At 43.1% G+C, this 144,179-nt stretch overlaps 1 protein-coding gene across 1 annotated transcript; it reads left to right on the forward strand.

Annotated features, from left to right (window-relative positions):
* Positions 1-1,071: 1,071 nt before the first annotated feature.
* LOC126185163 (histone-lysine N-methyltransferase 2D-like) lies at positions 1,072-109,802 on the forward strand. Its single transcript, XM_049928010.1, has 4 exons — positions 1,072-1,151; positions 67,121-67,412; positions 95,318-97,849; positions 107,529-109,802. Exons 1-4 carry the CDS (start codon positions 1,133-1,135, stop codon positions 107,752-107,754), a joined length of 3,069 nt encoding a protein of 1,022 aa, XP_049783967.1. The 5' UTR covers positions 1,072-1,132; the 3' UTR covers positions 107,755-109,802.
* Positions 109,803-144,179: the final 34,377 nt, after the last annotated feature.

A 144,179-nucleotide genomic window follows, 5' to 3' on the forward strand; every position in this document is an offset into this window, starting at 1 on the left:
TTTACCGTCAACTCTAACTGCTGCCTGACTATTTATGTAAAGACCTTTAATTGCTTGCAAATGTTTGCCTCCTATTCCATAATCTAGTAGAACAGACAATAACTTCCTCCTAGAAACCCGGTCATGTGCCTTTTATAGATCTATAAAGCATAGATACAATTCCCTGTTCCACTCGTAACGCTTCTCCATTATTTGCCGTAAGCTAAAGATCTGGTTCTGACAACCTCTAAGAGGGCTAAACCCACACTGATTTTCATCCAATTTGTCCTCAGCTAATATGGTTCAAATGGTTCTGAGGACTATGGGACTTAACGTCTGAGGTCATCAGTCCCCTAGAACTTAGAACTACTTTAACCTAACTAACCTAAGAACATCAAACACATCGATGCCCGTGGCTGGATTCGAACCTGCGACCGTAGTGGTCGCGCGGTTCCAGACTGTAGCGCGTAGAACCGCTCGGCCATCCCGGCTGGCCCTCAACTAATACTCGCAGTTTCCTTTCAACAATACCCGAGAAGATTTTACCCACAACGCTGATTAAAGAGATACCTCTGTAGTTGTTACAATCTTTTCTGTTTCCATGTTTAAAGATTGGTGTGATTACTTTTATCTGGGAGCAAAAAAAGTAAACAGGAAACACATTCGTCTCCTCTTCTGCGCTTCTGACGTCGACATGTATTGTGTTAAACCGGCTGGTCGGAAGTGCCCGTGGCACCTACAACAGGCTCAGAGACGCCACGGTCGGAAGGTCCACTTGGCTGCTGCTGCTATGTCGCGAAACGGAGGGAAGCAGCGAGGGTCACCGCATGCGGTCACAGCCAGTCGACCTCTGTTAACGGTACATCGTCAGCTGGTCCGATGCGCCAGTCGTCTGCGGCGGAAGGAAACGCTCTACTCGTATAACCAGAGCTTCCGATATTTGGAGCCGGTCGCCTCGAAAGTGAAACTGAGTTTTCCCAAAGGCTCCGCGGCGGTAAGGAAAAGGGGGGAGGGGGGGGGGAGACTGCGAGTGCCCCTCCAGCCTGTAGCGGCTTTGGCCTGCGCCGGCGTCCTTTCTCCGGACTTATAAAGCGGCGGGCGCGCCGCCCCGCGCCTAGATCGCTACACGCCGGCCGCGCCACTCCCTGCAGACATGTGGCTCCTCATTGCAGGTAAGTCGCACCACGCAGTCACCTACTGTTCGCGCTGAGCTCGTAACTTACGTTGCAGGGTTCAATACCTTTTATGCTTTCGGTATCTTCCTCCTTCTGTTCTGGTAAATATTTCCCGGTTTTACTCCTTTGCGGTTTCTTTGGTGTGTAGTACCCTGCGTTGCGGGCACCATAAAATGAAGACACGACTAACTTATTATTACTACTGTAATAATGTTTTGGTTCTGTTCTGCCCAACCGTATAACTGAACAGACAGCAGTTATATTGCTCGAACAGTCCACCGGTATACTGCCGGTGCATAGTGTCCAACGGGCACAATATTTCGGCGATCAGCGCACCTGACGATGACATGTCTGATCGCCGAAACGTTGTGCCCGTTGGACACTATGAACCGGCAGTATACCCGTGGACTGTTCGAACAACAAATACGCCGGGAGAAACTCAAGAATCACAGCAGTTATATTGCTTTTGTTTCTTAGTTTTAACCTTTAAGTTTTCTCTGCAAAGCAATCCCCGCCGCGGGATTATGAGATATCTACTAACTGATACTGTGCAATAGGGCGTCACGGATTGCGCGAGACTATTTTAGGAGACAATGGTTTAAATCTAGGTGTAGGCGGAAGGCCCGCGCGGGTTACTTTCACCGGCGCCGCGTGCGTTGGTCCGTTAGGTTGCAAAGTGTGGCTAGGTCCTTGGGCGGCGTCAGCTGCGGGCCGCGACAGCGATACGAAGGCCGAGGCCCCTGCGACGTCACGCCCACAGGCTCAAACGGCACATACAGCTCCGTTCTCTCGTTTCACAGGCTTAACAATTACAGTACACTATCGTAGTTCTTCGAGAATGTGGAGGCGATTGTTTCCTTCTTTTTCGTCTCAGACTACTCTTCCACAGTCCTGTAGTCTGCCACAAACTTGGAATTTGTGCTAGTGCTTGTCTCGTGATAGAAATACAATGAAGCATTTACATAGTTACTTGTTTTTACTTTCACGGAAAAATATGGACTAATTATCTTATTTTCTCGTACAATGTCTCCACTGCAGCTTTCAAGTGCCATTGATACGTAGCAGAATTGTCTGTTTCGGTCCGAGTTGTGCTTACAGAAATTTATAAAATAGTTTGCGAAGAAGACCGTAAATGTGAAATTATGTTTCAGGCAGAGAAAAACTGTGAGTCCATTCAATCAAAAGTATTTTCGACACTGCATAATTATCTCTAAAAGACCTCATCAACATTTTTCATTAAAATTATACGCTTTGCACGCAACGAAAAATTTAAAAAGACCAACCAACAGTTCACTTTTTGTCCATATGAGAGGAATTGCATTCTGTTTTCTTTCTGTTCTTGTATTTATGTTGCTTTCGTTCATAGACCTTGTGAATTATTTCGGTGGGAATGATTTTGGTGTGTCAATTATTGGTATAACTGACGTTACTGTGAAGTTACTGCTTTGAATTTTCGCCCTGAATGGATTTTATATCGTGTTGCTTTTTCAGTTCTAAATAATAAATGTTAGTTATTGACATCAAATACTGGGGTGTGTTTAGTGAAACAGGGTCGAGCATAAATTAGAATCATGGTGTAGTAAAACTCTATGGTACACGCACTGAATGATTCGGAATAATCAAAATTACGATGCACTTTATTTAACAGAAATGTTATAATAGGTTAAAGAGTATACTAGAATATCTGAAGATTGCGCTATCAGTATGTAAACATAAAATACACTCATTTTGAGTTGAATACAGAGAGTGTAACTGATAAGAATACTTTTCAAAATAAAAGCCTTTTCCATACTATTTCCGTACATTGGGAGTAAGGAGATAGACAAATATGAATATGCTTACTCAAGATTACATAGAAATATGTTTCTAAAATAAGTCTGAAGATGTCCGAATGTTAAAAAGTTTTTAATGTGCCCTGTTTCGCCCTATTTATCTTCTTAGTTTCAGTTCATTTTAAACAAAACATTGGTTCCTTAATTGGTCAGATCTTATTTTCTTTATTATTATTGGTTGTAACAAGTGTTATAAGTAAGTAGTGGAAAAAGCCACAGATGTAATCAATAAATTTACATTAGATTTAACAATAATTTCCATAAATTTATGGGATACATTTTTATGATTCTGTAGTAGGTCCGTTTCTTAGAAAGACAGAGTATGAAAGGAGTGGACTTTCCGAACTTCTTATGCTATTTATGTCGTAAGTATTTGTTAAAGAGCCTACCTTTGCAAGGACATACCCTGCTTATCCACCTTTGAACTTGATAATCGAGGGCTCTCTTTATGCGAAACAAATTCGACCTTTTTGGCTCTATAAATTGCAGCGTGCTGAAAAGCGAACTCATAAAAAAAGTTGCGTAAGTCACGAATTACGCAACGCACCGTGTGCTGTGATGCAATGCTGCAGAATGCGAAGCCGAGAAACTTGAAACAGGCAAGTTGCTTCCCACGTCGGATACCAGATACAGCTTCAGCCATGTGGTCCTTCAGCGTCTCAGATTCGGCACAGCGGTTTATTGTCTCCTCCACTTTGAAGTGCGACCGTGAGACATGATTATGCAGATGCCGTCTGCTTTGTTTTTCATAAATAGTGTGATTATAGCATCAAGCGACGATTCTGGATGGTAGACGAGAATGAATTATGCAGTGGAAATAGTATTCAAGAACTAAGTCCAAATACTTTTTTTTTTTAAAAAAAGAAAAGGATCTTGCTGGAAGACTACACTTGACATTAGTGAAGCATATACTTCCAGTATTTCTTATTTATCAACAACACTCGTTACTGGTTGCTTGTTTACATTATGAATTTTTATTGTTCAATTTTGACATGGGAGATGTGAATTATATGCTGTTTTGGACATATACTAGACATAAAACTAAGAAATTAAAATAAACCCACTGGAAACTTTTGGTCATTTCTAAACTTTAACGATTGTTGTTGTATGTTACTCCGAATATACTTCTGTGACGAAGTAGGCGGGTTTTTAAACCTAACGAAACGGTGAAAATAATCATGTGCTTATTTCAGATCATGTTAGCCTGTGACTCACGAACTTCCGCATAGCACAATGGCGAAAAAGGCGTTTAACGTTGAACACTTGCCTCGTAAAAATAAATTGCTAGTCGTGGGTGCAAATTTCAGTAATTTGACTCTTAAGTAGAGTAACGTTAAAGCCACTTAGAGTTCAGTGTAAACAATTAGGTGTCGTCAAGGATTTTTCGGTGCTCTCAGGTTAGTCTGTCGCGTCCTTGCGGCAGTGATTTGCATGTAAAGCAACGCTTGACCTTGGGTGGTATTGCCGGTTCGACTGACGGAGTCAGGGCGAATATCTCAGCCACGTTTACAGTGCTGGGTGCTCGAGTATCAGAGGAACTCGTCTGTAGTTTTCTGCGTTTGCTTAGAAGTATAGGCTTTAACAGAAGGCATTCTGGAAATATGTTAGTTTAGCAACGTAGTGATAGCATATCTCACTGCAGTTGCTAAAGCAGGGTATTCTATTGGGCCGACTCAGCACATTACCTAGCTCCGGGAGCAGAGATTTAGTCACTCATAGTGAAGCGTTTTCTGTAAAGTATGATGTCTTCTTCATTTATGACAACCATAGGAATCCTCTTACAAGGTTATACGTGGATGGACAACGAACTAGGGCGCAGAAGTTCTCAAGGTACTTGTTTGTAAATGTAAGCTTTGTTCAAAATGATATTGCATATTCCTGAATTGAATTAGATATGGAGTATTGGTACATCATTCGTGGCAGAATGTTGCGTCATTCAAAGAGCTTGTGGGAACCATTTCTAAGAAAATAACATTGATATACTTGCAGGATCGATCGATATACTTAGTCAATTACAAAATCAAAATTTATCCAGCTCTTTGAGCTGCTTGGGATTATTTCCCTAAATCACTTACCCAAATATCACGATCTTTCTTTTTTTCAAAATGTTCAAATGTGTGTGAAATCTTATGGAACTTAACTGCTAAGGTCATCATTCCATAAGCTTACACACTACTTAACCTAAATTATCCTAAGGACAAACACACACCCCCATGCCCAAGGGAGGACTCGAACCTCCGCCGGGACCAGCCGCACAGCCCATGAATGCAGCGCCCTAGACCGCTCGGCTAATCCCGCGCGGCTTTTCTTTTTCTACTCCGCTTCTAATGATCTAATGATCTAATCCGCTCTGACCGCTCATCTACCGAGCCGGACGAGGAAAAGGTAGACATGCTACTTTTATACGGCGAATGTCAAAGAAATGCTGTCGAAACAGTACGGCGGTATAAGGACGGCGAAGCCGATCGTCGCTGTCCGTCGCGACAGGCAATTGACCGAATTATGAGGTCACTAGTGTGAACAGGCAGCTTGAATGTCAAAGAGAGGACGAGCAGGAAGACTGCAACTGACAGAGCACATAAAGAAGCTGTCCTGGCTACGACACACTTATCAGTCCGCACGGTGGCACGAAAAGCATTGCCAAGGAGTGTGGGATCAGCCAGGCGAGAAGCATTCGCATCTTATAGCGACATAAATTCCACCCGTGTAATCTGTTTCTACATGAGGCACTCGAAGGACTTGATTTCGACCATAGCACAGAATGTTGTCGGTTTGCTCTGCAGCGCCTGGGAGATGACACTACGTTCTTCGAAAGTGTGCTCTTTACCGACAAAGCACATTTTACGAACCACGTAATGTGGATTTACGTAATATGCACTACTAGGCAGCTCAAAACCCACGCTAGCTTCGTCAGGTACAACACGAACGACAGTGTAGCGTAAACGTATCATGCGGCCTGGTTAGAAATTCCATTGTGGGACCTTACATCAACCCAAGGGTGTTAAATGATAATACGTATGCACACTTACGAAAATTCCACATGTTTTTCTGGAAGATGTAACACTGGTTAAGCGACAGTGTCTTTGTTCCAACAAGGCTAATTTGTGGTAAGGTCTTATAGGACCGCCGGCCGGAGTGGCCGAGCGGTTCTAGGCGCTACAGTCTGGAACCGCGCTACCACTACGGTCGCAGGTTCGATTCCTGCCTCGGGCATGGATGTGTATGATGTCCTTAGGTTAGTTAGGTTAAAGTAGTTCTAAGTTCTAGGGAACTAATGACCTCAAAAGTTAAGTCCCATAGTGCTCAGAGCCATTTGAACCATTTCTTATAGGACCAAACTGCTGAGGTCATCGGTTCCTCAACATGTCTATTGCTCAGCTCACTCTTCCCAACAAGTCTGTGGTAAGGTCTTATAGGACCAAACTGCTGAGGTCATCGGTTCCTCAACAAGGTTACTGCTCAGCTCACTCTTCCTGCGTTGCAACGCATATACTAAACGAAAAGTTTCCTGACCGTTAAATAGACCTAAATGCTTCAGTACAATGGCCGGCCAGTTCCCCTGATTTCTCTCCTCTTAATTTCTGTCTATCGGGACCAATAAAAGATGCAGTCTATCGTGAAGCCCCAACTACGCCAGACGATACGCGCCGTCGAATCGGCACAGCATAAAGCAGCTATCATCCAATGTGTTTTCAGCTGTCCATCTCTCTCTCTCGAACGATAATTTCAAATTTGCCTTGCATTCGATGGCAGACAGTGTGAGCACAAGCTTAAGTAAACAGTAAAACCACATTTCGTTAGCCGGCCGGGGTGGCCGAGCGGTTAAAGGCGCTACAGTCTGGAACCGCGCGACCGCTACGGTCGCAGGTTCGAATCCTGCCTCGCGCATGGATATGTGTGATGTCCTTAGGTTAGTTAGGTTTAAGTAGTTCTAAGTTCTAGGGGACTGATGACCTTAGAAGTTAAGTCCCATAGTGCTCAGAGCCATTTGAACCATTTTGAACATTTCGTTAAGAAAAGCATTTATTTTGTGGGTGAGATTTCGTCAGTCACTCTGAACAGAGTGTTTGGTTTTTTTAAAATGTGTATTCACTCTAATGACAAATGGCTGAGCACTATGGGACTTAACTTCTGAGGTCATCAGTCCCCTAGAACTTAGAACTAGTTAAACCTAACTAACCTAAGTACATCACACATCCATGCCCGAGGCAGGATTCGAACCTGCGACTGTAGCAGTCGCGCGGTTCCAGACTGTAGCGCCTAGAACCGCTTGGCCACATCGGCCGGCCTCTAATGACAACATCGAGTAGTTTCTACAGACACATTCGTACGACAGTAGGGTATTTTAAGAAGTATTCAGGCATCACCAGACAAGGAAAGGTCAGGTATTATTATTATTATTATTATTACCATTATTCTATAAATCGAAGGACGTTAATTAACTAGTTTATTTCTTCCGTGACTAGGGCTGTTTATTATTATGAAGTATGAACGACCGACGTTTCTGTTTCGGCTTTGACAAGCAAGCAGCAGCAAGGAGGCTTGAAACGGAAAAAGTTGCACCTGTTTCCACGAGGATCTGGAAATGTACCCACAGTTGAAACAGTTTTCCTAAGTTCCATATGATGCGCCGAAGACCCATGTACAAAACTCATAGCTGATCCTTTATCTGTGTCGTACCGGAAATGGGGTTTTTCTTAGTGGCATAGGACTTTCTTTCCAGTCACGAGCCGGCCGCGGAGGTCTAGCGGTTCTAGGCGCGCAGTCCTGAACTGCGCGACTGCTACGGTCGCAGGTTCGAATCCTGCCTCGGGCATGGATGTGTGTGATGTCCTTAGGTTAGTCATTATTAATAAGAAACATATCATTGTACTCATCTTTTCATGCGCTTTCGAATGCTATTTAAAAAGGTATATCATTCCATTAAAAAAATGATACTTGCTTCAGTACCTCGATCTATATGTTTTTTAAGACTCTATCACACTACAAAGCATGTGCCCCTTAGTGTACTATCATTTGCTGAAAACCTCTTTTCTGTATCTAGAACCGTTCACGAAATAAAAAGGGTGTTATGTAACTCACCCTGCATACAGAGTGATAAGCTGCCCGTACCTACAGGTTTCATGCAACGCACAATGCCTTCAAAAACCGCCGGCCGCTGTGGCCGAGCAGTTCTAGGCGCTTCAATCTGGAACCGCGCGACCGCTACGGTCGCAGGTTCGAATCCTGCCCCGGGCATGGATGTGTGTGAAGTCCTTAGGTTAGTTAGGTTTAAGTAGTTCTAAGTTCTAGGGGACTGATGACGTCAGATGTTAAGTCCCATAGTGCTCAGAGCCATTTGAACCAAAAACCAAAGGGGAGATTTTCATGTTCTCTCGCTTGCTGTGCGCAAACTATTAGTACTACAGAAAAACTGGAGAAGTCGGTTTTGTAGGAAATTTAATGTAATGCACTTATTTAATTTTTTACTGCGATACATTTTCGTTAGAGGTCACGGTTTTCAGATATTCAAGAAATATGCATACTAAGGCCACTTTTATACGTTATTCTTAAATAACTGGAGAACTATGGCGTGCAGCGAAATTGAATGCCAGTAAAAAATTTAACTCTACATTAAATTTTCTACAGAAGCTCTTTTACATATTTTATGTAGAACTAATGGTTCGCATATAGTGAGCGAGAGAATGTGACAGTCCCGTGTGTCGTTTTTGAAGGTATTGAGGGATGCATAAAACCCATAGGTAGGGGCAGTGAATCATCCTGTATAAACAGAGAAGAAAAAACATTATGGCCAATGTCTACTGCGAGGTTGGATGTCGCCTGGTGGCGTTGCGGAAAATGATATGGCAAGGAAAGTATATGGGGGGATCAAAGACAGATGGGGAATCATTCTAGCAACGACATGGACCACAAATGGGGAAATCTACTGACATAAGCGACTTTGGCAAAGGTGATATTACTATTACCCAGAACCTGTGAAAGAGTATCTCGAAAACGGCGAAGCTGGTCGAATTTAACGTGCTGCTGTAGTGAGCATCTACAGGAAGTGGTAGAACGACAGTGAAACTACCACTGAGCGTAAGTGGTTGGACGTCCACGACTCGTCATAGAACAGGGAATTGAGAGAGTTGCATGCTCTGTAAAGCAGGATAGGTTGCGATCTGTGGCATCTCTGCCGAAAGAGTACAACGCTGGTGGACGCATAAGTGTTTCGGTGCACACCGTTCATCGGACATTGTTGAACATGGGGCTCCACAGCAGACGACCCTGTCGGCCGTTGTGGCCGAGCGGTTCTAGGCGCTTTAGTCCGGAACCACGGACTACTACGGTCGCAGGTTCGAATCCTGCCTCGGGCATGGATGTGTGTGATGTCCTTAGGTTAGTTAGATTTAAGTAGTTCTACGTTCTAGGGGACTGATGACCTCAGAAGTTAAGTCCCATAGTGCTCAGAGCCATTTGAACCATTTTTTGAGCCATTTCAGCAGACGACCATTACGTGTTCACATGTTGTCCCAACGACACCGTCAATTACGACTGCAGTGGCCACGGTATCGTCGAGACTGGAACGTAGGTTAATGGAAACGTATCGTCTCGTCGGATGTATCACGTTTGTGCTACACCAGGTCATTGTTGTCTCCACAAACGCCGTCATCCTTGCGAATGGCGGTCTGAAATGTGCACCCTGCCAAGGACGCTGGTTGCTGGGAGCAGTATTATGTTATGAGAGACGTTCTGCTGCACTCGCGTGGGACCTGCGGTGGTAATCGAAGACACACTGACAGCTGTGGGCCACCTGCACCCTCTCATGCTTATTTATTTCCCGCTGGCCATGTCATCTTCCGGCAGGATTATTGTACGTGTCTCAAAGTCAGAATCGGAGTATGATAGTCTACTCACGTTGATGTGTTTTCCACGAAATGTGCTTGATGTGAATACAATAGAACCTATTTGGGTCGCTATCAGGCGCCATCACAGAGTACACAAATCAGCGGCCCGATGTTTAATCAAATGACTTGTGGGTGGTCATCTGGTGCGAATAAACGTACTGTAAGTAGGCTGTTTAGGTTTTTATGTTGGTAACGTCACGTAGCGCTCTGTATGAAAATCACTGGCTGTGCTGTGTGCAGTCTGTGGCTGGTTGGCATTGTTGGAATATTCGCTGTTGTAGTGTTGGGCAGTTGGATGCGAACAGCGCGTAGCGTTGTGCAGTTGGAGGTGAGCCGCCAGCAGTGATGGATGTGGGAAGAGAGATGGCAGAGTTTTGAAAGCGGACGATCTGGACGTGTGTCCGTCACAAAAACGAAATTTGTAAGATTGGATGTCATGAAATTATATATATATATATTCTCACTTACATAGAAAAAGTCAAATCAACAACACCATGGATTAGCCAAGTAAAATTAGATTTACAAAAAGCAAATATTGAACTTAAAGATGTCAAAGATAGAAAAACATTTAGAAATAAGGTGGAAAAGTGGATTGTATTGTCGGAGAAGGAAGCACTAAAGAGACCAGGAACAAAATGGACAGAAGAAAGAAAAAGAAAACATGGAGAACGAATGAAAGAAGTATGGAAGAAACGACGTCAGAAAGCTTTGCGTGATTCTTCTGGGTCCATTCGCGATAAGTAAGTATATATATATATATATATATATATATATATATATATATATATATATATATATAATGACTTTTGAACACTATTCAGGTAAATACATTGTTTGTTCTCTTTCAAAATCTTTCATTTGCTAACTATGCCTATCAGTAGTTAGTGCACTCAGTGGTTAGAATCCTTTATTTAGCTGGCAGAATTGCGCTCGCTTTATTGCAGTAATTCGAGTAACGAAGATTTTTGTGACGGAAGTGATTCATGAAAGGTATAGGTTATTGTTAGTCACGGCCATTCTTTTGTAGGGATTACTGAAAGACAGACTGCGTAGCGCTGAAAATATTGTGTGCCAGTTTAGTGATGATCAGAATAAGTAAAGAGAGAAATGTCTGAGTACGTTCAGTTTTGCTCAGATGTTTGAATATCAAACAACGTAAGGGGTTTAACAGCACAGTAATTCATAAATTTTTATAAGGGGAGGTTTCATAGTACCAATAAACTGTCGAATACATGACACGCTGAACAGGTGACGTAATGCGCCAGAAAAGTTAGACCAACAAGTTATTAAGCAGGTGTTCATAATGTTTTGGCTGATCAGTGTATACAATAACGGAAAAAATCGCAGCTCCAAAAAATAATTAATGTAGAGTAATGAAATTTCTTGAATACATTTGTCTAGGCAACATGTTTAAATGGTTAGCATTGTAAGAAGACAGGTTAATGTAAGCGCGAGATAAGCAACTGCAAACGTCAAGTGCCGGTACATTAAAAACCGATGTAACCGCCAGAATGTTGAATGCAAGCATTCAAACTTGAATGTATTGTGTTGCATAGGTTCAAAATGGTTCAAATGACTCTGAGCACTATGGAACTTAACTTCTGAGGTCATCAGTCTCCTATAACTTAGAACTGCTTAAACCTAAGGACATCACACACATCCATGCCCGAGGCAGCATTCGAACCTGCGACCGTAGCGGTCGCGCGGTTCCAGACTGTAGCGCTTAGAACCACTCGGCCAGCCCGGCCGGCTGTTGGACAGGTGCCGGGTGTCAGTTTGCGATACGAATTTCCACGCTTCTTGCACTAGGTCGGTCAAAATAGGGACGCCTAATGCTGGTTGTGAATGATGCTGGAGTTGTCGTCCGATGATGTCCCAAATGCGCCCGATTGGTGATCGAGTAGGCCAATACATGTCAACACTCTGTAAGCATGTTGGTCTACAATAGTAGTATGTGGGACGAGCGTCATCCTGTTTGAATACACCTCCCGGAATGCTGTTCATGAATGGCAGCTGCGGCTGGTCCCGGCGGAGGTTCGAGTCCTCCCTCGTGCATGGGTGTGTGTGTTAGTCCTTAGGATAATTTAGGTTAAGTGGTGTGTAAGCTTCGGGACTGATGACCTTAGCAGTTAAGTCCCATAAGATTTCACACACACTTGAACATTTTTTGAATGGCAGCACAACAGATCGAAACACCAGGCTGACGTACAGATTTTCAGTAAAGGTACGTGGGATAACCACGAGAGTGCTTCTCCTGTCATACGAAGTCGCATCCAGATCATAGCTCCTGGTGTAGGTCCAGTGTGTCTAGCACTCAGACAGGTAGGTTGTAGACCCTCAAGTGGCGTGCTTCTAACGAACACACGGTCGTCACTGCCACTGGGGCAGAGCCAGTTTCCATCAGAAAACGCAACAGACCTCCACCCTGCCCTACAGTAAGCCCTCGCATGACACCACTGAGGTCGCAAATGGTGTTGGTTTGGTGTCAGTGGGAGGCACGCTACGGGGCGCCTGGATCGGAGCTGTCATTGAACTAACTGACTTGTAACAGTTCGTTTTGTCACTGTGGTGCCAACTGTTGCTCAAACTGCTGTTGCGTATACTGGACGATGCGCCAGAGCCATACGCCGAACACGATCGTCTTTCCTCTGGGTTGTGCTACGTGACCGTGCAGAGCGCTGTCTTCTTGCGATCATACGTTCCCGTGACCATCGCTGCCAGGAATCATGTACAGTGGCTCCATTCCTGCTATGTCTTTCTGCGATGTCGGAGAAGAAACATCCAACTTCTCGTAGCCCTATTAGACGACTTCATTCCAACTTAGTGAGGTTTTAATAATGGGGTCTTTGTCACTTTAAAGGCATTCTTAACTAACATCAACTCGCCACATCCAATTTCAAAGGTAAATAAAGCTCACGACCAGAACAGCACGTATTTAAAACAAATCACATTTGCATTCCCATAGTGTTGTTTCTAGCGCCACGTTGATGTGACTGGCGCTAATAAAAAAAAATGGTTCAAATAGCTCTGAGCACTATGGGACTTAACATCTATGGTCATCAGTCCCCTAGAACTTAGAACTACTTAAACCTAACTAACCTAAGGACATCACTCAACACCCAGTCATCACGAGGCAGAGAAAATCCCTGACCCCGCCGGGAATCGAACCTGGGAACTCGGGCGTGGGAAGCGAGAACGCTACCGCACGACCACGAGCTGCGGGCTGGCGCTAATAGACATCATATTTCAGAGGTAGGAACACGCCTACCAATTTTTATGTTGCGCAACTCCTTCTTGGTGTTGGGAATTTTTTCCGTTACATATATACTCCCTTAAACCAATGTGACGCTTCTATCAACTAGAATCCAAAACTTTGTGAATCGGTGCTGAGTAGAGTACATAGGCAGTTTATACCTGACGTGCTCCTCTTAGGTAAAGAGTACTATTCTTCATATTTTGCAAAGTTGGCTTGAGTTTGATGATATACAAAGGATTTTCACCATCAAGAGACTATTTCACATCTTATCCATTCGTGCTGTTGTACACAATGATGGTTTTTTCTCGTATGGGCTCACAGTCCTTGTGACTCATTAGTCGATGTATATCACTTCACCATGAAGCATGCCTCACTGTTCATATAACGCCATATGGTGCAGCTTAATACATACGATGCCTTGTATCAGGAGGATGACGTTTCACCTGGTAAGAATACATGGTCAATCCACTGCTTCACAAAGATACACGCCCATATTTGCAGCTGGGTTAGTAGCGACGACAATCAGTTCTTAGTTCGTCATTTTGTTTCCTTGTATGCAGATAGCCAAGAAACAACAAAAGCGACATAGCAGGGGACATGGGTGACACTACAAGAGCAGTTACTGCGTATGGTGTCCTTCCGGCGGCGACATCCTGAATATCAGAACACGTTATGGTGCCCTCTTACTGCTATATGAAATAAGAAACCGTTTTCAATGCAGTGAATGAGTCGGTCCGGCTTGGCTAGAAGGCCGGCCGCTGTGGCCGAGCGGTTCTAGGCGCTTCAGTCCGGAACCGCGCCGCTGCCACGGTCGCAGGTTCGAATCCTGCCTCGGGCTTGGATGTGTGTGATGTCCTTAGGTTAGTTAGGTTTAAGTAGTTCTAAGTCCAGGGGACTGATGACCGCAGATGTTAACTCTTAGTGCTCAGAGCCATATTTTTGGCTAGAAAAATAGCTTCCCACCTCTGCACTAGCAGCCTCTGTAGGTCAGCAATGGTCTGTGGGTGATGTTGATCTGGAGTCCTTTGACTGTGAGCGCTCCATGCATGCTGGATCGGATTTAAGTCCAGGGAGCGAGCTGGCCCTTCTAGATGTGGGATGCTCTCATGTTGAAGGTGCCGGCCGCGGTGGTCTAGCGCTTCTAGGCGCTCAGTCGGGAACCGCGCGACTGCTACGGTCGCAGGTTCGAATCCTGCCTCGGGCATGGATGTGTGTGATGTCCTTAGGTTAGTTAAGTTTAAGTAGTTCTAAGTTCTAGGGGACTGATGACCACAGATGTTAAGTCCCATAGTGCTCAGAGCCATTTGAAGCATTTGAATCATGTTGAAGGTACTCAGCCGGCCGAAGTGGCCGAGCGGTTAAAGGCGCTACAGTCTGGAACCGCACGACCGCTACGGTCGCAGGTTCGAATCCTGCCTCGGACATAGATGTGTGTGATGTCCTTAGGTTAGTTAGGTTTAAGTAGTTCTAAGTTCTAGGGGACTTATGACCACAGCGGTTGAGTCCCATAGTGCTCAAAGGCATTTGAACCATTTGAAGGTACTCGTCCACCAGCCTACCATCAGATGGAATCCAAAACCGTAACACACAAAAAAGTGCAGATGTTGGAAGTTATCCCTATAGGCCGAAGCCATCAGCGCACCCCTAAGTGTGTACGGTGTGTACGTGTTCCTGACCCTATGCCACCTCAGATAGCAGCAGTGGATCTTACATTTGGTTTATGAAGCACGGCTATTGGCAATCATTGCATGTTCCACGAAATTCCATACCTGATGAGAGCTTAAATTCGAAATTTTCCTGCTGCTAAGATCAACTAACTGAATACTGAATTCAGTAAGACTTAAGATACAAGATAGAAATAGTAGTAAAAATGGTACCGACTGTTTCAAAATGTACGGCGTGCTGTGATTGCCATTATACTTTAGACAATACTTGTAAATGTTAATTTAGCTAGGTGGCGCAGTGATAAGACACTAAACTCGTATCAGGAAGGAAGATGGTTCAAATCCCAGGCTTGTCATCCAGTTTTAGGTTTTCCGTGGTTTTCCTAAATCACTTAAAGCGAAAACAGGTAGGGTTCCTTTGAAAGCAGACGGTCAACTTCCTTCTCCTGGCCAAGCTTACTCTCCTGTGCTAATGAAGTCGTCGTCGCATGTTAAATCCTAATAGCCATTCCTTGCTTTATCGTAGCTTTTAACGTTAATGATTCTTTATAACTCAAAAAACGCATAACGTTTACATCCCCTCAAAAAGAAGGCAACCGTAATTAGAGCTGGAATACTTGCGGACATAGATATTGCTGTAGTAAGGAGTGAGACGTTAAACCTCGAGTTGGAAACGGAACGAAGCTGACTATAACAATAATCACACCAGCTACATTGCGAAATCTACAATGAATCACCTCTGAGTTGCCTTGTTTCCTGCCCAGCCAAGTACAGATTTGTGAAATCGAAGTCGATGCAGTGCAAGCATCCAGGAATTTGAATTTATGGTTTTTCTGATGCGTAACACAGATGATTTGAAAGTGTACATCTGAAAACGTAATGTTTTTAGACGCCAAAATCGCTTGGCAGAGACCAGCCTTATAGTATTCTAATACTAATACTGATGCTGGAATTCGCTGGCAAAAATTCGCTTCATTGAATGCTAACATGGAACAAACATCAAAGATTTGAATTACAAAATAATAGTCTGCATATGTGTGAAGTACGGCAAATCACAAAACTTTTGATAAAAAAAAGTTAGGGTAATACTTGCAGTAAGTGAAGCGTGTTTCGTACAAGAGAAACTCAGATCCTTGGAGAAGCAGCGATGGTATCTGTTGATGACATCGTGCAGGGGCCTTCGCCTAAGTGAAGGGGGCTGCTCTACTTATTTATTATGCAAGAAGAAGGCAGTCCTTTACAAGTACCACTCGACTCAACATAAAACTAGTGCCTTGGGGTAACTAGTCTGGCGAAAGTCTATTAGATGGACGTGGAGTATCGTGATTACATCATGTTAACTTGAAAGTGAACGACTACTACAATGGAATTGGAGGCATTGCTATTAATCTGTTGTGTTATGAAACAATACACACGTGTTAGGACCATGACACCGTATCAGAAACCGATATACCACACGTCAGCTGTACAGAGCTAACGGCCTCCACGTTTTTACCTCCCATTAAATCTCAGCCTTCAGTTATATTATGTACTACCACTGCTGTTGCAGTTATCAAATATTCACATAATTATAAAAGTTGTCAGTGAAATGATAATCTAATGTAGCCTTTCGATACACGTCAGGAGAAAAACTTCTATTTTTCTGGTGCCAATATTTCTCATAATATGTGTATGCCATTTCAGTGCTTGGAATAAATTTCATTCGTCTTTAATTTATTCCAACTCCAGTACTCTTCCTTTGAACTGCGTGAACACTGCAGCCCACTGACGAATAGCTTTGAAGTCGCATAAACGAATATTTAAAACCATGTAAAATTGATTTGTCAAGCCAGTATGTAGCCGTGCTACAATCGAGTAGTACTTCGCAGCGCCTTTATGGAGCTACTTCCAGCAAGTGAGCACTTACCTACTCGCCACATCTTCTAGCAATGAAAACTGTGCTGAATAACAGTTGAACCCAGTAATTGTTCACACATTATTCGCTGCTTGGTATGAATACGTGCAAATTACACTTCAGCATGCGTAATCTTATGAAACCTTTAAATGTTAAAAGGAAACGTTAAGGATAATTACGTGAACTATTCTAGAGTTCATGTTCGTTTATATGACCTTTATTTCTGCATTCAGGGAATGATACAAGGCCAACCCGAACTCTTTGCAATCGAAGATGATTTCGACGTCCCGTGGAGCTTTAGGAACGCAGACTCTACACGATGTGCTGTTCTCACTACAATCTTCAGTAGGTGTGATTCTTTAAATGGAGGATACACTCTGCAGGGCCTATTTCCTTAATGAGTCAGAGATACTATCAGCAGGAATAATTTATAACAAACCCAGAGCATCTGACAGTAAAAGTATGAAAATAAGGAAGTCAGGTGAGAGCTTGTCGAATTGTTGACAGTAAAAGGAAAATGGCTCCAGTGGATGACAAGGTGATTGAAAACTAAGAAAAGTCGTATAGGACAAGTATGGGTTGCAGAACGGTCATGTCCTTTCCGAAAGGGCTATCTAGCTGTTCGTCTTTACAGATAAGGAGAAACGACGGAAAATTAATCTGAATTGTCGGACAGGGATTTCAATTTAACTCCTCTAGAATGCTAGTCCTGAACCGTAGAATAAAAGTGCCAAGGCTTTATATAATGCCGAAATTTCCGTGTCCAGCAGTGTGCCTTGGTAGCTGTTGTTTCAAGTCTTTTGAAAACTCATAGCATCAATTGCTCAACTGACCAGACCGGTACATGCGGTGGACAGCTAGAGGTGAAGGATGCTGTATTCAATCGCAGCCAACAAGAATCAAGTTTTAGCAGATTATTTGGTGTCTTTAGGACTGTACTCTGTTCTCGTCTCCATTGAGAGACAAAGGCGTTTCCTAAGTCAGAAGAATAAGATGGGCTTACTCCTAGGAACGACGTGTCAGAGGAGAAAGGTCGGCATACTGTTAAAAATTACAAGTCGGAAAAGAAAGATCAGGTAAGTGGTAAGAACGACAGATTGGGAAGCTTTCTAAGTTTTCAATTGTAGACTTTTTATGAGGTGTCTGAAGGCATCAGCGTTAATAACGAAATACTGATTCGAAAGCTTTCGGGGAACAGTTCTTTCGTGATCTATCACTTGCAGGATCGTCTGAGAACCTTCTCTTTTCCTTTCCTAACGTAGCGCTCTGCATAATCTAATAGCTGACAAATTCCTTTCACTTTCCTTTAGCTGCCATACAAGTAGTTTCCCAACAGCAACACTGCGCAACTTGGTAATAATTGTGATTGCTTCATGCTCTCTTTCTAACTTTTCCCTTTTCCTAACATTACATACAGAAAATGTTTCCTGGTGGTGTGGTCGTACGCGATAGTGCCACTAGGCAATTGTTTTCTACTTTTGAAGCTGATTGCAGAACGTGCTTCGAGCTGAAATGTCTGTTTTTATTCAGAAAAGAACTACTGATGAAACATGAAACAAATAACGTAGATATCTGTAACACTTGTAATTACACTGTGTAGAAGTAGTAAAGGGTCACTTCTTTGGAACTCCGTCCTTGTCCCCCATTGCGTCACAGAAGCTTGAAATTTAGCTGAAAGGTGACTGCAGCCTTCCTCTGTAATTTTTCAAACGGATGGTGCCCTGCGAAGACACTGTCGAGCTTGGCGACGCTTCGAACAGCAACGTATAGACACATGCGAAAAAAGGCTAAGGCTCAGAAGTTAATGTGAGGTGCAATGTGGGTAAGAGAGGTCACATTGGCGTCAAATTTCTCCAAAACTCTGCCAAACGCCGCCGTGGACTGGACGTGTCACACGATGGGAAGGTCGTCCACCCCGCCTTCCCCTCCCCACCATTACCAACATCTCACAATTTCTCCTGACGCCTCTTCGATGGAGGTCAGAACTGCGACATCCAGGACTGAAATCACACATTTTTCTTATGAACGGCCGAGAAAAACAATTTGAGCACGCTGCCGTTCAGAATGGTGACGAAAATGCCTGAGGGGGTGACATAAAGGACGTTAATGAAACCACCCCTACCCATGGGATGTCCATTTACACACATTTCGCAATCGAAAACGACTGTTTGCAGTGCAATGTGAAACAGAACGACGATCTTGATACACTTTAACACTGCTGACATCTCCCATTCAATTGACTCTGTCTCTAGGGACATCGTGTGAGGCTGCAACCACAATGAACGTGATGTGACCCCTTGGGAATGTACCGCGACCGCAAGTTTTGGTCTGGTATACAGGGTGGAATCACTAGAGACACTTCAAAACTATTCGAAGAGATATGAACGCGATATGAAGCAGCAAAGGATGTTTATACTTTTCTATTCCTCCTATTTGTGGCCTCCTGTGGTGTGGTCACGAGGGGAAGTTGGTTAGGGTGAGAGGTTTGCGACATGGACACATGCATGAAGAAAGGGTCCCTCTAAGACCCTCCATTCTGGGCCATCTGCACTCGTTTATTGAGAACTGAAAAAGGTACCTGTACAAAGACAACACTTCACCGTTTCCTATGCGCTTGCCCGCAGGCAACCCTTCGAGACCCTTCAGATTTCGCATGCCCATAAGCAGGCGTTAGACCAGCAGTGTAGCACCACTAAATTGTGTGCCTGGTAATCAGCCAGGGGTTATCTCTGTACAGGTACATTTTTCAAATGCTCAATAAAGATGCTTAGATGACACCGAAAGTTTTGCCGAACTTGGGGTTCTTAGAGGGACCCTTTGTCGTTTTATTCATACGCCTGTCAAATGTCGCAAACCCCCCACCCTGCTCCGCACATCGTCATAACGGCACAGAAATAGAAACAGAAGGGTTGTAAAAGCATAAACACCCTTTGCTACTTCGGACCACGTTCAAATGCTGTCGAATGGTTTTGAACGCTCCATAGTGATTCCATCATGTGTGCAAGAGCAAGAACTGCAGTCGCGCTGAACTCCAGTGTATCAGGTCACGTTTACTGGGGTTACTGCCTTACAAATGTTATCAAGAAAAACTCTCTATTGGACATAGCTCCGCAAATTGTCGTTTTCGACCGCAAGAGTGTGTAAGTGAACGTTCCAAGGGACGCCCTTTATACCGTAACTGAGGTCCCTTCATGGCGATACCTAGCGCTGATGTGTGTGAAATGTTTTTCTCAGCCTGCCAAAAGCAAACCGCGTGATTTCAGTGATATCTGTCGGGGTCCTGACCTCCATTGCAGAAGCGTCAAGAGAAGTGGGTGAGATGTGGGTAATGCGGAAGGGGAGCTCCGAAGACGTTCCCATCGTGTATCACGTCCACTGTGGCATTGGGAAGAATTTTGGCGGAATTTGGTGCCAATGTGACCTCATTAATCCACGTCACACTTCACATGAACTTCTGAGCTCTGGCCATATTTTTTGCGTGTGTTGACGCTTCGTTGTTAGAAGCGTCGCTGAGCGTGAGGATTACATCGCAGGGCGCCACGCTTCTGCACCATTACAGAGAAGGATTGTAGGCACCTTTGAGCCAATTTTCAAACTTTTAGGTCGTAAAGGAGGAGAATGACAGGGTTCCAAAATTGTGATCCTTTAATTCTTTTGCGTGGCGAATTTACTTTTAATGCCCATCAGTATGTATCGAGGGCATCGGGAATATGTGATCCATGAACTACAGCGTAAATGCCGTAAGTGTGCATGTACTGGAACAGATTTCACCATCATGCAACTTTTCCCTTTTACCTTGAACCATTTTCGTGCTTAACTATAAAAAAAGTATATCTTGTGTTCCACATTTTCTCCAACTGCAAATTACGAGCACCCCAGTTTCAGTTCAGTCCGGAAAACTTCGAGTTTTGTAATTCTGAATGTGGTATAAATTTTGATTTCTAACGATACGCATCCTACCTCTCCCTTTGAGAAGTTCTAAAGTCTCTCCGTCTCTAGAAACACAAATTTTAGACACTCCCACCTACCTTTGTTCTAATTTATTCACTCTCCTCCCTTACTTCAGTACTAACTTTTACTTGTTTCTTAGAATATTGTGGTGCTGAGGAAACAAAAATTTCTTCTTTTATTTCTTACCGCCGGCCGCGGTGGCCGTGCGTTTCTAGGCGCTACAGTCCGGAACCGCGGGGCTGCTACTGTCGCAGGTTCGAATCCTGCCTCGGGCATGGATGTGTGTGATGTCCTTAGGTTAGTTAGGTTTAAGTAGTTCTAAGTTCTAGAGGACTGATGACCTAAGATGTTAAGTCCCATAGTGCTCAGAGCCATTTGAACCATTTATTTCCTACCAACAAGTCGTCGTTCCACTGCGCTGGTCATCTCCAGTGTTTTTATGTCTACTGACTGACATGGCATCTGTGCCATTCATCCCGTATCATAAGACGTCAGAGGAACCTCAGTATAGAACAGTTCCCTCACGTTCACAACACTGACATGCGTAACACGTAAAGTAAATGTGTCATGAATTCGGATAAACCGTTACCGTATGTATTATATGCTGTTTGTATTTCAATACCAACTGATTGCGCAGAGTGGCTACAATGTTAGTCTGTGTTCATCAACAATGGGTTGTGTAAGTACTAGAGAACATTCAGTGAGGAGGGAAGCAGGCTACCTATCCATGATGTATTTCAGCCGAATGCTTTGTCGTTTCGATGGAAAATACAACCATTATAAATTGTCTGTAAAACTACAGCAGACGACCCAACTGTAGTACCTCCTTGTCGTTCGTTGATGGTAGAGCAGCAAATCGACAGCATTTTGCAGTCATATATCTGAACACACGTATAGCTGCCCAAGAACACCACAGTCCAACAGAATAACACCTATTCACGCTAAGCGCCCAATAATGCCAATTTGTTCGTATCACGGCATATTACCCAGATAGAGGCGGTATGATATCGTGTTAATCAAACCAGTGAATTGAAAGATCTCCTGCAATAATTGCTGTATTATTCTAACGAGCTCTTTAATAATATTTTACCCTACATATCTGCCTAATTTCGGGCCATTACTGACGATTACATCACGGTATGAGATCTTCTCTGTAAACGAGTGTGTGTCAACAAGTACCAGGAAGGTGGTTGTTGTTGCGCCAATCGATATTTTTCTTGTTAGTCTTTACGGATCCTGTGCATGATACCGTGCCGTAGTCCCACACATCCCGTTCACCCGACAGGCGCTAAGATAAATGTCTCGACGGTTGCGGGGCTACGGCACGGTCACTCACGTAACTGAGCGAGAGAAGGCAGCAGCCGACCCACAGGCAAGGAGAACCTCCACGCCTTTCTCCGCCAGAGTGGAAGCCAACCTTTCCATTCCAAGCTACGTATCAGATCCGCATAAAGGCCGCTGTTAATTGAGCTCGGCTGTGACACAGCAAAGAACGAGCAGTTTTACTGAAAGTAGCCGTAAAACGTTGATAGCTGCATTTAAGTAGTTGTTAGTACTTCACATTAATTTTTTTCCGCATAGTTCTCATTGCGAGAATCCACAAGCTGTTCTCTCCGCTGCAGATATTATGCAAAAGATGTTTCAACATTTTATGAACGATTTGCCTGAAATTTTCCCGCTAAGAACGCCGAGACGGTAGCACCTTACTCTAACAACTGGTGCGCTGGATCCAGCGGTCTCTTACAGTCGGTTGCACAACGCTGCGTCAACAAGAAGATTATATAGGTTCTGAAATTCCTATTAAATACATGTAGAAGGGACCTAGTAGATCAATTTTTATGGAGGATCCGCTATACAGGGTGAAAAGTATTTAAACCGACAAACTCTGGGACGTTGTAAGGGACATCAAAATTGTTGTGGCGTATCAAGACAGCCACGCCACTCGGAAGTAGCCGAAATGCACGCGTTACACACGCCGGCTGGCGTGAGGTCTGAAACAGGATACGTAATGAATGCTATAAAGAAAAGTACGTAGCTTCTGTAATACTTAATTTTAATCCATCATTTGTATACAGCATTCTTGATGATACAAGTGAGACTCTCTCTAGAAATGGTTAATGGCGCCTTGCTAGGTCGTAGCCATGGACTTAGCTGAAGGCTATTCTAACTGTCTCTCGGCAAATGAGAAAAAGGCTTCGTCAGTGTAGTCGCTACCAAAGTCTTCGTACAAATGGGACGAGTCCTAGTACGTCTCTCTAGACCTGCCGTGTGGTGGCGCTCGGTCTGCAATTACTGACAGTGGCGACACGCGGGTCCAACATGTACTAATGGACCGCGGCCGATTTAAAGCTACCACCTAGCAAGTGTGGCGTCCGGCGGTGACACCACAAAAATAAATATTTTTCCCTAACGTCATTTTTTCCTACGAGGATTATTTAAACCGTTGGAGGCCGTATTACGCTCTTCAGTTGATAGAGGCCGTATTACGATCTTCAGTAGTTAGAAGGCGTATTACGCTCTTCAGTTGTAGGCAACTGCTGTCCACCAGTGTAGTAGTGCATTGTCTCTGTTTACTAATGGAGCGATACACCTGGAGTGAGTACACTGATACGGTTGGTGCGTACTACATAGCGCACCACAACGGACGAGCTGCACAGCGGGTTTATCAACAACAATATCCTAATCGCCGTATCCCGCATCATACCTTTGATGCTGTGCACCAACGTTTGCGTGAGACCAGGTCATTTAGCAGATTACCTGGACAGGGATGCCGCCGCACGGTAAGAAAGCTGCAATTTGAGGAAGCTGTCTTGCAGCATGTGGAGCGGGATCATTCAATCAGCACTCGTGCAATGGTACGTCACATGGGGACGAATCAGACGAATGTAAAAACAGTCCTTCGAGAGCAGTTGTTACGTCCATTTCACTCACAGCGTGTCCACAACCTGGAACCAGTTGATTATTCACCCAGAGCACAGTTTTCGCAGTGGTACCTAGAACAGTGTGAAATGCATCCTAAATTTCCATCCTCTGTATTGTTTACCGATGAAGCAACGTTCGGTCGTGATGGAGTCTTCAACATGCACAATTCGCATGTTTGGAGTGAGGATAACCCACATGCGACAATTACTAACGCTCATCAAGTGCGGTTCTTCGTTAATGTGTGGGTCGGTGTTGTTGGAGACTGTTTAATTGGGCCGTACCTGCTACCTAGTTGTTGTCTCTTGGTCATAAAAAATGGAAAAGTGTTTGTTGGTTTATTAATTTGGCGCCAGAGAAATCTTCCTCTACCGGTTTAAATACTCCTCATAGGAAAAAAAGGCATTAGGGAAAAATATTTGTTTTGATGTCCCCTACAACCTCCCAGAGTTTGTCGGTTTAAATACTTTTCACCCTGTATAAACGGAGACTGTGCTTTCTATGTTACTAAGAGCGTTGGAACTTCAATAGTGACAACTATTTATTAACAACTTATACACAATAAACACGTGTTTCAAAGTTTTACTGTCGTTCAAAGTAGTCACGAGTATTGTCTAATATACGCTGCCAGTGATGTGGAAGTCGTAGGATACATTTAGAAGTGCCGGTTGTGTTGACAGTTCGAGTGGAACGCCCAGTTGCCCGACGACTCTCTCTAATAGCTGTGAATCGAATGCCATGAAGTGCTTCCTGCAATTTAGAAATCGATTTGAAATCACTAGGGCTTAAATCTGGGGAGTGTGGTGGATGGTACAGCACTTTCCCAGCCTCGTCAATCGAACAAATCAGTCACAACTCGTGTCGTATGCGCCCGAGCATTATTTTGCAAAATGCTGGACAAGTTCTGCCGAAAATGTCGCCGCTTCATTTTCTAAGCTGCTCGCAGGCTGTGTTCCAAAAATGAACAGTTTAGAGAAAGAAGTGGTGACATTTTCTGCAGGTCCCGTCCATCATTTTGCAGGACAGTCGTCTGGCGCATATGGCGTAAGTTGTTACTTATTTGCCGGCCGAAGTGGCCGTGCGGTTAAAGGCGCTGCAGTCTGGAACCGCGAGACCGCTACGGTCGCAGGTTCGAATCCTGCCTCGGGCATGGATGTTTGTGATGTCCTTAGGTTAGTTAGGTTTAACTAGTTCTAAGTTCTAGGGGACTAATGACCTCAGAAGTTGAGTCCCATAGTGCTCAGAGCCATTTGATTTTGTTACTTATTTGTTCGATCGATGAGGCTGGAAAGTGCTGCACCACCCACAACACTCCTTGTGACTTAAACTTGCTTCCTAAATTGCAAGAAGGACTTCATGGCTTTCCATTCAGAAATATTACAGAGATTCGTAGTGCAATAAACGGCTCCACTCGAACTATCGACAACAATTGCGCTGCTAAGGGTGTCCTACGACTTCCACATCGCTGGCAACGGATTATTCTCAGTGCTAGAGACTACATTAAAGAACACTAAAACTTTGAACCGTTTATCTATTGTGCATAAGTTGTAAGCAAATAATTTCCGCTATTAAAGTTCCAACCCTCATATGAGAACAAAATCGACGTGAGTTTCAGAGCCACACGCTAATTTTGATGCATATTTCGTAGTTAACTAGAGAAATTGACCAACATGATGATTGGCATATTCGTTGCATAATTTTTATATGCTCATTAAGTTATAATATACGTATACTCCGTCCACAGACTCTGGCGAGCCCATCGGTAGCGACCAACGGCCGTGTCATCCTCCGACAATGGCTTCATTGGATGCCGTATTGAGAGGCGTGGAATGAGCACATCGCTCTCGCGGAAATTTTCAGTTTTCATGACCTGTAGCTGCTCTACCCGGTCAAGCAGCTCCTCAGTTGAAATAACGAAGCTAATTTCATCCCGTTCGTGGCCTCCCACCAAGGAAAAATCCGTGCCAGTACCAGGAATCGAACCAGGGTCTTCCGCATGGCAGACAGCCGCACTGACAACTCAGCTCCTTTTTTTTCATCTTTCAGTTGCTATCGAAAAAGGCTTCTTTGGCTAGTTTCTCACACTATATTACTCACCGTGCTTGTTCCTTTTTTCTCCACTTCTTTTTCGTTATTTAAACTTAACTCTGGAAATTAAATTTCTTCGTGTTGAGAACGGGAAAAATTAAATTAAAATGCTCTCTTATTCGGGATTCTGATATTCGTTCCAGTTCAGTAAAAGACCATTAGCACTCCAAGAGCGTCGTCAGTCCTCATTGCAATTCAACTCGTATTCAGACAGAGGTGATTCATAAATGGTTCAAATGGCTATGAGCACTATGGGACTCAACATCTTAGGTCATAAGTCCTCTAGAACTTAGAACTACTTAAACCTAACTAACCTAAGGACATCACACACACCCATGCCCGAGGCAGGATTCGAACCTGCGACCGTAGCAGTCCCGCGGTTCCGGACTGCAGCGCCAGAACCGCACGGCCACCGCGGCCGGCAGAGGTGATTAAAAACTTTTTGAATCACTCAACATATTTTCTGCCGCACCTTTGTCGCGTGATCCAGTGTGGCTGTTGCAGGTAGGACTGGTAGTCTAATATATGCGGAGTAGCTGTGGTAATCGAGTAATGAGTGAACTGAGCCACGTACCAAGTATACCATCGGTGTTTTACCGGTGGCAACATGTGCCATTGTGGTTGAAAAATAACTTTCATGTCGATGCTGGTAGGGCTAATTAAAGCCAATTTATTTCTTGCCCACGACTAGATTGATGTTTGACCAGAAAAAATAAATCTCTGTGCGAGGATATCCTGTAACTGACACTTTCTGGAGAGATGATTTGGGGATACACTGATGTTGTCCAACTTCACTATAGTAGGAATCTACCCAGTAACTACATCCAGTCAGGTGGATTTAAGATCTGACAGTAGGAATGTTGACGAGTTTTTCGCCAAACTCTGCTGCAGCATGCCGATGGATAACTCCAATAAGGTGGGTGCACTGGTAGACGCTAAAATGCTTGTTGGTATAAAAAAGCTGTGGAATGATGGAAGGATTGCACCTCCATGTAATTTGTACGGAGGCGGACATGTTTTGATACACTCTGGTCAAAATACTTGAAGAATGGCGGATAATTTCTGCCGAACCCATAAACAGTGCAACGAAGTCTCCCTCCGGCTGTCCAGAATTCTCATAAACAATTATTCCCATGTAGCACCATAAGAAAGAGTCTAATGGCGTTAAATACGAGAACTATGCCCATCAACAGTTTCGGTTCATCTCCATCTATGAACACTCATCGAGTGTTTGTTCGATACGATCTATAACGGGAGAAATGGGAAACGGAAAATGCACTTCTTCAACAATGTTCACAGCCAAAATTTCCAACAACTCCAGCAGTACTACCTGGAGGAAAATCTCGTACCTCTGACGCGTTTCGTGGGGAGGCAGATTCTCAGCACACTCAAATCTCCGTCAATAATATAAAGTGTGTCCAAATGGAAACGAGACTAAGTCTGTCATACGTAAAAAAATGTTAATAACAATATTATAATTACAGTTCATATGGAACTGCACAACTGTATATAATTGACATTTACATTAATGCTAGAAGCTGAATAACTGACTTAAACGTTGTGCCACGTCCAGGACTCGAACATCGGTCTCCTTGCTTCCTAGGCAGAAGTGCTGACCATTACACCACCGCAACATTATGATCAACACTGCTGCACGAACTATTCAGATCGAATGCCCTCCCCAACACAAACTTCAGTTCATATCTTCAGCTTATTTTCCTCCTAAATTGCCACTATTGCCAGGGCATTGGAATAGCATTCCAGCGTTGGACGCAATGGGGAAGTCCCGTACCACAGGTCATCGTATAGATCTTCTTCAGCTTCCAGCATTATTGTAGATAAAGATGAGACTTAAATGTCTTTGGGAAACTGTAATTGTGATGTGCAGTTCCTTTGCTTATAGACAGTTCAACAGCAATGTCACGTGTGGTAATGAGACGATTCGTCCGTATGAGCTCTTCCACAGAACAAATCGTCGCACTGGCGGCGACAACGTGCGCCAGCCCAGGGCGTGGCGTGTCCTTGATGTTTTAGACTTTCCGCCTCATTACGCTGACACGACCAGGATATTGTGCATCGAGAGATACTGCTCTCCTTACACCTCTTTCATCCTGCGATAAATCTGGGCGATGAAAATGGATAACCACTCCTTGTGCCGACCGGGAAAAGTCCCTCGTGCATCTAACTGTGGCCGGCCGGTGTGGCCTTGCGGTTCTAAGTGCGTCAGTTTGGAACCGCTTGACCGCTACGGTCGCAGGTTCGAATCCTGCCTCGGGCATGGATGTGTGTGATGTCCTTAGGTTAGTTAGGTTTAAGTAGTTCTAAGTTCTAGGGGACCGATGACCTCAGTAGTTAAGTCCCATAGTGCTCAGAGCCATTTGAACCCATCTAACTGTGGCTACAGATCTCCAGAAATGAGGAAATTGCTGCGAAGCCGTTAACTCATCTTTTGCAACTGGGAATGCCATCACACCATCTCTCAGCAAACACATTCACCCACTGGGTTTACATAAAACTCCGCTACAGAAATAGCCTCCTTTTCCATTGGGCGTGCCCTTTATTTTTTTAAAAAATGATGCCCAATGATTTCTGAAATCACGAGGAATGGGCGTCAGGGGATTTACGTAATCCTAAGTGTGACTGTTTCGACTGTCGACATTATCTTCACCAATGAAATACGCTTTGGTAGCGTCTAAATGTTTAGCGACGGTCGAATTGGTGAAACGCCTTGTAAACATAGGCCAGCTTGTGAAAGCAAGTATTCATAATATGTAAGGAGACACTGTGAGTAGCTTAAGAAACAGAAATGTGTTGTGAGAAACGTCAATAACAGGTCGGGACTTACAAACGGACATACGTCAAACTATATACAGCAAGCCTCCTCCACAACTTCTAGAACTTGCAGAATGCATTGTATACATTGAAAAGTCCACTAGATCTCCAGATAAGATTTCGTTTGCTCAGCTGGTGAGAAGGCTACAGGCTTTCTTTCAAAATACTAGGCTAACTGCAACCAAAAGCATTGCGGCTGGTTATCACGCTTGTTCTGTAACAAACTTTGAATTGACTATGTCCCTGATTCTTCTGTAATTTATTCAAGTGAAATATTTTGGGGCCTAGAACGCACAATGAGACAGCTTCAATTTACAAATCTTCATAAACTGTGAACATCAGTTATTCAGTTTTTGAAAAGCTCTTATTGTACAGATGGCTCTGACTACAAAGATAAGAGGGAACATTAGAGTTTACCGTTGATCTACATACATACTCAGCAAGCCACCTTACGGTCCCTAACAAAAAATGGTTCAAATGGCTCTGAGCACTATGGGAGTTAACATCTGTGGTCATGAGTCCCCTAGAATTTAGAACTACTTAAACCTAACTAACCTAAGGACATCACACACATCCATGCGACCGTAGCGGCCACGCGGTTCCAGACTGAAGCGCCTAGAACCGCACGGCCACAACGGCCGGCGGTCCCTAACACTCGAGTAGTATTCGTGAATGGGTCGCACTAGCGTTCTCTATGCCGTCTCCTTTATAGATGAGTTACGTTTTCCCTCAATTTTGCCGATTAAACGAAACTGCCCATTCACCTTCCCTACTACCAACTTAATGTGCTCATTCCATTTCATATTGCTTTGCAGCATTATTCTCAGATATTTAATCTACATGAGCATACTACTAATGTTTTATTCGAACGTTACAAGATTGTTTCTCCTACTCGTCCATATTAACTTACATTTTAATACATTTAGAGCGCCGGCCGTAGTCCGAAACTGCGCTGCTGCTATGGTCTCAGGTTCAAATCCTGCCTCGGACATAGATGTGTATGATGTCCTTAGGTTAGTTAGGTTTAAGTAGTTCTATGTCTAGGAGACTGATGACCTCTGATGTTAAGTCCCATAGTGCTTAGAGCCATTTTTTTTACATTTAGAGCAAGCTGCCATTCATTACACCAACTAGAAAGTCTAAGACATCTTGTACCCTCACACATTAACTCAGCTTCGACACCATCCCGTACACCGCAGCGTCTTCAGCAAAATGCCGCAAATTGCTGATCACTCCGTCCGTCAGATCATTTATGAGTGCAGAAAAAAAGAGGTCCTATCACACTTCCTTGGAGTACTCCTGAAGATACACTTGTATCTTGATAAACACTCGCTATCGAGGACAACGTGCTGGGTTCCATTACCAAAAAGTCTTCGAGCCACTCACATATCTGGGCACGTAACCCTTATGCTGGGACCTTCATCAACAGTCTGCAGTGGAGCATCGTGTCAAACGTTATGCTGAAATCTGATGGGCCTGTCATGGTTTTATTTATTTAGGCTTTAGTTAACATTGCTGAAAAGTTCTCGGGTTTCCAACTGGGTGACGATTTTAAAGTAGCGCGACGGAAGAGCTTCAGTCAGCATCGAATCCATTAAAGTGGGAGCAAGGCCTTTCCGCAGCAGAGGCTTCTAAAGCCATGAAATGTGATTACTCTCTACTCGGCGGTCAAGATAATTTCCCCACTAAATCGCAAGTGGTGAGAAGGTGACGACATGCGATTTTTGATCGCGAAGCTACCAGCCAGTCTCCTGGGTCAAGTTGCAAACTTCTCAGCGGTGTCTCAAGGAAAGGATGTGTCAAGCCGTTGATGGTGATTCGTTCATCGGATAAGAAAATTACGCAGAGAGGTCTTTTAGTGTTATTTGGGAGTGGCAGAGTATCTGTAAGCGTCAGGTTTCAATTTTACCTTCTCTCTCATTCGCTACAGAGCTGATTATGGTTCGCCAGTGCTGTCTCAACGGATACATCGTTTTACTAAGCTCTACCTGAAAATACTAATTTCTGCAGGACCAATTGTAAACTAGCCGAAACGCTTGAAATACCTTATTTACGCTTCAGTAATAACACGTCTTTCAAGAATTGAAGTAGACTGCTTTTTTTAAACTTTACTCTGAAGAGAATATGCCCTAAAAATACTTTGGGAAGTAACCAACGACAAAATAATAACCTTAAATAGTGTGGTACAGTCAAATGGCTGACAAGACTCCAACCCATTGGAATATTTCTAGAAGAGTTTCACTACAGGTGCAGTAGCTTTATGCTACTTCAGGTAACACTGTCGATTATAGGCGAGATAGGTTTACTCATTCATTTGGCAGTGTTCATAATACGATTGGAACTATACGACGAGAAATGAAGGGACGTTGTGAAGTTTGTGTTTAAATGTTTCGAGCGCATTTGGAAAGGAGGATACTTTGAAATGGGAATGAAAGAATTTTGGATGTCGGTTGGTTGGTTGATTTGGGGGAGCGGACCAAACAGCTAGGTCATCGGTCCCATCGGATTAGGGAAGGAAGTCGGCCATGCCTTTTCAAAGGAACCCTCCCGGCATTTGCCTGAAGCGATTTAGGGAAAACATGGAAAACCTAAATCAGGATGTGGGTTTGTACCGTCGTCCTTCCGATTTCGAGCCCTGTGTCCTGACCACTGCGCCGCCTCACTCGGTAATTTTGGAAGTATTACGTTCAAAATACGAGGGGGCTTCAAAAATGAGTTACTCGTTATTATGGCAGGCCAAGTAATGCTCCATTAAGCTCCACTAAGCTTCAGAGTGACATTAATAAATGGCACAATTTTTCAACATAGTCACGAGGTTACTGTAAACTACTGTCGGAACATTCTACTAATCTTTCAATTTGTCAGCGACATAAATCCGCTCCTTGGTCTCGAAGCCATTCAAGAACTGTTGTGTGAACTTACTCATCGCTGTAAAAACTCCTTAACACCATATGTTCTCTCACCTTGCAGAAAAGTTGGAAATCACACTGTACCAGAAATGGACTTCCAAATCGGCGTCACCCACATCTGTGCGGCCTTGGTAAAATTGTTGGCATCATTTCATTATGACTCGACGCAATATTGATTTTTTTCCATATAACGTCAGAATTTAAACGTGAATTTTTATGCTATTTAGACGTTTTGACCATAATAATCGTACTGATCCGCGTACTTCGACTTTGGGGCACGTTTTTAATTGCTGTGCCATTTCAATCGTACACTGTGCTGCATCTATTATTAGCACTCCGTCTTCAGGCCACGAGTGGCCTACCGGGACCATCCGACAGCCGTGTCATCCTCGGTGGTGGGTGCGGATAGGAGGGGCGTGGGGTTAGCGCACCGCTCTCCCGGTCGTAACATGGTATTCTTGACCGAAGCCGCTACTATTCGGTCGAGTAGCTCCTCAATTGGCACCACGAGGCTGAGTGCACCCCGAAAAATGGCAGCAGTGCATGGCGGTATGGATGTTCACCCATCCAAGTGGCGACTTACCCCGACAGCGCTTAACTTCGGTGATCTCACGGGAACCGGTGTAGCCCACATAATATTAGTTTTGTTTATTTAGGCTTTAGGTGTCATTGGTGAAAAGCTCTCGAGATTCCACCAGAGCGGCAGAGTTAAAATACCGCGACGTTTCGAAGAGTGTCACACTCTTCTTCTGGCGAAGAAGGTAACATAGACCTTACAGCCAGTAATAGTTATAATAATACAGAGTTAACGTAAGACTTTGAGAACTGTATCTCGAGGAAAACGTAATATGGACGTCTCTGCAGGAAACAGTAACTCTTCTGACCATGACCACTCATGTAGTGCAATGAAACGAAGAAGAGAGGTTAGTGTTTAACTTGCCATCGACAACGAGGTCATTAGAGACGGTTGTTGCGCAATGGTCTTTACTTGGGACGGCAAATGTAAGTCACTTTATGATTTCCCTACTGATATTAGGGGCTCTCATCTACAATAATATTCGGAGAAACTTCGATTTTCCTGTTTCCTTTGGCCCGGGATCATTTTGTCCGCCTATGTCTCTGACACCCTGTTACGCTGCATCGCTAAAAATCTTTTCGGGTCCGGCACGTCGCACGACGTTCGCAGTGAGTGGTTGTTATGGGGGCGAGCAGCAGCACCATTTTCCGTAGCGAACGTTAGTGAATTCTGGCTACCCATAAAAGAAATGATTCGTCGGTAACGGGTTACGCACTTTTAACTCGGTTTATACTAGCAAAGAGAAAAGCATGATTACGATCACAGTCACCGTCTTCAGAGTTTTGTTCGAACTACTACATTAAAACCTTCTTAGAACTGTTTCGACATCTGTCAGCAGCTGAACTACAAAAGCCATAAGCCCGCCTTAACGACGACGATAAAAACTTTCCAGGAAGGGAACGTACAGTACAGCGACTGTGTAAAAAGTGTAACTGGCGCGTTCCGTAACTGAAAGGAAGAATGCGAGCGCGATGGAACAAGACACGACTCGCGTTACGTGAGCTTTACGAGTACGCTGGCTCCGATTCCCAGACGCCGGCTATGCTCTCACACGTCGTTGCAAAAGCAGTTCCCTTCCTGCTCTCACCTTTCACCATTCTGGATCACTGGTAATGCACACATCACACGCATTAACTGTAACAGCCGTGGTGGCGCGGTAGTTAACACGATCATCGCTTCTGGCACTACGGAATAGCACTGCTCGTGCCTGCAATCTTGTAGGTGCTGGCACTAGGAATGGGAGCGTTCGATGCTAGAAGAAGCACAGTCTACGTCTCCATCTGATCTACATCCCGCAAGGCACTTCACGGTGTGTGTCTGCTGCTACTTTGCGTACCACTGTTAGTTCCCATTTTCCTGTTCCAATAGATAAATGTAAATGTCGTGTGGCTAGGGCCCCCCGTCGGGTAGACCGTTCGCCAGGTGCAAGTCTTTCGATTTGACGCCACTTCAGCGACTTGCGCGTCGATGGGGATGAAATGATGATGATTAGGACAACACAACACCCAGTCCCTGAGCGGAGAAAATCTCCGATCCAGCCGGGAATCGAACCCGGGCCCTTAGGATTGACATTCCGTCGCGCTGACCACTCAGCTGCCGGGGGCGAACCTGCCTGTTCCAATCACGAATGGTCCGTGGGGAAGAACGATTGTTGGTAAGCCCGTGCGTGAGTTCGATTCTCTCTACTTCATGGTCTTTGCGCAAGATACAAGTAAGTGGTATCATATTGGTTGGCTCTTCCAGTAACGTAAGTTATCTAAACGTTAACAGCAAAGGTTTGCCACTGGAGTTGGCGCATCATCTACGACAGCCGTGTCCTTGAGTATAGAGGGTGTCCCATTCTATCGGAGACAGATCTTCTAAAGCGACTAGGTTCAGCAACTTTTGCAATCAGAATAATTGTCAATTTTGAGGATATAGAAATTAGTAAGCTAACATACTTTGCACACTTTCACTCTCTGATGTCATACGGTATAATATTTTGGGGTAACTCAACATTTAGACAAAAATTATTCACTGTTCAAAAGAGAGTGGTTAGAATAATGTCTGCGGTTCATAGTCGCACATCTTGTAGACATCTTTTTAAAAGATTGGGAATTCTTACAACAGCCTCACAGTACATTTACTCACTAATGAAATTTGTTCTCAACAACATGGATCAGTTTAAAAACAACAGTGACATTCATGATTATAATATGACAAAAAAGACACTATCCTTTACTCAAACTATCTTTGGCACAGAGAGGGGTAAAATATGATGTTATAAAATTTTTTGACAAATTACCAGATGAAATAAAATGTCTGTCAGACAGCAGTAATAGCTTCAAAAATAAATTGAAATCATATCTCCCTGACAACTCCTTCTATACCATAGATGAATTCTTGAATAGGAATAACTAAATCTATAAATATAGTATATGCATTTTGTCCCGTTTAAGGTAATGGGGTAAATAATAGAAATATTAATCCTTAACTCTGTATCTTAAAGAATCTTGTTTCATAAGTGCATTTCTTGTGCACTTGACACGTTCACATCATAACGACTACCGTACCGTGCGATTGATCATCGGAACATGCAACCAACCAACCAAGTACTGCAGTTAGCATTTAATTTGTATTAAAGAATTGATATTGTGTTCGCCAGTTCAGAACATAGCCAACTGGAACGATAAATAAATGTGTGGAAAATACTGCTCAAACACATTGAGCATTTAATGAAGAAAATGATTGTAAAAAAATTAATTACAAATGTTTATTTTGTTAATAAAACCGCCTTTTCTTGCTGCAACTTAATTTACGTTTCCCAGACGAGTTTCGCCTTTCTTTCTTTCTCTCTCTCTCTCTCTCTCTCTCTCCCTCCCTCCCTCCCCCCCCTCTTTCTCTCTCTCTCTCTCTCTCTCTCTCTGTGTGTGTGTGTGTGTGTGTGTGTCTTCAGCTCACTCTCTCTCTCTCATTCTTAGACACACACACACACACACACACACACACACAGCGAGAGAGATAAAGAGATAAACATCATCAGTAGACGTTAGTTTTCAATGTATACTTCTTTAGGTTGGCAACATGTAGGTAAACAAAATAAACAGGAGGAAACACATAATGGACTCACAATATTTACGTCTTTAAAAGCACAGTTTTCGAATAAATAGCTATAACTAGTGGCAAAAGAATAATAGTGCACCGCAAAGAAGAAGGTGGAACATGGTGAACAGTGTGAAAGAAAAAGTTCAGAATATAAAATTGTGCTTATATTTCGGAAATGAAAGAGTAGTGGTCGAACTCCGACGAGATGAGAGAAAACGCAGATGCCAACAAATTGTAAGTAATTACTTAATTGCAAAAAAAAAGCGACGTGAACTGTTTTATAATCTAAAAATAACAAAACTGTATCGTTCTAGATTCCAATGAAGACACCTTAGAGTAAGAGAAAGGCGAAATGCGCCTTGGAAAAATAAATTAAATTGCACCGAGAAAAGGCGGTTTTATTAACAAAACAAAATTTACGTACTTGCTGCGGTGGATGTCCACGCAAACAAAGTCGTTAATTACAAATGTACCAGGGTTGACTGAAAAGTAAAGCCTCCACTTTCGTAACTCTTCAACAGTTGGCAGCATTGGTATGCGTTAGGTACTGGCTTGTTCCGTAGCCTCTTCTCTACAGCTCCAGTTGGCGGGAAGCCTTAGCATCGAACGGTTGTGTTGTTACCGTGTAAAGTATGGAACCCTGCGCAGACGGTCGGTCAATGCGTGCTGTCATTGAATTCTTGACACCAGAAGGTGTCACTCCAAAGGAGGTTCATCGGAAAATGAAAGCAAACTCTGAAACGACGGCTAAAAAGGATCCGAAAGGAAAAGGAAAACGGCTTCCTACAGCACGACAGTGCCAAACCACACACTTCACGTGCCGCCACAGCACAACTTCAGAGACTTACAGAGTGTCAACTTCTTCCGTGACGGCTTCAAAAAACTAGTACATCGTTGGCAGAAATGTGTCCAATTGGTTGGTAAATACGTGGAAAAGTGAATATTGGTAATTAAAGATGAGAGTCTAAGGATTATTTCTACGTTTGATTTATTAAAATATTCCCATCCAAACCCAATTAATGAAGGTGGAGGCACTACTTTTCATTCAACCCTCGTATTACAACGTAGAACAAAGAAGCGGATATAAAAATATGAGACATGTGATGATGATGTTTGGTTTGTGGGGCGCTCAACTACGTGGTTATCAGAGCCCGTACAATTACCCAATCTTTGCTCAGTCCAATTTCGCCACTTTCCTGGATGATGATGAAATGATGAGGACAACACAAACACCCAGTCATCTCGAGGCAGGTGAAAATCCCTGACCCCGCCGGGAATCGAACCCGGGACCCCGTGCTCGGGAAGCGAGAACGCTACCGCGAGACCACGAGCGGCGGACTAATATGAGACAATATTAATGTATTTAAGAACTATATTTTGCGTCAAAGAACACTTGACATATGTCATCGCCGTATTTTTCGTAATCTGCTGCGTTATTTATTGCATTATACGGCTGACTTTCCCGTCCTAGTTCAGCATTTCTGGTACACCAAATATTTCACACAAACACGACAATCACAAATGGTGTCGAGGAGTGGGCTTTTAGTACTTCTTGCTTGGTCGACCATCTCCCAATGCACCGAAAGATAGAACTGCAAGGCGACATGGTTCGTTGTTGATGTTGTCGCTCTGATTACGTCGAATAGCACCGCGCAACCTCACGACCTTGCTATGAAGTGTCACGCTCGTATAAGATGCAGACGAGGGAGTCACGAGGATCATGGCACACTCCGTCCCAAATAATAAAAGATTAATAAAAAACAAAAAGACGTGGTTATTTCTCGACGTATTTAACTTTTCAGATGTCTTATATAATATCCGGAGAATAAACTGGTGTGTAATCTAAGAGTCCCGTAAATGCAAGTAATTCTAGAAATTACGAGCTGTCTTCAATACAGGATACTTTTCAATTGCCTGTCCACGTGGATGGGCTTCTTCCCTGAGTACCTGCAGAGAAAACTTCAGCCAGGTTAAATGTACTCATTCACAGGCTGACGCTACCTACGACTAACAACAATCCAAATCCGAAACGGTTCGTGAGTCCGCAGGTGCAATTAACAAACCAGACGAAGTTCAATAAGGCAAGACTGAAAGAGAAAGAACCTCGATTTAAAAAAAAAAAAAATTAAGAGAAAGGCTGACTTCCCGAACGTAGAGTTCAATGGGTCAACGAAACAGGATTCCTCTCATTTTATGCTTACTTAGCCAGTGCTTGGAGACCTGTTTTCACAGTGCTAACTTAAGAGAAATTCTGATAACCGTGAGCGCACACTACGATTTTATATAGTGTAAATTGTGACATAACTTAAGGTGTGAGAGTTTTTTTCTGTTATAGCTCATAAACCAGTTGGACAACAGTTGTATTTCTCGAAATTTCCGGACATTTGTATTAAAAATACGAATTTTTGTTTCGTACGTGATATTTCTATTTTTCCATATTGGATACAATTGTATGAAGGCAGCATTTGCCTTTTTAATGCGGTTTTTCAGGTCATCTCCAGCTCCACCATCTCTGAAATGAAGTTCTTGACATTACCCAAAAGCAGTGTAGCAAGCACTTACGTGAATAAATGACTTACTTGACTTGACTTAATTCCTTTGCCCCTATGGGGGCATAGGGCATCCAGGAGAACTCGCCATCCGTCTCTGTCTTTGACTATTAGCTTCAATTCTGCCCAGGTCTTGCCAACTCTTTTTGCTTCCCCTTCCACTGTCCTCTTCCATGTTCCCCCTGGTCTTCCTCTCTTCCTTGTTCCCTGGGGATTCCATTCCAATGCTTTTTTCTCGGTGGCTCCATCTGGTTTTCTCAAGGTGTGCCCCAACCAGCTCCACTTTCTCTCTCGTATCTGGTCTTCTATAGGTATCTGGTTTGTTATTCACCAGAGCTCCTCATTACATATTTTTTCTGGCCACCAGATATTCATGATGCGTCGAAGACATCTATTTATGAAGCTTTGTAACTGGGATGTTATCTTTTTATCCATTTTCCAGCTTTCACTGGCATACTGAAGGACAGCCTTCACATTTGTATTAAAAATACGAATTTTTGTTTCGTACGTGATATTTCTATTTTTCCATATTGGATACAATTGTATGAAGGCAGCATTTGCCTTTTTAATGCGGTTTTCCAGGTCATCTCCAGCTCCACCATCTTCCGCCACTATACTACCCAAGTACAGGAATGAGTTGACAGTCTCCACCCGCTGCTCACCTACTGACAATGGCACCCCCATGTTCCCTGAATTTACTCTCATTTCCTTTGTTTTGCCTATATTTATCTTGAGGCCAGCAGTCTCTGCTTCTTCTTTCAGCAAGTTTAATTTAGCTTGCATATCAGTCAGCCTTGGAGCTAATGAAACTATGTCGTCTGCAAAATCCAAATCCTGCAGACGTTCGTGGATCCCCCACTGGATTCCTCGTCTCCCGCCTGCTGTGACTCTTCTCATAACAGAATCTAGAACGAGTAGAAAAAGTGTTGGTGACAAAATGCAACCCTGACGGACTCCAGTTGTTACTTTTATGGGCTCTGTCATATTTCCCTTGTGGAGTACGCAGCATTTGTAGCCATCATATAGATTTTTTATGATGTTTAAGATCTTCTGTGGTATGCCATACTTCCGCACGCTTTTAAAATGCTGCACATCTCTGAAATGAAATTCTTGACATTACAGAAAAGCAGTGTAGCAAGCACTTACGTGAACAAATGATATAATAATAATAGTAACTATTATTATTACATCAAAACGATTTATACATGGTGTAAACGAGAATTGCTTACAACGTACCAGAGCGGTTTAGGGGACATCCAGACGATCAGTTTGATACAGGGCACTTGTGATATATCATGCCGGGAAACCACCTCAAATTGACCTATACAAATTATGGAACTAACTTTCTTTCAGTTTTCTGTCAACATTTGTTAATTTTACCACCGTCAAGTTAACAACTAAATCGATTTGTTTCTCTGGCGCCGCGCGGGGTAGCCGCGCGGTCTGAGGTTTCTTGTCACGGTCCGCGCGGCTCCCCCCGTCGGAGGTTCGAGTCCTCCCTTCGTTTATGAAATAACACTTAGACTAGTTAACAGTTTAGGTTTAGTCTAGTCGCAGAAGCATCAGAGGTCAGTTCTGTATTATCTCTTTTAATAGTTATACACTACAAAGTGCGAGGCGTCAACTGATTTCCTCTACTGGTTCCCACCAGTATGTCGCAGATTTTCCTTGCACCTGTCATTAATCATTATAATTGCCTATTTCATAAACGATGCGGTATATTGGCACAGAATGTGGCACGCATACGGTTTCAGCAGGCGTAGATCGTCTTTAACATTACAAAAAGGAAAAGTCGCATGGTGCTGTTGGCTGGGAGACGCCTAATTAAGGAGCGCCCCCTGCATCCAAGCACAATGATCCCTTTCCTCTGCATGTGTGATAACTTTTTCTTAACTTGATCTGTTGACTGTAGGTGAACGTAATGGTTGCGTGTTCAGTGTGATGTCACGTCTGTGTTTCATGAAGATGAGAGAAGGGATAGGGTGAAACCAGGTGCTGGCACTTACCCTACTTCCCTCATCTACATCTACATCTGCGTCTACATGAATACTCTGCAAATCACACTGAAATGCCTGGCAGAGCGTTCGTCGAACCACCTTCACAGTTTTCTATTATTCCAATCTCGTATAGCCCGCGAAAAAAACCAAAACCTATATCTTTCCGTGCGAGCACTGGTTTCCCTTATTTTATTATGGTGATCGTTTCTCCCTATATAGGTCGGCGTCAACAAAACGTTTCGCATTCGGAGGAGAAAGTTGGTGATTGTAATTTCGTGAGAAGATTCCGACGCAACGAAAAACACCTTTGTTTTAATGATGTCCACCCCAGATCCTGTACCATTTCAGTGACACTCTCTCTCGCCTATTTCGCGATAATACAACGCCTGCTCCCCTTCTTTGAACTTTTTCGATGTACTCCGTCAGTCCTATCTAGTAACGATCCCACACAGCGCAGCAGCATTCTAAAAGAGGACGGACAAGCGTAGTGTAGGCAGTCTCTTTAGTAGAACTGCAACATTTTCTAAGTGTCCTGCCAATAAAACGCTGTGTCTGCTTAGCCTTCCCCACAACAATTTCTATGTGTTTCTTCCAATTTAAATTGTTCTTAATTGTAATTCCTAAGTATTTAGTTGAATTTACGGCCCTTAGGTTTTCTGATCCATCGTGTAACCTAAGTTCAACGGATTCCTTTCAGCACTCATGTGGATGGCCTCACACTTTTCGTTATTTAGGGTTAATTGCCAATTTTCGCACCATACAGATCTCTTTTTCTAAACCGTTTTGCAATTTGTTTTAATATCCTTATGATTTTACTAGTCGATAAACAACGGCTGCTCAAATTGTCTCCTAAATAGTTTATATAGATAAGGATCAGCAACGGGCCCACAACAATATCATGAGGAACGCCAGAAATTACTTCTGTTTTACTCGATGATTTTCCGGCAGTTACTGAAAATCACGAATTCAGTCACATGAGACGATATTCTACAAGCACGTAATTTCGCTACAAATCGCTTGTGTGGTACTGTGTCAAAAGTCGTCCGAAAATCCAAAAATGTGGAATCAATTTGAAATCCCTTGTCAGCAGCAGTCAACACTTCGTGCGACTAAAGAGCTAGTTGTATTTCACAAGAACGATGTATTCTAAAACCGTGTTGACTGTGTGTCAAAAGACCGTTTTCTTCGAGGTAATTTATAATGTTCGAACACAATGTATGTTCCAACATAATGATATGGGCCCGTAATTTAGTGGATTACTCTTACTACGTCCGCCCCGATAGCTAAGTGGTCAGCGCGGTGGTCTGACACGCCAAAGGCCCCGGGTTCGATTCCCGGCTGGGTCGGAGATATTCTCCGCTCAGGGACTGGGTGTTGTGTTTCCTCATTATCATTTCATCATCCTCAGTGGAAGGCACCACTGGAATTACTTGTCTAGACGCTCATGCCGTGGACCTCTGATGAGGCTTCTCCCATGTAAGACCTGCTGTAAGGCAGAACACAAAGAAGTTTACTCCTACTACCTCGCATGGTACCAGCTTGACCGCCTGGCTTAACGTACCCACCTTACAGACGGATCATAATCAACGGTGTCACATGTCTTCACTTCATAAAATACTGGGGAGAACTTTGGTATTTAGTCTAGGATAGTGGCGCGAGGTTTGGTAATCATAAATCTTACACCTCTACCTCTTCTCCCCTTGCTGGCCAAATTCCGGTGGTGAATAATTCTTCTACCACCGGGATTGGAACAGACCACCTTCATGTTGAGTGCCAGTGCACAGATGTGCGATTGCGACCTCGGCAATGGAGGAGGCATTTTAAGCTGGAGGTTAACTCACCAGACGTTTTGTTTCCCCAGGAGTTGGTAATGTTTCCGAATATTTTGGCCGGCACAGAGTAGATGGGCGAACCTTGCTTTGTCTTTGTCTTTATTGGTTTTTAGCCCTTCTATTAGCGTTAGTAATTTTGACTGCACGCCGGATAAGCCGATATGAGTACACACAGCTTTGGAACTCTGCTCGTATGTGTCATATATCTTCGGCGAGATTCGCTTTGTCTGACAGCGCGAAGGAGCTATAGACTAGAGTCATCAGCATGGTAGTGAAACGGAACGCATATAAACAATCGAGCTCGATTACGCTGTATCTTTTACTGTTGGGAATGAACCAGCTTTTTGACGATAGGTGGGACTATCGTTCTTCTTGACTCTGCACTGGCTGACACTGTTGGCAACAGACCCCAAACCAAGTGTGTCTTTGAGGAGATTTTATTTTACAGCATAGAGAACAATAACTGCATAGCGTCGCTTTCTTAACAGTCTGAAGCAAAGATACTATTTTCCATTTTTTACTTGTGCATAATTCCCTCACGTTAACCGTATGGCACTCATCCTTGAGGAGCACGCGTAGGGACTCCGTTGTTCTCTGCCGTCTCCGAATTGGACATACGCGGTTGACCCACAGCTATCTCCTTCTCCGTGAGAACCCGCCCAAGTGTCGCTGTGATGCAGGACTGACAGTGGTCCATCTTCTGATGGACTGCCCCCTTCTAGTCCCCTTGCGGCAGTCCTTTAATTTACCAGCTGCACTTCCTTTAATTCTAGGTGACAATGCCTCTATAGCTGACTCAGTTTTACGTTTTATCCGTGCAGCTGGGTTTTATCACTCATTCTAGTGTGGGCGCTCTCGCATGATTTCTCAGGCCACACCCACTCCAGCGACTTTTAATTGTGACGTGGATATCAAAATAGTGTCTTTTATGGTAACAAATTGTGTTGGTACCTCTATCAACGCTTTCCAGCTGGAGGTTCTTCGTTTGTAGTTGAGTGGTTGACCTTTTACCTGGTCCATGAACCACTGTTTTACTCTAGTCAACTATTTGCTCTGCTCCTTTTAAGTGTCTTACGTTTTGTGTTATTGCGGTATTCATTTTAGCTCTGTACCCCTTGGTGTTCCATCCCTCTTGGTGCAGAGATTACGCTTTTACTGTATAGGCCTTTAACAAGTTTGTCTGTTTGGAACAGGGCACTGATGACCTCGATGTTTAGCCCCCACCAAACCCCAAAACCAACCAACAAACCTCACGTTAAAAACATTCAAAAAGCTTTGGTTCTGGTGGGTTAGGTATTATGGTGGCCATTGTGGCGCAGAATAAGTGATCATAGTATTTTTGTCGAGAGTGACAGATCACACGTGAAGGCTACATCACTGCAACTGAAGCTGTAGATGTGACCGATTTATTCCGAATACCAATACAGTGTTCAGTGAATCGTGTCTCAGTGGATCCATCGGTCGTGATGTTCAGGATTAAAATGTCGTTCACAATACTAGCGAGAAGAAACGAAACAATTCGAATCACAGACCTATCTATCCATCCTGAACCAGTTGCAACGGTGAGTAGCAGAGTAGCAGCATCACTCTCTTCTTTCGTTCATTATAAGAACCGTTTTAACGCCCTGTTAGAATGACGTGCAGAGAACACTTCTCCCCCGACATGGTTTATGAAACATTAAACTCAGGCTCATTAACCGAAAATTCCATGTGATTGAAGAGCATCAGCAAACTCTGTAGTGTTAAAAACGCTGTTTCTCTCATTGTTTCGTCGTCTTAATCTTCTCGAAAGCAACAAAATTCAAGCAGATCCTCATTAACCTTTAGAATTTTTGTAGAATATGAGGCCAATGTTAGCCTTTTACAGTTTCACTAATAGTATGATGTGTGGGTGAACGAGAGGGAGAGTGGGAAAGAACGAGTACGATTTTAACCGAGCTTTATTTTATTGTTTAACGCTGTAGACGTCTTGAATGTGCTAATAACTCCATAGCTGAGTGCCCTTAACCCTCAAACACACACACACACACACACACACACACACACACACACACACACACACACACACACATAGCCTCGATTATGTATTAAATTCATTCGCAGATCTCGCAGGATACGAATTGTATTTTATAAATCAAATGACAGTCATCTGGTCTCATGCAGTATCTTCCTAGGGTATCTAGGGTTAATATTTGTCTGTCTTACAGGGGGACCGCCTACTCGTCATGACTGATTTTGTCCAAATTTATGGTATATGCAATTTAAAGTGACGTAAGTGAAAGCTCCAGACGACTAAGCATTTGGAAAAAAAGTAGTTTTGGCGAGTGCCAGGCGAACCATGAGTATTTCTGTTAGTGTATTGTCTTGGCGGTGGAAAGTATGCAATTGTGGGATCGAGTCTCTAGGTGGAAGTTTTTGATTCCCAATTTTTACGTTAGTTCAACAGCAAATAAACCCAAATATTGCTAAACATATCGTATTTATTAATATTTTCATAAAAACATGAAACGGAAAGGCAAAGGAAAATTTGGGAATGCAGATAAATTTCCAGGAAGGGATTGTAAGGCGTACACGAGAACTGCGTATGTAAAATTAGATACTTTTATTAGTCTACAATCGATGTCATACGCGTGCTGGGATGATATTCATCGTAAAACAGGGGAAGCAGTAATTTTCTCAGCACCTTCCACACGTTGTAAACCTTGCAATTTTACAATTACATGCTGTTTTAAAGTTGATATTAAAAACAAACTCATAAAAAGTTCCCTCTTATCACTTATTTGGCAGTAAACCACGTGCAACGCCTCATTTCGGCAAATATTGGCGAGGATAGCTGGTGATGTGTAATGAAATGCATTTAGGTGCAATCTTCTCGGGAAGTAATTTCTTTTTCTCTCTCAGTGTGATTACAGCAATTTCTAAGATTTTTGATCGAATTATTTACCACACGGCTAAAACACATGGTAGCTGCCGAGCTCTACGCGAAGGTCAAAGTTAAACTAACGCAATACGCAGCCCCGTACACCTTTAATTACAGTTCCTTCTTGGAAGTTAGTTACAGGTTCCTCGTGGACGCTGTAAGAACAATCTCTTCTCGGAAATGACCATACGATCCTCGGCTTATCTTTACACGCAAACCGCTGCCTGGGCAGCACGCTAACATAAACGGTTCGTACCTCGCCCAACCGGCGCCACTAATGTTGTTTTTTCTAAACAGTCGGCCATCTGGAGCTCCCATTTTGTCACTTTCATGTCTGGCGAAGCCATTTATATACCATACATTTGGGCGGAATCGATTGCGACGAGTAGGCACGGTCCCTCTGTAAGACACACAAATATTAACCCTGCGTACTCTAGGAAGACATGAGATGAAACGACTATCATGTGACTTACAAACGATAATTCATATCTTACAAGATCTGTGAATGAGTTTAATACATAATCAATGCTGTTTTTTAGAGGTGTACTTCCGCTGTTACTGGAGGTTAGTAAAAAGACGTTCATCTAATCAGTCTTTTGATGTAAACTGGATCACAGGAAATAGGTGAACGAAAATAGAGATAGGAATCTGACGGGGACATGCTAAAGGAATCATTGCCCAATTCACCTTAAATGATTTAAGAAAACCACGGAAAACCTAAAAGCTGTGTGACTGGGTTGCGACTGGATCCCCCATATATGAGTCCCGTATCTTAACCAACGTAACATCAAAACCTTAATCATCTAAAACTACATCTATTTCAATACTCTGCAGATCACAGGAATCTATTAATGATTCCTTCCTTCTGTTCATAGGTCGTGCCCGTGGACACATTACAGCTATTCCAAGACTGTGGAAAATAATCGAAACTACGACACCACGTTCTTATCCGCTAAAAGCACATACGTTACATGCGTTGCCTTCGGAGTACCGTGCCAGCCGCGGTCTATATGGACGACATTCTGCAACGGCAGGAAAGCCTCTTCGCGGTTTATTTAGATGTAGACGCCATTTAATGAACAATAATGTCCACAGAGAGCCCGTCCGATGTAGGAATACATGAAACATGAATAAGTCGCAGGGCTAGAGTGGACACCTCATTACTCTGATTTAGACAATAATGAACAAGCGTTGGACGCGACGGGTCTGAGGAACGCGGTCTTGAAACCACCGTTGCTGACTGCTATCTTCTAGATGGTTCTTACCCAGCAACTGACGGCCTGCTCCACAACATACGCAGCCGTTTTGCATTCTATACTTCCCTCTGAGAGCTTCACACACACAGCAAGCGTGGCCCACAGCCCGTGGCGACTTTATGAGACACCTTGCATCCATATCAGTTTGTTACGCCTCAAAATATTATAAGGGCACGTTCTGGCACGCGCTATCACCGTGTTTCATGCTAGGTTTGGGATATAAGCCAGCTTATGAACTCGCCTGCTTAGCTAAGTGCTAAGAGTGTCTGACTTATGCGGACGACACGGTTCGATTCTCGGTACTGCCAGGGATTTGTCCATCGTGGGAGGACAAACGGCATGCATTCAGCATCGTGATACCAAATGAGGAATATTTGAGTGACAAGGTCTGGGTAGCTGGCAACTGTGGGGGGAGCGATGAATTAACACAGTACCCCTGCACATCGCATCCGAATGACGCCATTAGCTGAGGGTGACACGGTGGCCAGTCGGTACTGAATGGCCCGATAGGACCATTGGGCGGAGCTTTCGCTTTTTAGTCAACTTATGAACCTGAGTGCAATTATCATGTAGCTTTACAATTATTTTTGTATAATTAACTTGCAGTTTCACAACGTATCAGTTAGGTCAGGTCGGATCAGTTTTCCCTTCCACAAGAAAATAGTTCCGGTGAGTGAAAATTGCGAAAGAAATTGTATATGCTGTACTAAGTAGCGTTCGATTACATCATTGTCTAAAACCCGCACGGAACAATACCAGTAGTAACCATCCAGAATGAAGTAAAGTAACCGGCCGCACTGGCCGAGCGGTTCTAGGCGCTTCAGTCCGGAACCGCCCGACTACTACAGTTGCAGGTTCGAATCCTGCCTCGGGCATGGGTGTGTGTGCTGTCCTTAGGTTTAGTTAGGTTTAAGTAGTTCTAAGTTCAGCGCGGTTCCAAACTGAAGCGCCTAGAACCGTTCGGCCACAGCGGCCGGCCATGAGAAACTACCAAAAAAATGGCTCTGAACAGTATGGGATTAACTTCTGAGGTCATAAGTCCCCTAGAACTTAGAACTACTTAAATCTAACTAACCTAAGGACATCACACACATCCATGCCCGAGGCTGGATTGGAACCTACGACCGTAGCGGTCACGCGGTTCCAGATTGAAGCGCCTAGAACTGCTCGGCCACCACGGCCGGCCCGCTTCCCCTTTTACTACGCGTAAATATCACCCGAGCACCTGTAAATCATCAACTGCAAAATAATAAAAATATCTTCATTTATATACGAATTTCTTGTATATGGGTTAAAATCTCTTTCTGAAAATTTATTTGTAATCCGAAGTTTTCCTTCGCCGTTCCTTATCATGACTTTTATGAGAGCATTAATAAATATTCGGTTGGTACCTAAGATCGTAGCGTTTATCCGTAATTTAATAAACACAACAGATACAGATAAGAGAAACTTTAGTCATCAATAGTATATTCTTCTTCACTAGTTACAACAGTCTGCCAACACTGGGGTAACTTTTCGATTTCGCAACTGTAGAAATCATTGGTTTTGAGGCGAAGAACTCGCCGAGCCATGTTGGGAGCGCATTTTCATACGAAAAGGAAGTTGAGAGAGGACAAGTTACTCTCTCACCTATTTTCATATACGGAAAATTATTAAAGATTTTATTACAACCTGATGCACCCTGAACGAGACTCCAGAAAGCTAACGACCTGAGCAGACGTTGATGGAGCCTGGTAAGGCGCTAAAAGCATGAGGTATTTTTATCATTCTTAGCTCGTAGAAACAGCTTGTTGGGAGTTGAAAGCAATTGGCAGCGAGCCCCTCCCATAGTAAATCTCGCCGAACAGGTCCACAGCCGTACAGGGCTACTCATATTACACCACACCGTCACTGTTCCACGAGATGACTAACATTATCTTTTGTGGGAGCGCGTAACACTGTAAGGAGAGTTGTTGCCTTGTTTGCGGTCAGCCATTACTTTCTTTTCCTTATGTCAACATAAAGACACCAATTCTCGTCACCAGTAGCGATACAGTATAGGAACGGTCTGTGTTGTTCACGAGCCAATTGTGCAGGGTTGCACATATGGCCGCCCGCTGCGTTTTGTGGTTTTGGCTTGGAGCTTGTGATACCCATAGACCCAATTTCTGAATCTTCGCGACTACATGCTAATGTCGCACGATGGTCGACTGATCACAGTTCATCTTATTTACCAGTTCTCGAGATCACTGACGTGTATCATTGAGTGTTAATGCAATTAAACGATCTTCATCAAACCCCGTAGCTCTTCCTGAATTCAGAGAGTCACTAATGCCAAAACGATCATTCTTAAAACAAGAAAACCATATTCTTGTCGAGGTCTGTCCAATGGCATTAATCCCATACACGGCGCAAATTTTTCTGGCTGCCTCCGCTTCTGTAACCCTTCACTTGAATTGAAACAGAAAAATATCACAGAAATGTTCCGAGTACTCCTTTAGGCACTCCATTTTCTAGGTTCGCAACTCCACTCACTATCTCCTCCTGACAAAATGACAATGTGTAAACTCAAATAACAACAATGAACTACAAATAAAAATGACTATCCGTAAATAAACTTAGGGTAACGAGAATACCAGCATACAAAACAAACACGCTATGAACCTATGCACCAACCTACACTTGTGGCCATTAAAATTTCTACCCAAAGAAGAAACGCAGATGATAAACGGGTATTCATTGGACAAATATATTATACTAGAACTGACATGTGATTACATTTTCACGCAGTTTGGGTGCACAGATCCTGAGAAATCATTGCCCAGAACTACCACCTCTGGCCGTAATAACGGCCTTGATACGCCTGGACATTGAGTCAAACAGAGCTTGGATGGCGTGTACAGGTACAGCTGCCCATACAGCTTCAACACGATACCACAGTTCATCAAGAGTAGTGACTGGCGTATTGTGACGAGCCAGTTGCTCGGCCACCATTGACCAGACGTTTTCAGTTGGTGTGAGATCTGGAGAATGTGCTGGTCAGGGCAGCAGTCGAACATTTTCTGTATCCAGAAAGGCCCGTACAGGACCTACAACATGCGGTCGTGCATTGTCCTGCTGAAATGTAGGGTTTCGCAGGGTTCGAATGAAGGGTAGAGCCACGGGTCGTAACATATCTGAAATGTAACGTCCACTGTTCAAAGTGCCGTCAATGCGAACAAGAGGTGACCGAGACGTCTAACCAATGGCACCCCATACCATCACGCCGGGTGATACGTCAGTATGGCGATAGCGAATACACGCTTCCAATATGCGTTCACCGCGATGTCGCCAAACACGAATGCGACCATCACGATGCTGTAAACATAACGTGGATTCATCAGAAAAAATGGCGTTTTGCCCTTCGTGCACCCAGGTTAGTCGTTGAGTACACCATCGCAGGCATCCTGTCTGTGAAACAGCGTCAAGGGTAACCGCAGCCATGGTCTCCGAGCTGATAGTCCATGCTGCTGCAAACGTCGTCGAACTGTTCGTGCAGATTGTTGTTGTCTTGCAAACGTCCCCATCTGTTGACTCAGGGATCGAGACGTGGCTGCACGATCCGTTACAGCCATGGGGATAAGATGCCTGTCATCTCGACTGCTAGTGATACGAGGCCGTTGGGATCTAGTACGGCGTTCCGTATTACCCTCCTGAACCCACCGACCCCATATTCTGCTAACAGTCATTGGATCTCGACCAACGCGAGCAGCAATATCGCGATACGATAAACCGCAATAGTGATACGCTACAATCCGTCCTTTATCAAAGTCGGAAACGTGATGGCAAGCGTTTCTCCTCCTTACACGAGACATCACAACAACGTTTCACCAGGCAACGCTGGTCAACTGCTGTTTTTTTTTTATGAGAAATCGGTTGGAAACTTTCCTCATGTCAGCACGTTGTAGGTGTCGCCACCGGCGCCAACCTTGTGTGAATGCTCTGAGAAGCTAATCATTTACATATCACAGCATCTTCTTCCTGTCGGTTAAATTTCGCGTCTGTAGCACGTCATCTTCATGGTGTAGCAATTTTAATGGTCAGTAGTTTAATACAATAGAATGAGATTTATTTCCAAATTTTTGCATTGTAAGTAGGGTAAAAACGCAAAATAAAAATGTTTCAGCATAGACATTCGATCCACGACCCTCGGATTACGTTTCTGTGCTCTTTTATCTGCGCGAGCAGCTACCCATGCTTCGGCCGACTCGCGCCAAAAATGCTATTTCTTCTTAACGTGTCGCCATCCGGAACTCCCACTTATGACGCTTTCACTTCTGTCTCAGACGTGGATACGCCACAAATTTGGACGAAACTGGTGATAAGTAGGCGCGGTGCCCTTGTAAAGTATCCTGTCAGAAGGAATTTTCGCACTGCAGCCAGCTAAATGTGCGCTGATTTGAAACTTCTTGTCAGATAAAAACTATTTGCAGGACCGAGACTTGAATCTGGAATTTTTGCCTTTCGTGGGCAAATGCTCTTCCGACTGAGCTTTACAGCAAGACTCACGAGCTTCCCTCAGAGCTCTCCTTACACCAGTCTCCTATCTTCCACACATTATTGAAGTGCAGTGCTGCATACCTTGTGCGGTTAGCAGCCTTTTCTTTTAGGAATGCTAGCCCCACAAGCCATGCAGGGGAATTTCTGTGCACTTTTGGACAGTATGAATAGGAAAGCGGTACTGATGGAAGTAAAGCTGTGAGGAAGGGTAGTACGTCGCGCCTGGAAAGCTCAGTCGAGAGATCATTTTCTTCTACAAACAGAGGTCCCTGGTTTGAGTTCCGCTCAGCCACACAGTTTTAATCTGCCACTAAATTTCCAAGGTGTGCTTACCGGCAGTTGTTTTGTCTCCGTGAGTCAAGCAGATGTGAGTCCTTAACTTTTCCCGGCGAATTGAATGTTCAAATAACTTACGGGTTTGCTGCCGGGTGACGTCGTCGACCACCGCCGATATTTCGACAGGAGAACACCCTGCCAGTCTCAAGGCACAGATGCAAGGGGCAAGCAATGTGGAAGGGAATTAACACCTCGGTTCACAGAGGAGAAACACGGAAGATACCACACACAGAACAAGTAACCGCAGAGTCAACACACAACCAAAGAAAACCAACATCAGAAATATCGATAGTGACTATTAATCAACAATTCAATCCACCCGAATATTCAGTTCACTATGGAGGTGGAAAAGAATGGATGCCTCCCCTTCCTTGATGTGTTGGTCAGAAGGAAGACTGATGGTACGTTGGGACATTCTGTTTATAGGAAGCCTACTCACACTGACTTGTATCTGCGAGCTGATAGTTGTCACCATCCAGCTCAGCGTGAAGGAGTACTTCGCACCTTGGTTCACAGGGCCCACGTTATCTCAGACCCTGAAAGTTTGGCAGCTGAACTATCACATCTGGAAGTCACATTTCGTCGGAATGGTTATAGTGAGAGGCAGATCAAACGTGCGTTGCCCTATCAGCCTTCTGTGCAACGGGTGAGTGACGCTAGCAACGAAGTGGCACCTAAGTCTACGGCCTTTTTGCCTTACGCAAGAAGCATTTCCAACAGGATTGGCCGTATTTTGCGGAAATATGATGTGAAATGTGTTTTTCGACCACCTTCTACGATTAAGGCCCTGTTGGCGTCCGTAAAAGATTATCTTGGTTTGCGTAAGGCTGGTGTCTATCGTATTCCGTGCAGTTGTGGCATGTCATATTTTGGCCAGACGATCAGGACACGCTTAAAACAGCCGAGCAAATCCGCTGTTGCAGAACATTGACTTGACACCGGTCATCCTATGAAATACGACAACACGGAGATTCTGGCTTGGACGTCCAGCTATTGGAATAGTGTTATTAAGGAAACTGTTGAAATCAAACTATCAAGCAACCTTATAAACAGAGATGGTGGATTTTGTTTAAATGCTGCTTGGAATCCGGCTCTGTCTCTCATCAAAAAACAGAGGGACAGAATTAGTGCTACCTCACCTGTTGATTAATAGCCACTATCGATATTTCTGATGTTGGTTTTCTTTGGTTGTGTGTTGGCTCTGCGGTTACTTGTTCTGTGTGTGGTATCTTCCTTGTTTCTCCTCTGTGAACCGAGGTATTAAATTCCCTTGCACATTGCTTCCTCCTTGCATTTGTGCCTTGAGAATGGTAGGGTGTGCTCCTGTCGAAATATCGGCGGTGGTCGACGACGTCACCCGACAGCAAACCCATAATATATTTGAACAGTCAAGCAGATGTTAAACAGCAGGTAGAGTTGGAAGATCAATCGTCGATCCACATCATCACATTCTTGTGGCGAGGAGGATGGTAGTTGCGCTGTTTGAGGACACGCCAAGCGGAGAGAGGGCGGAATGCATTGGCAGCCAGTGGTCCGCGCTCTGCTTCGTATTGTGTAGCACCGCGGGCTCTGGCCGGCTGCCCGCGGGAGAAAGAGCAGCAGTGAAAGTGTTCCGCGTATCAGCAGCCGGCCGTCTATTGGCACCGACTGGCGCCCTCTCCGCGTCTCAGCACTGCGCTCGTTCCCAGTTTCTCTTTCTGTTCCATATCCAGAAACGTCTACCAAGGCAGGGAGAAAATTTCTCGGTCCGGCCAGAAATTGCGTTCTTGTAAATGACATTATGTTTTTGTTTTGGTGCTTCATGTTTTGCAATAAGTCAACTGTCAGTTCTAATTATTTTCAGCCATAATGGCTATATTTGTAAACCGTGACTGTGCGGTAAAATTATTTATTTCAAGTTTCTGCTACCAGACACTTTTTATTTTATGCTTAATTTAACATAATGCAACGCGTTACGAACATATTTTGTTCATTTTCAAGCGTTTGTACATACATACATACATCGAGAAATGTTACTTAAAAAGAAACAGTTTTAAACTAGATTAATCTAGAACAGTTTGTTTTTTACTGTAGCTGCTGGTGTGGCATTTGGGGGGGAAGGAGGGGGGCTGTCAACACAGGGTGTTACAAAAAGATACGGCCAAACTTTCAGGAAACATTCCTCACACACAAAGAAATAAAATATGTTATGTGAACATGTGTCCGGAAACGCTTACTTTCCATGTTAGAAAAAAAAATGGTTCAAATGGCTCTGAGCACTATGGGACTCAACTGCTGTGGTCATAAGTCCCCTAGAACTTAGAACTACTTAAACCTAACTAACATCACGAGGCAGAGAAAATCCCTGACCCCGCCGGGAATCGAACCCGGGAACCCGGGCGTGGGAAGCGAGAACGCTACCGCACGACCACGAGATGCGGGCTCCATGTTAGAGCTCATTTTATTACTTCTCTTCAAATCACATTAATCATGGAATGGAAACACACAGCAACAGAACGTACCAGCGTGAATTCAAACACTTTGTTACAGGAAATGTTGAAAATGTCCTCCGTTAGCGAGGATACATGCATCCAACCTCCGTCGCATGGAATACCTGATGCGCTGATGCAGCCCTGGAGAATGGCGTATTGTATCACAGCCGTCCACAATACGAGCACGAAGAGTCTCTACATTTGGTACCGGGGTTGCGTAGACAAGAGCTTTCAAATGCCTCCATAAATAAAAGTCAAGAGGGTTGAGGTCAGGAGAGCGTGGAGGCCATGGAATTGGTCCGCCTCTACCGATCCATCGGTCACCGAATCTGTTGTTGAGAAGCGTACGAACACTTCGACTGAAATGTGCACGAGCTCCATCGTGCATGAACCACATGTTGTGTCGTACTTGTAACGGCACATGTTCTAGCAGCACAGGTAGAGTATCCCGTATGAAATCATGATAACGTGCTCCATTGAGCGTAGGTGGAAGAACACGGGGCCCAATCGAGACATCACCAACAATGCCTGCCCAAACGTTCACAGAAAATCTGTGTTGATGACGTGATTGCACATTTGCGTGCGGATTCTCGTCAGCCCACACATGTTGATTGTGAAAATTTACAATTTGATCACGTTGGAATGAAGCCTCATCCGTAAAGAAAACATTTGCACTGAAATGAGGATTGACACATTGTTGGATGAACCATTCGCAGAAGTGTACCCGTGGAGGCCAATCAGCTGCTGATAGTGCCTGCACACGCTGTACATGGTACGGAAACATTGGTTCTCCCGTAGTACTCTCCATACAGTGACGTGGTCAACGTTACCTTGTACAGCAGCAACTTCTCTAACGGTGACATCACTGCACGACGAATTACCTCGTCCTATGCAGGTGTCCTCGTCGTTCTAGGTCTTCTCCAGTCGCGAGTCATAGGCTGGAATGTTCGGTGCTCCCTAAGACGCCGATCAATTGCTTCGAACGTCTTCCTGTCGGAACACCTACGTTCTGGAAATCTGGCTCGATACAAACGTACCGTGCCACGGCTATTGCCCCGTGCTAATCCGTACATCAAATGGGCATCTGCCAACTCCGCATTTGTAAACATTTCACTGACTGCAAAGCCACGTACGTGATGAACACTAACCTGTTGATGCTACGTACTGATGTGCTTGAAGCTAGTACTGTAGAGCAATGAGTCGCATGTCAACACAAGCACCGAAGTCAACATTACCTTCCTTCAATTGGGCCAACTGGCGGTGAATCGAGGAAGTACAGTACATACTGAGGAAACTAAAATGAGCTCTAACATGGAAATTAAGCGTTTCCTGACACATGTCCACATAACATCTTTTCTTTATTTTGTGTGAGGAATGTTTCCTGAAAATTTGTCCGTACCTTTTTGTAACACCCTGTATCTAGAAATCAAAGTCAGTTATGTCTTCTGCTGGTTTTCTTGTTTGTTGTTGACTATGTATATCACAGCCTGTATCGGATGCAGATAGAGTTGCAGCAGTTATGTGTTACGAAAATAGTGTGAAAGGCTTTTGTATGACAGTTGATCACTTACAGTTACATCCTCTTGCTGCTTCACTTGTATCACTGGTGTAATGATGGAGTTGTTGATTGACATGAAACTATTGCACATTATATTTTGTCACCGAATGCCACTGCATAAATTGCTTTGCTTTTATACACACAACACAAGATGGCGGACTGTAGCATGTGAGTCCGTACAGATTATCGAGGTTTTGTATCGATATTCTTCGTTCTAGTCGATTATTTACGTTGACATTTCGTGAATCTATTGAGTTAGAACTGGCTTAAGACTGTTGAAGAATTTTGAGTTTTTGAATTAAGAATGTTATCTCCATGCTTTATGTTATGTATGAAAATTTGCAGTTCTTCCATGATATCCATTCTTTTACTTTTTCCTATTTTGTCTAAAATTTCGAGGTTGTCTTCGACTTTCAGAGGGTGGCCTGTGTCTTTAATATGTTTTGCTACTGCTGATTTCTTACATTTATCAAGCCTGTAGCAGTCTAAATGTTCTTTGAATCGGGTTCTGAAATTTCTGCCTGTTTGGGCGATATAATATTTATTACATTGGCTGCAGGTAATTTTGTTAATGCCAGATGCATCAAGACTTGTATCTGGTGGTTTTATATTGTGAATAAGCTTCCTACTTAGGTTGTTGTTGGTGCTGAAGCTAATTTTTATTTCTGTGTTTTTGAATAGTCTTGCTAATTTGTCAGATACTATTCCAAGATATGGCATTTTTACATATTTGACTGCTGGGGCACTGTCAGTTTTGAGTGTAGTTTGATGTTGTTTGTTCAGTTTTTTTTTATGTGTTGCGACATGGTATTAATTAGAGAAGGGTCATATCCATTGTTTATTGCAGCATATGTTGTGGTTTCTATTTCTTGTTGGAGTTCTGTATGTTGAAGAGGAAATTTGTGTGCTCTGAACAGCATTGATCTATAAGCAGCTTTTTGTGGGAGGAGGGATGTGTTGAGGAGTTTGGTATAGTGGTGTCAGTGCCAGAAGGTTTTCTGTAAACATTGAAAGCTACCTTTTGGCTCTGTTTTGATATTTTTATGTCAAGTTTTATCGTGGAATACTTTTTTATACGTCTTTGTTCGCTCTTCTTTCAACCGGAATATTTTCATTTCTTCTGTTGTCTCCTTCATTTTCGCCGGTAAGAGACGACGGTAGAGGAATGATGCATCTGAACAAGCCCACAAAAAATGCCTCCACCAACTGCCGGAACGGTGTTCTGTTGACAGCCGGAGCGAGGTGGTTCAGTGCTAAAATACCGGACTCGTATTCAAGAGGGCAGTGGTTCAAATCCCCGTCCGACCATCTGTGTTTAGGTTTTTCACAATTTCCCTACATCGCTTAAGATGAATGCCGCGATGGTTCCTTTGAAATTACGCCCCATATTTCCCCAATAAGATCTTGTGCCCGATAACTAATGACCTAACCGCTACGGTCGCATGTTCGAATCCTGCCTCGGGCATGGATGTGTGTGATGTCCTTAGGTTAGTTAGGTTTAAGTAGTTCTAAGTTCTAGGGGACTGATGATCTCAGCAGTTAAGTCCCATAGTGCTCAGAGCCATTTGAACCATTTTTAATGACCTAAGAGCCTTCGCTGCCGAGGTCGCTAACTCAGGTCTGTGCTGTGGCGCTCGAGTCTAATGTAAGCTGGTACCAAAAAAGGTGGTAGATGAAATTTTCGCTGCCATTATTTAGCCGGCAAGGGGAGGAGAGCTGATTACCAGACGTTGTGCCAATATCCTGTTCAAATTCGAAATTTCCCCGCAGTTTATCATGATGTGAGAGCATGTGTCATTGCTGATGGTGATCCATCCGTCTTACGCGAACGTTAAGCCCGACCGACGTCTTCGTGCTATCCGAGAGGAGTAGGCTATGTCCAGGCACCGGGTCTTATCTTCTCCCTTCTGTCATCATCATCATCATCATCATCATCATCATCATCATCGTAATACAGCATCAGCAAAACACCACACTATACGCGCAGACATTAGAGTCGCCTATATTCAACATACAGACATGAGACACAGTTCTCACATAAGCCGGCCGGAGTGGCCGAGCGGTTAAAGGCGCTACAGTCTGGAACCGCGCGACCGCTACGGTCGCAGGTTCGAATCCTGCCTCGGGCATGGATGTATGTGATGTCCTTAGGTTAGTTCGGTTTAAGTAGCTCTAAGTTCTAGGGGACTTATGACCACAGCAGTTGAGTCCCATAGTGCTCAGAGCCATTTGAACCATTTTTCTCACATATTCGCATGCAAAGTGGCAACTGTGCGAAGAGGAAGTAAACCCATTCCCACTAGGCGGCTGAACCTACCTGTTGTGGTCTCCCAATCAACAATGCCATATGATTTTACCTAACGATCTACATCTACATTTGCATCTGCGTGATAACTCTGCTGTACACACTTCCGTATTTGGCAGAGGGTTCACTGAATAACATTGCTTATTCTCGACCGTTCCACTATCGAAAAACGCCTAGGAAAATGAACTCTAAATCTTTTCATGCCAACTCCGAATTCTTTGATTTTATTAAAACGATCACTTTTCGCTATGTCGGTAGCAGTCAACAAAACATTGTTATAATCTTGGTGGAGAAAGTTAGAGGTTGAAATTTCGTCAAAAGAGCTGGATCCAACGAAATTCTCCTTTGTTTTAATGATTGCCACCCCCAGTCGCTTACAATATCCGTGACACTCACTACCCTATTTCGCGCCAATACCAAATGTGTTGTGTTTCTTCGAACTTTTTCGAGATCCACCGTTAATCGTATCGGGTAACAATCGCATAGCGTGAAGCAATACATCAAAAGAGGAGGGACAAATGTAGTATAGGCAGTCTCTTAAGTAGATTTGTTACATCTTCTAAGTATTCTGCCACTAAAGCACAGTCTTTGTCCGCCTTCCTGACAACTTTTTCTATGGAATGGTTCCATCGTCGACGGATCGTTAAACCCTTATCTCCCTTTCCTTTGACAGTCGAGATAAATCGCGACGCGTGGAATGCGCCACACTTATTTGTCCAGCTAATGTTTTCGTTTGGAGCGTGAAGTGGTGGTGTTCCGCGCCCTACTGAGCGGCTAACTGAGGCTTTGCTGTGGGGCGACGGCATCCTTACCTCGTAACGAGGAAGGAATGACTCATCACGGCTCCCATCGTTGTGAGCCAACACCGACTCAAAGGAAGGCCTCGGCGCTTGTTGGTGACGTCACGTCAGCTAGGCACGGCGAACGCCAAGTCTCTTGCACGCATACTCATAATGGTGGTGTCTCCCTACCTGACACAGGAAAATGTGAAAGCATTGGCGGTAGCTGACCAACACACATTGTTCTGAGAGATTTCTGCGATCAATTAACTGTGCAATTCATTACACTTCTGAACAAATACTGTACTCCTGAACTTAAATTTCCACCTGTTTTAAGGATTGACATGCAAAAACAACTTCATGGTCCAGCAGCAACAGAATTCGTGCTTCTTTACCTTATTTGTAAATCTGAGGAAGGTACGCTTGTATTGGGTTGCTTTTACAAGAAACTGTGAACATATTGGTCCTCTTCTTTAGGTAACTTGGTTGACTATGGGGTGAGGAGCACTGAATGTTAATGAAATATCTTGCGATTGTACACGTTGGGGGAGGGGGTGGGGGACAGAAGAAGAGGCAAAAGAGAGATACTTGTTTTACCAAATAAAATTTTTTTATCTCATACAGTTCCTCCTTTCAGTTACAAGAGGGGAATATTTATCTTTTCTAATGTGCATGTTTAAAAAAGTTTAAGCTCAGCAGTATTTTAGATGTATGAACCTATTTTGTTTCCTATTTAGAATTCCTTTCGTTGAAAGCGACTGTAGTCTAATGACTAGCAACAGTTGGACATTTACACATGTAAACTAGTTCACATTTCCAGTGACTATGTCAAACGAAAATAAATAAATAAATAAAAGAAACGAGTTCATTGTAAGGGGGTTGGGGTAAGTTTCGATAGCAAAATGGATCAAGTAAATATAGTTACTTGAATGTAAAATTTCCGAAACTTGCAATGGGGCAAAGCATCTTCTCATATTGATCTACGTTTGTTTCGACAGGATTCAGTAATACAGACCTATTATCTTCATTTGTAGCTTTACGATAGTAAGAAAATCTTTCATCTAAATAAAATTGCAGAATCCAGAACAATACCAAACATTTTGTCCGAAAATAAGAGATTTATAGTGATAAGCACGCCCAGCGTTTCTGCCTGCAACAGACCTGGCGTTCGCCGTGCCTAGCTGACGTGACGTCACCAACAAGCGCCGAGGCCTTCCTTTGAGTCGTTGTTGGGTGAGGTCACTGTAAATTTCTGACAAAATATTAGTGGTAATGGATTATATTAAATAATAATTCGACAATTGTATTCATTTCTTAGTTACGAAATGCTCATATTCTGGGCACCAATTCTTAATGTACAGAGCTAGTACTAATTTCCACCGTCTTTGTCACTCAAATTCCTGCGTCTTCTTTGCCTTTGTCCCGTTTCTCTACGGGACAGAAATTTTAAGACAACATTGTCAGGGGTAAGTTGGTGGCCGCACTCTGCCAGAAACTGATTCGAACGTAGTACTTTGCCGATTGTACACACGTGTAACTGTCTGCAGCTCGTGGTCTAGTGACTAGCATTGCTACCTCTGGCTCACAGTGTCCCGGGTTCGATTCCAGGCGGGGTTGGGAATACTCCCTGCTCGTGGACTGGATGTCTGTGTTGTACTCATCATTCCATCACCATTCGTAAAAGTGGCTGCCCTGGACTGTGTGCAAATTGGGAATTTATACGGGCGCTGATGACCGCGCAGTTGAGCGCTCCACGCACGAAACATCATCATCATCAAACACGTGTATCTCGTACATTTCTTGCACCCTCGACATTATTTTTACAATTTTATCTCAATTTTGCGCACACTCCTGACTGAGACCGCACACCAATCACTGTTGCCTCTTCGGCTTATCTTTGTCTACCACCCCGCTGTGATCGTCGCCACCCTCCGACTGCCATATTAGCATCGCTTCAGCGTAGGCTTCCTACCTGTCCGAGACACTTTGACCACATAAACAGCACCCAACTGTTCTCACGTTATATTCTTGCGGGCACATACTATTACGAACAATTGCTGTCTTATAGCATTTTTGTAAGCAAAGAATTAAATCAGAGTGACACTCAGCCGAGAGGCACAAATGGTTCAAATGGCGCTAAGCACTATGGGACTTAACATCTGAGACCGAGCGAGGTGGCGCAGTGGTTAGACACTGGACTCGCATTCGGGAGGACGACGGTTCAATCCCGCGTCCGGCCATCCTGATTTAGGTTTTCCGTGATTTCCCTAAATCGCTCCAGGCAAATGCCGGGATGGTTCCTTTCAAAGGGCACGGCCGACTTCCTTCCCCGTCCTTCCCTAATCCGATGAGACCGATGACCTCGCTGTCTGGTCTCCTTCCCCAAAACAACCAACCAACCAACCAACCAACTTAACATCTGAGGTTCAAAAATGGCTCTGAGCACTATGGTACTTAACATCTGAGGTCATCAGTCCCCTAGAACTTAGAACTACTTAAACCTAACTAGCATAAGGACATCACACACATCCATGCCCGAGGCAGGATTCGAACCTGCGACCGTAGCGGCAGCGCGGTTCCGGACTGAAGCGCCTAGAACCGCTCGGCCTCAACGGCCGGCCGAGAGGCATATTCAGATATTAATTTACATATTAAAAATTAATGAAATTTGTGTTAACAAATATGTGAGGTGACATTCTAGGTATCAGAGGACATGGCCACCTGTCTCTAGAAAAAATCAACTATCTCTGGTTCATTGGTTTATGAATGCGTACGAACTTGGAGAGTGTTTTCCTTTCCAGTGATGATGACACATACAGTGGTCCGTTACGTGAATGATACGTAGCGAATTTCTGAATTATTTCACAGACTTCTGAGTAACTTCTTCTTCTTCTTTCGCTACTGCCTTTATCCCGCAGTGAGCGCAGGGTCGGCAAGGTTAAATACGGAAATGGCATGGTAAATTTTAAGGGGTGGCCGGAAGCCCTTCCTGCCGCCACCCCATACCCCCCGGGACGGAAGTAGTGTACCCCAGCTGTCTGCTTCTGGTGTAAATCGTGAAACAGTGTGAATGTGATTCAAATGTCTGCGAGTCGTGGAACTGAGGTGGGACGTGGGGACCAGCCCGGTATTCGCCTAGTAGGATGTGGAAAACCGCCTAAAAACCAAATCCACGCTCGCCAGCACACCGGCCGTCGTCGTTAATCCGCCGGGCGGATTCGACACGGGGCCGGCGCGCCTACCCGAGTCCAGGAAGCAGCACGTTAGCGCTCTCGGCTGCCCTGGCGGGTTCACAGACTTCTGAGTAACATAGTCTAGTTTTCTCCCTAATTAGGACTTTGCCGGCTGGGGTGGCCGAGCGGTTTTAGGCGCTACAGTCTGGAACCGCGCGTCCGCTGCGGTCGCAGGTTCGAATCCTGCCTCGGGCATGGATGTGTGATGTCCTTAGGTTAGTTAGGTTTAAGTAGTTCTAAGTTCTAGGGGACTGATGACCACATCAGTTAAGTCCCATAGTGCTCAGAGCCATTTGAACCATTTTGTTAAGTTCCATAGTGCTCAGAGCCATTTGAACCAATTAGGACTTTCCGCAGGATGTTGTGTTTACACATCAACTGTGCTCCAAAACAAGGACTGAGACAGGCGCGCTGTGACGTGGTGGAGAGAAGGCTGCGCCGGTAATTGGCCGTGTCGGGCGCCGCGTGTCGCGGTTCTGCACGGCTGGCAGTGAGAGGTGTCAGCGGGAAGTGAACGTGCAGGGAGCGCCACTAGCGCAGCCGTAGCCTCTTTCAAGAACGACTACTTGATCTGCATCTCGTACCAACCATTTCATGACCTAACTGCGTTCGCAGGAAATGTTACACGTCATCAAGTAATACGGTATTAAGAAACCTAATGCTCTTTAACTCATGCAGAAGCGTTATCACGTTGAATATGAGAAAATTGAAACGGTCAAATGGCTCTAAGCACTACGGGACTTAACAACTGAGGTCATCACTCCCCTAGACTTAGAACTACTGAAAACTAACTAACCTAAAAACATCACACACATCCATGCCCGAGGCAAGATTCGAACCTGGTACCGGAGCAGCAGCGCGGTTCGGGACTGAAGCGCCTAGAACCGTTCGGCCACAGGTTCCGGCCATGAGAAACCACCACATTTGAAACCATACTGCACAACATAGTTAAAGAGTCAGTTCTTTGAAACCCCGTAATTGTCTCTCAATGCGACGCAGAAATTTGAAACGTGGCCCAAAGGTGTCTATAATCTACCTCCGTAACGGGGCAAAAGCGTGACGTCCTATGACGTCAACTTGGGGTTTAGGACACTTCTAACAACAAGGTTTTGACACAAGCGAAGAGCTCAGAAGTTCGTGTGAGGTGTAACATGGGTTACTGATATCACATTGGCACCAGATTTGGCCACTAAAAAATTCCCAACACCACCGTGGACGTATCACACAATGTGAAGATAGAATGAGATTTTTACTCTGCAGTGGAGTGTGCGCTGATATGAAACTTCCTGGCAGATTAAAACTGTGTGCCGGACCGAAACTCGAACTCAGAACCTTGGCTTTTCGCGGGCAAGTACTCTACCATCTGAGGTACACAAGCACGACTCACGGCCCGTCCTCACAGCTTTACTTCTGCCAGCACCTCGTCTCCTACCTTCCAAACGTTACAGGAGCTCTCCTGCGGTTCGCAGGAAAGGCAAAGGTCCTGAGTTCGAGTTTCGGTCCGGCACACAGTTTTAAGCTGCCGGAAAGTTTAATGTGAAGGTAGTCGAGCCCTCTCTTATTCACACCTGACTCCTTCTTTTGAGGCCCTAGCAATGGAGATCAGAACCGCAAGGCCTAGCCTTGAAATCACGCGGTGTTCTTATGAGTGGCCGAGGAAAACATTTCAGTCACACCGCCGCTCAGAATCGCCACAATGCCTTAGGAGCTGGCGCAAAGGGCGTCAATGAGACCACCCCTTCTCTTGAAGCGTGCTTTACACACATTTTGGGGTCGAAAACGACAGTTTGCAGTGCGATAAGCAGTAGGACGACGTTCTTGACAATGTTACAGAAGTAAATTGTAGGCACATTTGAGCCTAATTTCAAAGTGCTGCGTCGCAGTGGGTTAGAATTACGAGGGTTTCAAAGAAGTGACTCTTTAATTGTGTTGCGCAGTGTATATGTGTACTACGTACATTCCATTTCCTGTGATATACTTTAAGTGAAAAAGGCCATTTTACATCTACTTTAGATATAATTTCGTAACTAATACATCTGTACATATTAAAGTTTTCTGAAATTACTTGTAGTACGGCATCCCCAGGGTAAGTGGTCGGCACAAGGGAAAACATTCTCGATTCTTTTAGTCTTTGAAATGTAACTTGGTTGACAGCGAAAGGTCACTTACTCCCACTTCCAGAAATAGTCTCCGAAACCACTACCTCTACCATAAAGGGTACACCAGTTCTACAACCCACATGCGCAGCCTGCTGATTTCTCTATTTCGTGAGCTTCAAATCGCTGCACGAAATTATTTAATCCAGGCCTTCCTACAACCACTATCAGCGACCGAATGCAGGAATATCAGTTGTCCTTTTCGTGCTCCTTCTAATAGCAGTAGCATTCTGCCAGCTTTCTGCTAGTATTCTCGGAAGTTTCTTTGACCCATCCAGATAGCCACGCGCGTTGACACAGCGCTTCCGGTATTTATGGAGGCGTGCCAGTTCTGGGTCGAATCCACTCGCAAATGAACGACGAGGGCTGGTGTGCTGGACAACCTAGATGTGCTTTTTAGACAGTTTCCCCCATTCTACTCGGTGAATACCGACCTGGTACCGGCATCCCACCACAGTTACACGATTTGCAAACATTCAGAAAACGTTCACACACTTTAACATGCCATAACATTCGATACAGACCGTTGGGGTACAGAAATTCCGTCCTGGGGGGGAGGGGGGGGGAGCGTGGCTACAGAGAGGGCAGCTGGCCACCCTCTACCACTAATTCTGACATATCCAATAATTAACATACACAACAAGTGAAGATAGGCTACAAAAAAACGAGAAAGAAGATTATCGGAAGTTTCTTTCTAATGAGTGCTGGAAAATATCAGCCGTCAGAGGTAGGTCACAGGCCCTTGAGCCAGGGGCCTGAACACTACCAGTTTATTAGAATTATGGGAAAACCAGCCTATCACGTGTCGGCTGGATGTAAGCCCTCATCCCCCAGATACTAGAAAACAGCCTTGGCTTCCTCAATAGCGAAAGGGAATAACAAACAGGTACGATTGGGAAAAGATATTATAGAACTGTGTAGGTGCGGAGAATGTTAAAGGAATGCATTCTCTATGTATGGCCTGTTAGTGGATGCAGTCTGTTATTGGCTGTCCGTTGGACGGGTAGGTGAGGTTTGCGTATTAGTCAAGTGTTTGCGTATTAGTCTAGAGTTAGTCCATCATATTTTAGTGTGTTAGTTGACTGGATGGGACAGTCGTGGATGGTTAGGGAGAAATTGGAAATTTGTGATAAGTTCTATGGGACCAAAGTGCTGAGGTCATCGGTCCCTAAGCTTGTCGTTATGGTCTTCAGTCCAGAGACTGGTTTGATGCAGCTCTCCATGCTATTCTATCTTGTGCAAGCTTCTTCTTCTCCCAGTACCTGCTGCAACTTACATCCTTCTGAATCTGCTTAGTGTATTCATCTCTTGGTTGGTTGGTTGGTTGGTTGTTGGGGAAGGAGACCAGACAGCAAGGTCATCGGTCTCATCGGATTAGGGAATGACGGGGAAGGAAGTCGGCCGTGCCCTTTGAAAGGAACCATCCCGGCATTTGCCTGGAGCGATTTAGGGAACTCACGGAAAACCTAAATCAGGATGGCCGGACGCGGGATTGAACCGTCGTCCTCCCGAATGCGAGTCCAGTGTCTAACCACTGCGCCACCTCGCTCGGTCATCTCTTGGTCTCCGTCTACAATTTTTACCCTTCACGCTGCCCTCCAATACGAAGTTGGTGATCCCTTGATGCCCCAGGACATGCCCTACCAACCGATCCCTTCTTCTAGTCAAGCTCGCCACAAATTTCTCTTCTCCAATTCTATTCAATACCTCCTCATTAGTTATGTGATCTACCCCTCTAATCCTCAGCATTCTTCTGTAGCACCACATTTCGAAAGCTTCTATTCTCTTCTTGTCCAAACTATTTATTGTCCACGTTTCACTTCCATACATGGCTACACTTCATACAAATACTTTCAGAAATGACTTCCTGACGGTTAAATCTATACTCGACGTTAACGAATTTATCTTCTTCAGAAACGCTTTCCTTGCCATTTCCAGTCAACATTTTATATCCTCTCTACTTAGACCATCATCAGTTATTTTGCTCCCCAAATAGCAAAACTCACTTACTACTTTAAGTGTCTCATTTCCTAATCTAATTGCCTCATCATCACCCGAGTTAACTCGACTGCATTTCATTATCCTCGTTTTTCTTTTGTTGATGTTCATCTTATAGCCTCCTTTCAAGACACTGTTCATTCTATTCAACTACTCTTCCAGGTCCTTTGCTGTCTCTGACAGAACTACAATGTCATCGGCGAACCTCAAAGTTTTTATTTCTTCTCCATGGATTTTAATTCCTACTCCAAGTTTTTCTTTTCTTTCCTTTACTGCTTGCTCAGTTTAGATATTGAATAAATATCGGGGATAGGCTACAATCCTAAAGACTTACACACTACTTAATCTAATTGAAACTAACTTACGCTAAGGACAACAAACACGCCCATGCCCGAGGGAGGACTCGAACCTCCGACGGGGGAGCCGCGCGGACCGTGACAAGGTGCCGTAGACCGCTCGGCTTCTCCGCGCGGCGGTTATGGAGAAGTCATGGAAGCAGCAGCTGTGGTCTTTTGTCTTATAATTACTGCCCGAGATTACGAAAGACATATCTTGAGGAGCTGCTGGTTACACCAGGAAGTAAACTGGTTGGAGGGAACGTTGGGACCCCTGTAGTATACAGCAGACGATTAGGAAACCCGTGTCACTCACGTGCCGAAGTAGGTGAACGAGACAAGGCGGAGTAGTGTTGCCTGCAATGTAGAGGCTATAAACGAGAAGAGAGAGAACAGTGCCTCGGAGCATACTCGCTGCTGGATGGAAGGTACAGGTTCGCATCACGTTAAAAATTTGAATTAGGCACTATAGTCCTATATCTCTGACATCGATCTGTTGTAGAATTTTAGAACATGTTTTCTGTTCGCGTATCATGTCATTTCTGGAAACCCAGAATCTACTCTGTAGGAATCAACATGGATTCCGGAAACAGCGATCGTGTGAGACCCAATCCGCTTTATTTGTTCATGAGACCCAGAAAATATTAGATACAGGCTCTCAGGTAGATGGAATTTTCCTTGACTTCCGGAAGGCGTTCGATGCAGTTCCGCACTGTCGCCTGATAAACAAAGTAAGAGCCTACGGAATATCAGACCAGCTGTGTGGCTCGATTGAAGAATTTTTAGCAAACAGAACACAGAGTGTTGTCCTGAATGAGGAGATGTCTACAGACGTTAAATTAACCTCTGGCGTGCCACAGGGGAGTGTTATGGGACCATTGCTTCTCAAAATATATATAAATGACCTAGTAGATAGTGTCGGAAGGTCCATGCGGCTTTTCGCGGATGATGCTGTAGTATACAGAGAAGTTACAGCATTAGAAAATTGCAGCGAAATGCAGGAAGATCTGCAGCGGATAGGCACTTGGTGCAGGAAGTGGAAACTGACCCTTAACATAGACAAATGTAACGTATTGCGAATACATAGAAAGAAGGATCCGTTATTGTATGATTATATGATAGCGGAACAAACACTGGTAGCAGTTACTTCTGTGAAATACCTGGGAGTATGCGTACGGAACGATTTGAAGTGGAATGATCATATAAAATTAATTGTTGGTAAGGCGGGTGCCAGGTTGAGATTCATTGGGAGAGTCCTTAGAAAATGTAGTCTATCAACAAAGAATGTGGCTTACAAAACACTCGTTCGGCCTATACTTGAGTATTGCTCATCAGTGTGGGATCCGTACCAGATCGGGTTGACAGAGGAGATAGAGAAGATCCAAAGAAGAGCGGCGCGTTTCGTCACAGGGTTATTTGGTAAGCGTGGTAGCGTTACGGAGATGTTTAGCAAACTCAAGTGGCAAACTCTTCAAGAGAGGCGCTCTGCATCGCGGTGTAGCTTGCTGTCCACGTTTCGAGAGGGTGCGTTTCTGGATGGGGTATCGACTATATTGCTTCCCCCTACTTATACCTCCCGAGGAGATCACGAATGTAAAATTAGAGAGATTCGAGCGCGCACGGAGGCTTTCCGGCAGTCGTTCTTCCCGCGAACCATACGCGAGTGGAACAGGAAAGGGAGGTAATGACAGTGGCACGTAAAGTGCCCTCTGCCACACACTGTTGGGTGGCTTGCGGAGTATAAATGTAGATGTAGATGTAGTAGAAGTACGAGAAAGAGGTGGTGTAATGCGGCAGTGGTGGAGTTGACGAGGCTGTGTGTGGTTGCAGCGTGCCTCCTGGCAGCAGGCGTGCGCGGCCTCCAGGCGGGGTCCACGCAGGCCCTGTACGGAGCGTCCCCCGGCCAGTACGTGCTGCGCTCGCAGGAGCCGCAGGCGCAGCCGCAACCGCAGCCGCAGGCGCAGGCGCAGCCACAGCAGGCGCTCCAGCAGCTGCCTCCAGAATACCTGGGGCTGCTCCAGCAGCTGGTGGCCCAGCCGCAGCAGCAGCCGCAGCAGGCGCCGCAGGCCGCCGCGGTCCAGCAGCAGCAGCAGCCCGGCCTCAGGCAGATCGTCATCACCAGGTACTCGCCTCTACGTTATTTTCTTCTGGGTCGTCGGTATTCTGACTAGTTTGTTACGGACCACCACCAAGTCCTCTCCTGTGCCTACCTCTTCACCTCAGAGTAGCACTTGCACCAAACATCCTCAATTATTCACGATATGAGGGCTCGTGCTCTGTTGATGGAGATCCATCCGTCAGATGGGTGGCTCTATTTCCCTGCACTACTAGATTTCACACTCTTTCCGACACGACCCTGAACTCATCCCAGGGGATATCCCACCAAAAAACGCTGTATGGTACACCACTGGCCATTGAAATTGCTACACCGCGAAAATGTCGTGATTCAGACCCGAAATTTAACCGGCAGGAAGAAGATGCTGCGATATGCAAATGAGTAGCTTTTCAGAGCATTCACACAAAGTTGGCGCCGGTGCCAACACCTACAACGTGCTGACATGAGGATAGTTTCCAACCGATTTCTCATACACAAACAGCAGTTGACCGGCGTTGCCTGGTGAAACGTTGTTGTGATGCCTCGTGTAAGGAGGAGAAATGCGTACTGTCACGTTTCCAACTTTCATAAATGTCGGATTGTAGACTATCGCGTTTGCAGTTTATCGTATCACGACATTGCTCCTCGTGTTGGTCGAGATCCAATGACTGTTAGCAGAATATAGAATCGGTGGCTTCAGGAGGGTAATACGGAACGCCGTGCTGGATCCCAACGGCCTCGTATCACTAGCAGTCGAGATGACAGGCATCTTATCCGAATGGCTGTAACGGATCGTGCAGCCACGTCTCGATCCCTGAGTCAACAGATGGGGACGTTTGCAAGACAACAACCATCTGCACGAACATTTCGACGACGTTTGCAGCAGCATGGACTATCAGCTCGGAGACCATAGCTGCGGCTGCCCTTGACGCTGCATCACAGACAGGAGCACCTGCGGTGGTGTACTCAACGACTGCACGAATGGCAAAACGTCATTTTTAAGGATGAATCCAGGTACTGTTTACAGTATCATGATGGTCGCATCCGTGTTTGGCGACATCGCGGTGAACGCACATTGGAAGCGTGTATTCGTTATCGCCGTACTGGCGTATCAAATAATGGTTCAAATGGCTCTGAGCACTATGGGACTCAACATCTGAGGTCATCAGTCCCCTAGAACTTACAACTACTTAACCCTAAGTAACATAAGGACATCACATACATCCATGCCCGACGAAGGATTCGAACCTGCGAGCGTAGCGGTCGCACGGTTCCAGACTGAAGCGCGTAGAACCGCTCCGCCACACTGGCCGGCACTGGCGTATCAGCCGGCGTGATGGTATGGGGTGCCATTGGTTACACGTCTCGGTCACCTCTTGATCGCATTGACGACACTTTGAACAGCGGACGTTACATTTCAGATGTGTTACGACCCGGGGCTCTACCCTTCATTCGAGCCCTGCGAAACCCTACATTTCAGCAGGATAATGCACGACCGCATGTTGCAGGTCCTATACGGGCCTTTCTGGATACAGAAAATGTTCGACTGCTGCCCTGGCCAGCACATTCTCCAGATCTCTCACCAACTGAAAACGTCTGGTCAATGGTGGCCGAGCAACTGGCTCGTCACAATACGCCAGTCACTACTCTTGATGAACTGTAGTATCGTCTTGAAGCTGCATGGGCAGCTGTACCTGTACACGCCATTCAAGCTCTGTTTGACTCAATGCAGAGGCGTACCAAGGCCGTTATTACGGCCATTGCTGGTTGTTCTGGGTACTGATTTCTCAGTATCTATGCACCCAAATTGCGTGAAAATGTAATCACATGTTAGTTCTAGTATAATATATTTGTTCAGTGAATACCCGTTTATCATGTGCATTTCTTCTTGGTGTAGCAATTTTAATGGTCAGTTACACTTTTACTAGTGGGTTGGTTTCAGTCGCCACTTTCTGTTCAATTAATAACGTCACTACAACCAATTTCCTCCAATTGCAAAAAGGAATATTAGAGAGGTAACCAGCTGTTCTAAATCACTCTAGCCGCGTAGTTTGCAGTAAGGATGAAAGTTTATTTAATCGAATTACATAAACATTTTTCACTAACGACAGCTCTATGTACTTTCAGTGCAGAGGCATGGTATCTTCCAAACCCACGTGGGACATATCGAATGCTACGAGCAGTGGGGCTAATTGATGGGGAGCTACTGGCGCAAGAGATATTCAGAAACTGAGTCGGCTACGAACTGTGTACGGATTGCTGAAGGAGGCGACCACTCTAGAGAAGTGTAATGGCCAGGTTCGACTCTCGGTTCAGCACAAATTTTCAGCCTCACCGCTGATTAATTTCACTGATTATTGGTGGCTGAAGTCCTGATTTCTCTTAGTAATGTATTTTATACGGCCGCTGTACCACCAGTGGTGTCCATTGTGTTGCACGTGCGCAACAGAACAGACACCACATACCTATATAAATAAGAGCGAGGACAACTATAGGTATTTGTACCTTCAGTGCAGATGTACCGTATCTTTTGAACTCTTGCCAGACTTAGCGAATGCTACAAGCATTGGGGCAAATAAATGTGGGCGATTCGTGTGCATGACAGATTGAGAACTTGACTCAGGCGGGAAGCGTGTCCAGATGGCCGTGGTGTTGCACGCTACGTCCTCGATTATTTGTTGGATATATTCCAATCTCTGCCTTCCTCTGCAAATATTACCATAGAAGCTATTATTTGATGCCTTAATACATGTCATATCATACTGTCCCTTCTTCTTATCAATGTTGTCCACACGTCATTTGGTTGGCAGCCGAATGATTTTAGAACTTCGGAGGTTGTTATCTATGCCCTATGTCTTATATGATCATAAGTCTTTCACACTCTGTTGTTTGATCCCCTATGTCTGCCATATCGACTTCCATTTCTTCTCCTGTCATGCCATCAGACAGTTCCTCTCCCTCGTAGATACTGTTAGTGTATTCTTTCCTTCTACCAGCTCGCTACACTGTGTTTAACTAGGGAATTCCTCTTGCACTTTTAATATTACGAAAAGTTATGTAGAGTTGATTATATCATAAATCAATACAAGTACTCTCCTTAAGGCAGCGAGATCCAACAGAGAAAATAAATATGAAAAATGAGATATCAGTATTTAATTAATTCTCTGTGAAGAGAGAGACACTTCCACAAACTTCCTGATCTTCCACCACGACCATACGTAATCCCTCTGGCTTCCATTTTGGTTAATTTACGTAAAAATAACACAGGACTGATAACACTCATACTAAAGAAAATGTTTTCTTTGAAACCAACACACGAACATTAGTATTTGATTTGAATTATCGGTTGTGTTCTATGTTGCCTTAGCTTCGTAAATTTTGTTTCCATCCTTTAACTTTGGTGAGAATTATATACATGGTAATTCGGTGATGATCTTATAAACGTTCAGGAATGATAGAGTAGAACAAATGGATCATTGGATCATTCTGAAGTAGGGAGCCCTTTGTCCGGAAACTACCGAGTCGAGAGTTATAATCGGAAATCGTTCTGCAACCTCTCATGCTGAGTCTCTTCTACTGCAAGCTCTTTGCTTTCCACATCTATTCCGTTGACAGTATGGATCTAAACACAAAAGAAATATCCAGCGAACGTGGGGTCTAAAGTTCATATTTTAAGAGCTATGAGTAATTGTTCAATTTTGCTACGAAACTCATGTTCTCTACTGAACAAGTGCTCATAACTCTCTTAACGTAAGCATTTTAGAACAAGTGTTTTCTAAACTTTTTTATTGTTTTGGATCCTACTCCCTCTTTCAAAATATGGACAGCAAAGAGCTTGCAGTAGAAGAGGACCACTTGCAGATATTCGCCTACAACCTTCTACTCGGTTATTTCGGGACCAGGGCCCGTAACCTAAAATTGATATATTTATCCTCTCCATCATCCCTGAAAGTTTGTAACATTGTCACGGAATCATCCTGTATATACAAGCACGCTACTGTATCAGTGATCGACTTGCATACTACTTCATGTCTCAACACTGACTGCTACTCACTGTGCTTTGAGAAAAGATAAAAGAATAAACAGCAGCAATCTTGATATTGACAATATTCTCTTTCAATCTCGCGACGTGTATACTAATCTGCCAGGTTAAATTATATCATTGACTTATTACGTAAATGTGCGAACTAAAGGGAAAATTAAATGATGTTGCGAAATTTAAATTATAGTACAGTGGTATAACGGTGGTATGGCAGCCGGGACGTGTGTGCTGGACGCCGTTCCCGTCAGACGGCGGAGTTCTTGTGACAGGCCAAAAAATGAGGACTCACTAACAAAAAGGGGAAGAGGGAGATTAAGGTAGGAGGGAAATGAACAATACGGTGTAGAGAAAGAAGAAGGGAATGAAACTGAGGGCACTCAGCTGGAAAGAGAGCGTTTATGTTTGAAAGAGAATCTTGAGGACATTGAGAAACAATGAAAAAGGAATCGCAGTACTGTAGCAAGGAATGCAACTTTCGACTGTGTGTGATACCGCGCTTTGAATATTTATCGCACGAAGAATAATTATTGAAATATGTATCATTCACTTCATTGTAAATGATTTCAATAAGTGAATAAACAATGTAATAAATGGAGAGATTTCGGGGAGAAGTGGGGGAAGGTGAGGGCGCAAAGTCGAAATTTGTTCTAGGAATCAGTTACCCCTGTAACGTGAAAGGCTGTTAGTCGTCCTTCGTCCACACACATAAAGAGTACATACTATAATGTTCCTTAACATCTAAGCTAAGACGGAAGCTTCCGTGTATGTTTGTTCACATGCCCCAAGTGCTGCTCGATCGTGATGTTTTCGGGACGCGACACAATAATGCGACTTTCCGTGAGGAAACCATAAAAATGGTAGACGCATGCTAACTTCCTGCATTGCTACACTTATGAATTAGTTTTGAAATTTGGAAATTTGTGATAAGTTTATATGGGGCCAAACTGCTGGGGTCATCGGTCCCTAGGCTTACACACTACTGAATCGAAGTTAAACTAACTCACGCTAAGGACAACACACACACCCTTACCCGAGGGAGGACTCGAACCTCCGACGGCGAGAGCCGCACGGCTACCCCGCGCGGCTAATTAGATTTGAGGAAGGTCACCGGCCTCAGTATGAAGTCCTAAATAAAAGCTAAATAAACGCATCTCCTACACCACTACTGTTAATCCTGTAACAAGCCCTCGGATGGACACCTGGTCCGATCACCATAGCGGAAAAAATTCACCACAGTGTCCACATCCAAATGTAATCTCTGAAAAATATTCTTGTGATAATAGATCTTACGTTCAAGAGTTAAGTGCTCACAAACTTCAGTTTCGACAGAATAAATAACGTTTGTTTGCACTCTAAAGGGCCTCATTTAATTCCTGTCCGGGGTCACTATTTACCCCAAATACCTACTAGCTCTACAATCTAATACTGAACTTCAGTCCAGTGAGGCTAAATCACAATTCTGTTACCTTCCAATATTGAAGCTGTCGGTAATACTTCGTTATAGAGGACATAGTAGCCAAAGCAAGATAACTCCCCAAATCTGAAATACTGCTTTATTGATCGTTACTGATCGCAGCCTCTTTTTCAAGACACAAAAAACTGCCGAAAATAGTCACCGGGTTCTGAAACCAGCAGGACTCTAAGAACTCGCCTTCAGTCTTTCAACGGTTAGAGCGCTTGTGCATTCGCTGAAACATTTTTTTTACCGTCACGTAGGAGTATCATGACTGAGGATAGACATTCCTCTGTAATGGGACGAACTAGAAGTTCTTGCAGACATCACCCAAAAACCACCCGACAGTAAATTATTATCTTTGTTAGGCACACCATTTTATTGTGTTCCGAAGACCTATCACTATGGCAGATTCTCTGTTCTCCTATTTATTGCATCTAGAACACTAGTCCTTGTGCCATATGCATCTAAAATATTATTGTTAACTATTAAAGAGAGGATTAAAAACAAAATACATTGGAACTTGGCTAATGATCAGTTTGGCTGCAGAACAGGGAAAGGAACAGAGAAGCAATTTTGGCAGTCAGATGTTGGAAAGAAGATTAGAAATAAACAGAGAAACGTATATATAGCATTTATTGAGACAGAAAAAATATTTCATGTAGTTGACTGGAAGTTATTATTTAAAGAAATGAGCAAATTAGTACTTGACTGGAAGTACAGGCGATTAATTTTGAGTATATACAAAAGTCAAAGTACAGAAATGGATATTAATGGTAGCAAGAGAGAAGCAAAAATCAAAAGGGGAGTAAGACAGGGATGCGCTCTGTCACGTTACTTATTAAATATGTTCACCGAGAAGGAATAACAACAATGACTGAACAAAACGGCTGGAATCTAAGTTGATGGGATTCATATTCTCTGCATCAGGTTTGCCGATGACATTACAATAGTGGCAGACTCACTGAAATAAATAAACAAAAAGGTTAAAATTTTAAATCAAAGACAACAAAACTAAAACCAAAAACAAATACCAAGATGACAAAAGTCATGGTTATAGACTACAAAGGAAGCGGAGGTAAGGCTGAGATAAAAATTGTCAGTTAGTGACTCAAGGAAGTAGTTGAATTTCACCATCTTGTAAGCAGTGCGGAGGAAAACAACAGATGTCTCAGGGAAATTAAAAGAATAAAAACACTGACCAAGAGTGATTTCCAAAGTAAGAGAAACCTTCTATTCAACAAATGGTTCAAATGGCTCTGAGCACTATGGGACTTAACATCTGAGGTCAGCAGTCCCCTATAACTTAGAACTACTTAAACCTAACCAACCTAAGGACACCTAAGGACACCACACACAACCATACCCGAGGCAGGATTCGAACCTGCGACCGTAGCAGTCACGCGGTTCTGGACTGAAGCGCCCAGGACCGCTCGGCCACAAAGGCCCGAAACAGGAAAATAAAGGCAGAATTGGTAAAACATGAATGCAGAACACCACAGAGGAAATCGTTACACTTTATCAATCTCTGTTGGTGTACAAGTATACCACCCAAAACATCGAAAACAGCAGAGTCAATACATTTAATTAAGAAAGATGGTAAGAATTACAGCTTCATTTCTTCTCAAATCATTATATAAGTTACATGCAAGAATAAGAAGTAGCAGGTTTTAAATAACGTATAAAATTCTCGTTTATGAAGAATATAGTGAATTTAGAAAGGGCAAATCGACTGTAAACAATTAATTTATTCCACATTAAGAAAGGGAGAAAAGATGAAAATACAACTCACAGTATACAAACAGCTTGTATAGTCTTTCCAAAAGCATTTGGTAATATAAAGAGAAATTATTTTCGACAGTAACATAAACAATGCCTATCCTAGGAAGTTAATAAAAGCCCTGATACGTCTACAATAGCCATCGAAGAATGTAATAACAGTAGATAAATCGAAGATTGATGTAAATTTAATAAATAAAGCCGTAAGATCGGAGTAATTCTCATCATTTATTTTAATAGCTATATAAATAATATACAAAATTAAAAGCAATATATGCAAGAGTGTCAAAACATCAAACTAAAGTATTTGAAATTGAATATTACTGTAGGCAGAAGATGTTTTAATACAGCAAAAAAAGTTGACTTCCAACATGCATTTCATCATTTGGGTTATTTATTTACACAAAACCAGGCTGAGATCTCTGAAGGTAAGGCTACAATGACGGCTTTCTGTTGTAAAACTCCAGCCCGAAGCAAAATCGTGGTAGTAAACATAGTCTTGGAAGAAGTATGTATTCGGGCTAACAAACTGGTCAAAGAGTAAAAATGTAGGTGTAAAACTGTTTATTTTTGGAAGTATGTTGGGCGACATCCACAAGACAATAAAACTTCTATAAAAATGGTCTTCCAGTACTTCGTTATAGCAGCGATGTTAGGTGCGAAGAAGGTACGACTGAATGAGAGACGAACAAGTGCAAAACAAGCGATAAGCAGAACAAACTAAATGAAAAATAAATAAATGGCGCAAATGCTGGAGCTAATACATGACTTTAGTAGTTAACAATAGTTTACAAACCGCAGATGGAACAGATCTAGGAAGATAAGCAGAAAACAAAATAGGCTTAACTCTTAATCAGTGGAGAAGAAGGATAGGATAAAAAAGATCATTATATGAATGTGAATATTGAGGAATACCACATTGTTTCACAAAATTGAGTTATCTATAATTTTGTACTTTAAACACATAAGTCCATCACGATATAGAGAAAATCCATATGTTCCGGCATTTTCTACGTCATTATGCAGCCATTGTATCAGCTAAATCGAAGAGGAACCCCTACATGTACAAAAGATACGGACTTCCTCAAAATTTTATGTTGTCAGCACTGGTTTAAACAGAGAGAATTATCGATGTGTGCCTATATATGACAAGAAAATACGTGACCTAAGGCGATTTCTACCATTCCTACCCAGACAATGGAAAATAGGCATAATTTGGTTGATTTTTGTCCATATTAGCAATAAAGTACGAGTTGAGTAATGATTTATGCTTATTTACTGCAAAATATTATAGACTGAAAAAATTTTATTCAACGTCGAGAAAACGTATCACAATTGTCAACAGTGCATTGGCATTCTTTTCTCTACATCCGTTTAACGAAAAATAAAAAGAATAAGATAATTTTAAGAAGTTCAGTGTTTTTATAAGTCCTGAAAAGTTTAGTTTTTTGAACATATGGGGTTTCTCGTATTCCTGTTCGTATGAAGAAGAAGACGAGAAGGAAGAGCGAGAATGCCCTCCGGAACCTTCAGTCGACAGATTCAATCGATATGTAGCGCTGTTATGGCTACCTTGGACATGTCATTTTATGTCAATATTTCATTGATTTGTTGTGTATCAAACTGATCAAGGAAAGAAGATTAACACCATTAATTTCTTTTCATTTTCGTATAAGATATAAAACTCTCCTCTGAGTGAACGTGAGTGTGGCCTCTTTAAAAAAATTATTGTGTATGTTTTATAAATACGACGTACCGCGCTTATATGCAATAAAGTGTTCTTTATGTTGACATCTCAATTAAGAGATTTTATTGAATTTTTAATAGATTTAGTTGCTGATTACTTACCGACGGGATGAATAAATTTAAAAAAGAGATGGATATGTAACACGTTACAGTATTACAGAATAGCATATAGTGAAGACGGTCAAATTATTTGTGTGACTTTGATAAAGAGGGAAGCCGGGTACAACCGTAGTTTGCAGCCTTTGCGCAGTGATTAAGGTACTGGACTCGCATTCTTAGTCGCGGGATCCAAACTGCCGGCCGAACATCCACATTATAACTTCGATAGTTTCCTTAATCACTGTAAGTGTATGCCGAATGGTTGCTTTGGAAACGCCGCGGCCTATATTCTTCCCCGTATTTTTCCAGTATTGGGTTGTTTTTCTGCTCTAATAACTCAAAGTTGACAAGACGTGAACCTCTCTTCCAGTTGTAGGTTTCTGCTATGAGCTGCTATCTTCCTCCGTTATGTCAAATGTACTATATCTAATAGACATGAGCTCGCCTTCTACTTACACTAAGTGAGAAAAATACAGTATTCTCCCTTTATTGTTAAATTTTGTACCAGCATTTCATCGCCCTACATCTTAAACAATGTACGTCGAAGACCGAAAATGGAATCGGTTGCGCAATCAGTTGGCTGGCCAGATCAGGCGACATAAATCTGTCCCGCACCGACATCGACGAACAGACGCTTTCAGAACGGGGCAGCATAACCTCACAACTCATAAAAAAGTGACAGCCAGCAACTTCTTCAGTCTCGGCGGCAGCACGTTCTCGACAAGCGCAACGTCCAGCTTCGAAAGCGTTTGGGGACGCACGAAAACAAGTTAGGTGGCTTCGAGAGATCAATCTGTGGCGTGTTGCAACGGCAAGTCCACTCACCTGGTGCAACTCTGGTGTCGCAATGCTGTTCTACTTCCCCGGCACGCAGTCCTTTGCTGGCGTGGTCACAGTCCCCGCGACTGTAGATTGCTATCTCGGAAGCGTTACGATCGTATTGTTCTCCTTCTGTAAGTTCAAACTGCAACTGTGGTTAACTCATCTAAAAACATTTGTAGAATGCTTTAATGATATGTGTTTAAGTGCAGTGTAGAGACGTACGAAGGAACAGAAAGAATTAACACAGAGATAATAAATCAGTTTCGTACCAAGACAAAGACGAACGTAACTCGTTTTCCTGGTAAGGTCGAGTTCATTGAGGTTGCCTGAAAGTTCCCTGAATCACTTGTACGCATAAAACCCCACTGTATACTTTGCAAGCCATTGATATCTTTGTTGTGAAGCGAATAAATAGTTTTACTCTGCAGTCGGGATTTCTCATAGCTCCAGTCGACACTTGGCCTTGGATTTTGGTCTAAATATATCAACCAAACACCGCCTTTAGAGGACGAAATGCTGCCGGAACTTTGGAAACTGACTACACATTCGCTATGGTAGCAGAAAAAAACTACTGAAGTCGTAAACAGAGAGATTATCTTGAAGTTATATTTAGTGTTAGATGGTGAATTCGAAAGTTCAGATATGTAAAAATCCTTTGATAAAAAAGAGATATAAAAGAACAGAACATGAAACGGGTGATGCTAACGACAATAAAAATATGAAAAGCTTGTAGAAGTTGTGAAGAGACAAGTCCTAATAAAAATTACGGCCACGAACAAATTTCATAAATTGGTCCATTTGATTTACTATCTAAAAAAACAACTCTAATTTGTTAGTTAGTATGGGGCAGATGGACGTTAATAGTTCTCGCGGCATCGAACATTAAACCATTTGAGCATCACATTAACGCATAAAACGTGGAGACAATTATTGCTTGTACTTCTCGATACGCTCTGCGATGAATATAATTTGTTGCTTTTCAGAGTCCTTATTATGGTCATATGCAAGCAACTGCAGAATATTTCATGATTATTCAGTGAAAATCTGTTTCTTAAATTTTATAAGCAATTTTTCGTGATAGAATTGGACAGTTATTCAGTGACTCTCTAGTTCAGAGAATACACACAAGCTGGAGCAACTAAGAGAGCAGTATATCGGAGACAGGCACACGGAATTTTCCAGAATTGGTCATATAAGTCTTTCCCAGCATATATTCATTTCTGTAACACAAAATGAAGATTTCGTTATGGTTCCGTTTCATATAATTCATTGTTATTCCCTTGTTACCTGGCAGGTTACTACGCTTCGTAGTACGCGTTGCCGTGCCTACGTTTACAGTTGATTTGCAGCTCTGCGCATGTTTATCATAACAGAGTGGTAATACCTTGTTGCGCTAATGCTTGGTAATAAGCAAGGAACTACATCGTGTGTAAGAAATTTGGTTATTTGTCCACGCGAAGTTTTGATCTGTTCCCGCTTAGAGGGTATCCTACTGACTTGGCAGTTAGGCCTACACGGGTACAGGAATAGGTATCTGTGTTTTACTCTCATGAGTAGGGTTTTGCTCTACCAAAGCTACAGTTCGGCAGTTTTGGTGCAGTACATAAATGACGAAGCAAATGATAGGATCACCGTAGTATTGGTAGCATTGGTAGGGAAATAAAAAAAATGAACATGTGAGAGAGGAACTTGGAGGCGACGAATTATCTTTGTTTTTTGTTTGTTTATTTATTTATTTTGCACATAATTAGAACCGCTTATCGTTCAATGTTAGTCCACTGAGTAGTTTATATCCTTCAAAATTGTAAATTTCATTTTGTGGGTAATAAAACTTAGTTGATCGCATAACATCTGCGTTTTTGTGTAACGGAAGCAACTACTTTTGCTGAAAGCACAGTTAAATGCACAAACATAAAAGAATTTATATAATTATTACTGTTTTTTGTTCCAATTAGAACATGCTTTCTCATGACCAAAGGCAAGAGTTTCCTGCTGTTATTGATTAATGCGAGAGCAGTTTATTAATAAGAGAAACATATTTTATATAATCTCGACGAAGTAGAGAAGCGATGTTTGATAAGTTTTTGTTTTGCTGTTTTTTGTATCTTACGTTCTTGTTTCAGGTAATGGCGGCTTCTAGCGCTATATGATAATTCTGTATTTTTTTTTCATGTTTACTACAACACCCCTCTGTTCCACGTTACAAATCAACAATTTTCGAATAAAACCAGAATTAACCACTGATAATTTCAATTTTGTTATAAATACTGTTTATTTTTAGGGAAAAAACAGAAGAATGACTGCGTAGAACAGAAATGTTCCGTAAATTACGCTTCCCTTTATATATCCTCAGTCAGTTTGTAAATGGTTCATCGCTATCGACATCTAGGGGAACCTGGTAAGACACTGATCGCTTACGCAAACAAGGCAATCAAAATCCGGTGTGCAACAAACCTAACTCACAGGTCATGCGGTTGCGATTTTAACTAACCAAAACTACTATGAAAACCGCTGTAGTGCTACACTGACTTACTATAGTCTACAGCAGCCTACGATAATTTCATAACTGTACTGATGAGCCAGAGCATTATGGCCACTACCCACAAGGAGATATAATGCCGCCTGTTGGCGTTACGGGCATGTGATACGGTAAGGAAAGTACATAAGCGGAGCTGAGACGAATGGGAAATCATTCAAGCGAAGATGCTGACCACAAAAGGAGAAATCCACTGTCACAGAAGAATTCCACAGAAGATACATAGCTATGGCCCGACTCCTCAGAAGGAGTACCTTAGAAACGGCCAAGATTATCAGCTGCAGGGTTTCACGAGTTTCCATGTGACCTGTGCTACTAGTAGAAGACACCATGACAGCTAAGGAGTATGTGAACGTTATTCCGAATCACCTGCAGCCCTTTATTTTTGATGTCTTCCTCGACGGCGAGACATATCTCAGTAGGATAACTGGTCCTTGTCACAAGGCCAGAATCGTGCTGAAGTGACTTGATGAGCATGACAGTGGATTCATTTTGATGCCTTGGTCTCCAAATGCGCCTGATCCGAACCCAATGGAACACCTCTCGGTCGCTAACGGGTGCCAGCTCAGCGCCCTCAAACCATCGGTCCTTAATTAACGGGGACTGCGTGACCTGTGCTTAGATACCTCCCGGCACATAGTCTGGAAACCTTCCAATGACTTGTCTAATCCATGCCAGGCAGAATGGCTGGTAGTTTCCGTTCCAAAGTGGTACAAAACGCTATTAATCAGGTGGTCATAATGATTTGAATCATCACTTTATGTTCTATTTGGAAATATTTGTAAGCAGACTAACGTGTTATTGTGTTGCGCCATGCTATCTACAGTTAGATGGGTCGATAATACAACTGGATGTACCTCGAAATTTTCTTCTTTTATTCATGGCTCTATGTATTCTCCACTATTAGCAAATGTACCATCACATGTACCAAGAGTGAACAAAAATATGTATACACCGAACACACAACACATTACCATTCCTAATACGGTGTAGGGAAACCGCTGAAATACAAAACAGCTTCCAGTTGTCTCGGAATGGATGAATGTAAGTCCTGTATGCTTTTCAAAGGAATCTTATGCCATTCTTCGTGTAAAATAGTAGCAAGTTCATGTAAAGTTATTGGAGGTGGATAGTGATCACGGACCCTTCTCTCCAAAGTAGGCGACAAAGACTCAATAATGTTGAGTTCTGATGACTGTGATGCGCAGGACAGATGTGACAATTCATCCTCGCTCTCTCACGGGCCCTGTCATCTTGGAACACGGCATCACCATTGGGGGACAAACGTTGTTCCATGGGAATGACCTGATCACCTAAAATTGTCACATAATACTAACGCGAATTCTTTACAGACGAATGAAAAAACTGGTAGAAGCCGACCTCGGGGAAGATCAGTTTGGATTCCGTAGAAATATTGGAACACGTGAGGCAATACTGACCCTTCGACTTATCTTAGAAGCTAGATTAAGAAAAGGCAAACCTACGTTTCTAGCATTTGTAGACTTAGAGAAAGCTTTTGACAATGTTGACTGGAATACTCTCTTTCAAATTCTGAAGGTGGTAGAGGTAAAATACAGGGAGCGAAAGGCTATTTACAATTTGTGCAGAAACCAGATGGCAGTTACAAGAGTCAAGGGACATGAAAGGGAAGCAGTAGTTGGGAAGGGAGTGAGTCAGGGTTGTAGCCACTCCCCGATGTTATTCAATCTGTATATTGAGCAAGCAATGAAGGAAACAAAAGAAAAATTCGGAGTAGGTATTAAAATCCACGGAGAAGAAATAAAAACTTTGAGGTTCGCCGATGACATTGTAATTCTGTCAGAGACAGCAAATGACTAGGAAGAGCAGTTGAACGGAATGGACAGCGTCTTAAAAGGAGGATATAAGATGAACATGCATGCTATTTCAAATATTGACCAGCATGCTCCATTGCACTGAGTAGGTAAGAATTTCCAAAAATTGCATGATCTTCTCTGCATAGAATTTACCATCATATTCTACTTTGTATCAGTCTCCAATTTTCACCCCTTCTATAGTTCCTTCAGTATGATGATCTGCAGCAGGGAAATTATTGGAGACAACAGATATGCTTTTAGTACTCCTTTCTTGTAGTGAAAGCAGTGAAGGATTTTTATGTTTGGTACTGATGATGCTGAAGAAAATACTTGAGCCAGATTAAGTTTCGCATTCGTTCATTCCTTGAATTTCACCAGTGGACATATAAAAAAACTGCATAGTTGTTGCACTTGCAGCTGCCTGAGCAAAAGTTAATGCAACACCTACTATGAATTTTCACTTTTTTACTGCATTTCACACTTGCCTTTTCACAAGTGCACCAATTCCATCCATGGCTCCTTTACTGTGGGATGCAGAAAAAAAGTTCCATTAGATTTCCACATTGAGGAACGATTGAAGTTGAGATACAGGTGCAGTAATATATTTGTTTCTAATTTTGAGGCAGGTCCATCTGACCAGATTGAAACTACTTCCAAATTTTCAGGTATGGTTGAGAGTACCCTGCTAATGTATGCAATCACAGTACCCTGCAATGGGTTAAGCTGTCTGAAACAACAATTGTGTGATGAGAAACTGACTGCCACAATGACACAGTAAAAATACTAACTTGTGCTTGTGCTCAATATGCACTTTGAACCTCATCTTGATAAACAGAAATGTAATTTTTAGCAAAATCAATATGCAGTATTGCAAACTCCTTAGAATCGTGGCTCAGAACCATTTCCTTTTGCTGATAATAAGATGCGGACTGAGTTCTCTATGTATAGCAATGGGCAAGAAACTGAGGAATTATGGAAATTTTGTATTTCACTATACCAAACGTAGAGCCTTCTTCGTTGACTTCAATAATTTTAGAGTTGTTTTTTTTCATGTTCCAAATATACCACGATAAATTCACAATTTCCAGCTCGTTAGTTTTATAGGCTTCTGTGAATCCTATACCATTCTGACAATTTCATTCATTCTGCCAACAAAGCTCACTTGATGGCTGACATTTGATGGTTGATAAAAATTTGTTGCTGTAAGCTGGGACATTGTTCTCTATGAAGGATGCTGATAACATTTATGAAATTTTTGTGATACTGAAACAAACACACGCTATGAGGTATTTTGCTGCTTAAGTGATCATGTAGTGGCCGTACTTCTGCAAACTTAGATTTCCCAATTTGAACTTCAGAGTGTTCCTGCTTGAATACCTCATACGTTTCCATGATGGACATGAGTAAGTGACGAATGTAAGCTTTCTCTTTCTCATTATTTTCTCTAATCACTATCGTATGCTCCCTGCTGGGTGTCTGGCAACTCACATCACGACAGTAAAAACCAGTTACCAAGTCTCTAGTTTCAGAACTAAGGGCTCTATTTTGTGGACTACTGCCATGACTGGGTCTTTCAGACTTTCCATCTGATGAATTTCCACAAAAGTCACTGAACAGCTCACGAACAACTATGACTTTACATTGTGGTGAAGATGGCAAGAAACGATCAGCTCGAGCCTTGGCATCACCTAAAGCACTATGTGACTTACATGGTGACAAACCAGCTTTACTAGGTTTCTGATTTTGTATCTTATGTTACGCTATGTTTTCTAACTCTCTCCCTAGTTTTAGCTCTTTCTTATAATAAGTCATTCTCAAATGCAGAAACTTATGTTTATGCTTCTGTTGACATTTTCTAGCTTCTTCCAGATGCTGCTTCTTAAATTCTTCATAATTTTCTTCACTCTTTAACTTTCCCTGCTCGTTTTCTATCTTTCTGCTGCTGTTAAGAGCATCCTGTTCTTTTAACCTTAAAAAATATAACAGTGACTGAGATTACGTGACTCACGTTACGCACTTAATTTTTTGTTTCTACAATATTGGTCGAAATAGGGAAATTTTTAATAGTGATATTAGTTACACAGTCACACAAAGAAATAAATTACTGTACAAGATGAAGCTAGCTCTAACATTCCTCTTAATATAAATAGTTAATTACGTAAAAGTTACTCATGTTACATGAAAGTTCATGTTGTAATATTATGTTATTTATCCTAACTTGTTATTTACCTACCTCAATTTTATACTGTTTATGCAATACATTAGGGTATTTAACGCTAATTAGATATGATATACTAATTCTTACCTGCCAATTAGCTGAAATCAAGGTCCAAAATCTCCAATAATTCACACTACCATCGCATGAAAAACACATGACCTTATAAAAATGGCTAGAAATTATGGAGGGAAAGCAATAATTGGCAATAAACATTGTTGACATACAGTAAAAAATCCATATTTTTCAACCAATATATAAAAATTACCAAATTCTAACTTTTAAAAATCGTAAGTGTATTCTGCTTTACATGGAATGTCCCTTCTAATGACGATTTTGACGGTTAATAGCGGTTATGATAGAAAGGAATAATAGCATGTTCTGACAAGGAGCATGAACTTGGCCTGAATACTGCAACAGAGGTAGGATGATTTGAATTGAATTCGCTGAAATGGAACGAAAAATCAGTCACCTGTACTAGTATGTTACGATATTAGTGCTATCCGTTTAGAAATGTTGAACTGACAGTGTAATGAATAAGTCATCAGGAATGAATATACACTGCGCAACATAATTGAAGGGTCATTTTTCAGGAACAACGTAACTGTACCCCATTCCAATGGAAAAGTTTGAAATTTGGCTCAAAGGTGCCTACTATCATCCTCCGTAATGGTGCAAAAGCATGGCGCCCTGAGATGTCACTCTAGGTCTTGGCGACTCTTCAAAACAAAAGGTGTCGACAAATGCGACAAAAAAGACCAGAGCTCAGAATTTTATGTGAGGGGGGCTTAAAGATGTTACCTCGGCAGCAAATTTCACTACAATTCTGCTCAACACCGACATGGAAATGTCACACGATGGGAAGGACTTCATACTCTCCGTTACCCACATCTCACCCCTCTCTGCGTTGGGAGTCAAAACCGAGACGCCCAGCTTTGAAATTACCCGGTTTCTTTATGGGTGTCTGTGGAGAAGATATCAGACACACCGCCGCTCAGAATAGGCTCGAAGAGGCCGCAGAAGAAGGCATAAAGGGCAACAATGAAACCACCTCTTCTCTTGGAGCATCCGTTTACACAAATTTCGCTATCTGAAACGAGAGTTTTCCGTGTGGTGTGCAATAGAATGACGTTCTTGACAACCTTTGACACCGCTGATACCCTCTGGATTATTCAACCCTTCAACACCTTACTTCAAACTATGCTCTTGTAGACAGGATGGAACCACTGGGGACAGTTCAAAACCATTGGAAGAAATTTAAACGTGATCCGAAGCAGCAAAACGTTTTCATGCTTTTTCATTCCTCCTGTTTCACACGTTCCTGTGATGTGATCATGGGAGGTGCGACACTGACGCACATGTGAATGAAAGACAAAGGGTACCTCTAAGATCCCCAATTCAGCAACAGCCTCAGTATCAGCTGTGCACCTTTGTTGGTACGTGGAGAGCCATCCACTGACTCTTAGGCGCCTGTGTGACAGGCAACCATTTTGTCACCCATGAGCTGAGTGGCGCTACGTTGCTGAACTAGCGCCTGCTGACCACATGCAAAAACAGAGGGGTGCCGAAAGAGATGCCTGCCACGCCAGAACATAGGAATCAATGTGTGGCTTTCTGTGTACACAGGACCATTTTTAAAGTGCCCAAAAAACATGCAAGGATGACATCTGGGGTACTGCTGAACTGGGACGTCTCGCAAGTACTTTTTGATGTTCCATTCGTGCGTGTGTCTATGGTGCACCCCTCTCCGCCCTCCCTAACATTATCACGGCAGAGAAAGGCGCAAAATAGGACGGTAGAATAATAAGCATAAGCACCCTTTCCTGATTTGGATCTCGTTCAATTTTCGTCGAATGGTTTTGAAGGATCCCTAGTGGTTCCATGCAGTATGTAGTAGTAAAAGGTGCGGTCGTGCGACGCTCCAAAAGGGTCAGATCACTTTCAGTCTGTTTGTATCCTCTCAATATCCTTAGAGAAGAGCTGAATAATCCAGGGGCAGGGGGGGGGGGGGGATGTCAGCAGTGTCAAAGGTTCTCATGAACAATGTTCTGTTGCAAACCGCACTGTAAAGTATCGTTTTCTACCGCAAAAGGTGTTTAAACGCACGCCCCAAGAAAATGAATGGCTTGACATCTTATTAACTCTAGACAGTCCTAAGTGTTCTATATTTCGTTAAGGTCAGGCACAAGGAAAGGACGAATATTGTTGGAATTTGAACAAGTAGTTGGAGTGTGACACCTTAAATAAGGAACAAGTAACCGAGTAAAAATACATTTAAAAAAAAAAAAAGAAAACGCTTGTATCTGTGGATAACGTAATTTATCAGTACAGAAGTGCTACGTCGGTACGTAGAGAAACACAATATGTCTATGAAAATATCAAAAGCATAGTGAAAAACAAAATTTACTGAAAAAAGTGTTTAAGCAGTATATTGGATTCTGTAGTGCCAGCAAACCCCCGATTCTATAAAGAATCTAACTCGCATGTTTAAAGCGGATCCATACTTTTGATTACTTTAGAAATGAGTTAATGTGTTGAATATTTCACAGTAAGCATGTAAGCGAGAGAAATTTTGGAAAAGGTTTGAAATTATGTTTAAATTTCATTCAGAGTCACTAAGTGCTCTCATTATCAAACAGTGGATAAATATACTCTGAGAAATTAGCGCTCCGCTTTAAGTAAACGTTAGATTTTCACGCATTTCAATGTTTATGACATGATATCTCCTGAACAGTGTGTTGTACAATGATATAATTTTGCAGGTACATTCAAGGCTATATATGGACACTCTCTGCAAAATGTGTCGCGAACATAGTAATAAAGAAAAAAAATAAATTAAAATGTTGTACCTGAAACAGGAGTGTTACTGCATGAACAACGACCATGATTTCTTAGGTGGTTTCAGAAAACTTTCGTAAAGATTTGAAATTATGTTTAATGTTTGTTGCAGGTCAGTAGGTGCTCTCTAAAATGCTGAATGAATATAGTCTGCGTATCTGTCTCAAGACACGTACACAGATTCACACAGTAAAAGCTTGATTTTCAAACATCTCAATTATCATGACGTCATGTCTCCTAAACTATGAGTCGTCGAATGACATAATTTTGCAGGTACATTCAGCGGTATATGTGGATAATGTCTGCAAAGTTCATTGTGAATAGAGTTAGCAGTAAAGAAAAATTTTCTCGAAGGTCTGAAATTACGCGTCAAGTTGCAAATCCCTAATTACTCTCATTCTCAAATAATGGATGAATATAGACCGGGTATTAGCGAGCGGTGAGTTAGGACATATACGCAGTTCGTAGCTGTAATACTTGTTTTATTGTCTTGAACCTTTCACATAAGACTATACCTTTTAATGAGTAGATTATGTCAGCATTTAAAATTTTTAAAATTCGATCACTATTTCTATGAAATATTGAAAATCAAATTTCTGTTGCACCTGGAAGCCTTTAGATAGGCAACCTGCAACTAGCATTTGGTTCTATGCCCTGACAGTCGCTTAGTAATGTACATAAGATAAGAAAAAATGTGTAGAAGAACAGATACTGTAAGTAATAGAGTAAATGAGCTGTGCAGCTCGACTTTTTGAGATTCTGAACCATAAAACTGTTACAGAAGCAAATAAAAAATGGTTGAATTCAATATGGAAAATATTGGTCTTGTAAACTGGAAAGGATATGACTTGTAGTTTCTGAAATATGTACACTACTGGCCATTAAAATTGCTACACCAAGAAGAAATGCAGATGATAAACGGATATTCATTGGACAAATATATTATACTAGAACTGACATGTGATTACATTTTCACGTAATTTGGGTGCATAGATCCTGAGAAATCAGTACCCAGAACAACCACCTCTGGCCATAAAAACGGCCTTCATACGCCTGAACATTGGGTCAAAAAGAGCTTGAATGGCGTGTATAGGTACAGCTGCCCATGCAGCTTCAACACGATACCACAGTTCATCAAGAGTAGTGACTGGCGTATTGTCACGAGCCAGTTACTCGGCGACCGTTGACCAGACGTTTTCAATTGGTGAGAGATCTAGAGAATCTGCTGGCCAGGGCAGCACTCGAAAATTTTCTGTATCCAGAAAGGCCCGTACAGGACCTGCTACATGTGGTCGTGCATTATTCTGCTGAAATGTAGGGTTTCGCAGGGATCGAATGAAGGGTAGAGCCACGGATCGTAACACATCAGAAATGTAACGTCCACTGTTCAAAGTGCTGTCAGTGCGAAGAAGAGGTAACCGAGACGTGTAACCAATGGCACCCTATACCATCACGCTGGGTGATACGCCAGTAAGGCGATAACGAATATACGCTCCCAATGTGCGTTCACCGCGATGTCGCCAGACACGGATGCGACCATCATGATGCTGTAAATAGAACCTGGATTCATCCGAAAAAATGACGTTTTGCCATTCGTGCACCCTGGGCCGTCGTTGAGTACACCATCGCAGGCGCTCCTGCCTGTGATGCAGCGTCAAGGGTAACTGCAGCCATGGTCTCCGAGCTGATAGTCCGTGCTGCTGCAAACGTCGTCGAACTGTTCGTGCAGATGGTTGTTGTCTCGCAAACGTCCCCATCTGTTGACTCAGGGATCGAGACGTGGCTGCACGATCCGTTTCAGCCATGCGGATAAGATGCCTGCCATCTCGACTGCTAGTGATACGAGGTCGTTGGGATCCATCACGGCATTCCGTATTACCCTTCTGAACCCGCCGATTCCATATTTTGCTAACAGTCATTGGATCCGACGAATTTGAGCAGCAATGTTGCGATACGATAAACCGCAATCGCGATAGGCTACAATCCGACCTTTATCAAAGTCGGAAACGTGATGGTACGCATTCCTACTCTTTACACGAGGCATCACAACAACGTTTCACCAGGCAACGCCGGTCAACTGCTGTTTGTGTATGAGAAATCGGTTGGAAACTTTCTTCATGTCAGCACGTTGTAGGTGTCGCCAACGGCGCCAACCTTGTGTGAATACTCTGAAAAGCTAATCATTTGCATATCACAGCATCTTCTTCCTGTCGATTAAATTTCGCGTCTGTAGCATGTCATCTTCGTGGTGTAGCAATTTCAATGGCCAGTACTGTACATGGCGGAAAATAACAACAACGACCTGGACGGAAAGGAATACTACCCTGTAAGTCTTAAGGACAGTCAACGAAGTGATCAGATTACTAAAGGAAATGAAAAAGATAAATTAAAATGCGTTGAACATGCCATCATAAGCAACACTTTTATAATTAATATTTTTTTGGCAAGTGCTGGGAAAGAAAGGAAGAGGACGGCCTGGTATTTGGAAGACATCGAGAAGAGGATACGATGTGACGTTACAAGAAACTCAATCGAACATCCAGTGGCATAAGAGATTGGTTGCATCGACAAAATATGTTTGTAAACAGAAGATAGAAAAACTTATTTTCGCTGCTGACGAAGTTACAGAAGATATGAGCATTTCTCAGTTACCTGTTATACGGAGACACGTCAAACATGACTATAGGAGAAAAGAAAGGTGAAAGCCGTGGCACAAAAGAACAATTTCACTGACAAAGTTTTTGAGGAATCCTTTAGATATCTTTACATATAAAATGGCGTAAGTGACTAATCGCATGGGAATACAAGTTCCAGTACTGGTTAGGAGAGAAATTCATTACAAACTTCAATTATCGTCGAACACAAAGCAGTGATACCACATTGAATGTCTCGTACCTTCGTTCCAACAAACAAAGCTGACATCTTTAGAATTCAGTCCAGGACACCATCGCACCTCCATAATCTTGGTTCAGAATTAATACAAATGCACGATAAAAGCGTCAAGTGGTTTTATTACTCACTTGGAATACTAAGTAGACAATGAGAATAGTATAGTGATCTACATCTACATAATACTCCGCAAGCCACCGTACGATGCGTGGTGGAGAGTACCCGTTACCACTACTTGTCATTTCCCCTCCCCTTCCACTCGCAAATTCAGCAAGGGAAAAACGACTGTCTATACGCCCCTTATAAGCCCTAATTTCTCGTATCTTATGTTCTTGGTCCTTACGCACGATGTATGTTGGCGGTAGTAGGATCGTTTGGCAATCAGCTTCAAATGCCACTTCTCTAAATTTTCTCAATGGTGTTTCTCGAGAAAAATGTCGCCTTCCCTCCAGGGATTCTCATTTGAGATCCCGAAGCATCTCCGTAACACTTACGTCTTCTTCGAACCCACCGTTCACGAATCTAGCAGTCCGCCTCTGAACTGCTTCGATGTCTTTCTTCAATCCGACCTGGCACGGATCCCAAACACTGTATCAATACTCAAGAACAGGTCGCACCAGCGATCTGTGTGCTAACGACATGCCTCTGCAATAGGGGTGTCGAATTATGCGTAATGTAGTGGCGAAAGCGGAGTTCTACAGAGACTACACTGCCCACGATCTCAATTGTAAACCTGATCGTCCGGTGAAAACTCCGAGCAGTTTTGTCACTGGTGGGGAAGGCGAGCTCCGTCATTTTCAAAATACTTTGATGTGAACGCTGAGTTTATAGAAGATTAAGACCCGCTTATTTACCCTTTGATTACGTTCTCTGTATCTAACTCACTGAGATGAATTCAGAGGAAACGCCTTTTTCAGGACACTTAGAAAATGTATCAGATCTACTAAAGAGATTACACTTGTCCGTCCTCTTTTGCAGTACAGCTGCGCGATCTTGGATCCTTACCAGATAGGGTTAACGGAGTACATGGAGAAAGTTCATCGAAGAGCACCAAGTTTTGTATTAACGCGAAATAGGGGAGAGAATGTCACGGACATGATTCAGGATTAGGAATGGACACCATTAAAACAAAGGCGCTTCTCGTTGCAGAGGAATCTTCTCACAGAATTTCAATCACAGCTTTCTCCTGCTAAAGTGAAAATATTTTGTTGACGCCGACCTGCTTAGGGAGAAACGATCATCATAATAATATAAGGGAAATTAGAACTCAGACAGAAAGATATAGGTGTTCGTTTTTCCCACTGGCTGTTCGAGACTGAAATAATAGAGAATTATTGTGAATCCTCTGCCAGGCACTTAAGTGTGATTTTCAGAGTATCCGTGTAGATTTAGATGTAGATGAGTATAGTCTAGCGTCTCACCTTTCCTCCACAGTGTGTGCGACCAGTTTATTCAGTTACGATGGTGTACTCTTATGTTTCACACAAATTTGTAACATTACTGAAGCAACTGGACACACATTTTTGCTCTCAAGCCAATCTGACCTTAAAACTATATTCGCTCGCTGAAAGCTATCAAACGAAATGACTTATGAACTTGTCATTCTATGCAAAAATAATAAAAGCTATTCAGGTGGAAATGGCTAGAGTAATTAGCAGTGTTTTAAAGGAAAGTAAGAACTGACTTAGTGAATCGATACCAGTATATAAAAGAAAGGAAACTTGTCTTGTAAGAAGTAAAGGTGACAACGTTAAATATATGTTATCAGCTCTATACTAGAATTTCATACAGCGAAGAGTCGAAAAATATAATCATTACCGGCGAATGTGGGGATGGTTTCTTGCATCTACAGGGTGTTTCAAAAATGACCGGTATATTTGAAACGGCAATAAAAACTAAACGAGCAGCGATAGAAATACACCGTTTGTTGCAATATGCTTGGGACAACAGTACATTTTCAGGCAGACAAACTTTCGAAATTACAGTAGTTACAACTTTCAACAACAGATGGCGCTGCGGTCTGGGAAACTCTATAGCACGATATTTTCCACATATCCACCATGCGTAGCAATAATATGGCGTAGTCTCTGAATGAAATTACCCGAAACCTTTGACAACGTGTCTGGCGGAATGGCTTCACATGCAGATGAGATGTACTGCTTCAGCTGTTCAATTGTTTCTGGATTCTGGCGGTACACCTGGTCTTTCAAGTGTCCCCACAGAAAGAAGTCACAGGGGTTCATGTCTGGCGAATAGGGAGGCCAATCCACGCCGCCTCCTGTATGTTTCGGATAGCCCAAAGCAATCACACGATCATCGAAATATTCATTCAGGAAATTAAAGACGTCGGCCGTGCGATGTGGCCGGGCACCATCTTGCATAAACCACGAGGTGTTCGCAGTGTCGTCTAAGGCAGTTTGTACCGCCACAAATTCACGAAGAATGTCCAGATAGCGTGATGCAGTAATCGTTTCGGATCTGAAAAATGGGCCAATGATTCCTTTGGAAGAAATGGCGGCCGAGACCAGTACTTTTTGAGGATGCAGGGACGATGGGACTGCAACATGGGGCTTTTCGGTTCCCCATATGCGCCAGTTCTGTTTATTGACGAAGCCGTCCAGGTAAAAATAAGCTTCGTCAGTAAACCAAATGCTGCCCACATGCATATCGCCGTCATCAATCCTGTGCACTATATCGTTAGCGAATGTCTCTCGTGCAGCAATGGTAGCGGCGCTGAAGGGTTGCCGCGTTTGAATTTTGTATGGATAGAGGTGTAAACTCTGGCGCATGAGACGATACGTGGACGTTGGCGTCATTTGGACCGCAGCTGCAACACGGCGAACGGAAACCCGAGGCCGCTGTTGGATCACCTGCTGCACTAGCTGCGCGTTGCCCTCTGTGGTTGCCGTACGCGGTCGCCCTACCTTTCCAGCACGTTCATCCGTCACGTTCCCAGTCCGTTGAAATTTTTCAAACAGATCCTTTATTGTATCGCTTTTCGGTCCTTTGGTTACATTAAACCTCCGTTGAAAACTTCGTCTTGTTGCAACAACACTGTGTTCTAGGCGGTGGAATTCCAACACCAGAAAAATCCTCTGTTCTAAGGAATAAACCATATTATCTACAGCACACTTGCACGTTGTGAACAGCACACGCTTACATCAGAAAGACGACGTACAGAATGGCGCACCCACAGACTGCGTTGTCTTCTATATCTTTCACATCACTTGCAGCGCCATCTGTTGTTGAAAATTGTAACTACTGTAATTTCTAAAGTTTGTCCGCCTGAAAATGTACTGTCGTCCCAAGCATATTGCAACAAACTGTGTATTTCTATCGCTGGTCGTTTAGTTTTTATTGCCGTTTCAAATATACCGGTCATTTTTGAAACACCCAGTAAATATATAGTGTACTTCACAAACCGCTATAAGTGAGGTCCTATCTTGCAAAATCTCAAAAGGAACTCAATGGTAATAACTATGGGTAAGTGTACATTCGAAACAGAAGAATAAAATTAGAAGTTATCTAAACGTTGCGATTTGGATGAGAATCTCTCTTAAAGTCGGATATTCTTTGTTTCTCACTTACTGCTTTTAGGAATTACTGACGTTGTAGCTTCCTAAAGTACTTTTACACATACCACCTGTTTTCTTCTCTTGGGTTTTCCTAAAGTTCTGATCATCTTCGATAACGTCACTAATATTGGGACATGGAGTAAAAACGAACATAAAACGAACGTAATTGTAGTGTCTCAGCTTTTAAAAACTCAACGCTGCTAAAGCAGCTCACTAAGAACTACATTTAGAAGCAGACAATTCCGACAGAGTTACTGTGGTTTTCACTCCGAAAAACATTTATAAAACTGCTTGCAGTTTACCTTCAACAATACAATATACCGAATAGTTTCGATCATGTATCACCAGCTGAAGAATTCCTCAGTTATACAAAAGCGGCATAATCATTTATTTTGGTAATGTTAGTAGGAATGTGTGTGTTATCCAGACAAATACCCTAAGACAAAAAATTTATTTAAACTCAATGTCATATTTGCAGTTTAAGATAATGCTGAATCCGGTATCTCGTGTAAGTATTCCAGACCAGTTTAAAATTAAAGTTATTGAAGTGAATGTCACCGTGCAAGTTTGGCTTCAGCTACGGCCAAGGTCTCATTGTTTCAGACCTCCCTTTCGAAAAATCAGTGTTGTCATTTTACTTTACCGAAGGTCGTGGTTCAGTAAGAGCTTGTTTGCCTCGTTCAGTTTTGTTAGCAAACTTGCAGTGGAGCTCTGATTGAAAAAGACTGGGATGAGTATAGATCAGAGAAAGAACCAGTATTATTCAAATATTACTAGAGTCACACATCTGACATGCTGCTACCAGCATAGTTACTCGAACAAGGCCAATGTCCTGTACAGTCTGAGTTTTTCCAATTTGAGCTGCGGCTCTCGCTCTGATAACATTGCTATCCTGAGTTTCCTTAGAAAGGTTCTTCTTGGCCCCATTGAGAGCTCGAGTATCAATTGTATGTCACTGGCCCACGTTGATGGAAAGGTTAGTGAAATTCCTCCCCAAAGTATTTTGAGTTGTCTATTGTCGTGAATAATATGTGGATGGTCATTTTAATGTATAAATTGGGGTACAAAATGATATTAAAAACAAATAATGGATAAATCTAATATGAACCAACGCTCCAATTTGTTTGTGCAGTTTCGCAAGTGATAACTTGAAAATAAAACGTAGTTTGATGTTAATTGGTTCTCCAGTGAGCTTCATAGAGAACATAATTAGGCCATGTTAGTAATCGTATGTTTATAAGTTAAATTACAATTCCAAGTTTCTAAATTAGTGATGTACTTCAAAATACTAACTTTTTCGAGGAGTGGGTGTTTTTGCATCTAAACAATATTGGAAGTGATCACAATATGGGGTCTTCCATTGTTTACTTACATCAATCACTTCACGTGCGTGTGTGGTTTGAAAACATGGAGCTGCCTTCAAGATTTAGGTTTTTAAATGCCCATTTCCAGTTACATATTGGGGAAAGTTTGTGAATGTACTTGAAATTTATCTATAATATTTGATCTCATCACTTTTATAACATTGCCTAATATTCCAGTTTGTTTTACGTTTCATGCTATTTTTTCATGGTGCTGATTTCATTGCGAATGTTTTCGTATTTACACTATCAAAATGTTAAAAAAAATGGTCATGAAATACGGTGTAGAACGCACTTACTCATTGTCAAAGCTATTTTTTCCTCAGTCTCTACAGTTAATATTCGAGATCATCGTTTCATTGACACTGTGTAACCCGTTATCTCTGTCAGATACATATTGCTTTTGTGTTTACCCAGTGCTGTAGAAGTGTTTATTTTGTAACTAATTTTCTGTTTCCACAGTCTTCACATACTGGGTTAGTAAAGAAGAAGTTCCAAATATTTTGGAAATAAAAATATCAAATGTGCAGAACCCGCAAAACTGCAGCAGACTTTATCAGATATTTGGTTTAATCTATAATCGAAAAGCAGAATTTTATTGCTAATCACTAGCCTAAATTCGCAGCCAATTAGTAGTTTACTTTTTGTTTACAGTGAGGTATTTGTTAATATTTATTTTATTTTGTAGCCTGGTGTGATAATAATCGTTTTTAACGTGTGATTTCTTTTGTTTTGTGCGCAGAACTCCTGAAGCAAATGCTGTGCAGTATACAGCTGCACAAGCACACCAAGCTCAGCAGCAGGCACAGGTGCAACCACAGCCTCAGGCTCAACCGAGCCCACAAGCCAGGCTACAGCTAGTGGCTGCAGAGCCCACTATTGCTGCCCAGTACTACTCTGCACAAACTCAAGCCCAAGCACAGGCGCAAGCCCAAGCACAGGCACAAGCTCAAGCTCAAGCTCAAGCTCAAGCTCAAGCTCAAGCTCAAGCCCAAGCTCAAGCTCAAGCCCAAGCTCAAGCACAAGCTCAAGCACAAGCACAGTTGCAACCGCAACCTCAGCCACAGCAGCAGCTGTTGACTCAGCAACAGCTGCAGCAACACGTTCTGAGCCAGGCACAGGCCCTGCCACAGCAGCAACTGGTGGTCGCTACATCACCACGCTCAGTCGCTGTCGTTCCTCAGCAGCTGACACCCTCCAGAGCCCACAGCGTGCACGAAGCGCGACTGAGGGCCTCGTTGGCCGGTGAGGATCCGAACGCAGCCGTTCAGCAGCTGATAGTGGCAACTCCGACGCCTACACAGACACAGTATGAGGGTGCACAAGTGGCGCAATTCCTGGCTCTGTCCCAGCGACAGCAGGCTCAGGAGCAACAGCAGCAGCAGCTGCTACAACAGCAGCAGCAGCAGCAACAACAGCTGCAGCAGCAGCAGCTTCAGCAGCAGGCTGTCCAACAAGCGGCTATACAACAGTCTCACGCTGGCCTTGCTGAACAGCGCCAGCAAGCTGCTCTGAGGCAAGCTCAGCAGCCACAGATAGTCTACCAGAGTGTCGAAGACCAACAGGCCGTCCTCCAAGCTGCCCGACAGCAGTCGGCCCAGCAGCACGCCGCCGTACAGCAAGCCGACCGACAACAGGCGGCACTCCGAGAGGCACAGCAACAAGCTGCTCTGAGAGAGGCGCAGCAACAAGCTGCTCTGAGAGAGGCGCAGCAACAAGCTGCTCTGAGGGAGGCGCAACAGCAAGCTGCCCTGAGAGAGGCGCAGCAGCAAGCTGCTCTGCGAGAGGCTCAGGAACAGGCCGCACTACGAGAGGCTCAGCAACAGGCTGCACAGCAGGAGGCCCAGCAGCAGGCTGCGCTGAGAGAGGCTCAGCAGCAAGCTGCGCTGCGAGAGGCACAGCAGCAGGCGGCTCTCAGGGAGTCCCAGAGGTACAGACCCATACAGCAGGTGGAACAACAGGCCGTGGTCAGGGAGCCACAGTCCTATCAGCAGTACGAGCAGCAGCAAGACTCCCAGACGCAGATACCCGTGCTGCAGCAACCGCGCAGACCGGCACCGGAGCAGTATTTGCGTGAAACGACGCGCCCTCACCAGGCGAGGCGGCCGCAGGCTTTCTCGCGCACTCGTCAGCGCATTACGACTCCCCCTCCGATCCACGACGAGGAAGTGATCAACTCTCTTCTCGGCCAAGCGCCAGAAACTAGGACCATCTATCAGTCCACCGCACGTCCTTCGTACTTCGAACAGACTACACAACCCTCTCAGTCGTCTGTCTTCGAATCGACAGCCTCGGGAAGACAAAGAGCTCAACGACCGACAGCTACACTCGACAACGGACAACCTGCTGAGCCCGAAGGAGGAAACTCTCTACCTGTCGTGCGTCTGCCCACACCTGACGGGCAGCGTCCTCTCACCCACTCCGAGCTCCAGGCTCTTGTCGACGCCGGTTTCAAAGTAGCTCCAGTGGCAGAGAGCGACACTCCTGCTCCCAACCCCGTGTACTATCAGCCACAGCAGCAGTTAACCTCGACTAAGAGACAAAGGTCGTATGCAACGCCGACACCTCCTGCTCAGTCATTGGGTCAGGAAAGAAGCAAGTCACGCAGGATACAACGGCCACAAAGGCCGCAGAGGCCACACAGCGCTCCTCCGGCTACGAGGCTGCAAGACGAGTATCTGAGTTCCTTCCCTAGCCCATCCCCTACAGCTGGTAGGCCCGTGTACGAAGACTCGACAACACAGCGTCCTGTCTACCAAGAAATTGTAACCCAGGCTCCAGTTTACCAGGAAAGTCCGACAGCACAACCCACATACCAAGAGCTCACTACTGTCCGTCCTGTCTACCAAGAACCGACGACAGCGAGTTCTGCCTATCAGGAGATAGAAACACCTCAGATTATTTTTCAGGAAGATCTGAAAGGACGGCAGATATACCACGACGCTCAGACTCTGCAGCAACAGCGGCCTACCTACAACCCACAGCCCGTAGTGCCGGAAGCTGCCCCAGCGCCTGTGCAGTACGTGGCAGCGACGACGGCCGCACCAGCCACGGCGGCGGCTCTGAAAGACCCTTACCAGGCGGTGCAGGAACATCTTCGCGCCCAGCAGCGCACACAGGCCAGCGCGCCCCGGCGCTTCCAGCAGCAGCAGCAACTGGTGCAGCAGCAGGAGCAGCAACAACACCAACAGCAACAACAGCAAAACCGCTATGACCAGCAGCAGTTCTTAGAACAGGACCAAGAACAGCAGCAGAGGCCGGAACTGGACTACAGGTAGCTTGTCATTCCAATCGTTGCAAAAGCCTTCTCTCTCCAGTTTGTCAAATAACTTTAGATTTAAAAACGAAAGAGACATTAAACTGTCTATTTACTTTGCTATTTAACATTCAGTTTATAGTAGATTACTAGGTGACAATAAACTATGACAAAATATTTTCATACCACAAAGGGCTGCCATGACAAACATCTTTAAGACCTAGTTAAAACTTTCAGAAATTCTCTGTCGACTGATTTAAATTTTTTCGTTGCATTCCTTTTTGTTGCCAAGCATTGATATTTTGAACGCATTTAATTATTTTTTAGTAACAATGAATTGCTTTGATTTTATCCATACTGGTTGCGAATGTGAATGTTAAAAAATATATCGGTTCAACCACTTGTTTATAGTGTAAAACACTAAGATTGACGCGTTTCGGAAGTCAAGCTTCCATCATCAGAATAATAAAAAGCAAACGAACCTGTTAAAACTCACTAAAATGGAACATGCACCAGGCACAATAAAATTGATAATAAAATTAAAACATCGTGGCTACCTTCCTGTTGCAGCCATGTCTTCCAAGGTGCATATCCACATAGTCGTCAAAATATAAAAAACTCTAAAATGTTGTCGCCTATGGTGTTCAACATCTAACCACATGGCTCTCTCCTCTATCGTCGTAAACCGACCGTGCTTCTTCGTTGATACCACACACTACGTAGCCAAACACGACACTGGAACGCGAGTGAGCTCACGCGCAAGTAAACAAGGAAGTCACAGAGATGTCTATACAAACGGATAACGCATACATGTTCTGAGGGCCTAATGAAATGATGGTATCCTGCCAACTGCTAAAAATTTAGTTACTAAAAGAAACCAGTGAAATGTTTGAAAAAGTTATTTGGATCACCAGTTAGCTGTTCATTCAGTGTGTTCTGATTAGCCATGCTATGTATCGTAATTTCCAGATGTTCTAGTTGATCCAGCATTTTGCCTTTGTCCTGTCTATGTAAAATAACGAGATCCTGATCTATTCTCAACATGGGGTGTCCCGTTTCCCAAATATGCGTGGCTACAGCTGACTTTTCGAAATTATTAAGCCGGAAAGCATCTCTATCTTCTTTGTAACGTACTTTAAAGGACCTACCAGTTTGGCCTACATAGCTTGCCTTGCACGTGTTACACTGAATTTTATAGGTCCCAGCTCTCTCATATTTATCGCTTTCCTGCTGTAAATTATTTCTTAGTTTACACAGCAGCGTATTATTGGTCTCAAAAGCGGTATCAACTTTAAAAGGTTTGAATATGTTAGCCACTTTTTGCGAAATATCACCGAAGTATGGTATTGTGACTCTCGTAATATTATTTGCGGTATTCTTCCTTGCATTCGCGCGCTGTTTCTGTCGTATTAATTTATTGACAACGTTTTGGTGATATCCGTTAGCTCTGGCTAGTTGTTTTACGATGTTCAGCTCAGTCATTCTGTCTTCCTCATTCATAGGGACTCTAAAGGCTCTATCTATCAAAGATCTAAAAGCAGAAAGTTTCTGGCTATTATGATGGCAGGAATTATTTTGTATCAACACATCAGTTGTGGTTGGTTTCCTAAATAATTTTATTATCAGTTTTATTGTGCTTGGTGCATTTTCCATTTTAGCGACTTTTAACAGGTTCTTTTACTTTTTATTATTCTGATGATGGAAGCTTGACTTCCGAAACGCGTCAATCTTAGTGTTTTACTCTATAAACAAGTGGTTGAGCCGATATATTTTTTAACAATGAATTGCTTGGTTTTGTTTTGTTTTGTTAGCTGCGAGTTCCATACTTCAGTCAGTCATGAAGGGTAAAATTCTCGATTGAAAAAAATTGGAGACATTCCATTAAAAAAAAAATCAAAATTTTTAAAGTATTAGACCAGGACGGGGAGTACTGAAACTGTGGTTAAATAGCTTTTTAATGTTCATAACATGTTTTGTTGTCCTGTAACCCACTGTCAGACATTTTATTTCCACTCGTAAGTTTTAAAAGAGCTTTACAACTCTAGGTCTAGCTGCGACAGGTTCGCCATGAGTAGTGCAGATGATTTTTCTTTCTGTATCTTGAAAATAGGATCTTAGATAAACATCAACAAAAGCAAAACGTGGATAATGGAATGTAGTCCAATTAAATCGGGTGATGCTGAGGGAATTAGATTAGGAAATGAGACACTTAAAGTAGTAAAGGAATTTTGCTATTTGGGGAGCAAAATAACTGATGATGGTCGAAGTAGAGAGGATATAAAACGTAGACTTGCAATGGCAAGGAAAGCGTTTCTGAAGAAGAGAAATTTGCTAACATCGAGTATAGATTTAAGCGTTAGGAAGTCGTTTCTGAAAGTATTTGTATGGAGTGTAGCCATGTATGGAAGCGAAACGTGGACGATAAATAGTTTAGACAAGAAGATAATAGAAGCCTTCGAAATGTGGTGCTACAGAAGAATGCTGAAGATTAGATCAAATAACTAATGAGGAGGTATTGAACAGAATTGGAGAGAAGAGAAATTTGTGCCACAACTTGACTAGAAGAAGGGATCGGTTGGTAGGGCATATTCTGAGGCATCAAGGGATCACCAATTTAGTATTGGAGAGCAGCGTGGAGGGTAAAAATCGTAGAGGGAGACCAAGAGATGAATACACTAAGCAGATTCAGAAGGATGTAGTTTACAGTAGGTACTGGGAGATGAAGCTTGCAGAGGATAGAGTAGCATGGAGAGCTGCATCAAACCAGTCTCTGGACTAAAGACCACAACAATATATATATATTCAACGTCAAATTGACTCATCGCTGAATAAATACTCTCTGAAATGCTTAAATTGATGTCTACTATAGACTGAGTCGACAAAAGCCGCGGGATACCTCCTTTTGCGCGGGATAGTGTAGCAACGCGATGTAGCATAGTCTCAAATCGTTCGAAGTCCCCTGCAGAAATACTGAGCCATGTTGCCTCTATAGCCATCGGTAATTCCGGAAGTGTTGCCAGTGCACGATGTTGTGCACAAAATGACCTCTCGATTATGACCCGTAAATGTTCGATAGGATTCATGTCGGTCGATCTGGGTGGCCAAATAGTTCTCTCGAATTGTCCGGACTGTTCTTCAAACCGATGGTAAACAACTGTGGCCCGATGATATTACATGGTTGTTTGGGAACATGAAGTCCACGAATGGCTGAAATTATCACAAAGTAGCCGAAAATAACCATTCCCAGTCAATGATCAGTTCAGTTAGACCAGAGGAGCTGGTCCGGACCATGTAAACACAGCCCACACTACCAACTTGCACAGTGCTTGTTGACAACTTCAGTCCATGGCTTCGTGCGGTCTGCGCCACACTCGAACCCTACCATCAGCTCTTAGCAAATGAAATCTTGATTCATCTGACCAGGCCATGGTTTTCCAATCGTCTAGGGCCCAGCCGATATGGTCACGAGCCAAGGAGAGGCGCTGTAGGCGATATCGTACTATTAGAAAATGCACTAGCGCCGGAAGTCTGCTGCTATAACCCATTGACGGGAAATTTCGCCGCGCTGTCCTCACGGATATGCCTATGGTCGTTGTACATCCCACACTGATTTCTGCAGTTATTTGACACTGTATTACTTGTATGTTAGCACTGAAAATTCTGTATGCAAACGCCGGTGCTCTCGGTCGTTAAGTGAAGGCCGTCGCCACTGCGTTGTCCGTGGAGAGTGGTAATACCTGAAATCTGGTATCCTCGGCTCACTGTTGATACTGTGGATCTCGGAATATTGAATTCGCTAACGACTTTAGCACATCAGTAAAAAATAGCAGGCATCTGTTTCAGCGTTTCGGAATGCCAACCACTATCTCACAGGACATTTATTTAGCGATGAAATATGTTAAATATGTTGTCAACAATCAATTTGAGGTTGAAAGTAGTATATATATATATATATATATATATATATATTGTGATGCCTGATCGATTTTCACTTTTTCCAGTATCGCCTGGATTGTATTACGAGTATTTTCGGGGGACCAGTGGCTCCACTTCTTTTGCTATTGTCGCTTCTTTACAGAGAGGAGGTCTGCCACTTCGTTCTGCGTCATTCAGATTTGTTTGATCACAATGAAAATATCTGGACCTACTAACTTTTATGTCATATAACGGTGTATTATTACATACATTTCTACCAAACCAGCATGGATTGTTGCGAGATTGTTCCCCTTCAAATGTAAAAAATTTAATTACCTTATTGCATGATTTTCCACTTTATCAGCGGGCTGCGCCATTGCCGGCCAGAGTGGCCGAGCGGTTCTAGGCGCTACAGTATGGAGCAGAGCGACCGCTACGGTAGCAGGTTCGAATCCTGCCTCGGGCATGGATGTGTGTGATGTCCTTAGGTTAGTTAGGTTTAATTAGTTCTAAGTTCTAGGCGACTGATGACTTCAGAAGTTAAGTCGCACAGCGCTCAGAGCCATTTTGAGCTGCGCCATTTTGTTTTGGATCTTCTAGCGACCGTTACGGTAACGTGGTGTAGAAACTTCAATGTACACCATAAATGCAGGCGTGTACCTATAAACAAACAGAAAAAGTTCAAACGATTTACGGGGACGCAGCTGGGTCACGTCTTCAATTACCGCCGAAATTTTAACAGGCACACACCCTGCCATTTACAAAGCACAAATGCAACGAGAGAGCGCTATGCAAGGACAGTTAAAACCTCGGTAAGCAGGATGTATACCAAAAAACAACACACACACACACACACACACACACACACACACACACACACACACACACACACACACACCCTGTAAATACTAGCACCACCACACAGCCAAACATGACCTACATCAAATTCTGATTTTTTTTTTTTTCGATATGCACACATATAGCCATCTCGATAGGGGAAAGACGATGCGACAGCGTGCTTCTACAGTTATGGATATTCATGAGTGTCAAATTACCCTGGAGGGAAGTTACATAGGCTTAGACTTGTCACGCGGTGCCATGCAGGCGATTTTCGTGTTGGGTATGGTGGTACGAAGGACAACACAACACCCAGTCCCCGAGCGGAGAAAATCTCCCACCCGGCCGGAAATCGAACTCAGGCCCCTTCCGTTAGCTATGTGCCGCAATGACCCTGCAGCTACCGAGGTGGACGTGTGTTGCCTTTCGGCATATGCCCTGCACACCGAGGTTTTAAATTTCCCTGCAAATAGCTCTCTCATTGTGTTTTTACCTTGTAAATGGTGGGGCGTGGACCTGTAGAAATATCGGCTGTTGTCGAAGACGCCACCAGGTGCATCGCCGTTAAGTTCTTTTAATATTTTATATGGTGGGAGAACCTCAAGTTTCACATGCAAAAAATTAATGGCGTAACTTTATTTTTTCTAGGTAATAATTAAAATATCGATTACGCTTGTATAGAACGATCAACGTAAGCTATAATATTTTGGACATGGTTGCACTACAGCAACGGTTACAGAACAGCGGAAATAAAAGATAGCCAACCAGCTGAAGAAATGGTGGTTTTCAAATAACCTTGACCACGGTTTCGACTGATCTAAACCCGTCTTCTTCAGAAGGAGAGACCTGCACACAATGCAATAACTTATGATGAAAACGCCATGGAACAGTATTACTTGTCTAGCAGAAGGTACTCTCTACAGTAAGTGTAGGACTATCACAAAAATAATGGCAAATATCACAGTAGGGCAAGTAGTTCTTACAACTTCACATTAGCAATTTACTCAGTAAATTGACATTTAACGGCAACGTTCTGTATGTCATATTTAAAAACTGAGGTCCCTGGCATCAAGGTCTTGTCACATCAGCAAAAACAATTACTAAGAATAATAGGCCATGTTAGTAGCTACATGCCGACTGAGAGAGAGCGTAGAGCTGGATGTAAGTAAAGCAATTCCTGAGGCACATGCACCGATAAACATGTACACTTGGCATTCTAAACAGCCAATAAGCGTAAGCACATTGAATTTACCAATACAAATATACCATGCAAATCAACTAGTATAGAATAAGATGTTAAAAAAGACAAATACATAAAATACACTGGCATAAGTTAAGATCCTTATAGGACTGTCAGTACATCATCATACAGAAATAGTGATATCTGTGTATAAGTACGTTATTACAAGCATATTGACAGAAATGAAATTAATATCACCTCCAGTACATCATCATACTGGAAGTAAAACTGCCAGTGCGCAAGCTCGCTATTAAACGTAATGTCAGTAAAAAGCAAAAATTTATAGGTCTCTGAAGAGTGGCAAACATAACAAAAGTGGGTGGCATCAATATCCTAGTACAATAATAACTGGAAAACAAATACTTATGCACAAAAATTTTATAATACAGAGGGGTCCAAAAAAATGTATCCACTGTTTAAACGTCCATAACTTGCAAACTAATTGACGGAGTTGTCTCATTTTTGGTGAAAGTGTAGCTTAAAGTCCAACTTAAAGATATCACTGTAGGTGTTCAGAATGGTCACCATTAACATCCACACACAAACGATGCCGCCGAATTGCAGCATGAACTACTGACTGCAACGTGTTCAGTTGGATATTTGCACATGAATGTTCGATGGATTCTCGAAGTTCATCCAATGTGCGTGGCTTTTGTCGATAAACGACGTCCTTTAGTGTTCCTCACAGGTAGAAGTCCAGAGAAGTTAGGTCTGGGGAACGTGGGGGATACTCCACAGGACCTCAACTGCCTATCCATCTTCCTGGTAGATTTTCGTCGAGATATGCCCTAACACGACTTTGGTAGTGGGCTGGGGCACCATCTTGTTGAAAGTAAACTCTTCCGTCTCCATACAAGTCTCGGATGGCAGGTAAAATGAATGTGTGAAGTTTCTGAAGGTACACCTGACCGGTAACTGTGCCGTCAAAGAATAATGGCCCAATCAAGCCCCAGTAAGACAACCCACACTACACATTTACTCCTGGCAAATTCACGGCTTTGTCTACATGGGCGTTTGGATTTTCGGCGGCCCAGTACATGCAATTGTGGCGATTTACTGTACCATTGAGTTTGAACTGTGCCTCGTCAGACCACACAGTCATCTCTGCAAACTCTTCATCGTTGCGCACCATGTTAGTAAACCACTCGCAGTACTCCATTTTACGATCTGGATCGTCCTCGTTCATTGCGTGTAGCAATTTTGAGATGTAGCACTTCCACTTTGCTGCCTTCAAAATTGGCCGAACACTTGAGCGACTCACTGTCTCACTGTCTCACAGACTTCTGTGGTGAGCGAGTGAATTGTTGTAACACACGACAGGAGTTAGCTGGACTTGTTACTATTACAGGTCGTCCAGATCGTTGTTTGTGTACATTTTTAACACAGCCTTCGGCTTCAAATTTGTCTCGAATGCGACGAATCGTTAAACGTGTCGGTGGCTCTGTTTGATACTCATTTCGCCATTGCCATTGAACCTCATTAATGTTTTCATACTTAAAATACCACTTCAGAACTGACTTCCTTTCATCGAATGTAACCCTTGCGCCAGCCATGTTTACTCGAGTAACTAGGTGCAACTAAGCCAAAACACTGACCATCTGGCGACTGCCATCTGACGAAACAAAACAACGCAATACAACGCTTGTATGGCGATTGCCGGGACTACAAACTATTACACTACCAAAGATGAGACAACTCCGTCAGTTAGTTTGCCAGTTATGGACTTTTAAATAGTGGATACAGTTTTTTGGACCCCTCTGTAGAATTTTGAGGAAATGAACCACTCGTAAAGGCTACGGTCCGTCGTATGAAGATTTTTTTGCGAACAGTATAGGATTGAAACTAACGAAAAATTGTCCACAGCCAAGCTGCAGTTGGTCTTATAGTAAATTCCCGTATTTGCGCTCAAGATGTTTATAGATCTCTAATTCTTCCCAAAGGTCCATCCTGCGCCCTTTGATTTCTCTATGAAGAACAATTGTGTCTTCCAATTTTTTCGGAGCTTGGTTGGCAATCAGTAGATGTTCAGCTAACGTAGAGTTATGTACCGGGTGATAAAAAAGTCAGTATGTTAACGTTACCTTAAAAGGCGCTTTTAGTGAAGCTGTATTATCAGAATGGGGAATGTGCTAGTTCAGCGTTACGATGCTATCGCCATAGGAAGGGGATTCAAACGGGTAAAGGTCCGTTGACAAATGCAGCTGTGGCGAGAATGATTTCGAAGTTCGAAGCCACGGATTGTTTAGACGATAGGCCCCGTAGTGGCCAAACGAGCACAAGGCGTAATGCTGCTGAGACAGTTCAGGAAGAAATGGAGACCGTAGCGGGTTCGTCTATGCACGGCGAAGTCAGCGCTCGTGCAATCGCACGTCGCACCGGCATTCCATACACTACTGTTTGGTTGGCACTTAGGCGTACCCTCCGATGCTATCCGTACAAAATCCATCGGCATCACGAACTGTTACCTGGCAATTTAGTGAAGCGGAGGGCATTTGCGGTGTGGGCGTTTCAAAAGAAAGCAGAAGATGACGATTGGTTGAGTAACATGTTGTGGACCGACGAAGCTCATTTCACGCTCCGAGGGTCTGTCAACGCCCACAACTGCAGAATTTGGTCTACCGAAAATCCTAGAACTGCCGTGGAAACCCTATTGCACGACGAGAAAGTCACGGTATGGGTTGGTTTTACCACATCTACCGTTATCGGGCCTTTTTTCTTCGAGGAAATGCGTGATTCTGGTTTTGTAACTGCTACCGTGAAGGATGAGAGGTACGCCGATATGTTACAGAATCGCATCATCCCCAGCCTGGCTGATAAACACCTGCTGGAACGTAAGATGTTTATGCAGGATGGCTCTCCACCCCATATCGCTAGACGCGTGAAAGACCTCTTGCGCGCGTCGTTTGGTGATGATCGTGTGCTCAGCCGCCACTTTTGTCACGCTTGGCCTCCCAGGTCCCCAGACCTCAGTCCGTGCGATTATTGGCTTTGGGGTTACCAGAAGTCGCAAGTGTATCATGGTGGTGGTGGTGGTTAGTGTTTAACGTCCCGTCGACAACGAGGTCATTAGAGACGGAGCGCAAGCTCGGGTTAGGGAAGGAGTGGGAAGGAAATCGGCCGTGCCCTTTCAGAGGAACCATCCTGGCATTTGCCTGAAACGATTTAGGGAAATCACGGAAAACCTAAATCAGGATGGCCGGAGACGGGATTGAACCGTCGTCCTCCCGAATGCGAGTCCAGTGTAAGTGTATCGTGATTGACCACATCTCTAGGGATGCTGAAAGACAACACCCGACGCCAATGCCTCATCATAACTCCGGATATGCTTTACAGTGCTGTTCACAACATTTCCTCGACTACAGCTGTTCTTAAGGAATGATGGTGGACATATTGAGCATTTCCTGTAAAGAACATCATCTTTGCATTGTCTTACTTTGTTATGCTAATTATTGCTATTCTGATCAGATGAAGCGCCATCTGTCGGACATTTTTTGAACTTTTGTATTTTTTTAGTTTTAATAAAACCCCATGTAATTCCAAGCATGTATGTCAATTTGTACCCCTCTATCTACATTATTCCGTGATTTATTCAGTTTTCAAATTTTTACTGACTTTTTGATCACCCGGCATATAAGTTCCTTTCTTTCCTAACAGATGCTCTTTGCAGTTTCGAAGATGCTTGTTACGTAAACGAATGTTTGGCAGGTTCGCCGAGGTTGCCGCGGCGCCGATAGTGGTCGAAGAGCCAGCGACAGTGGCGCCGCCGGCGGCTACGCGCGGCCGAAGGCCGTACCACGCACGGTCGCGGCTGAGGGCTCGCCAGCAGCACCCGCCGGGTGACGGCTACTCCGGGCAGGAGTACGACGCCGAAGCCTACTCGGCCGCGCGCAGGGTGCGTGGCCGCCGACCGCTGCCCGCCGACAGGTCCTGAGCTCACACTACTCGCTGACACTGGAGCCGAGCCTCACCCCAACAGAATCTCGTTTGACACTAAATTTGTCGTACGGTCTTCGGATACAAAATTGTAAATCTCATCATTTCAGCGACAATCATCTAGAGTGGGAAAAACTTTCCGCTCGTCTCTGGCATTAGTGCTGTCTCTACTACAGTGACGCAGCCAACAAGCTGTTCTATATTTCGAAGTCGCAGGTGTAGACACAGGAACTTTTGCTACACTGAATAAAATAAAAAAGAAGTGGTTAAGATCAAATGGACTAGTTTCACAGATGGGTAAGCGGTGCTGCGGAGCTCAAACATTGGTGCGGGAACATTTCGTGATCTGCCATTCGTCGGTTTTGATACTTTCGTGCTTTCAATTCCTGAAGTTTGTTTCGTAGTAAGGGAATCGTATACATTCCCAATGACTGACACGTTTTACTTGACTCAAATTTGGAATCTAGGATCGGAACGCAACTTCACTTTGTGGATTCAACAACTCTTAACCACTGGTTCCGAATAGCTCAAGGATGGAGGTAAACTGATAGGTTTTCTAATCCATATTTTTCGTCAAACTACGTTTTCCTGGAATGTCTCTGTAACGCATTTTAATTTGTAACGTTGCAGACTATTAGCCAATTTTCTTCATGTCTCAAAAATTGACGCTAACACAGAAATCTTGATTAACTTCTCACGATCTGGGTTCACAGTCATGAAGAATTCTTTAAAGGTCATCACATTCGCGGTTGGCTGCAGAAATTATTTATTTCACAACTGCAGTTTCAGGGTTTGGATATTTTCAAGTAGCACTGCAAGAGATTCACAAGTAAACAGTGTGTCGGAATACTGATTTGTGGCGATTTATGTAAAGAATGTTAACACTGGTAATATTTCACGTAAGTTACTCATTTCACAATGTACAGAGATTCGCACTCGTTTGATGTTACTGTATTTCTGCAGTGAAAAGGCTCATTTATGACGATAACATGTGTGCATGTCGGAGGATTTCAAAGTCTGACATCTGCTGAAGCACTTGAAAATACCCCAAAGGCCGAAATTGCAATTGCAAATAAATAATTTCCACAGTCAAAGGCGAATGTAGTGCACTTCAAGAAAACAAAAACCTTGGTTCACTGAAATTGACAAGTTTTATGCTTTTAAATTTTGAAGTGGTTTTCTGGCCTATTCCTTCTTGAAATGATTCCAATACTTCCATAGCGTGGAAAAAGTGATAACCTACGACGTAAGGTTTGAATTTTCCGTGTTGTGGAAATTTTACAGATGTATATCTCTAATCATAGAGAATATGAAAAGAGGGTAGGGAAAAATGGTGCAGTATTGCGTGTTCGTTGTAGTTAGAGTATTTTTCTCTCTGGCGGGACACGTGGCAATATCGTGAAAAACAATAGAAGGATGAATGATATCGTTTAAGTATTTAGATGCGTGAATGTTGCTGCACATGCCTTTTTTTAACAAGGACGAATGTTGTCAAATTAACTACTCACTCGTTGTGCTTTCGAGTTATGTATATATGATTTTATGTTTTATGAACAAGAGTCGGTGTACAAGGAATATTTTGCGAATAACATGCCTGAAACGTGGGAAGCTACTTACGCATATGTGGATTTTTGAAAACTAGAAGATTATTTTCAGTGGTTGAATGAAATGCGTGTTTCTCTCGTGCTTAAGGTCTACAAAGCTATCTTGCCCTAAACTTTCCACTTTTCATAAGTAATGTGTGGTATCTTCTCTTATGCCTTGTAATGTTCATGGGCAGCGTCCAGTGAATTAAACGGACGTCAGGTGTGTGAAATGCGGCTCTTAATACGAAGAATTATGTATGTTTAAACGAATATTTGGGATTAATATACAATATTTTAATTTTTGTTGTCGAGTTCCTGTGTTTTTGAATGTTTATTTTATGTCTCGTCCTGATTAAGTTCAGGCAGTACCTGTGTATACTCACTTTGTAGAAAGAAATCACGTAATATGTAACATTATTGTGTGTTGGAAAGAGTGCTTAATAAAGATGTGTGCATATCACAGATTATTTCTGGTGAAGATGGTCGCTAGTTTTAAATACATTTCTAACATTCACATGCATAAGTACAGCTGCACCGAAACTATGTTACTCTCTTAGCGCTACGCTGTTCAACTCTTTAAAGTACACATTCATCTATTTTGCATGGTAGGAGGAGAACACATAAATTCGTCATTATGTAAAAGTCATGTTTGCATATCAAGAACTATTGCGTCTTAAATTGTTGCTTGGAGGCTGTGTCTTCCGTAGTGAAAAATGTCACTAACAACATTCCGAAACTTATTTTCCCTGTTTAGTTCTTTATAAATTAACCGGATCATGTCTATATTTGATCAAGAACATATCTTCTTAATTAGAACCATGACCCATGACATATGATGGAACTCTCTCTATCAAAGAAATGCAATTTACATGCCTACAGTGGCAAAAAATTTGAACCCCGAATGGACTGTATGATATCGTACCTAAAGGAAGGGGACTATGAAGACGTCATACTAGTTTAAGGTACATCTAGAGAAAGTTTATAGGTTCCATCTTTGTAGATAAAACTATTGTAGAATAAATGTTTCACTTTGCATTATACTGAAATAGCCTAACATACTAAAACTGCACGCTGGACCAAGAATCGAACACAGAATCTTACCTTAGGTGAACAATGCTCTTACTGACAGCTGCCGGCTTTTTCTCTTTCCTTATATATATATATATATATATATATATATATATATATATATATATATATATGTGTGTGTGTGTGTGTGTGTGTGTGTGTGTGTGTGTGTGTGTGTATGTGTATGTGTGTGTGTGGCTACTTTCCCAGTTGTTTCTTACAGTCGTTTATCTTTTCTATTTTATTTTTCTTCTTTCTCCCCTTTAGAGAGATTTGGCAGTGTCCCTGGAATGGTGGGGTCTATCCAAGTCCTTACTGGTAATTCAGAACATGCATTCTCCTCTTGTATAATACTGAATAAATAACTAAAGTTAAATGAACCAAACAACTAAAAGATGGGATTAAATATATAACTTCCTCTTTCGATGGCATCCAAATCCTTCCTTTTGTTAGTATAATATATTTTTAAATGATTCAAGCTTAAAATTTTCAATTAAATGTGATATTAAAACCTACCAAAAGCCGATCGTTTATTATGCCCTTAATTTAAGATTCGAGGAACAGTTTTCTTGAGGCCTCGTGAATTCTTTTTCCCCATACGGTTTAGTTCCCTTACACGAGATCCTAAGCCTTTATCTCATTTTATTAACCAATTCCTTCATTGTGAGAACAGTAAGTGTAATTCATTGCCAAAAATATGTCTTTGTAATTGCAATTTGCGTTTACTCATTAATGGTATAAGAAATTGGCACCACGTTTGTTGATTACGTAGGATAGAAATTTTCTCGTTAGCCTATTGACTGAGGTGCTTTTTATTTGCAGGTAGTAGCTTGCTTCTGGCCTTACCGGATTGGATTCTTTTTTTTCTTTACACTACTTCGATGTCTACTGTGTGAGTTCTACTGATTATGGTTCTCCATATTGACGCCCAATTTGTATTAGGATACTTTTCATCAATGTTGTTTCGTGTCCCTCCTTTCCGTTTTTCACTAATTACCTAGTGTGTTTTTAAGATCTTTTTCGTCAAGAAGCCTTCCTTTACGTATTTCGGTTCTACATTTATTTTTCCTACGTCAGTAACAGTTGTAGGTTTCCTGGCCTTATCGCTTTTAAATGCATAGGAGCGATAACAGCTCTCACTGACAAAATTTAATGTGTCCATCTGATTAAAAAGTTATCAGTTTTAATCCAGTCCACCATTTTAGGTACTCTTGCAACTGTTTACACCTTAATTTTAAGCATTTCAGCTTGCGATATGTTGACAATAGGCAGCAGATTTTTCTCTATTATTTAGGGCAAAGGCAATATATTTGCGATCTACTATACCTCCGATAACATTAATTTATGAGTCAGTTTCGCTCTTTTGTATCAATGTTCAAATGTGTGTGATATCTTATGGGACTTAACTGCTAAGGTCATCAGTCCCTAAGCTTACACACTACTTAACCTAAATTATCCTAAGGACAAACACACACACCCATGCCCGAGGGGGGACTCGAACCTCCGCCGGGACCAGCCGCACAGTCCACATTTGTATCAATATTTTTTCCGTTTATTCTCTACTAAAGTTCATTTAACTTTTGCCGTGACATTTCTCCTATTCACTACTACAGCGGACATACATCAAGAGCAACTGCTAACGTGAAGCGTTGATTCTCAATCTAGCCCAAGCCATGTCCTTCCCTTTCAGTAAAAAATGGTTCAAATGGACATCACACACATCCATGCCCGAGGCAGGATTCGAACCTGCGACCGTAGCCGCAGCGCGGTTCCAGACTGAAGCGCCTAGAACCGCTCGGCCACAATGGCCGGCTTCCTTTCAGTCCTCGCGCATTCAAAATGAGGATTTCCCAGTATACAAATTCATATGTTTTATATCAGTTTCTAGAAGTTTCATGTTCATTTCACGTGTTATTATAGCTCCTTCGTCCTTAACGTACCTCATGATCCTCATGGGTTTTCTTTCTAGTGCTATACTTGTCAACTTTACACTTACCCGTCTTAGAATAGGATCCACAAAAATAAGAGACAGCACGAACTGCAGTGGGCTTTTTTGTGGATCTCCAGATGGTATCTTTAGGTCTTCCGTAATCTGTCTATCAACATGATTTTTTCTATCATTCTCCTTATCACATTTCTCCTTTCTTCTTTTTCCTGGCCTTATCCCGAGTCCTTGCTATTTGGCTGGCATACTCTTCTCGATGTGACAACGTTAGTGTTAGAGAGTGGCCTAATGCCCTTCCTGTCGTCCTGTCACCACTACTTACACCTCCACCCCCCCACCCCCGCCTCCCATGATACAATTTGTGTACTCCACCTGTCTGCGTAAAAGTGTGACAACGTTTTCCAAATGTATACGAATCGCGTATCTTGGGCTAGACGTGGACACCAGCACAGTATACTCCTTGTCGGATGTGGGAAACCGCCTAAAAACCACATCCCGACTGGCCGGCATACCGGCCCTCGACGTTAATTGGACTGATTCGATCTAAGGAACGCGCACCTCCCCGAATCCCTGATGCGGTGTGTTAATGCGCGGTGCTATTTTGGCGGGTACCCTTATAATATTCCTCATTGCGTTTATTATAGTTTTCCCCCAAACCCATTATCTTCATGACTTCTTCTAGGTACCTGTAACTTACATGAGAAATGCTTTGTAAAAGTCTCAAAACACCGATGCACGTTTGATGTTTCTAAACGAAGTGATCGCTACTATGTCTATATTCAGGTAGTTTTTGCAGAATGGATCTTCTTGGGAAACAGTGCTAGTGCTTTTGATGTAAATTTACTGTTAGCTGAACAAGGCTTTTGTTTCGTGCCCTAATCACAATCTTGCAATAAGCTGTCAACGTTAAGAACAGTCAGAATTTATGAACTAGAGTTTGGAATCAGAACTACTTTGCTGTCTTTAAATACCATGCACTAGGACTGTTGATATTTTTAAAAAGATAGGGAATGCCATATATCGATATTTGAAAATATCATTATGCACCCACCTTGTATCTAAATAAGAAACGATGTATCGATTTATCGATGGAAAAGCTATCGACGTACCAGCCGATAAAAATATCTGTTGCACATTTTAAATATGCTGCCGGTTTTAGAGCTGTATATTTAAGTACTGATTTATTATTATAAATTATGTACTTTACCAAGCTAGCAGCCTGTCTGTCCCCATTAGAACAAGAACTGAAAGGAAAAGGATGCACGTTCACGCTTGGTGATAACCACTTTGCGAACAATGGTAACCGCTTGTGAGCGGCACAGTAAAAAGTGTCCGATGGGTCCGTCGTTCGAGTTCGTCACATATTGGATCTGTCCGGAACACTTCATGTCGACTTCCTCGTTTTTTCATTTCTGCAACGCCAGTTACCTAGCAGTCGTAGTGTCAAAATTGTGTGGTGAAGTTGAATGTTGATGTTTCTGTGGTAGTACCGAGCGCCGATTACGTCAGAATTTGCCCTCACGTGCCGCCGCCCACTGCGAAGACCAGTCTTGTGATTTTTATTTTTATTCGTCAGTTTCAGCAACTGTTTTTGAAGAACGCCGATGTGAAGAAATAGCACACTAGTTGCGTTAAAAATTGTTAAATCTTGTTATTCCACTTACACCGCCACCCCCTAGCGGAGTCAGACTTCTTCTTTATGCCATCTATACTTGCTTCACACAGTCAAAGAGAAAAGACTAGATGTGATGAAATCTCAAGAAATAGTAAGACTTCTTCACACAGTGAAAGTGAAATTATATTCTACAACAATTTCAAAAGAACAACTTCAAATATTTACCGAAAGTTGCAAAAATCTATAATATAAAAGAGAAAATCAGCCCTCGACATTGCCTTTTTGATATCGATGTATGGTGGAATGGAATATCGCACGGGTGCATCGATATTTTTTGGAAGAGTATCGTACTATGCACCCCAACTACCTACACTCACAGCTTCCGCTCTGCCAGTAGCTCCGTTCAAGTGCCCAAATATCACGTTCGCTATCCTAAAATTTTTGCTGGGCTACCACTAATGGAACAAAGTAGGCGACAGGTGCTGGTAGAATTGAAACTGTAAGAGAGGTCATCAGGGGGTAAAAACATTGCCAGGAGATAAGAAATGTAAGGTTCCTGGCTGAAATTCAGAAACCTGATAGTGTGATAAGGTTTAATATAGTACTTATTCCACTTACTGGAAGTCTCAGACATGCCTGTTGCACACTTATATTTCTGACTGCAATCTGAAAACTGACTGAACCGCATGTGATCAATAACTTCTAGTCCAGTCACACTGCATGGAAACTTCATTTCATTATGATTTCCTCGTTCTATGCTGATTACAATAATTAGAAACTCGACCATGATATGCTGATACACATCAAAGTAGGCACTGTGAAGGTTACGTACTGGAGGTAGGCAGTTTCGCTCACTTACGCATGTGGGTTCGTCCCTTCACAGTAGTTGGGGAAGAATAATTGTCAAGTGCTGATGTTTAACAAACCATCCATGTTCAGTACAAGATTTTATTTCGGGCCGGATGAGGCGATGCATTGTTTGTCAGAATTATTTTCTATCATCATGTAGCATCTCTGAAAAGTGTAAGTTCGTCAGTCATTAGTGCAGGAACGCCTTACTGCAGTGAAATTGCTTAGAAACAATGGAAACTGCTCCAACAGATCGGGAAAATGCCATTGGCTGTTGCATACAACCAGATGTGTTGTCGAATTACAAACGATCGAGCCTTGCAGCCAGCAGTAGGAATTTGAACTTCCCGCTGTGATCTTCATGAAGGTGTAATCTACACTCATCAACAAAAATTTTGCATCACCCATTAGTTTCAAAATTCTTCCCACAAGAAACAAAAACTGGCTCTGAGGCGTACGCATATATTTATTTGCAATGTGTTCAGTCCACCACCCCTACTAAAGAAAACTAACGACAAAATCGTCTGTTTGCCATGGAGCTTTTTTCACAGTATTCTTGAGCAATACATGGTGGAACGTCTCCTTGCTCTGATACAGGCTTGAATCCGTCGTAGCATACCACTGATGAGATAATCAAGCCAGCACTGGTCTCAATTGTCCCGCTCTTCAATAGCAATTCTGCGTAAGACGCGCTGAGGACGTCGTCGGCGACGTCCAAAAACAGGTCCTTTGAATCGATACCACACTTGTCCGGACAGGTTCATTTTCAGCGAACAAGAAGGCGACTCGTTCCTAACAAGCTGAAGGAACCCGTTCACGAAAACAGTACGATGAACGCTAGACTTATCATTCATCAAGATTAAATTGTCACCAAAATGTTGGCGACACGGTCCCGCTGTTGGCTGCAGTATCCTGTCCCTGTGCCGTAGAGCACTGACAGGCGAACCTCCCCATCGCACCCCCCTCAGATTTAGTTATAAGCTGGCACAGTGGATAGGCCTTGAAAAACTGAACACAGATAAATCGGGAAAACAGGAAGAAGTTCTGTGGAACTGTGAAAAAAATAAGCAAAATATACAAACTGAGTAGTCCATGCGCCATGCGTAAGATATGCAACATCAGGGACATATCTGGAGTCAGTAGCGCCGTGATCCCGTGGTTAGCGTGAGCAGCTGCGGAACGGAAGGTCCTTGGTTCAAGTCTTTCCTCGAGCGAAAATTTTAATTTTTTATTTTCAGACAATTATCAAAGTTCAGGTACTCACACATAATCAACTTCGCTCTCCAAAATTCCAGAACATGTTCAGATTTGCTTGGACATTTGCAGGATTTGACAGTCTACACACGGAACAATTTGAAAACGTTAAAAACATATAATTTATATAAAAAACAGCTACCAGCCACATGTATGGTTTATAAAGGTTTATTATCTTCAGACCATGACCGGTTTCGGATTTTTCTTTGCAAATCAACCTTCAGATGGCAGATTACAAGCATTCTTAGTTGGACCTAGTTTTGTTTATGTTATTCATTTGCTGCACTGGGAAAGAAAAGAAATATTTTTGTTGTCATATCGGTAATGGTATTTTTACGAAAGATTTACTTCTTTTACAAGATCTAATTGTTCAGAGATGGTTTTTATAAACATTAGTAAACTTGCAGGTTAGTGTACTTTCGAGCTGTGTAGTTCTGCCTGACGAAATATTCGTGCGTTTATGTTTTCGAACGCAAGCTTGATACACTTTTCAATATGCACTATGTGAGTGCTATTCCAGTCTATGGATGTCACTTTCAATCTCATCATCTTAATTACACACGCAGCACACACGAATAACGTTTACAAAACGTGGCCCAGCTTCACATTACAAACGAGAACAATATTTGCAATAACATCGTTATGACTGTAAGCTCTTTGCAAATATTGTTCTCTGGGCCACGTAAATCTTTCGTAAAAATACCATTACCTATATGACAACAAAAATATTTCTTTTCTTTCCCAGTGCAGCAAATGAATAACATAAACAAAACTAGGTCCAACTAAGAATGCTTGTAATCTGCCATCCGAAGATGGATTTGTAAAGAAAAATCCGAAACCGGTCATGGTCTGAAGATAATAAACCTTTTTAAACCATACATGTGGCTGGTACTGTTCTTTATATAAATTATAAACCTTAAGTACAACAGCCACGTTTCTTAACATGTCGACTTTCGACAAAATAGCGTTAAAAACATATGTTTTGACAGAGCACAGGGAAAACTGTGCTACTGTGAAACTGTTGCATTCATTTGTTGCAGTTTATGTGACAAACTCTTAAGTTTTCATCACTTTTTTGGGGGTGATTATCACACCCACAAGAAAACCTAAATCGGGCAAGGTAGAAGAATCTTTTTACCCATTCGTCAAGTGTGCAAGTTAGGTGGGTCGACAACATAGCCCTGTCATGTGACGCACATGCCGTCACCAGTGTCGTATAGAATATACCAGACGTGTTTTCCTGTGGAGAAATCGGTTGACCTATGACCTTGCAATCAAATATTTTCGGTTCCCATTGGAGAGGCACGTCCTTTCGTCTACTAATCGCACGGTTTTGCGGTGCGGTCGCAAAACACGGACACTAAACTTATTACAGTGAACAGAGACGTCAATGAACGAACGGACAGATCGTAACTTTGCGAAAATAAAGAAAGTAAAAATTTTTACTTAAGGGAAGACTTGAACCAAGGACCTTTCGTTCCGCAGTTGCTTACGCTAACCACGGGACCACGGAGCTAGTGAACCCAGAATATCCTTGATGATGGCTATGTGCCGCATGGACTACTCAGTTTGTATATTTTGCTTACTTTTTCATAGTTCCACACAATTTCTTCCTGTTTTCTCGATTGATTTGTGTTCAGTTTCTCAAGGCCTATCCACTGTGCCAACTTATAACTAAATCTGAGGGGGGTGCGATGGGAAGATTCCCTTGTGAGACAGCCCTCAACAACCACGAGAGGTGTACCGTCGCCCCATGGGATACCATCCCAGAGCATTACTCCACCACCACTTTGTTGTACATATTGGAGGCATACGACATTATCGGGTTGTTTCCAAACACATTGTCTGAGATTGTCAGGGTACAACAGATTTGTGATTCGTGCGTAAGCAACGGCCGACGACAATCCTTTGGCGACCATTCTGCATAATTTCTGACCCGTCTATAGTGAAGTTCACGGTGCTGTGGTGTTTGAAGTGATGCTCAATACAGTCGTTAGGAATGGAGATAAACATCATGAAATCGACTCCTAACAGTTTTATGTGATGCACGACATCATGTAGCCTCTTCGAACGCCGAAATTAGCAACAGAGCACTCAGTCCGCGGTTCCTTTCGCTCAAACGTCGGTGAATATCGATCATACGTTGCACCTATCGAACCTGGACGGCCTGTGCTGTGTACGTTTTTAACACTAACTGTCAGTTGGACCCGTTTGCATGTCCACACTACATCATTTTGACTCGGGTACACATGTCGAGTAACTTTTTTCGTTGACAAGCCTACGCGTAATGTGATGATGCGAACCTGATAATAGACTGGGATTCTCGTACGTGATATGATGGATCTTCACTCTGCTGTTCCACAGACGTATTTAATGCGTTAATACTGGTACTTTAATTTCAACTGAAATGCTGCAACCCATTCGAGTGTGGCGTTTCACCCGTAGGTAGAGCTCATGGTAACTGCGTGTATTCTTTTATCCATTTTGGTTGGAGAACACCGCAGCTGTTTTCATAGATTACGCTGTAGGGAATACTGCAGCTAGCCACACATTTGCCTGAAATGATTTTATTACACCATTACTAGTTTCGGGCCTGGGCCAACGTCAGATAATAACGTTGGCTTCTTTTACATTTGTGTCTTCCTGAAAAGCCCTCCTCTATATACGATCGGACAGAGGTTTGATTTTCTTCTACAACCCATACTAATCAATGAATTGAACTAAGTTATCTTGTTTTAGTTCATTTCATTGAACAGTATGGACTGTAATAGAAAATCAAATCTCTGTTCTAAAATGTGTAGAGGAGGTCTTTTCTGGAAGAGGCAAATGCAAAAGATATCAACGCTATCATCTGACGATAGGTTCAGGCCCGAAACTAAAAATGATATACAAAAATCATTTCAAGAAAACTTGTAGCTGGTTGCAGTATTTCCTACAGAGTAATTGTGCATATGTTTACGAGCAACGTCAGGGGTGGCCTTATGATCGGTGCAGGGGCGGTCACAACAGCAACTCATGTGTACGACATATCAGAGTGATGCAACACTTCTGTTCACGTGTGTATATTCTAAGGCTGACAGAATGTGCTTCATTTACGATTCGATACCGTATTGTTGTATGAAATTGGAGATAAATATCGCAAATAGTAGAGTACCTAACAGAAGATTACATATTTTCCAGATATAAGGCTATTGCTGTTGTGTAGACTTATGAGTCACGTGCGTCCTCTCTTAGTGAACTAGAAAAGTTAAAATGGCTCAAATGGCTCTGAGCACTATGGGACTTAACATCTGTGGTCATCAGTCCCCCAGAACTTAGAACTACTGAAACCTAACTAACCTAAGGACATCACACACATCCATACCCGAGGCAGGATTCGAACCTGCGACCGCAGCAGTCGCGCGGCTCCGGACCGAGCGCCTAGAACCGCGAGACCACCGCGGCCGGCAGAAAAATTAAAGGAAGCTACATCTGTGAACGAAACATTCTTATATGATCGTTGTCGAATAAGCTTTAGGGGATACATGTGGACTTACCACAGTTTGTTCTGTCGTACGCTGATATTATTAATTAGCTTTTTCTTATGGACCATTATACTCGTCTAACCTGAACTTCTATAATCAACGACTGGTTGCAACGAGAGGGTCACTCAACAAAATTGCATGTGGGACATTAATCCCGTAGCATAAATCTGGGCTATATTTAACAGAGGCGCAACATTTCCATCGGCTGCCGTTTCTATTCGAGGTGACTGACAAAATGTCTCTTAACGTCACACCTTAACCTCCCTGCCGGCCACTGTGACCGAGCGGTTCTAGGCGCTTCAGCCCGAAACCGCGCTGCTGCTAGTGTCGCAGGTTCGAATCTTGCCTCGGGCATGGATGTGTGTGATATCCTTAGGTTAGTTAGGTTTAATTAGTTCTAAGTCTAGGGGGATGATGACCTCAGATGTTAAGTCGCATAGTGCTTACAAGGGAACCTCCCCATCGCACCCCCCTCAGATTTAGTTATAAGTTGGCACAGAGGATAGGCCTTGAAACACTGAACACAGATCACTCTAGAAAACAGGAAGAAGTTGTATGGAACTGTGAAAAAAATAAGCAAAATATACAAACTGACTAGTCCATCCGCAAGATGGGCAACATAAAGGATAGCGTAAGCTCGGGAACGTCGTGGTCCCGTGGTCAGCGTGTGCAGCTGCCGAACAAAAGGTTCCTGGTTCAAGTATTCCCTCGAGTGAAGATTTTATTTTCGCAAAGTTATGATCTGTCCGTTCGTTCATTGACGTCTCTGTCCACTATAATAAATTTAGTGTCTGTGTTTTGCGACCGCACCGCAAAACCGTGCGATCAGTAGACGAAAACATTTGATCGCAAGGTCATAGGTCAACCGATTCCTCCACAGGAAAACACGTCTGATATATTCTATACGACACTGGTGACGGCATGTGCGTCACATGACAGGAATATGTTGTCGACCCACCTAACTTGTACACTTGGCGAATGGGTAAAAAGATTCTTCTACCTTGCCCGATTTAGGTTTTCTTGTGGATGTGATAGTCACTCCCAAAAAAAAGTGATGAAAACATAAGAGTTTGTCACATAAACTGCAACAAATGACTGCAACAGTTTCACAGTCGCTCAGTTTTCCCTGTGCTCTGTCAAAACATATGTTTTTAACGTTATGAAATTTTTCCGTGTGTAGACTGTCAAATCCTGCATATGTCCAAGCAAATCTGAACATGTCCTGGAATTTTGGACATCGAAGTTGATTTTGTGTGAGTGCCTGAACTTTGATAATTGTCTGAAAATAAAAAAGTAAAATTTTCACTCTACGCAAGACTTGCACCAAGGACCTGTCGTTCCACAGCTGCTCACGCTAACCACGGGACCACGGCACTCCTGAGCGCAGTTTATCCTTGATGCTGTCTATCTTTCACATGGACTACTCAGTTTGTATATTATGCCTTTTTTTTCTAGTTCCACACAACTTCTTCCTGTTTTCTCCATTGATCTGTGTTCAGTTTTTCAAGGCCTATTCACTGAACCAACTTATAACTAAATCTCAGGGGGGGTGCGATGGGGAGGTTCCCTTGTTAGAGTCATTTTAACCTTTTGAACCTCCCTGATTACCTTGGATATAGATGACTAGCAATGTCAGCAACTCGACGCACTAGTCCACCATCGTAACGGAATTTTTTTTTTGTGGTTTGCTTTTTAATTAGCGATTTTACACAGTTGCCCTTTGTAAAGATAAGTTATATCAATTTGTATATACTACACCATCTTGTCACATAAAAATATGTTCTAACGTCTCAATAAAATAAAAACTCACAACTGTAAGATGTGTGATATTTAGTCTGATTTTCAAATTACGAGGCTGAAAAAATAAATTCCTATAGCAATAGTAAAATGACCAGAAGGAAATGAAACACTTATTGCAAATAAATACTACTGATACTGGGTAGCTCGGCTAAGCTATCCACCTCAGGTATTTCTCGAGCCGTTTAAGATTTCGCAGTTCTGGTTTCACCGAGATGAACTGTGAGAAAGTCCTCACTAAATGACGTATGGTTTCTTTCCACAACTGTATTAATTACAAAGGTATCGGTATCAATCGCTTTTTCAAATGAAACTATAGTACTTTGAGCCGCTGGTATCTTAGTTCTAAAAAAGACAAATTAAACGGCGGCTCAGTCTTCAAAATTTTGTTAGTACTTTCTGAGGAAATACAACATTTATGACTTAGGACTCGTCAGTTCTGAACATGAATCCAATTGCTGTCTTATGCGGAAGTTCGTGCTGTTATGTGGAGCTGTTGCGGCATCCTGACGGGGCATTAAACTTTGACACAGCCAGAAGTCTACTAACAAAAGCTGCATAATGGAGACAAGTTTAATGTAAACGTTTTAAATCCTCTTCGGTCGTTGGAACTTGTGCATAAACTTCATCACAGAAAACCGTGATCACACTTGATTACATGAGGTTAAACCGACGTATCAACTTGAAGGCAAAGGACGTGGCACCAGTTAACTATAGTAATAGTTCTGCTATTGTTTCTGCCAGAGCCTTCAAAGAAAGTAAAAAATTTATTCGGTTTGTAAAACAGGCAACTGTGGTATAAAGGTTGTTAAATAATAACTTTGCTTCATGAAATTAATGTAAAGATATTTACATTGCAAAATCACATCAGCAATAGGAACAAAAATGGAATCACCGAAAATGCGATTATAAAAACGTCCATAAAAAATGTTCAAATGTGTGTGAAGTCTTATGGGACTTAACTGCTAAGGTCATCAGTCCCTAAGCTTACACACTATTTAACCTAAATTATCCTAAGGACAAACACACACACCCATGCCCGAGGGAGGACTCGAACCTCCGCCGGGACTAGTCGCACAGTCCATGACTGCAGCGCCTTAGACCGAAACTTCCATAAAATTCCATTAATGTCACCAAGTACTCGAAAAGTCATCCATCTATTGGAATACATATTTTCAGTCGTTGGTACGAGAACTCCTGGATAGATCGAAGCAATTCTTCCCATATCACTGCACCTGGTGCCACAATGCGACGTTTTAAATCCTCTTCGGTCGTTGGAACTTGTGCATAAACTTCATCACAGAAAACCGTGCAGTGACGTTATATCAGGTGAACATGCAGCACAACTGATAATGCCTTCACAAGCCATCCAGCGACCAGAAAGAGCTGGTTGAGCGCTTTTCTAGCATCAAATGCTGAGGCCGCGATCCATCGTGCTTGTACCTCGTGCATATACGTATTTCAAGAAGTATTTCCTCTAAGAGAGCATGCAGGACTTTGGTATGGAACTGTGCATATCTTTTACGCGCTACAGTTTCTTCAGCGAACTAAGTGACCAGTCACGTAGTCTTCAATAATCCCGTAACAACTCTTCGCACACCACTGCGTTTGATATTCATACTGCCTCAGCCAACGCGGCATCTCAGCGGCCGAATAATGTGGATAGAGGGGTAAATAAAAGTGGCTCGAAGAACAGAGTTCCAGGGTTCAAAGAAACACAGTAGAGGAAAGGAAATACAGTACTAACCTGACTATAGCAGATGTTCATCTTTTGGTACTTTATCTCACTGGTCAGCAAGTGGCTGAAGGCGGATCGAAGCTGGACTGCTGGAATTGCTGCATTCTCATCCGAAATGTTGTGCTGCAGTTCTTGAAGACTACGAAGATTGTTACGATACACCTTAGACTTGAGGGCTCCTCACACAAAGTAATCGCACACTGACAGATCGACCGGGTGGCCAGCTAGGGCCGCAACCGGACTGACCTCTGGTAACAACTGCCACTTGATCGACGTCATGAGCCGATGTCTTGTGACAGGCGTCACGTTGATTTGATAGGACTCTGAAACATTTTCTTATGAACTGCAGCCATATTTTCTGATGTGCGGGCACATTTCGGAATGTTTTTCGCCTTGTTCAAAACAGATCTTGTCTGACGCCATTTTCGGACTAAGCTTTGCGTAGCACTCTTTGTTGGCACTTTGACACCATGAAACTTCTCAGCAGACAACTGACCACACTGTTTCCAGGACTTCGTGTGGTGTAACCTACCACAGCAAACACCGCTGCTCCACTGTGAGAACCATCATCCCATTTGTACCACTCCACTCACGCTGACACAGACCGCACTACGCTCTGAACCGCTGTGGATCACATGGCGAGTGCACGCGTGACGTGCGCGTCACGGGGTGTGGTTATATGCATACATTCACGTCCAATCGCGTCCACTCGTCCGGGCCACCTTTATTTGCACCACCATGTATATTTCTGAAAGCTTTCCATGATTCGTAAAGGTAGCTTCATGCGTAAAGAGAATTATTTGGAGGAAGAACTTATTGTCCTGTTGTCAAGTCTGAACCGAGCAATGGAATCCCAAGTGTCTTCTTCAATCCCGCTTGTTAATATGATTGTGAAGTGACACATCATGCGGACTGAATCTGCCTGTACGCAAAATGCGAACAATGCTGGGGTGGCTTATTTCTACCTGCCAGGTTAGCTCAGAGCCGGTTGGCCTCTGTAATAAAAAACTGAGTGCAAGGATCAACCACCGACCTTGAACAGGATGTCTTGCGACGTCCGCAGCGACCAAACACAACGAACAATAACGAACAAAATGCAAAAAAAAAAAAAAAGAGTGCTAATGCACTGCTTTCCTGGACTCGGGTAGGGGCGCCGGCCCCGGATCGAATCCGCCCGGCGGATTAACGACGTGGGCCGATGTGTCGGCCAGCCTGGATGTGGTTTTTAGGCGGTTTTCCACATCCCGCTAGGTGAATACCGGACTGGTCCCCGCATCCCGCCTCAGTTACACGACTCGCAGACATTTGTAACACTTCCGTACTATTTTATGGTTTCCACTAGACGCAGACAGCTGGGATACACTGATTCCGTCCTGGGGGGTATGGGGTGGCGGCAGGAAGGGCATCGGGCCACTCCTTTAAATTAACCTTGCCAAATACGTCGTAACCACGCCGATCTTGCGACCATTGCGGGACAAAGGCGCAAGTGAAAGAAAGAAAGAAAGAAAGCTGGGTTGACTTATTCCTGAGGAGCTCGCAAATTTTTTGGAGTTGACTTATGGACTGGGAGCCAAACATCTAATCCGTTCGCTTCGATCGTTGTAGGCTTCCGCCATAACTTCTGCATAGTATTCCATTGTCCTTCAAACAACAATTTTCGATGAAGTTTTATTCTTCTCACCGTTTGTCGGTATAACTTTGTACATACAAGTGAAATGTTCTACTCAAGGTCTTTCTGCATTCTGCGTAAATAAGTAGTATATTTACACCGATGCACCAAAGAAACTGGTTTAGGCATGCGTATTTAAATACAGATATATGTAAACAGACATAATACGGCGCTGCGGTCGGCAACGCCTATATAAGACAACAAGTGTCAGGCCCAGTTGTCAAATCGGTCGCTGCTGCTACAATGGCGGGTTATCAAGATTTAATTGAGTTTGAACGTGGTGTTATAGTCAGCGCACGAGCGATGGGAAACAGCATCTCCGAGGTAGCGATGAAGCGGGGATTATCCCGTACGACCGTTTCACGTGTATACCGGTAATATCAGTAATCCGGGAAAACATCAAATCTCCGAAATCGCTGCGGCCGGAAAAGATCCTGCAAAAACGGGACCAACGACGTCTGAAGAGAATCATTCAACGTGACAGAAGTGCAACCCTTCCGCAAACTGCTGCAGATTTTAATGGTGGGCCATCAAGAAGTGTCAGCGTGTGAACCATTCAACGAAACATCATCGACACGGGGTTTCGGAGCCGAAGGCTCGTTCGTGTTCTCTTGATGACTGCATGACAGAAAGCTTTACACCTCGCCTGCGCCCGTCAACACCGACATTGGACCGTTGATGACTGGAAACATGTTGCCTGTTCGGAAGAGTCTCTTTTCTAATTGCATCGAATGGATGGACGTGTACGGATATGAAGCCAACCTCATGAATCCCTGGACCCTGCATGTCAGCAGGGGACTGTTGAAGGTGGTGGAGGCTCTGTAACGGTGTGGGACTTGTGTAGTTGGACTGATATCGGATCCCTGATACGATTAGATACGACTCTGACAGGTGACACGTACGTAAGCAGCAGGACAGTGCGACACCCCACACGTCCAGAATTGCTACAGAATGGCTCCAGGAACACTCTACGGAATTTAAACACTTTTGCTGTCCACCAAAGTCCTCAGACATGAACATTATTGAGCACATCTGAGATGCTTTGCACCGTGCTGTTCAGAAGAGATCTCCACCCCCTCGTACTCTTACGGGTTTATGGGCAGTCCTCCAGGATTCATGGTGTCCATTCCCTCCAGCACTACTTCAGACATCAGTCGAGTCCATGCCACGTCGTGTTGCAGCACTACTGCGTGCTCGCGGAACTCCTACACGATATTATGCTGGAGTACCAGCTTCTTTGGCTCTTCAGTGTAGTTTCTCTTCGTTTGTGAAATGTATTTGTTTTTTCAAACTAAACAGCACTCGACACACGGGAACGACCGAGACATGATGATAGCTGGATTTCCTCTGTGCCGGCCGAAGTGGCCGTGCGGTTAAAGGCGCTGCAGTCTGGAACCGCAAGACCGCTACGGTCGCAGGTTCGAATCCTGCCTCGGGCATGGATGTTTGTGATGTCCTTTGGTTAGTTAGGTTTAACTAGTTCTAAGTTCTAGGGGACTAATGACCTCAGTAGTACTTGTACGGAAAGATATAGGTGTTCATTCTTTCCGCGCGCTATACAAGATTGGAATAATAGCGAATTGTGAATGTGGTTCGATGAACCCTCTGCCTGGCACTTAAATGTGATTTGCAGAGTATCCATGCAGATGTAGATGTAGAAACTAATGATTTGGAGTAACGAATCACGCGATACACTGTGGCAATCCGATGATGGGGTTTGGTTTTGGCGAATCCCTGGTGAACGAAGTGCCAGCAGTGAAATAAGGAGAAGGTAGTGTTTTTGTGATCAGTGTCTGGTCTCCTTATCGTGTTTAACGATGTTGTGGGTTGGCAGGAGAGCCAACACCAGTTTACTAGAGGAAGCCGAAAGGCACGCGTTTTAGCTCACGCAGGCTGGCGTAAGGTCTGGAACAGGACAAGGAAATTAGACTTTAGAAAAACGGACGTAGCTGGTGTAATACTTAACTTTAATCCATTAATGATGAGCGTCGCTCTTGACTGTACATGATTCAGTATCAATAGTAACTGGTAATGGCGCCTTGCTAGGTCGTAGCAAATGAAGTAGCTGAAGGCTATGCTAACTTCGTCTCGGCAAATGAGAGCGTATTTTGTCAGTGAACCATCGCTAGCAAAGTCGGTTGTACAACTGGGGCGAGTGCTAGGAAGTCTCTCTAGACCTGCCGTGTGGCGGCGCTCGGTCTGCAATACTGATAGTGGAGACACGCTGGTCCGACGTATACTAACGGACCGCGGCCGATTTAAAGGCTACCACCTAGCAAGTGTGGTGTCTGGCGGTGACACCACAAACGAAACACTGAATACAGGAGGATGTGAACACAATTTACGGCATTGGGTACTGCATACAGTTTGGAGACGATTAATTTGTATCAGCACGACAATCCTCCCTGCCAAATAAAGCGTCTGTATTGCAAGGCTTGTAGACAATAAAATTCCTAAAATGGACTGATCTGGCCCGAGTCCCGATCTGATCCAAATGGAATACCTTTGGTACCAGCTAGAACCTCGACTTTCCTCCAAAAAGAAGCTTCCAACATCACTAGCTCTTCTGGTTTCTGCTCTTGAGGAAGAATAGACTGCGATTTCTCCACAGACATTCAGACACCTCACTGAAAGTGTGCCCACCAGAGATGAAGCCGTTTTAAAGGCGAAGGGTGGACACACTCCATATTAATGTCATCGAGCGAGGCAGCACCATGATTAATATATAGGACTCGCATTCCGGAGGACGTGGGTTGAAATCCGCATGCGACTGTACTGATTTTTTCTTTTATTTTCCTACACTGCTTCAGGATAATGCCGGGATAGTTGCTTTGATAGGGCACGGCCGATTTCCTTCACCATCCTTCCCTAATCCGAGCTTGTGCTCCGTCTCTAATGACCTCGTTGTCGACGGGACGTTAAATACCAATCTTCCTTCCTTCCATACCAATGTCCGCCAATATGTTTCCTGATACTTTTGTTCAGATAGGGTGTGATCTCTGAACATTCTCTGATTGGATACCCCAAAATATAAACTACAATACTCACCGTTACTAAAATATTAATTTTGGGCATTGTTAAATGATGCACTGAGCTGTAACACGCACTGCACTGCCAAAATTCAAATGAGATTTTTTTATTGTGTCATACCTTGTGAGCCACATACGCTAAAGAGCAGCAACGATACGGAATGTCTAATCATTGTCACATCTAATTCGCACTTCAACGTTCTTTTATTCTGCAATATTCGTACTTCCATTTCTGAACGCGATCAATTCGAGGCAGCGCCTAGAAACCACAGCCTGGAATTTAATTTCTCCTGCTTCTCACTCGCCATAAAATCTCAGAAATTACGATTGGCATCGAAGTTGTGGCTACCAGCTATTTCTTACTAGCTCATATATTGGTTAATATACATTGGTGTGCAAAACGCAAGAACGAAAATAACTTTTGCATGATGCGTCACTGTCAAGTAACATGGAACCGTTTAAGATATCGTAATTCGGTTTTCACCTAGATGAATTGAGAGCAAGTTCACAATAAACCACGAATAGTCTATTATCATACTTATATCAGGAACAGAGATATCAACTTCGCTTTTTCAAATGGAAATACTGGAATTTCTGGTGCTAGTACCGTAGTTCTGAAAAACTTCAGCACTCCACACTTCAGAATCCGGTTAGAAGTTCGGGAATAAATAAAATATTTGGGACTTACTATATATCTATTTCGAACGCGAAAACAATCTGTGTCTTATACAAAAGTTCGTGATTTAATACCCAAGTTAGGAAATACCTCACATCGGATGAAAGGTAAGAGAGTGCTACGACGACTCAATGCCATTATAAAAGGGGCACAGAGGAAATCAAATGGTTCAAATGGCTCTGAGCACTATGGGACTCTGGTTTCCCTTATTTTATCTTGGTGATCGTTCCTCCCTACGTAGGTCGGTGTCAACAAAATATTTTCACATTCGGAGGAGAAAGTTGATGATTGGAATGTCGTGAGAAGATTCCGTCGCAACGAAAAACACCTTTCTTTTAATGATGTCCAGCCCAAATCCTGTATCATTTCTGTGACACTCTCTCCCATATTTTGCGATAATACAAAACTTGCTGCCTTTCTTTGAACTTTTTCGATGTGCTCCGTCAGTCCTATCTGGTAAGGATCCCAAACAGCGCAGCAGTATTCTAAAAGACGACGGACAAGCGTAGTGTAGGCAGTATCCTTAGTAGATTTGTTACATTTTCTAAGTGTCCTACCAATAAAACGCAGTCTTTGGTTAGCCTTCCCCACAACATATATTCCTTCCAATTTAAGTTGTTCGTAATTGTATTACTTGGATATTTAGTTGAATTTACGACTTTTAGATTAGACTGATTTATCGTGTAACCGAAGTTTGACGAGTTCCTTTTAGCACTCATGCGGATGACCTCACACTTTTCGTTATTTAGGGTCAAATGCCACTTTTCGCACAATTCACATATCTTTTCTAAATCGTTTTACAGTTTGTTTTGGTCTTCTGACGACTTTATTAGTCGATAAACGACAGCGTAATCTGCAAACAACCGAAGACGGCTGCTCAGATTCTCACCAAAATCGTTAATATAAATAAGGAACAGCGAAGGGCCTATAACACTACCTTGGGGAATGCCAGAAATCACTTCTGTTTTATTCGATGACTTTCCGTCAATTACTACGTACTGTGACCTCTCTGACAGAAAATCCAGTGACTTAACTGAGACGATATTCCGTAAGCATGCAATTTCACTAAGAGCCGCTTGTGTGGTACAGTGTCAAAAGCCTTCCTCAAATCCAGAAATAAGGAATAGATCTGAAATCCCTTGTCAATAGCACCCAACACTTCATGTGAATAAAGGGCTAGTTGTGTTTCATAGGAACGATGTTTTCTAAACCCATGTTGACTGTACATAGAAGGGGCGCTCAACTGCGCGGTTAACAGCGCTGGTATGAATTTCCAAACTTTGCTCAGTCCAGTCTCGCCACGTTCACGAATGAAGATGAAATTATGAGGACGACACAAACACCCAGTCATCTCGAGGCAGGTGAAAATCCCTGACTCCGCCGGGAATCGAACCCTGGACCCCGTGCTCGGGAACCGAGAACGCGACCGCGAGACTACACTCTGTCCAATGCCGTCACTGTTTACACGAGATAAAAAGTAAATAATGTAGAGCAATGAAATTTCTGGAATACATTTGTCTCGGTAACATATGTAAGTGATTAACACTGAAACGTCACAGTGGGAGATAAGTCATTGCAAATGTGAAATGCTGGTACAATAATAATCGGTGTAACTGCCAGAATGTTGAATGCAAGCATGCAAACGTGCATGCATTGTGTTGTACAGGCCCTGGATGTCAGTTTGAGAGATGGACTTCCATGCCTGTTGCACTCCGTCGGTCAATACAGGAACTGCTAATGCTGTTTGAGGATGACTCATGAGTTTCCGTCTGGTAATGTCCCATAAGTGCTCTTTTGGAGACAGATCTAGTTATCAAGAGGGCCAAGACAACATGTCGACACCATGCAGAGCATTTTGGGTTACAACAGCGGTGCGTAGTTGAGCGTTATCCTGTTGGAAAACACCCCCTGCAATGCTGTTCATTAATGACAGCATAACAGGTAGAATCACAAGATTGACGTGCAAATTTGCTGTCAGCGTGTGTGGGACAACGATGAGAATGCTCCAGCTCTCTTTCAAAATCGCACCCCGAACCGTAACTTCAGATGTAGGTCCAGTGTGTCTAGCACGCAGACAGGTTGGTTGCTGGCCCTCACTATCCTTCTCCTTCTAAGCAATACACAGTACCGAGACAGAAACAGTTTTCAGCAAAAAACACGACAGACCTCCATCCTGCGCTCCAGTGAGTTCTCGCTTGACACCGCTGAAGTCGAAATTGGTGGAGCGCTTGCTACAGGACGTCTGGCTCTGAGCTGCCCTTGATATAACCGATTTCTAACAGTTCGTTGTGTCACTGTGGTGCGAACTGCTGCTCAAATTACTGCTGCAGATGCAGTACGATTCTCCAGAGCCATACGCCGGACAGGATGGTCTTCCCACTGTGTAGTGCCACGAGACCGTCCGGAGCCCGGCCCTCTTGCGACCGTACATTCCCGAGACCAACGCTGCTAGCAACCATGTACAGTAACTACATTCCTGCCAAGTTTTTCAGCAATACTACAGATGGAACACCCATCTTCTCGTAGTCCTGTTACGTTATCTCGTCAAAGACAGTGAGGTGTTGTTAATGGCGTCTTTGTCACCTTGAACCTATTCTTAACTGGCATCAACTCAGCACGTCCAATATGAAATGTAACTACCAATGGTGAACGTTACAGCGTGTATTTAAAGCAAACCTGAATTGCATCTTTCAGATGTAGGAACATGCCTATCAGCTTTCGTTTACGTCACACAAATCCTTCTTGGTGTTGCGATTGTTTTCTCCGTCAGGCTTATCTACATCTACATCTACATGTCTACATATATACTCCGCTAGTCACCAAGCGGTGTGTGGCGGAGGGCACAATTCGCGCCAAAGTCATATTTCCCGCCTCAGTTCCACTCGCGGATCAAAAAATGGTTCAAATGGCTCTGAGCACTATGGGACTCAACTGCTGTGGTCATCAGTCCCCTAGAACTTAGAACTACTTAAACCTAACTAACCTAAGGACATCACATACACCCATGCCCGAGGCAGGATTCGAACCTGCGACCGTAGCAACAGCGCGGCTCCGGACGGGAGCGCCTAGAACCGCACGGCCACCGCGGCCGGCCACTCGCGGATCGCGCGAAGGAAAAACGGCTGAACGCCTCCGTAAGAGCTCTTATTTCCCTTATCTTTGAATGGTGATCATTGCGCGATTTGAAAGTTGGTGGTAATAATATATGCTCTACGTCCTCGGTGAAGATCGGATTTCGGAATTTAGTGAGCAGCCCCTTCTGTTTAGAGCGCCGTCTATCTGCAAGTGTGCCCCACTTCAAACTTTCTATCAGATTTGTAACGCTCTCGCGATGGCTAAATGTACCAGTCACGAATCTTGTCGCTCTTGTTTGGACCTTGTCAATATCTTGAAGCAGACCAACTGGTAAGGGTCCCATACAGACGAACAATACTGGGCGAACTAACTTATTGTAAGCTACTTCCTTTGTTGAAGGACTGCATCGCTTCAGGATTCTACCAATAAACCGCAATCTAGAGTTCGCCTTACACGTTACTAGTGTAATCTGATCATTCCATTTGAGATCATTTCGAATTGTCACACCTAGAAACTTGACGGACGTTACCACCTCCAAAGACTAAGCATTTATTTTGTAATCGTACATTAATGAGGATTTTCGCCTTGTTATACGCAGTAGGTTACAGTTACTAATATTGAGAGATAGCTGCCAGTCATTACACCACGCATTTATTTTCTGCAAATCCCCATTGATTTGTTTATAACTTTCGTGTGATACTACTTTCCTGTAGACTACAGCATCATCGGCAAACAGTCTACGGCCGCTGTCAATAGCATCAACTAGATGGTTTATTTAAATCATAAAAAGCAGAGGACCTATTACGCTACCCTGGGGCACACCTGAAGTTACGCTTGTTTCTGTTGAAGTCACCCCGTTCAGGACGACATACTGCTCCCTGTCTGATAGAAAACTTTCTATCCAACTGTATATGTCACCGGATAGACAGTAAGCGCGCACTTTATGTAGAAAGCGACAGTGCGGAACTGAGTCGAGTCGAGGAGTTGTTCGACCGTTGTACCCCATTCTTTTTTACTCCTTACGCAAAGTGGTAGTACTGGCTCGACAGCTGGTAGGAATTTGGAACTCACGAATTACCCCTTCTGTTTTTCTTACCCACCCTCCGCAATGTTAGACGATACCTGTCCATCTTGCTTGTCTCAGGTTACTTTTCCACTTCACAATCACAGCACCAACCACTAGTCGACTTAACTAGCTTTATAAAAGTTGAATGTCCCTGACGGACATGAAAATGTAGTCCATCAACAAAGGAGGTGGCTTACAAAACACTCGTTCGACCTATACTTGAGTATTGATCATTAGTGTGGGATCCGTACCAGATCGGGTTGACGGAGGAGATAGAGAAGATCCAAAGGAGAGCGGCGCGTTTCGTCACAGGGTTATTTGGTAACCGTGATAGCGTTACGGAGATGTTTAACAAACTCAAGTGGCAGACTCTGCAAGAGAGGCGCTCTGCATCGCGGTGTAGCTTGCTCGCCAGGTTTCGAGAGGGTGCGTTTTTGTATGAGGTATCGAATATATTGCTTCCCCCTACTTATACCTCCCGAGGAGATCACGAATGTAAAATTAGAGAGATTAGAGCGCGCACGGAGGCTTTCAGACAGTCGTTCTTCCCGCGAACCATACGCGACTGGAGCAGGAAAGGGAGGCAATGACAGTGGCACGTAAAGTGCCCTCCGCCACACACCGTTGGGTGGCTTGCGGAGTATAAATGTAGATGTAGATGTAGATGGATTGTTAGTTAGGTGACATCCTACGACCAGCACACGTTGCACAGTTACTGCTTCTATTGTGATAACACAGTGCTCCCCGCCTCCTTTTATACTTGCTGGTTCGCCTCTCGTGATATCTACTGGTCATTTCCGTATTACATAGGAGTGCCTGAAGACATTTGACTGTATAGTGTTCATCAGTTTGCAGCGATGAAATTCTCTAAGGAAAAAAAACTATCGTCGTAATATCATCATTGCGTGAAGGAAACAAAGTGCATCATATTGACTGAAAATAACAAACCAACTGTACATTGGCTTCCTGAAAGTCGCTGATATAGATCCTCACCATCGGTAAGTAATCAGTATACGGAATTTCTGAACATTCGGTGCAAACAAAGTTCGTGTGTTCTACTTAAGGGAGAAGTGTCCTCAAAAACGAAGATAGCAGTGCTGTAACTCAGGGTTGTACGCCAGGTCTGTTCTTGTTTACGCCAGATAGCCTGTAGCGCTAAGAAGCTGTTAGCATACGATGCAGTTCTGCACAGCGATATGACGTTGTTGAAAACATTATATGAAATGAAGAGAGTTGCTGATGTTGCTCCTGGTGCAGAGATTGGTAGCTGACTTTAAACATAATAAAATTAATTTAATGGACGCATTGATCCACCATATTTTGACTGCGTGATCTGAGATCAGTTACTGACTCAGTCGCAGCCTTCGGGCATCGAGGAGTTTCTCTCTGGAGTGATTTAAGATGGAACGATGCCGTAAACCTCATCGTCGGTCGGCAGATGCCAGTCTCAGTTTTACTGGAAGAATCCTAAGTAAGTGGAATACAAAGTCATAACAGGGTGCTTACAAATGTGTTGTTGAACCAGTTCCTGAGTATTTTTCGTCCGTGTAGGGCCCATAAAATTTGGATTAACGGACAAGACAGAAAAGATTCAAAGAACAGTTGCACGATTCGTCACGTGTTCGATTAAAGCGAAGGAAGATTAGCAGTTAACGTCCCATCGACGACGATATCATTAGAGACGATAGTCAATCTTTGGATTGACACATTGTTTTAGTAGACTGTAGCTTTCAGAAAGATTCAGTGAAAAGAAACAAGTCTCGTGAACCACTGAGATATGCTGAAGCTATGAACAGATCTCCTACACTAGAACAAATCAGGTCGAAAAGTAAACAAGTTTTATATATACATAGATATTATCATAAAAAGATAATACACACATGCCTATTTTCAACTTTTTACGGTGTACTGAATAATCCATTAAATTTCTGTGGACTAGAGAATACTCACATTTTGCTACATACTTGCTTCTAGTTCTCCAAATACTCACCTTAAGTACTGAAACAAAAGAAGGAAGTAACTCTGCGTGGCTGGCCGAAGTGGCCGTGCGGTTCTAGGCGCTACATTCTGGAGCCGAGCGACCGCTACGGTCGCAGGTTCGAATCCTGCCTCGGGTATGGATGTGTGTGATGTCCTTAGGTTAGTTAGGTTTAATTAGTTCTAAGTTCTAGGCGACTGATGACCTCAGATGTTAAGTCGCATAGTGCTCAGAGCCATTTGAACCATTTGAACTCTGCGTGTTATGTTCCCTTCGACGATAACACTTTTGCAAAGCGAGCCCGATGGCGGATTTGACAACTATAGGGCCACGAATGGCAGTCATCTATTCAAGGGAATCGTCCCAGCATTTGCTTCAAATAGTTCAGTAAAATCACAGTCAAGCTAAATCTGGTTTAGAGACACGAACTTGAACCACTCTTCTAGAATGCGAGTCCAGTGCCTCGACCACAGTACCTCCTAACTTGTTTAGAGCAATAATGCGTGAGTAATACCAAGATGTCCTTTTCGGTAGTAATTTTTCACACCAATCGGCCTTCCGGATATCGAGGCATAATCCTGGAAGCAGAAATTCAGTGCCAATGCACGAGGGCGTGTTCAAAAACATTGCCACCGATTTTCTATGTGAAGACTCTTAAAGTTTTTCTTTTAAATAAAACAGACGTTATTAACATACTACACTGTTTTCCTCCATGTCTACATACTTGCAGTCCTCTGCCCGCTAGAGGGCTCCGAATTGTAGCGTGTAACATGGCGGTGCGTAACGTAACTATGTCAGTGCGTGAGAAACAGCCTGCTGTAATCGAGGTTCGAATTCGAAGAGTTCGTCCTTACATGGAACACCATCTTTTTCAGCATGACAATACCGGATAACACACAAGCGCTGCGACATCTGCAACAATCCGCCGCCTTGGGATCACTGTCGTCGATCATCCTCCATAGAATCCCGACTTGGCCCAATCCAATTATCATATGTTTCCAGAACATAAAGAACTCCTTTGATGCCAGGTTCCCGGGTTCGATTCCCGGCGGGGTCAGGGATTTTCTCTGCCTCGTGATGACTGGGTGTTGTGTGATGTCCTTAGGTTAGTTAGGTTTAAGTCGTTCTAAGTGCTAGGGGACTGATGACCATAGACGTTAAGTCCCATAGAGCCATTTGAACCATTTTTTGAACTCCTTTGATGACTTCATTTTGATAGTGATGAGACGGTGCAAGCAGAGCTGAGATTTGTGGCTCCGTCAGAAAATTCAGACATTCTTTTGTCACTATGTCAAGGAACGGCTCTCTCTTTGGGATAAATTTGTTCGTCGCCAGAGTAACTATCTTAAGAAATAAATATGTAGAGGTGAAGAATAAAGATGTAGAATGTTAAAAACGTTTGTTTAGTTCAAAAAGCCTGAAAAGTTTTGGCATAAAAAATTCTGAGGCATTACTTTCAAGCACGGCCTCCTAATACGAAGATGTATGTGACATTAGTGGAGATTGCTCGTACATATTACTAACAATTAGGTTTGCAGGCCCTCTTCCTTACTCTCCATTCTCTCGGCCTCTTGAACATCTGTTCGCCCATGATTAATCGTTCAACGTTACTTGTGGACGATAGCTCTATTCACATTTTCGTGATAGAATTCAACGCGCTCACTATGAATGTCCAAAGGTGTGACTTACTGCCGGCAAAAATAAAGTCACATGTTTTATAGTTGAATGTATCTTTAACCGTTGCGTTCATTGCCGTAACTTGCTGCACTGATGGTACGGTCTCTAATAGAATAACCTGAACACCTTACTGAACAATGAAAACATGTGACCATTTGTACACAAATAACTTCCTTTTCCGAATTATGTACGTACGTTTATTGAAGATCAAGTAAGAAACTTCAATGGTAATTCCTTTATTTATCAAAATAGTTAATTAATTATTTAATTCCATAATTAAAGGCTTATGAAAAGATTTTACACAACAGAATGCATGAACTGCAGTGAATGGCAGAATTAGCCGAGAAATACGAATAGTTGCACAATGAAAGGGCTGCTGTACTGGCGGACAAGTGTGAAAACAAAAACACCCAGGCTCCGAAACAGGTGACTTTCAACTCCATTCAAGAGCAGCCTCGAAAAAAAAGTTTTTGCTACACGACTAGTTCATGCTTCGAGAATAAAGGTACCGATAGAACACAAACTTAAATCAGACTCATGTAGTTTGCTTATATTCCTGGCTGATGCGATTACCTCTTGATGACTTCAAGAGACAAGTGTGCTTAGTGTCAGAAAAAGCGTACTGAGATACGTATCACGTACTGGTGAGATGCTACCCTCGTGTTCAGCGCATGTTGTGTTCAAAGTCCATAGTGCCGTTTTCATATAGACTTACGGACGTTTTAAGAATTCCTTAAATCATTAGAATGAAACTATAAGAGAAAGAGATATTTGCAGAGTCTTAAAGGCGAAAATGTTTCCGCTCCACTCTAAGAAAAAAGTATGACAAGATCGAAAATCCAGCTCAAGGTAAGATTTAAACACACTTATGTCTCTGATTTACTAAGAAATAATATCCCTATTCACTCGTTATGTATAACAAAATAAATAAATATAGTAATGTGTGCGAAATGATCAAAGAAGAACACTGTATGGCAGTAAATAGTCAACCAACGTACGATGTGTCAAACGTCTGCAGTTAAAGGAGACAAATTTAGAGGCACAGCAAAAATAAAGAAAATTACAAGTTGCAGTTATAAATACATATTCATTACCAACCCTCAGAATGTTTCCTCTCTCACAGAGGGACAAAAATAAAATCAAACAGTGGCGATGAACTTCAACAGGTACCTGAACCCAAGGATGAAGACATACAACATCGTAAATGAGAGAAATACGAATGAAGAGGATATGAGCAGTGGTTTAGTCTGACATACAAATGTCGATGGCTATATATTATCATCTGATGTTCATATTCATTTTTTTCACAAATCGGATCAAGTCCTAATGTCCATGCCTCGAGATCTAGGTGATGTTCATTCCTGCTAAAGTCTAAGGTATCGCATGTTCACATATGTGAGTGATGACAGCATGAAAATGAAAATCATCGGGACAGGAGAAACGTGCTCCTTCACAAAGGGCTCTAAGCACTATGGGACTTAACATCTGAGGTCATCAGTCCCCTAGACTAAGAACTACTAAAACCTAACAAACCTAAGGACATCACACACATCCACGCCAGAGGCAGGATTCGAACCTGCGACCGCAGCAGCTCCGCGGTTTCGGACTGAAGCGCCTAGAACCACTCGGCCACAGCGGCCGGCCCTTCACATATATGAAATGGAATTACCGGAGAAGAGACCAAGAAGTCGATAATCGTTAGCTAAATGCATTGACAGATCAAAGAAAACTGAGATGGGAAAAATCAAAGATAATCAACTCCGTCATGAAAGGAAGAGTTGTTCCACATTGAAGGTAGTGGAAATTGATTGTGATATTGAGTAGCTGGGTCTCCATTAAAACATCAGTTATGGAATTAAGAATTTTATTAAGATTCTTCAAATATCTTACGACAATCATGAACAGATAAAGGACTGCAAAATAAAAAGATATCTTATGTGAAAAATGACTCCGCTTTACTTCCCTTGGAATCAATGCTCTACGTGAGTGTTTAGAAAGGAAGTTAATTTTCAGTGTTTTCTAACATATTAATTGCCTCTAGCCCCACGGGGTAGCCGCGCGGTCTGAGGCCCGTTACCGCGGTTGGCGGAGCTCCCCCTCCCCCCCCCCCCACCGTCGAGGGTTCGAGGAGTCCTCCCTCGGGCATTTGTGTGTGTGTGTGTGTGTATTGGCGTTAGAGTATTTAGTTTAAGTTAGATTAAGTAGTGTGTAAGCCTAGGGACCGATGACATCAGCAGTTTGGTCCCATAGGAACTTACCACCAATTTAAAAAGAAAAAAAACATTGGCTCTATAGGAACCTGCAAAGAAGAATTGTGTCAAGTGGCTACAACCATAATGATGATATGTGCGGAAAAACGGACTAACCCTCAAATTTAAAAACTTAGAGATAAGTATTGCCATATGTTGCTAGGTACGGGAACTATCAAATGGCTGGCTCTGAGCCCTATGCGACTTAACTTCTGAGGTCATCAGTCGCCTAGAACTTAGAACTAATTAAACCTAACTAACCTAAGGACATCACACACATCCATGCACGAGGCAGGATTCGAACCTGCGACCGTAGCGGTCCCGCGGTTCCAGACTGAAGCGCGTTTAACCGCACGGCCACACCGGCCGGCACGAGAACTATCAAAATTGACTTTGGTCTCACCCCTAAAGATCCCTTAAGGGTGAGACCAATGTCAATTTTTATAGTTCCCGTATCCAGCAACAGAGGCATTTGAGACAACATGTTTTTCCGCGCATGTCTTCATCATGACCATGAGAGAGAGAGCGAGAGAGAGAGAGAGAGAGAGAGAGAGAGAGAGAGAGCAATTAATGGGACAAGTATCTTTCGAAAGAGGACGATGACGGCACTATTGAAGGTAGCATTAATTGTGAATGTCAACGTCAATCTCTTGCACAATCTCTTGATACGAGTAAAAGCTAACCTTGGCAAAAAGAAAAAAAAGAAAAGTTGACACGTGAACTCAAATGGTATTATGCTGGGACTATTACGAGGGCGGGCTGAAAAGCAATGCCTCCTAATTTTTTGTGTAGAAACTCCTGTTTCTCTGTATAGTCTTCTTGGCGACGAACACATTTTTTCCAACGACAGACCAGTTTGTTTATACCGCCGTTGGTAGAACGTTTGACTTTGTTGACCGAACCACAACTTCTCCTCTGCTTGCACCGCTTCATCACTATCAAATCCTCTAAGGCAGTGCTTTTCAGCCTCTTTGAATACGGGACCCCTTTCCAAGCAAAAATGTTCTGGCGACCCATAGAACCATAATAAAAGTATGATAAAAAATATAATAGATGTTGTGGCGTAGCAAGACAGCCACGCCACTCGGAAGTAGCCGAAAGGCACGCGTTAAGCTCACGCAGATGGGCGTGAGGTCTGAAACAGGATACGTAATGAATGCTGTAAAGAAAAGTACGTAGCTCGAGGAATAATTAACTTTAATCCATCATTTGTATACAGCATTCTTGATGATACAAGTGAGACTCTCTCTAGATATGGTTAATGGCGCCTTGCTGGGTCGTAGCCATGGACCGCTGAAGGCTATTCTAACTATCTCTCGACAAATGAGAGAAAGGCTTCGTCAGGGTAGTCGCTAGCAAAGTCGTACGTACAACTGGGGCGAGTGCTCGTACGTCTCTCAAGACCTGCCGTGTGGTGGCGCTCGGTCTGCGATCACTGACAGTGGCGACACGCGGGTCCCGACATGTACTAATGGACCGCGGCCGATTTAAAGCTACCACCTAGCAAGTGTGGTGTCTGGCGGTGACACCACAATAGAAGTACCAGATCTGAAAGAAAGCGAATCTGCAAGTTGCTTTCAAAGACCCTTGTCACTTCCGTGTGACATTTATACCATAGCAGATGACCGTCATGAAACATACGTTACCAGCCATGATGCAACTGCTTTGCCCTGCGACCGCGACCCCTTGAGCAAGGCTTCAGGGGGTCACGATCCACAGGTTGAAAAACACTGCACTAAGGTATTCTTTAACCCCTCAACGTCGGGAGTCGGGAATTCGCATCACACCAGTGCGACTCTAATAAGTGAAAGGTTAACTATTTTCGAGCTACAGTGCCGGTAGGTGCACATTCTCCTCGAAGCTACCGACGCTTCTGACATATGCTGTCATATCCTGAGCGTTTCGGGTACTTCTACAGTGACATAATTTTTCTTTGTCCATTAAGAAATTAAGGCATTAAGGGGTGAAGTGCTGATCACAGCACGCTGTTTCTCACGCACCGACACGGTTACGTTCCACACCGCCATGTTACAGACTACAATTCGTAGCCCTCTAGCGGCAGAGAGCTGCAAATATGTCGACAAGAAGAATAAAAATGTAGAATTTTAATAACATGGCTTTATTCAAACGTTTTAAGAGTTTTAACAGAAAAATTCGAAGATATTACACTACTGTCCATTAAAATTGCTACATCACGAAGATAACGCGCTACAGATGCGAAATTTAACCGACAGGAATGAGATGCTGTGATATGCAAATAATTAGCTTTTCAGAGCATTCAAACAAGGTTGGCGCCTGTGGCGACACCTACATCGTGCTGATATGAGGAAAGTTTCCAACCGATTTCTCATACACAAACAGCAATTGACCACCCTTGTCTGCTGAAACGTTGTTGTGATGGCTCGTGTAAGGAGGAGAAAGGCGTACCATCACGTTTCCGAGTTTGATAAAGGTCGGATTGTAGCCTATCGCGATTGCGGTTTATCGTATAACGACATTGCTGCTCGCGTCGGTCGAGATCCAATGACTGTTAGCAGAATATGGAATCGGTGGGTTCAGGAGGGTAATACGGAACGCCTTGCTGGATCCCAACGGCCTCGTATCACTAGCAGTCGAGATGACAGGCATCTTATCCGCATGGTTGTAACGGATCGTGCAGCCACGTCTCGATCCCTGAGTCAACAGATGGGGACGTTTGCAAGACAACAACCATCTACACGAACAGTTCGACGACATATGCAGCAGCATGGACTATCAGCTTAGAGACCATGGTTGAGGTAACCCTTGACGCTGCATCACAGACAGGAGCGCCTGCGATGGTGTAATCAGCGACGAACCTGGGTGCACCAATGGCAAAACGTCATTTTTTCGGATGAATCCAGGTTCTGTTTACAGCATCCGTGTTTGGCGACATCGCGGTGAACGCACATTGGAAGCGTGTATTCGTCATCGCCATACTGGCGTATCACCCGGCGTGATGGTATGGGGTGCCATTGGGTACACGTCTTGGCCACCTCTTGTTCGCATTGACGGCACTATGAACAGTGGACGTTGCATTTCAGATGTGTTACGACCGGTGGCTCTACCCTTCATTCGATCCCTGCGAAACCCTATATTTCAGCAGGATAATGCACGATCGCATGCTGCAGGTCCTCTACGAGCCCTTTTGGATTCAGAAAATGTTCGACTGCTGCCCTGGCCAGCACATTCTCCAGATTTCTCATTAATTGTAATGGCCAGGAGTGTACTTTCCAGTACGCCCTCGCCACGCTAAAAAGTTTTCTTGGGGGAATAGTTATCAGTATTGCGACTATAAGTAATCCTCAATATTCCTACAGGAAAACTTGGACTCTCTGAAAGTATCATATCTTCTTTATCTCAGTAGCGTCAATTTATATTTTTATTTTCTTAATCTTTATTATCTTCCTCGTTTCTATACGCAACCACCTCTTCTTTTAGTCTTATTTATTCCCATTACATTTATATTCATCTATCTTTATGGGCATTATATTCGTATATTACATCCTAATCGTTACATCCGTTTTCGTATACAACTGTTTCTTCTCTTGATTGCTTCTGGAATCGTCTACAGTTCCTACTGATTTACTTTTACGTCTTGGCATTTCAGATGTGACATCTGATGGACACAGTCCTTTATTGTAGATGGCTAGTCGTAATTCGTCTTGCGCGAGTAGATCGTTGGTTGGGCTCTTGAGGTTCAGTGGCGAATAGAAGTTTTGTACACCCTTCATAAAAATCCACTGACGTACTAAATACGTTGCTTTGTCACTGTTGATAAGTCAACTGTAAATACAGTAAATGTCTTTAAATGTGGTTCAAATGGCTCTGAGCACTACGGGACTTAACGTCTGAGGTCATCAGTCCCCTAGAACTTAGAACTACTTAAACCTAACAAACCTAAGGATATCACAAACATCCATGCCCGAGGCAGGATTCTAACCTACGACCGTGGCGATCGTGCGGTTCCTGACTGTAGCGCCTAGAACCGCTCGGCCACCCCAGCCGGCTCTTTAAATGTGACAGGAAATGTTATCTGTTGTCAAACTTAATTGGTCAGGTGCTGAAACGTGTCACTGTCATCCCACTATCGGTCACAAGCTGTAAAATTAGAGTGTCAGAATGCTGTTGAGTTGAGATCTTGAAAATAATTCAGAACATGGTGTATTTAATGAGACGCATAATGATTATTTCGGGATGACAGTTCCAGGGTAGGACATTCAAGAAAAATAAAGAAGAATACATGTCAACAAGGTCTTTACTCTTTAGGTCACAAGAGGAAGTTTTGAATTCAGTCAGTAGTACCTTCCTTATGGTTTCCAATCAAATTCTCATGAGAAAACTCAAGTACCAGCTTACTCCATCTCAGAAGCTACTTCCGTTAAGTAAATTCTGTTGCACTGTTTGATATGAATAGCTAACTCCATTTATCTATATTATGTGCGCACAAGCTGGATAACATGGAATTGGCGTACTAAATCGGAAACAGAAAAATTGTAGAAAGTATTATAACGAGTAGAACATTTCCAGAATTAACTGCTTGAAAGCAGAAACAAAAACTAAAAATGAATGAGAAGCTCTTAGTCTCTGCATATTGATTTCGAGGACCACAATCGGTACGGTAAGTATCTACTGAATTGTTGGTATTTTCCGCCCTATGGAAACCGTTCGAAGAATCTGCTCCCTCTAAAGTGTGCATTTGCACTATACACTAATTCCGAAACAGATCCATTCAAATTTTTGGTGTGTGACAGATGTACCAATTGAAACAGTCATCTAATAAATCTGTATAAATTGGAAATGTCGCAATCTCCATCAAAGAACACATATCACACTCAGATGACATTGCAGCCCTGGCAGTGGCGGAAATTGAAACCAGGGAAAGTGAAGACCGAATATAACAATTCAAGAAACGCCGGGCTGTAGACCACTGCTGATACGACGAAAATGGTACGATTTTTGAAAGGAGTGGTGCAGAATGTCATTACAGTAAGTTGGGACTTCGAGAAAAAATACTTTGCTCATGTGTTCATGTTGTTCACTATCAAAAAGGCGGGAGATACAACAGATTATTTATGCATCCCTAACTTTCTTCAGTGTAAAACGTTCTAACATAATTAAAACAGACGCGTTTAATGCAATAATACGTAGTTCCAGTAACACCATATCGAACTTAAACCTAGAGCACCCCGAAGGTAAATGTCGAAAACTATTAATACGATGCTTTAGCTTGGTGCCAGATTACCTTCCAGCCAAAATCGCGATGGTGTAACGGTCCGAGAGAACACGTCCGCTTGATAGACCATAAAAGCAAATAGCTAAAGGCAAGTCAGCTGTGGATCGAAGGTACTTGAACGCAAAAACTTCAAGAGAGCGTTGGCAGGAGTAAGAGGTTGAAATTGACAAGAAACGGACGAATCAAATAAAGTTTATTTCATTCTGAAAATTAAAACTCGTTAATTATGTACATGGCCATTATTACTACAAACTCTTACCTTATTTGTGTTACCTTTATATGACACAAAAAACACATAATCGTAATGGGTTAAATAATGTTGTCTTTCCCCATCAGAACTGTTTTCCTTTTCACGGAATTTTGCGTCAGGAAGC

The sequence above is a fragment of the Schistocerca cancellata genome, chromosome 4 (genome assembly GCF_023864275.1).
Source record: "Schistocerca cancellata isolate TAMUIC-IGC-003103 chromosome 4, iqSchCanc2.1, whole genome shotgun sequence".
Taxonomy (NCBI): Eukaryota; Metazoa; Arthropoda; class Insecta; order Orthoptera; family Acrididae; genus Schistocerca; species Schistocerca cancellata.

What these genes read in the sequence shown, in the direction of transcription:
- LOC126185163 (XM_049928010.1), top strand. An exon ending in AGGCAGATCGTCATCACCAG is followed by an intron (nt 67,413 to 95,317) that starts GTACTCGCCTCT and finishes TTTTGTGCGCAG; the next exon opens with AACTCCTGAAGCAAATGCTG. An exon ending in AGGCCGGAACTGGACTACAG is followed by an intron (nt 97,850 to 107,528) that starts GTAGCTTGTCAT and finishes AATGTTTGGCAG; the next exon opens with GTTCGCCGAGGTTGCCGCGG.